The following is a 140,383-nucleotide window of genomic DNA, read 5'->3' as shown; positions in this document are numbered from 1 at the left end:
GGGCTCAAAGCCTTGGAGGGGCCTAAGTATCCGGGTTCCCTGCCTCCCAGCCTGTTTTCCAAACCCCTACCCTCTCTTTCCCCTCCCTCTAAAGAACACGTCCTTGGGTGTGGCCACCCCCAATGAGACACTGAACATCCTTTGTTAGCCACCCAGGGTCTGAGGAGAAGGCGCTGGTCACCAAGCTTGATCACCAAGCTTGACCTCTTCTAGTTGGGAAGCAATCAGATACCCAGGGTCCTCAGTCCAGTCCCTACTCACTCCACAGAAGCTCTTCCCATCCATCTTCCTGGAGTCCTGAGAATGTGCTCCTTCTGCCAGTCTTCTCTGGAGTGGTTCTGGGGTTGAGAATCACTGTCACTCCCCCATTATACCCAAAAACTTAAAGCAGAAAGCATAGCTTCCTTTACAAGCCAGCAGAGAGAGGCCTGCCCATACCTCTGGGAAAGGACTACTCCCAGGCCCTCTTCACTTTCCTTCCTTCCTTCCTTCCTTCATTCATTCAATATCTAATGAGTACTATATTATGTATCCGTATGCATTAGCTCTGTCAGCGCCTTAGAGGAATTCAGAGTGTTGGCCAGAGATTCTTAACCTTTGAGATCTGACAAAGCTCTAAGTCCTTTCCTGGGAAACCACCCATGCACACTATGCAGGCAGGAGTGTCGGGAGGCAGACAGACAAGTGCATAACGAAACTGACAATACGAGTACCACATGAGTAGCACAGACAGTACCGGGGGCAGGAAAGTGCCAGGACCCCAGAGCTCAGGTGCTGGGAACAGCCCCTTCCCTAGCCCTCCAGTTAGAAGTTTCCTTGAGCAAGTTTCACCAGGGGAAAGGATCAAATTCCCTTTTAGAATTTGTCCTTTTGTAAGGGATTCTTCAGACCTGCTCCTTCTCTACCACCCCTGGCCTCACCATCATAACCCCCTACAGCAGGAACATTCAGCACCCCGACCCCCAGCGCCCTGGGGACCCAGCTGTGGGCAAAGACTGCACAGGCTTGGTTCAGGCCTGAACCCCGCTGTCTCTGCCTCCACCCCAGGAAGCATCACGATGTGTCCACCTGGAAAGTGAGGGCTGGCTCAGACAAACTGGACAACTTCCCATCCCTGGCTGTGGCCAGCATCTTCGTCATTGAGCTGAACACCACGTACCCAAAAGAGAAGGACATTGCCCTCGTGAAGCTGCAGTTCCCACTCACATTCTCCGGTGAGGGCATGTGGGAACAGACCCCCTAGGCCAGGTTATACTCCCCTTCTGCTACTAGCTCACTACATGGACTTGGGCACACTGCTTCTCCTCTCAAGCCCTCAGCTGTACATTTGTTTCCGGTGAATACACCAGCCTAACATCAGTGAGGGGCCATGAGAACCCTTTCAGTTGTCAGCTCACAACCCTTTCAGTTGTCAAGCTGGGTTCTTTTGAGGTCTGTTTTCTCCATGTGGAGCATATCAAGTGAGAATCATAGACTCATCCAATCTTGGGGCTGAAAGGGAACTAAAAGATCTTCTAGTCCATCCTCCACCCTCAATGAATGCCAAGAGCCTGCACCATATCTCTGCCAAGGGGTTACTGTGCCCACCTGGTTTCCTCCATAGGCAGAGAGCTCATTACCTTTAAAGCAGCCCATGGACTCTTTGAACAGCTCTGTTAGATGACTCATGCTTGGATAGTATTTCTCAGCATTTGCAACTGTCAGTTCCACAGGACACTGGTCCCTTGGAGAAAAAAAAGGGTTCTATCCTAAATTTGGGAAACATTTTTATAGTAGAGCTCTTTTCTTGGGGCACACTAGCATATAAAGATATGATAAGGCCTTTAATTTTTAATTTGCTTGTATTATGTTTAAACTATACTTCAACTTATTTGACCACAGAACTTTCTCATGCCACTTCTGTTAACATCCCCTGGAATACAGGTCATAGAAACCCTGGTGTCAACCTTTCCAGAGTACTTAGCCATCAGGCTCTCTCTGCTTTCTCTCTGCTCCTGGCAGGCACAGTCAGGCCCATCTGCCTACCCTTTTTTGATGAGGAGCTCACTCCAGCCACCCCACTCTGGGTCATTGGATGGGGCTTTACGAAGCAGGATGGAGGTAAGTCCTGGGCTCAGGAACACAGGGCTGAGGGAGCAGCTCCTGGAGGTGATGGGAAGGAGGACCACCCTGGGGGAAAAAACCCATCCTGGAAATCCAAGCACTGAGATGCCAGGTAACCCTGAGAATTATCCTGGGTGGGGGTAAGAGGCAAGAATGGGAATACGCATGTGTTTCACCTTCCCAGGAAAGCTGTCTGACACACTGCTGCAGGCCTCGGTCCAGGTCATTGACCATACTCGGTGCAACGCAGAGGACGCCTACCAGGGGGAAGTTACTGAGCAGATGCTGTGTGCCGGCATCCTGGAGGGTGGCGTGGATACCTGCCAGGTGGGATCATGAGGGAGTTCCTTGGATAGAGATTTTAGTCCTGGAAAAACAAGTAAGTCCAGAGGCCAACAGCCCCAAATGAAGTCCTGCATACAGTGGGCACTCAATCGTGATGAAGGGAAGAACAGAGAGAGGGAGGGAAAGGATGGACAGAGACAAGCAGAAAGATTTCAGGTGTGTATTTCACCTACAAAGGTGGTTAGCCAACCCACCTGCTCTTACCTCCCATCACCCACAGGAGTAGGAGTCACGTGAGGGCAGGACGGCCAGGTCTGTTTTCTCTAGAACTGTCAAGATGCTGCACTAGACTAGAGAAAACCCATCTCCTGCTGGATGAGCCCTGGAACAATGCCTCCCCCGCCCCCAAACCCCATTAGTCCCTAAATACATTTTCACTCCCTCCATCCCCAGAGGTTCTTCCGAGCCATTTTCACTAAAGCCCTTAACCCCACTCCAACCCCATTCTCAGTCATTAAATTCCTCCACTCAAGAGATAGCTCTTTGCCATCACTTGAATGCCAGGTGAATACTGGGTTTTGGGGACAGTGTCTTCTGCCCTTAGGGAGTTCACAGTGGTGGGCAAGAGGGGCAGTTAGGCTATGGTGTTACTGGGTTCTGAGGGAGGAAGTCTCGGGGGCTATAGGAGCTGGGACAGACACCCAAAGTAATGCACTTTTCACTATCTGACATGCTCTGGTCTGTTGAGTTTTTTGCTTGTTTATTCTCTCTCTCTTCTCCATCTAACTCTAAGCTCCCTGAGGGCAGGATCTTTGTTCCTTTCACTGTTGAATCCCAGTTGTCTAGAATGGTACCTGGCATGCAAAAGGCAACCCATGAGCAGCTAAATAAATTTAGGAAGTACCGGATTAAACAAAGATAATCAGGATTCTCACTGAGGAACCCTAGAACCTTGAGTTTGCTAGCGTGCCTTGTGAATCTGAGAGAAGGCACACCAACAACTTACTTGACCACAAAAAGAACCCTTTTGCCTCAAAAGAAAGGGCCTTCCAGGCTGCAGGAACAGCATGAGCAGAGGCAATGAGGGCAGAACAGCATAGAACACTGGGGAGCAGTGGGGGGCATACAGAGGAACAGATGAGCTGGTGCGAGGCGGGGAAGAAAGAAGCCCACTCCTCCACCCCGCCCCTGCTTGCCCTCCCCAGAAACCCCTGTTCTGGTGTTTCACAGGGTGACAGCGGTGGGCCCCTGATGTATCACTCTGACCAGTGGCAAGTGGTGGGCATCGTGAGCTGGGGCCATGGCTGTGGGGGCCCCAGCACTCCAGGAGTATACACCAAGGTCACAGCCTATCTCAACTGGATCTACAATGTCCGGAAGGTGAGCCTGTTGTGCCGCCCCCTTCCTCCACCTTAAAGATACAAACTATCTTTAGTTTGATTTAAATGGCTCTGAGATGACCCCGGACATCCTAAATCATCTTCCCCACCAGGGAAAATCTGCAATTCCACCAGAAGAGCTGAAATTTCTTAGTCTGAGATTTCAAATGAATGCAAACGCCTTAGAGTATAGAATACACCCAGCTTTATCATTCTCTATTCTCTGGCAGAGTGTTTCCCAGGAACAGACTCCGTTAAGGAGGAGGGTGGAAAGGCTCAAGAAAACTCCCTAGAGGAGAGAGGAGAAAAGAGCTTCAAAAAAGGCCGGCTAATTCCACACACATCACCACCTTGTTCAGTTTCAAATCATGTCTTTTTTGGTCTCTTATCATAGTCGGAGTCATGATGCTGCTGCCCCTCCATTCTCCTGGAAACAGCTTCCCCCTGTCCTGCCCACCTGAGGATCAGAGAAGTCAGACGGAGCAAGAGCCCCCGAGCGCACACCACTCTGCCCACAGCCTTAACATTTCTTCGTGCAGCAAAGGGCCTCCATTCTTGTAAAAGACCTCACAGCTCAAACGCACCCAGAAGGAAGTCAACAGCCCCAGCACTGCCACCCCTGGGGCTCCTGATATCCCTGGGAGAAAGACACCGTCCACTGGACAGGCCAGCCTTCTGGCCAAGGTCTCAGAGGCATGCTAAGCACAAAAGAAACCTTCCCACCTTGATGAATGGAAGCAGACTCTCCAATGAGAACCCAGATCACCAAGGATTGAAGTAGAGGGAGAAAAGATTCTGAGCCAGCCCTCTCCTCCACCCATCCTCAGGCCCAACAGAGCAAGAAACCAGTTGTAATTTAAAATGCACTGTCCTGCTATTGGTACAACTATTACTTAGTGTTATGACTGTTAGCTCTATAGCTGCTGCTATTAAACAGGTGTGTGAAGACCTTGACACAGGCAGACTGGGCTGCATGCTAAGAACTGAGCTAGAACTATTGCATCATTCTTGAACCTGAGTATGAAAAGTTCTTGGGGAGACCACGGATTCTCAAACAACGAAAAAGAGACCCAAAGACCAGAGAGAACACCTATGACTTGGGAGAGGGAGGATTTTGGTACTCAAGACTGACAGTAAATCATGGTTCCCCCAGGGGCTGGAAATAAATACTGCACCTTTGAGTCCTTACTTCTACCTAGAGAGTCCAGGTCGGTTGCTTTCATTCTTTAAAAAAAAAAAAAATTATCACCTGTAAAGTCTGAGGTGGTCCCTTAGTGGGGTTCTAGGGACATAAGCACAAGTCCTACACTCAAATGGTCAGAGGATTAAGCCCCATAAACTTCTCAGGCCACTGTATTGGGGCCTGGGTATTCTGAGGCCTAAATCCTGAATATACTTGGTCAGATCCTAAATATACTTGACAATGCTTTAGTAGGTTCTCAGAAAATAACAGAAATCCTCAAAGACAAAAAAAAAAAAAAAAAAAATCAACCAAACAAAGCTATCAGAATCATGAGCTGAAACAAAGATAGGTATCTGGGGGCAACAGCTAACTAAAATCTGGGGTGTCCAAGGGACCAAGACTTATATGAAAGCTGAGATCAGAACTAAACCCAGACCCAGTGATCACCATCAAAGATCAGCCAAGGTTTTTTAAAAAGAAAACCCTTGGGAGTGGGAATCATCAAAAATAACAAATTTAAAACCTCAAGGACCTTAGATGTTAGAATTATCAGATTATAAGAAAAAGTGATATGGTAGAATACTTCTACCTGCCAGACACTATTCTAAGTGCTTCACTGTGTACTGAGCATTTAAGACTCACACAAACCTACAAGATCAATGCCATTCATATCCCATCCCCATTTTAGGGGTAAGAAAGTAAGACTCAATGAGGCTAAGTATCTTGCCTGGGGTTACATATGGGAAAAGTGAATATGAGTATTCTGACTCCAATGTTCATGCTATAAACTATCACACTATAGGACCGCCAATAATTTACTCATCTTTAAAGAAATTTAAAATAGGTACCTTTTCCACATTTTAAGACACTTTTAAATACTTTTAATTTAAAACCCACATGAGGGGTGCCTGGGTGGCTCAGTGGGTTAAGCCTCTGCCTTCAGCTCAGGTCATGATCTCAGGGTTCCGGGACCAAGCCCCACATCGGGCTCTCTGCTTCCCCCTCTCTCTCTGCCTGCCTCTCTGCCTTCTTGTGCTCTCTCTGTCAAATAAATAAATAAAATCTTTTAAAAAAAAACCATAAAATTTAATATCAACCATTTGTAAGTGTACAGTTCAATGGTGTTAAATATATTCACATTGCTGTGCAACCATTACCACCATCCATCTCAAAGCTGTTTTTTCCTTTCCAGAACTCTGTACCCATTAAACAGTAACTCCCCATTTCTTCTGCCCCTGAATACTTGGAAGCCACCTGCCTACCTTCTGTCTCTATCAAGCTGACTATTCTAGGTACCTCATGTAAGTGGAATCATATAGTATTTGCCTTCCTGTGCTTATTTCACCTAGCAGAGTGTCTTCACGGTTTATCCATGGTTGTAGCCTGCGTCAGATTTTCTTTCCTTTTTAAAGCTGAATAATATTCCATTATTTATACCACGTTTTGTTTATCAAAACAGACATCCGGGTTGCTTCTACCTTTAGGCTATTGTGAATAATGCTGCCATGAACATGGGTCTACAGATCTCTCTTCAAGATCCTGCTTTCGATTCTTTGGGATGTATATCCAGAAGTAGAATTGCTGTATGATATGGTATCTGTTTTTAATTTTTTATTGTTTTCCATAAGGATCTCACCATTTCACATTCCCACCAACAGTGCACAAGGGTTCCAATTTCCCCACATTCTCCACCAACGCTTATTTTCTGTTAAAAAAAAATAAGTATTTTAATAAGCAAATATGATAGGTAGATGTGAAGAAGAACCAAATAGAGCTCTTAGAAATAAAAACTGTAATTATTAAAATGATAAAATGAATGTTTGGGTTAAGTAGCATTTCAGACATAGATTAAGAGAGGATCAACAAACCGTAAGGTAGATTGAAGAAGTTACTAAGTTTACTGCAGAAAGAAATAAGGAAATAAAATATACATATATACGGGGGTGCCTGGGTGGCTCAGTCAGTCAGGTGTCTGCCTCCGGCTCAGGTCATGATCCTAGGGTCCTGGGATTGAGCCCCAAATCAGCCTCCCTGCTGAACAGAGAGCCTGCTCCTCCCTCTCCCTGTGTGTGCACTCACATGCACTCACTCTCTCTCAATAAAATCTTTAAATATATATATATATATATATATGTATACACACATATAAACGAAAACAAGGTTATGGAAAATGGAGGCTAGAATAAGAAGGTCTAACATAACCGGTTAAAGTCTCAGAGGGAGAGAACAGAAATATGAAGGAAAAACCACATCTAAAGAGGTAGCAGCTGAGACTGTCTGGAACTCATTAAAGGCATGAACCCTCACACAGAGTATTTGCCATTATAAGGTACACACGTGTACAACCCAGGTGGAAACATTCAAATAATCCTTACCTCAGTATATGATCATGAAGCTTCAGAACACCAAAAATAAACAGAAACTCTTTAAAGCAGCCAGAGAAACAGTCCAGACAACCTACAATACCATCAAGATACCACAGCAATGGGCACCTTGGGTGGCTCAGTCAGTCAAGCATCCAACTCTTGATTCTGGCTGCAGCTGAAGTCAGGGGGTTGTGGAATCACGCCCCACGTTGAGCATGGAGCCTCCTTGGGATTCTCTCTCCCCTCTCCATCTGCCCCTCCACTCATGCTTGTGCTCTCTCACACACACTCACAATAAATAAATAAACAAACCACAGATTGCCAGCAGACATCCCCTCAGCAGGAAAGGAACCACAAGACTCTTCAGTGTGCCTAGACAACAGCAAATTATGAATCCTACAAAACTACCTTTTAAGAAGGCATTCAGGAAAACAATAATAGAGTATACTACCAACAGATATTCTCTAAAGGAAAATCTCAAGTATGTACCTCACTTTTTTTTTAATTTTTAAATTCCAGCTAGTCAACATACAGTGTGATATTAGTTCTAGGTGTACAATATAGCAATTCAACACTTCCATACATCGCCCAGTGCTCATCACAAGTGCCCTCCTTAATCCCCATCACTTAGTTTGTCCGTCCCCCACCCATCTCCCCTCTGGGAACCCGCAGTTTGTTCTCTGGTTAAGAGTCTGTTGTTTGGGGGTACCTGGGTGGCTCAGTGGGTTAAGCCTCTGCCTTCAGCTCAGGTCATGATCCCAGGGTCCTAGGATCAAGCCCCGTATCGGGCTCTCCGCTCAGCAGAGAGCCTGCTTCCTCCTCTCTCTCTGCCTGCCTCTCTGCCTACTTGTGATCTCTCTCTGTAAAAGAAAGAAAGAAAGAGAGGATCAACAAACCGTAAGGTAGATTGAAGAAAGAAAGAAAGAAAGAAAGTCTGTTGTTTGGTTTGCCTCTCATTTTTCCCCCCTTTACTGGTTTGTTTTGTTTCTTTTGTTTTGTTTCCATGTATGAATGAAAGCATACAGTATCTGTCTTTCTCTAACTTATTTCACTTAGCATAATACTCTCTAGCTCCATCCATGTCATTGCAAATGACAGGATTTCATTCTTTTTCATTGCTAAGTAAGAGTCCATCACACACACACACACACACACACATCTTCTTTATAAATGGACACTTGGTCTGTTTCCATAAGCTGGCTATTGTAGATAATGCTGCTATAAACCTCAGAGTGCATGTATCCCTTCTAATTCATATTTTGTATCCTTCGGGTAAATTCAAATATGTACTTTAGAAAGAAGAAAAACTATCCTCATAGTAAGAATGGAGGTGCAAGAAGACATAGGGAAGCAACTGGTAAAAACGTACAAAAATTTAAACGAACTTTGTCTATGTAAAATAGCATCTATTTTGTGGGTTCATTTTTTAAAACCTAACTAAAATACAGGATAACAATACCATGTGAGTCAGGAGGGGATGGGTGGAGTTAAAATAGTCTAAAGTTCTGAAATTGTTCAAGAAGTTTAAATATTGAATAAAGCTACGTTACAGAAAGTGTATGTACTATATTTTAAGTGGTCAGAAAAGTAACCACCCATTTCCATTTCTAATGGAAATAGAGTGTTTATCTCCCAAGATAATAAAAATAAGAAATACACTAAGGAAAAGCAAACAGAAATAACACAATCTCAGAGGGAGGAGGAGGAGACTGAAAAAGAGAAAGCACAGAAAAATGGAACAAAATCTACAAAGATGGTAAAAATAAAAGTTATCAATAATCATGTTAAACTCACCAACTAATATATAGAGTTAATCAAGTTGGATAAAAATGTAAAATCAAGCTATGTGTTGTTTATAAAAGAGAAACCCAAAACATTAGGTTAGGGAACCATTAAAAATTAAAAAAAAATAAAAAAGATCTAGAACACAAGCACTTTACCAAATTTAAGCTGGAAAAGCTATGTAATATTTTTTTAAAATAGGGATGTAGGACAAAAAGACAAAACTGATTTTAGGATAAAGAGAGTCAAAAGATAGTCACAAAAGGATCAATTCACCAGGAAGATAGAGTAAGTTAAGACCTATAAACAAAAAGAAAAAAAGAAAGGAAAAAAATACGATCCCTTTGTCACCAATAGAGTTGGCTGTCAAACCAAGACCTTATTCTGAAATAGCATTCAAAGGGGGGTGGGGGGAATCATCATTCTCCTTCACCATAGAAATCTACCTCCAGGTAAAAAGGTGGCTTGAGGTGGTGAAGGGAAGCTCTTCTTTATACACACAAAAAAATGTAATCAAGATAAAAAAAAAAAAGCTAATCAAGATCTAATCAAGATCAGTGAATGACAGAGAATTTGCAACTTCTATTGAAATAATAGATTCAGAGACAGGAGAGATCACAACCAACACCAAAGAAATACAAACAATTATAAGAACATATTATGAGCAACTATACTCCAGCAAATTAGACAATCTGGAAGAAATGGATGCATTCCTCGAGAGGGATAAACTACCAAAATTGAACGAGGAAGAAACAGAAAACCTGAACAGACCCATAACCAGTAAGGAAATTGAAGCAGTAATCAAAAACCTCCCAACAAAGAGCCCAGGGCCAGATGGCTTCGCAGGGGAATTCTACCAAACATTTAAAGAAGAATAAATACTTATTCTCCTGAAACTGTTCCAAAAAATAAAAATGGAAGGAAAACTTCCAAGTTTATTATATGAGGCCAGCATCACCTTGATCCCAAAACCAAAGACCCCATCAAAAAGGAGAATTACAGTCCAATATCCCTGATGAACATGGATGCAAAAATTCTCACCAAAATACTAACCAATTGGATCCAACAGTTCATTAAAAGGATTATTCACCACAACCAAGTGAGATTTATTCCTGGGCTGCAAGTTTGGTTCAACATCTACAAATTAATGTAACACAATACATTAATAAAAGAAAGAACAAGAACTATATGATACTTTAAATAGATGCAGAAAAAGCATCTGACAAAGTACAGCATCCTTTCTTGATCAAAACTCTTCACAGTGGAGGGATAGAGGGTACATACCTCAATATCATCAAAGCCATCTATGAAAAACCCACAGCAAACATCATTCTCAACGGGGAAAAATTGAGAGGTTTTGCCATAAGGTCAGGAACAAGGCAGGGATGTCCACTATCACCACTGCTATTCAACATAGTACTAGAAGTCCTAGCCTCAGCAATCAGACAACAAAAAGAAATAAAAGGCATCCAAATCGGCAAAGGAGAAGTCAAGCTCTCACTCTGCAGATCATATGATACTTTATGTAGAAAACCCAAAAGACTCCATTCCAGAACTGCTAGAACTCATGTAGGAATTCAGTAAAGTGTTAGGATATAAAATCAATGCACAGAAATCAATTGCATTTCTATACAAGGCAGAAGAAAGAGAAATTAAGGAGTTGATCCCATTAACAATAGCCCCCCAAACCATAAGATACCTAGGAATAAATCCAACCAAAGAAGCAAAGTATCTGTACTCAGAAAACTGTAGAACACTCATGGAAGAAACTGAGGAATGGTGCCTAGGTGGCTCAGTGGATTAAAGCCTCTGCCTTCAGCTCAGGTCATGGTCCCAGGGTCCTGGGATCAAGCCCTGCATCGGTCTCTCTGCTCAGCAGGGATCCTGCTTCCCTCCTTTTCTCTCTCTGCCTTCCTCTCTGCCTACTTGTGATCTCTCTCTCTCTGTCAAATGAATAAATAAAATCTTTTAAAAAAAGAGATTAAGGAAAACACAAAGAAATGGAAAATGTTCCATGTTCATGGACTGGAAGAACAAATATTGTGAAAATGTCTATGCTACCTACAGCAATATGCACATTTAATACAATCCCTATCAAAATACTATCAACTTTTTTCAAAGAAATGGAACGAATAATCCTAAAATTTATATAGAACCAGAAAAGACCCCGAATAGCACAGGAACGTTGAAAAAGAAAACCAAAGCTGGCGGCATCACAATTCCAGACTTAAAGCTCTATTACAAAGCTGTAATCATCAAGACAGTATGGTACTGGAACAAAAACAGACACATAGATCAATGCAACAGAATAGAGAGCCCAGAAATGGACCCTCAACTCTATGGTCAACTAATCTTCAACAAAGCAGGAAAGAATGTCCAATGGAAAAAAGACAGTCTCTTCAACAAATGGTGCTGGGAAAATTGGACAGCAACATGTAGAAGAATGAATCTGGACCATTTCCTTACACCACACACAAAAATAGACTCAAAATGGATGAAAGACCTCAATGTGAGAAAGGAATCCATCCAAATCCTTGAGGGGAACAAAAGCAGCAACCTCTTTGACCTCAGTCACAGCAACTTCTTCCTAGAAACATCGCCAAAGGCAAGGGAAGCAAGGGCAAAAATGAACTACTGGGACTTCATCAACATAAAAAGCTTTTGCACAACAAAGGAAACAGTCAACAAAACCAAAAGACAACCAACAGAAGGGTAGAAGATGTTTGCAAATGACATATCAGATAAAGGGCTAGTATCCAAAATCTATAAAGAACTTATAAACTCAACACTCAAAGAACAAATAAACCAGTAAAGAAATCGGCAGAAGATATGAACAGACATTTCTGCAAAGAAGACATCCAAAGGCTTAACACACACATGGAAAAGTGTTCAACATCACTCGGCACCAGGGAAATACAAATCAAAACCACAATGAGATACCACCTCACACCAGTCAAAATGGCTAAAATTAACCAGTCAGGAAACAACAGGCATTGGCAAGGATGCAGAGAAAAGGGAACCCTCCTACACTGTTGGTGGGAATGCAAGCTGGTGCAGCCACTCTGGAAAACAGTAGGGAGGTTCCTCAGAAAGTTGAAAATAGAGCTACCCTACAACCCAGCAAGTGAACTACTGGGTATTTACCCTAAAGATACAAATGTAGTGATCTGAAGGGGCATGTGCACCCCAATGTTTATAGCAGAAATGTCCACAATGCCCAAACTATGGAAATATATATACAAAAAATATATATATCATATATATATGATATATATATCACATCTTCTTTATCCATATGGATATATATCCATATATACCCATATATATATATATATATATATATATATATATGAATGAATATTAGGCAGCCATAAAAAAAAATCTTGTCATTTGCAATGACAAGGATGGAATTAGAGGCTATTATGCTGAGCTAAATAAGTCAGAGAAAGGCAATTATCACATGATCTTGCTGATATGAAGAATTTGAGAAACAAGACAGAAGATCATACAGGAAGGGAGGAAAAAATGAAACAAGATGAAACCAGAGAGAGAAAAACCATAAGAGAATCAATCTCAGGAAACAAACTGAGGGTTCCTGGAGGAGAGGGTGGTGGGAGTGATGGAGTGGCTGGGTGATAGGCACTGGGGAGGGTATGTGCCATGGAGAGTGCTGTGAATTGTGTAAGTCTGAGGAATCACAGTCCCATACCCCTGGAAAAAACAATACATTATATGTTAATTAAAATCAAATAAAAAAATTTTTAAAAAGAAACAATGGATTCAGGCAAGAATCATCAATGGAGGTGAAAAGCATTAAGTGAAAGGTTTATGGAGAACTGGGTACTTCCTTAATGCCCAAGTATCACCCCACAGATTCCATGCTAATCTCAAGAGGAAACTCTAACGTTAAAATCAAGGAATCAGGCTGACATCACTCTGCCCACTAACAGTGGAATGACAAGACACTGCATGCCTCCCGATGTGAATAAGAATGCCTCAGATTGCACCACCTCAAGACTCCTTATCAAAAATGCTTATTCTACACCTCTACATCTAATTTCCAGCTTATAGGAAATATGTACTTTAGAGGAATGAGTTAAATGACACCACTTGGAAATTAACAGATAAATTCAGAAGGTGGGACGTTCAACCACACAGGTGACCCAATCTCTGCCATAGGTCAATGTCATGAAAGGCACTTAAGAGGCATAACAACCAAATACGAGTTCCTTGATTGTCTCTTGAATTCAACAAATTAACAGCGAAAGACATCTGGGCAAAGAGGCAACTGGGGAAATGTGAATAGGATATGGGGATTAAATGATAGTAAGAAACTGTTCATTATATGTGACAATGATATCATACTTTATAAAAAATCCTTAATTTTAGACATGCATGCAGAAATATTTGGGATAAAATGACATGAAGGTGTAATTTACTTCAAGAAAAATACAACAGTTGAAGCAGATATGACAAAATGTCAAGTGAGAAATTGAAGTGATGTTTACTATACTTTCTACTTTTCTGTATATTTGAAATGTTTCTCGGGGGCACCTGGGTGGCTCAGTGGGTTAAGCCTCTGCCTTCAGCTCTCAGGTCATGATCTCAGGGTCCTGGGATCGAGCCCCACATTGGGCTCTCTGCTCAGTGGGGAGCCTGCTTCCTCCTCTCTCTGCCTACCTCTCTGCCTACTTGTGATCTCTCTCTCTCTCTCTCTCTGTCAAATAAATAAAATCTTTTTTAAAAAATGAAATGTTTTTCAATAAATAGGTTTTTCTTATATGAACAGAATATAAAATAGCCCTAAAAACTAACAGAACTACAAGGAGAAATTGATAAAACCACCATCACAGAGGAAGACTGCAGCATACTTCTCTCAAGTACTGATTTACATCAAGCAGGTAAAATATCAGTAAAATAGAGAAGATTCAATAATATGATTAGCATGCTTAACAGGTATAGAATCTTGCACTCAACACTTAGAAGATGAATATCCTTCTCAAGCACATCTGTAAAGTCAACTATGTAAGACCGTAAAGAAAGTCTCAACACATTTCAAAAGTAATATGGGCACCCATCAGACCCACTTTTGTGCTCCCATCAATCTCTAACCCAGCCTTGCCTACAACCCCCAAACTCCCATCTCTAAGCTTGGCTTCCTGTCTTGCATGGACCCAGCTCTGGCCCCTTTCATTTCCGTGGTTCTAAAGCCCCAGTAACTGCCATCATTCTAACACACCAGTCCCACCCCACCCCCCACCTGGAGCCAGGGCCAGGCTCTGCCTTGGGTGGTCTTCATCACGCCTACCACGGTGGGAACAACAGTAGTCCCAGCACCCAGAGTCAGCAGTCTGCCCCCACAGCACTCTGGCATCCCCCGGGCTGCCTGGAAAGGCTGAGTAACGTAACATGAAAATTATTATCTATAGGACAAACGTTGAATAATGGAAGACAGGAGACAGGACGGAGCCGGCAGATAAATTACTCATCCTTCTTCCCCGGGTAGAACTATTCAGAGAAGCCCTAGTTCCCCAGGGACGGTCCTGTGATTCAGCTGATGGAGCTGTGGTCAGCTCAGGAGTCCTGCACCTTGTGCTGGCTTTCTACCTCTCCCTGCCTCACAGCCCTTTCCCCTGACTCCTGCTTCCCTGCAATAGAACCACATGAAAAGGCGTTAAGTGGTATTTTTAATTTAGACAAGTTTTCTAAGAAACCTAGGCTAAGATTCAGCACTCTAACTGTAATGCTATTAAAGGCAATAGCAAACAACAATTTTTTAAATATAAAATAGGGACACGTGGGTGGTTCCGTTGGTTAAATGTCTGAGTTCAGCTCAGGTACTGATCTCAGGTCATGGGACTGAGTCCCCCATCAGACTCCCCACTCAGCGGGGAGTTTGCAGCTCCCTCTGCCTCTGCTCCTCCCTCCGCCATGCTGGCTCTCACACACGTGCACATGCTTGCGTGCATGCTCTCAAATAAAATCTTTTATAAATAAAAATAAAATATAAAATACAAATGTAGGGACACCTGGGTGGCTCAGTTTGTTAAGCAGCTGCTGTCAGCTCAGGTTGTGATCCCAGAGTCTTGGGATTGAGTCCCACATCCAGCTTCTGGCTCAGCAGAGAGCCTGCTTCTCCCTCCCACTCTGCCTGCTGCTCTCCCTGCTTGAACTCTTCCTCTCTGTTAAATGAATAAATAAAACCTTTTACAAAAAATTTTTAAAAAATACAAATATAAAAGACATCTAAATAATCCGTAGGTCAGAAAGGAAATTACAAAGTTTACTTAAAATAGAACATTAATGAAAAATATAACCATATACACATATAGAAAGATAGAGCTATATACGTGTATATATTCATAGAATGTTCTAGGGCGACATTCAGCAGCTAACCTCAGCATGTGCAGAGACAGGCCTACTTTTGCATTGCACAGTTAGAGCCTAAGTGACTGCATTGGCAGGGCAAGAGGGAGCCAGAAATTATACCACAGCTAACACAGATTCTCACAGCAGAACTTCCTCATCTCTGGAAAAGAGGATGTGGAGAAGAGGTTGGTGGGTAGAGAAGATTCTTTCCTCTTCTGCAAGGAAGGAAGGAAGCTGTATGCCAGAGAGATGAGCCCAAAGCCAGAGCAGGGGCCTGGCTCTTGCAGCTGCATGAGAGCCCTCCTGTGGAAGCAAGCCATCCCAGGGAGCGTGACTGGGCCCTGAGTGTGAACCTGGGCCGAGTACCAGGAGAGGGGCTGGGAGAGGGAGGTGCAGCCCAGCGCATCAAGGCAGTGGGGCAGCTCAGAGGAGAACTCTAACGTGATGTTAGAGCATTGTACATACAGGAGCACTGTAACCCAGGTGTGTGTAAATGCTATGGAAAGAGGCATCTGAAATGGAACTAGCAGCTGAATAAGGCAAATCCAGCTGGGGGGGGCGGGGGGGCGGGGATCAGCTGGAACAAAGGCAGGGCAGGGAGAAGTCCCGTGCTCTGAGGACAGTGTGAGGAGACAGAACGGGAAGTAGAAAGGACAAGACCAAGATGGCTTGGTAGCAAAGATCTGGGCTCTTGAGGCAGGGACACCTTGACTTAAAACTCAGAGTGAGTGTTTATTGTGAATGGATTACCTAGTTCTAAACAATGCTGAAGATTTAAAGTAAAGAGTCGAAGTTCTGGGGCACCTGGGTGGCTCAGTGGGTTAAGCCGCTGCCTTCAGCTCAGGTCATGATCTCAGGGTCCTGGGATCGAGTCCTGCATCGGGCTCTCTGCTCAGCAGGGAGCCTGCTTCCCTCTCTCTCTCTCTCTCTGCCTGCCTCTCTGCCTACTTGTGATCTCTCTCTGTCAAATAAATAAATAAAATCTTTAAAAAAAAAAAAAAAGAGTCGAAGTTCTCCCTTCAATCCCTGACCTCCCTCCTCAGAGGCAACCACTGATCTCTGCTGAATATGTATCTTTCCAGACTCTTTACAAATACAGAACATCTCTTGGTCTCCATTTCCTCATCTATAAAATGGGACTAACAATAGCAGGTCTTCCCTCACAGGGGTGCCCTGAGGGTTAAATGGCTGAATACGCGTAAAGGACTCAGAGAAGGGCCCAGCCAGCAAGCACGCAGGGTATGGTAGTGACTGGCATATTAATATTTACAAATATCCATAAATGGTCGTCTACTTGTTTCACAAAATGCACAGGGTTTAAATTCTAGCTCTGCTACCTAAGAGTTATATCTATGGGAATTTTTTTCAGGTTTTTTGTTTTTGAACTTCTCAGTGCTTTGCTTTTGTCTCAGGTAAAACGGGGACAATTATATTTGCCTTCCAGGAATAGAATGAGACTTGGATATGTTGCAGGAAGGTGACTTGGGACCCTAGGGATTCGATCTGTGTTAGCCTGCGTCTTTACTATACAGGGTTGGGGGTTCTCCTGACTGTTTCCAGCAGTCTCCACACTACCTGGTTCGGGCTAAAGATGAGGGAGAACAATGGGCAAGACAAAGCTTTGCTTTTCTAATGGGCAGGCAGTGCCAGGATGAAAACCAGGTTCAGACCAGGGACCCGCACCTGCCTGTAGTTTGAGACCAGTACTTGTGGGATATGCACAAAAATCACCTGGGAAACTTGCTAGAGAGCAAATTCTGCTTCAGTAGATTGGAGGTGGGGCCTGAAATTCTTCCTAAGAAGCTGACTGGTGCTGCTCATGCTGCTGGTCTGCAAACCACACACAGGGCCCTGAACTCCTGCCCCTCCCATGCCCCACCTGAAAGTCATCTACAGGTGCTCTACCTTGTCACGCACTCAGACGACTGACCTCAAAGTTCACTCTGGTCCCAGGGGGCTTCCCTCCGTCTGGACAGAACTAGTACATCCTTAGAGACCCGGGGCCTCTATAGATCCCATCCCTTTAAGGAAAGGGGTGGGGGAAAAGGGCGTGGGATCTAGATTTCCCCAGAGAATAGAAATAGCCCTCATTCCCATGAAATTTACATCCCAGATACACAATAAACAAAGTAAACATATATAGGTCTGCTAGAGATAAATGCTTTGAAATAAAGCAGGATGAAGAAAAAATATCTCCAGTGGTGGGAGATGTTATTGTAGATACGACAGCCAGGGAAATCTCTGAAAAGATGACATTTGACCAGAGACATGATTAGAAGAATGACACCTGTGAGGGGTGGGGGAGCATGTGCAAAGGTCCTGAGACCAGAGAAGGCTGATTGGTGGTTTATTTTTTTAAGATTTTACTTATTTATTTGACAGAGGGATCACAAGTAGGCAGAGAGGCAGGCAGAGAGAGAGGGGGAAGCAGGCTCCCCGCTGAGCAGAGAGCCTGATTCGGGGCTTGATCCCAGGACAGTTAGATCATGACCTGAGCCAAAGGCTCAGAGGCTTAACCCACTGAGCCACCCAGGCACCCCAGCCACCCAGACACCCCTGATTGTTTTGAGCCTCAGAAAGGAGAACAACCAGACTATGAGTCAGCAGAAAAAAGAAGATATCAAAGGGGCAACAGGGGAGTGCCTGGGTGGCGCAGTTGGTTAAGCATCTGCTTTCCATTCAGGTCATTATCCCAGGGTCCTGGGATCCAGCCCCACATTGGGCTCCCCCCTTAGCAGGGAGTCTGTTTCTCCCTCTCCCTTCCCAACCTGCCCTGCTCAGTCTTTCACATAAATAAGTAAAATCTTGAGGGAAAAAAGCGGGGGGGGGGGGGGGGGGGGGGGGGACAGCGGGAGCAGAACAATAAGGTCTTCTGTGCTATTATGAGGAATGAGTAAGACAAACTGGAAGGTTCTGACCAAAAAGAGTACCATCTAATTTTTTGTAATTTTTTAAGACATCCTTTCGTACAATAAAATTCATCATCTTTAGTGTAGAGTTCTACCAATTTTGACAACCATGTACAAGCAAGCAACCACAGCTCCATCACCCTCCAAAAGCCTCTCTTGCCCTTTAGAGCCTTCCCCATGCCCTCCTCCAGCCCCCATCAACCACTCATCTGTTTTCCACCCCTACAGGGCTGCCTTTTTCAGGACAGCACAGAAGTGGGACAATACAGTAGGTACTTTCTCCAGTCTGCCTTCTTTCACTCAGCATCATGCATCCATACGGGCACACAGAGCTTTTCACCACCGAGAGGTAAGCCACAGGACGGATGGTCCAGCCATTCACCAGCTCAAGGACAAGCAGGGTGTTTTCTTTTTCGGCAGTGACAAACGAAGCTTCTACAAACATGTGTGTCCGGGTTTCTATGCAACTGGAAGTTTCATCCATCTCTCCCAACAGAAGATGGACAGTAAATTCACTCTCCCATCTGAAACAACTCAAAAACTGGGGACAGAAAGGCTTTCGGACCCAGGACACGAGGGAGCCCGGGGAAGAGATCTGAGGGCAGACAAACATGCCACGCGCCCCACATCTGTGACAGGACGAGACAGGACAGGACGGGACGGGACGGGACAGAGAGGCTGGCAACACCAGAGACGGGGCTACAAGGCCCGGAGGGCTCACCTTCCAAGTCCCGGGGCGCAGCGAGCTTCACAGGGAGAATTCGGGGGACCCGCAGAGGGAACCCCGCAGCTTCTCGCCTGCTCCCAGAGACGTGCGCGCAAGGAAACCACCCGAAGCTGAAGAAGAACCGCTCTGCAGAGAGGGGTGGCCAGGCCAGACCAGTCCCCGGCGCTCACACCAGGCCCAGAGTAGGAACACCGCCACCAACTTTGTCTCATTCGTTCCCACGGGCAGGGTGTTCAAAGGGGGCTGCCTCAGGAGGGCGGTGAGATCAGCCCTAGGCGAAAGGCTGCCCTGTCAGCCCTCGGATTCCCCCCCCCCCGCGCCATGCTCTTCCGGTGGCGCTTCCGGCGTCACGTGGTCTCCTGCCACACGCACTATCGGCGTCAGCTGAAGACTCGCGAGGACCCTGGGCCGGTGTCAGGCCCTGGGAATGCGAGTTGCCTTCACCTTCCAGTTTCTTTCTCATCAACTCAGAGAGTCGCCGGCCATAGCCGGGCCCCTCCCTGCACCGTGGCCTGGAAATCCTCTTCAGGCTGTGCATTCGGCCTACCGAGAAGGGCTACCTCACTTGTCTGTCCCTTTCAGGAATCACCGTCCTCCCCCCATCCCTGGGGTCCTACATCTGAAAGCCACAGTATCGTCTAGTCTCTCTACTTCCGTAGGTGTTTGAGGTTCAGAGGTACACGGTCCCCAAGTCTCTGTCTTGTCTGGAAGCACAGATGACATCATCTCGTTTTGTTTTGAAGGGACCAGACTGAGGACGGGCTTGGGCAGAAGTAGGCAGAGCAGGGAGGGAAGGTACTGAGGGAATCCGGGTTGGAACGATCCCAGGACCCTGAGATCATGACCTGAGCCGAAGGCAGCGGCTTAACCCACTGAGCCAGTAGCCTCCACTCTTGCTAGCCTGAAGATGTTCATACATATCCCCAGTTCCAGAAACTCTTCTGAAAGCAAGAGTGTCTGAGTAATCCATGCTCATTTGAGATCGATGATATGAAATGGGCATGGGTGGGGTCGTTCCTGAGGTATAATAAGCCAAAACTCCTTTCCTCCCCTACCACCACATAGCCTGTGCCCTAGAACAGCTGGCTAGAGGGACCAGCCAAGCAAAGCCCAGGGTGCTACGTCACCAGGTGGTATTCGTCCAGTGCTCTTCCTCTCCAAGGTTGTCCTTGTTCATTTGAAGCCGATTTCAGCTGTTTCCAGATGTTATCCTGGGGCAGGGGGCCCAGGGAAGGGGATGCGATGGCATTTAGTGGTACTGGGATCATTACCAAGGTCAGCAGTCCAGGGAGGCCTGCCAAGGACGCCAGTATTAAAAGGTTGGCTTTCCAACTTCTCCAGAAAAGGAATCAGCACTAATATAACTTGAATGCCTGGGAACAGGCCACACATTCTTCGACATTTTCCATGTGTGATCCTACCTAGGCAGGTAATATTTTAGACATGGAGACTGGGGCTCAGGGAAGTAAAGGAACTTGCCCCAGTTACAGCTGGCAAGCAATAAAACAGGAACCCGGGGCGCCTGGGTGGCTCAGTGGGTTGAGCCACTGCCTTCAGCTCAGGTCATGATCTCAGGGTCCTGGGATCGAGTCCCACGTCGGGCTCTCTGCTCGGCAGGGAGCCTGCTTCCCTCTCTCTCTCTGCCTGTCTCTCTGTCTACTTGTGATCTCTCTCTGTCAAATAAATAAATAAAATCTTAAAAAAAAAAAAAAAAAGGAACCCAACTCTCAATAAGTCAAAGATGGAAACCCCAAGCCATTTCTATTAAACATAATTTTTATTTCATTCAAGGCAAAGCTAAATAAAATTCTACAATGCCAAACGTGTTATAAAGGCAGGATAGTTGATCACATCTGTTCTGTGCTTGAACACAAGTCATTGCTGGGTGTGTGCATATCTGTGCCTCCCAGAGGCACCCATGGACCAGAGGCCTCAGACCCCCTGCTGCATTGTTTTGATCTATAGTTATATATATATAAAAAAAAAAGTGACTATGGGTATTGTCATCCAAGTCAGAGGAATAAACCATGCATAAGATAGTCAAAAGCTCTGAATATTAGGTGGGAGGTGGGAGGGGAGGGACTCCAACCTGGGACACAGTGAGGTGAAGCAAGCTATAGGGTTTTTTCCCAAGAAATTCCCCTCCTTGCCCTCCCTCCTCTAGCACTCCTGGCAGCTGTCCATAACGGTGGGAGGGAGTCGTGGAGTCACAGAGTTATGGAACCAAAGAGCATGGCTGGTCTTCCCCTCTGTCTCTTATCTTTTCTCAGGTTCCTGGTGTCCCAACAGGTGTAGCTCAGGCCAGGGAAGATGGCTCCCCAAATGTTGCCGAGTCTCCCCCATCTAGACCCCCAGGCCACAGGCATGCATCTCCATATACACCATCACCTGCCACCATCTCTGGGACACGCTGTCACACCCCTCGCTTCACCTCCTGCTCTGATCAGCCAGGCAGGTGGGTAATGTCTGAAGTCCATTGACCCCTCTCGCAGATCACTATAGCCTCACAGATTCATTCTGATGAGCTTTTGTTCAATTCCTACCCAGGGAGAAACCCAAGGCCTGGAATGCTGAGGTCCCGTTTTGAGGTCAAAGATGGGGAGCTCAGAAAACTGTATCTTTGGTCTCACTGACTTGACTGTCAGCACAGCTGCGTGCCTGCAGGGCTCCCAAGATCAGCTCTGTAAATGGTTCTCTCTAGCCCACAAGCCCAGGAAACACCTTCACCAGCCCCTGCAGATCTGCATGCACTGAGGCTCTTTCTGAGAAGATGGCTTTGCCCACAGACATTCTACTGCAAATCCATGCCCATGTTCCTCCATGGGTTGCACCCCAGCATTAGGGCACAACAATTCTCTGTTGTGAGGATGAAGCTGAGCATTCCTGAGCACTCTCTAAATGTCCATAGTGCCCGCAGTCACTGGGACTACCCAAAATGTCCCCCAGATTCCCTATCATCTCACCTCTATTGGAAACTCCCAAACAAGAGTCGTGGATAAGAAGCTTTAAGCATCAGAGCCAAAGTTTCTAATATTACAAAGACTAAAATAATTCCAAGGGGGAGGAGTGGGAAGAGAGAGAACGTGCGCAAGAGTGAGAGAGAAAGTGCATGCGTGCGAGTGTGCGTGTGTGAGTGTGTGTGCATGTGTCTCCTAGGGATGGGACACAGAGGTGAGGACAGGACAGACTTGGAACAATTCCTCCAATTATAATGCCTGGCCTCCTAGATCCCTTTCCAAGCCAAAAAGTTGTTTGTCTGTTTGTCTGTTTGTTTGTTTGTTTGTTTGTTTGTTTTAAAACAAAAACTCACCAAGCCCCACAACCCAGGAGGTAGGTACATATGATTACACCCACTTTATAGATGGGAAAAGCTGAGCCCAGAGAAGATGCATGACCCACCTATCAGTCAATAGTAGACCCAGGAGTGGAAAGGATGATGCTCTTCCCCCACAGCCCCCCTGCTCTATATACCTGGCCTCCTCCAAAGCCAGTAAGGGGAGCCCAGCTGATTCAGCTCATTCAAATGTTGGAGCTGGGAGGGAGAAAGAAAGCAGCTTTCATGAAGGTAGACACAAGAAGTTTTCCAAATGGCTGGTAGCTCTTGTCTGTCTGCTTCCCAACCAGGACAATCTGAGCCTGCGCCTCAGGTTCTGGGGGGACAAGGATGGGAGTCCTGCAGGCAGATCAAAGTGGGACCCTGCGAACCCATCAGGTGGGGTGAGGGGCACAGGCCACAGCCAGGCACCTGCCGGAGCTGCTGCTCCTCAGTCTCCCCTACCCCCATCCTGGGGGAAGCCAGCAGCTGCTTTTTAACAGGGAGAATCCTGAGGCAGTCCCCATAACCTCTTTGGAAAGGAGGAAGGAAAGGGAAAAAAAAAAAAAAAAAAACTCTGGAAAGGGAGGCTACTGCCCTCGCATTCCTCCCAGGCCCAAAGGACAGAGTATCAGAGAGGAAGTGAGCAGAAGCAGATGGCAGAGTCCTCCTCTAACACCGCAGCACTCACTTAATCCCTCCCGCCCCGTGGGGACACCACCACTGTCTCCCAACAGCTCCAAGATTCCATCACTGTCCAGGGGGCCGTGGGTGGCACCACCCCAGCTCCAGGGTCTCCAGCATGACCTTGGGCGGAGGCAGGTTGGGGAACCCCTCATAGCGACACCCCAGGGCTGGCTGTCATGCACAGGCTGGAGAGGGGATGGAGGGGATGAGCCTGGACATGACAAGCTAAGGCACAGTCCAGCCCCCCACACAGGGGTGTGCAAACCAGTTCTCAGGAAAGCAAAGGAAGACTGAGAACCCTCTCCCTGCTCCTCCCCAACCCTGGGGGAGGTGAGGAAGGGGTGACAGAGCTGAACAGGAAGCAGCCAGAAAACACAAGGGGCTCCCTCTTCTGAAGCAAGAGGATCCCTGAGGTGAAAGCAAGCCCTTGACCCCAGGGTGGAGGTGAACAACCCTGGGCCAGGGGAGAAGGTGTGATGGATGAGCAAGAGGCAAGGGAGGTGTGGGCGTGAATCCGTGGGAGGGGAGGATTTGAGGGAACAACACCTCAAGCAAGAGGATGCCACCTGCTGCCTCAGGGAAAGAAGAGCGGAGGGGAGGCAGGCTCAGGAGTTCCCAGGGGCGGCAATGGGCCGGCCATGCCAAGAAGGGGCAGCCAGGATGGGTGGGGCTGGGGTGGGCATCCCAGTGGCCAAGAGGTCCCGGACATAGGCTCTTCCATCTCTGCAGTCCTGTTTCCCCAAGGAGAAATGCTAGGAAAGGCATAGGTAGCACCCCAGTGCTCCAGGAAGGCGGGAGGCTCCCCAACACGAGCCCCTTAGAAACTCAGAGATCAGAGGAGCAGGCTAGGGGGGCCGGGACCCCAAGACCAGGGTGGCCAGCCCTAGTTGGGAGGGTTCACAGACTCCAAGAAGCAGGGGGGGTGGCAGGGGTCTGGGGAGTGGGGATGGATCAGGGGCTGCCAGACACCCTGTGTGGGAGGGAGGGAAGCGCCTTACTAGAGGGACCTGGGGGGTCAGTATCCATCGGAGCCTCTCACTATCAGCACCCCTCCAGTAGGCTCCCGCCCCGGATCCTGTACAGAATCTTCTAGGCCACATCCACCACCAAAAGGGTTAGATCTCCACACTATTATTCATCTGTTAGGGCAGGCCTCATGATCCCCCCAAGTCTCTCTTAAAGAGAAAACTGGAGGAAAACCAAGGTATTGCTCATACAGGGTCAGGAGACTAAAGAAGACCCCATGTACCCCAGGTGTCAGGGAAACCGCCCTCCACACCACCCAGCCCTCCTTTCCTTTCCTGAACTTTCCACAAGCCCCCTCCCCTGGCCAGCCCCCATCCCTTGGGAGCCCTGGCTGGGAGGGAGCAGGCAGGCTGGGCAGGACCCCAGTTTCTCCCCAGGAAGACTACAGTTGGAGCCAAGCAGCAGGTGTCTCAGGCACGTGGGTTCACGGACATGGCTCAAGCATCAGTTCGTCATCAGCAAGTGAGGCCCAGGCTGCGGCTTGGCCCCCAGCGGGGGCTCACACTTTGGTTGGTGGTTTCTCTTCCGCCTTAGAGCCAGGCAGCCCATTCTCTGTGTTATCATTCCCTGAGGAACTCACGAGGCACTCCTTCCTGGAGAGGGAGAAAGGAGGAGAGGGAGCTGGTGAGCGGGTGAGGAGAGGGACCAGAGTAAGGGCTTGGCTGTGGACAGAAGCCTGGGCCCTGCGACCAGCCCCATGCCGACCCCATGGCCCTCTGTCAGGCAAAGGTGGCAAGAGGTCAAGTCACTGAACCCCTCTGGGCCTCAGTTTTCTCATCTATAAAATGGATATGACGATGACCTTCTTCATGGGGATGCTGTGAGGCATCACTAAGCACCTAGAACAGGGCCTGGCACGCAGAGAGAGCCCATAAGGCCCACTATCACCGAGTCATCCCAGCCTGGTGAAAGGCAAGGGCACCAGGCGCTGGTCTCAGGGATCAGTGCACGGGGGAGCCAAACCAGGTTCATTCCCAGGCTGCGCCAACCCAGCGGGAAGGGTGCAGGCCAGCAGGCAGTATGGCAATGGCAAGGTCAAAGAGCTCCTTCCGCAGACCCCCTTCCTCTCTGAGCTGGCTGTGACCAGAGGGAGAAGAATGCTCACGCCAGTGGCGGTGCAGGCCGAGGTCTGGGCAGCAGGGAAGGCGGAGGTGGGCAGAGTGTGGTAGGATGGGAGATGGCAGCAGGAAGGGGAGATAGTTACTTGGGAAGACATCCCCACCTCCTGCTGGCAGCTGGACATGCTCCAGAGCGAGCATGTCCCACCCTACCCTCGCCCGCAGCACCCGGGCTGTGCAGAGCGCTCCGGGGAACCTCACAGCTACATCAGTTTGAGCTTGCTGCTTGGGAAAACTTTCAAGCCTGTTTCACGGCTGCTGTGGCTGAACTATCTCAGCCTTACCCCGGACTTGTGTAGCCGGCTTCGAGGCCTTCAGGAAGGACTTAACTATTTTGTCTTCATCCGTTTTGTTCTGCAAAATTTAGTCCGTAGCTCCAGCCTTTCAAGCTCCTCCTAGATCCCAGTTTTGTTCTCCAACATAGTCACTAGGTCCCTGAAAACTTGATATCATTCCTGGTGTAATTCAAATCTTAATAACAATGAATGAGCAGAGGCCTGTGGCATACCAATAAAGACCTCTATGCAAATCGATCGATCGATTGATCAATCTACCTACATATCTCTATACTTAAGGTAGTCAACCCAGACAATTCCTGTCCACATCACTGTACTCCCAAGCACTCTATATTGCTTTTCCAAGGATCTGCTGGGTACCAAGCACGTTGTCGGACTAGGAGGCTGCCTGCTCTCAGAAAACTCACAGTCTTCCAGAGAACGTGACATTCAATGAGTAACCACAGTACGATGTGATAAGTGATAGGAGGAAGGGTTTACCAAAGAGGGATCCACATAGGAAGCCTCCTCCGAGGGGTCAGGGAGGGCTCTTTGGACAGGTCACAGAATTTGAGACCGACAAAGATGAGCAGGAAAGGAGAGAGGGGGAACTGCCCCATGAGTGGAAACCCTGAGATGTTGTCCAACACCTCCCTTCTGGGGAAGCCACCCCATCTCTGCTGTTCATGCAGGCTTTCCTCGCGCTCAGAGGACCCCTCTCAAGTTTCCATAGCTCCAGCCTTTCAAGCTCCTCCTAGATCCCAGTTTTGTTCTCCAACATAGTCACTAGGTCCCTGAAAACTTGATATCATTCCTGGTGTAATTCAAATCTTAATAACAATGAATGAGCAGAGGCCTGTGGCATACCAATAAAGACCTCTATGCAAATCGATCGATCGATTGATCAATCTACCTACATATCTCTATACTTAAGGTAGTCAACCCAGACAATTCCTGTCCACATCACTGTACTCCCAAGCACTCTATATTGCTTTTCCAAGGATCTGCTGGGTACCAAGCACGTTGTCGGTCTGTGGTCTGTGGTCTGTCTCCTGCCTCCAGCCTCCCCCTGCCCTCCCTGCGCTCATCAAGGCCAGACCCCTTCTTCCAGAGCCTTCTGATCATGCCAGGCCCTGAAAGCCTTCATCAGCCCCTCTGAACCCAGGAAAAAAGCCAGTCTCAACCCAGACTGCCCAGTCCCCAGGGGTCTCCCGGCAATGCCCTGTGCAGGCTTGTTCTCTCCTTCCCCAACTGAGAAAACGCCTTGTTCTCCAGACACATGTCTCTTCCTAGACCCTGCCTCTGCTCTCAGCAGTTCAGGAAGGACCTTCTCCTCACCCTCCCCAGGGCTTACATTACATCGTCTTGCAAGGCCTGCCACAAACATCCTTCAACCAAAAACCCTTCCCTAGTATTCCACCCTCTTTGGAACCCCTGGATCATTCTATAACATGTCTTTGCTGGCACCCATCCTCTCTACCTTATCTCACATTGATTTGCATACACGCCCTGTCTTCTTTACTCACGGGCAGAATCTCATTCCTTCCAGAATTTCCTACAGCACCTGGCACAGTGCCTTGTACACGCTACTTCAGAAACAGCCATCACATGAAAGAAGGAATGAATGAACTCTGGATATACTACCCGAATCAGGAGGATACAGTGACCGTGGTTAAAGCTTTGAAGCCAAACAAGACAGGATGCAAACAGGTCTAACACTTTCAGGTCTAACACTTTCCAGCTGTGTGGCCTTGGGCAAGCTACATCACCACTCTGAGCCCCACCACGCTCGACTGTAAAATATAAAAATCGTGGCTATCACATAAATACCTAACACAGTACCTAACACGTGGTGGGCATTCACTGAGTAACAAGAAGCATTACCGCCCGCAGCCGTCTCCTGATCCACCAGTGCCCTGGCAGGAAAATGTCTGGCCTGCCTTGTTCTTGATGAGCCCATGGCAGCTCCCAAGGATCGCTATTTTCTTTTCTAGGTGCTCTTAAACCACGGGTTGAATAATTGGTTTTCCAGTTTTGCTAACCATCAGTAGCAAAACCAAAAAGAGAATTTGGTCTAACTCCATGCCCCTGGCCTCTCTTTCAAAATCTCCAAAACTCTGGCCATGACGCAAGGAGACAATCCAAGAATTCTCCATCTATCTCAGTCAGTGCCTCCCCTTCCCCACCCCCCGGTGCCTTCCTGACTTCAGCTTCCTTCCCTTGTTACCAGCACAACTTCTGCCCTTTCAAGCCTAATTCCCTCTCTCAACAAAGCAGAGTGAACAGGGACAGAAAGAGAGCAGCTCTCCCTTCCCCCTGGCATCTCTTTGCTGCTACCCCTCTCTCTGCTCCAATGTCTCCTCTCATCTTTCTTGCTGATAATACAACTTCCAGGGGCACCTGAGTGGCTCAGTCAGTTAAACACCTGCCTTTGGCTCAGGTCATGATCTCGGGATCCTGGGATCGAGCCCCGCATGGGGTTCCCTGCTCAGTGGAGAGTCTGCTTCTCTCTCTCTCTGCCCCTTCCCCTCATTCATGCCTGTGTTCTCTCGCCCTCTCTCACTCTATTTCTCTCTCTCTCTCTCTCTCTCAAGTAAATAAATAAAATTAAAAAAAAATACAATTTCCAAATGCCTTTTTACATTCACTCCTGCTTCTCTGGAGCCTGACATAGTTCTAGCAATTCTGGACCTGGAGCTCATACCCTCTCTACCTCCCTGTTTTCCCTCCCCTTCTCCTTAAGATGTCTATCTCAAACCTGAGCTCACCCTGAGGCTTCTGGGGAGGCCCTATGAGCCTTTGTGGGTTTTTTTTTTAGTCTCCCCCATGTGAACTTCCAGAGTCTCACAGTAAGACTCCGATCTCTCTAGAAGGGTCTTCCCATTTTAGAGTTTCTATACTTGGAATCTTGGCTTTTCTCTGATGGAAAAAAACAAGGCATCTAAATCCTTTGGTAGGACTTAGGTTGGGGAGGTACAAATGGAAAGAGAGATGTTTAATGGGATGCATGAGGAAGCCGGATAAGGAAGAGTAAGTTCATGTACTCAGGGAACCCATTGTGCTCAATAAATATGTACTAGGAGGGACAGGAAGAGGGGCTGGGAGACAGCAAAGAGTAGTAGGAGTGGGAAGAGAGGACGTGACGAGGGGACAGATGGAAGGATGAAGGCGGATGGGGGCAGATGACGGTGGAATGAGACGATGCTGGGAACACCCACAACACAAGACAGGAGTGGGTGGTGGGCCAGTGGGAGGACAGGAGCGTGCAATGGAGTCAACTCACTTCTTCTCCTGAGTCTTCTTGATGATGAAGGCAATGAACTTCTTGACCAGCAGGATGAGGATGAGGAGCCCGATGACCCCACCCACGACGCCCAGGATGATGAGGGTCACCGTGTTGTCCACTTCTTCCACTGTATGGCCAGATCAGGGAGAGAAGGGGGCAGGTGAGGGGAGCAGGAGTCACCTGGAGCCCAGCACGATGGCAGCCCGATGACTACACCCCTCCAACCCTGGCATCTGGGATGCACCCACCCCCACAGGAAACAGAAGCTGGAACATGGCGGCTACCCGGCTAAGGCACAACCCCTCACACACATACTCTCCCATGGACACACACACGGTTCTGGAATAATTCACACTCAGGGCCCACCGTGGTTTGATTTGGCCCCCAAAACTGCCACATTAAACATGTCATTGTCTCTTTCTGGACCTCCTTCGTCCACACAGGAAAAATCAAGAATCTCCCTGAAACAACTTTTACGTGGCTGGAAGACTTTGGGGTCAGGGCGTCTGGATTTTAACTTCAGGGTCTCAGTAGTCACTAACAGGCTGGTAACTCTGAGCTGGCCACGTTAGCCCTCTCCCTCAGTTTCCTCATCTGAAAACTAAACTCGTGACCTCTGGAACCTGCTCCGTCTCCCCACCTCCATTGAGAAAACTCCATCCTTCCCACTGTTCTGACCAAAATCCTTGGAGTCATCCTTGACCCCTCCCTTCTCCGAACCCCACATTCAATCCCCCTGAGAATCCTAACAGACTTAACTTAAAAATTCCAGAATCCAGGGGCACCTGGGATGCTCAATCGTTAAGCATCCGTCTTCAGTTCAGGTCATGATTCCAGGGTTCTGGAATCGAGCCCGGCATTGGGCTCCCTGCTCTGCAAGAAGCCTGTTTCTCCCTCTCCCACTCCCCCTGCTTGTGTTCCCTCTCTCATTTTGTCTTTCTCTGTTAAATAAATAAATAAAATATTTTTTTTAAAAATTCCAGAATCTGATCTCTCAATACCACATTGGCTCAAGACATCCGGCCTAGACATTTGTAGGGGCCTCTTAACCAGACTCCTTACTTCATTGTCTATTCTTGGCCCCACAGAGAGCTTGTTCTAGGTTAACTCATCTGCTCAGAGCTCTTCAATGGCTCCCATCTCATGCAGGCTTACAAGGCTCCACATAACATGGCTTAACTTGACTAATTTCTTGCTATTTGCCCTGCTCCAGCCACATTGGACTCATTGATGTTCAAGTATAGGCCTCAGGGCCTTTGCACTTGCTGTTCCTTCTGCCTGGACTATCTTCCCAAAGACATCCTCATTGGTCCCTCAAAGGTCCTTATGCTGTGTCACCTTTTCCGTGAGGCCTTCCCTGGTGACCCTGCTGGCACCCCATCTCTCCCTCCCCATTTTGCTTTTTCCCTACAACACCAGCCATGCTCCCTCACACAACACCATTTTCTTCTTATTTTGTTTACTACATATCTCCCCTGACTAGATGGAAATTCCATAAAGGCAGAAACTTGTCTACCTTGTTCATGCCACAGTAGGTGCCACATAAGTCGTTGCCCAACAGATATTTGTTGACTAGATGAATGAAGAAATCTATAAAAAGGAAGATGCCTTCAAAGGGACATGGGAGGGACAAAGATGCAAAGGTAATGGACAGCACCTAACTCAGTGTTCAAGATCCTCCATAAATTTATCCTTCATAAATGTTGGTTCCCTTCCCCTCCTCTTCCCTCCCGCAAAGGCTGAGCACAAGCAAGACAACATCCAGACCAACGAAAGGATGAGATGATGCCATACGCAGCCTTGACTCCAACAGCTCTAGGCTCAGAGAGAGCTGCCTGGAAGGCCTCTGGCTCTGCCCTTGGCACAGTCAACAGTGAACCCATGGGCATCTCTCTCTCTCCAAGCACCTCACTTCATCCAGGAGAGCAGTGAGTTCCCAGGCACCCAAGAAATGCAGCACAAACAGGTTTCTTCCCTTTTTCTCTACTTCTGTGCCTTCACCTTCCAGGCTCCCCATCCATGAAGCCCAGCATAACCCCACCAGCCCCTTCTCTAACCACCTCTAGTGTCGGTGGTCATGTGACCAGCTGGCTGCTCCTCACAGGCTTCCTCCCTGTCCCCCTGACCCACCTGTGGCAGACTGCTGTCCTCAGCTGTGGTTCCGCCTCCAGAGGAGAGCAGTGACTCAGTCTCAGTTGCCTGTGGCTCTACATGCTCTGTCCCTCGGTCTGTCCTCTGTTGACCCATTTTCTGTCTTACCCTGGACTATAGTCCTTCCTCAAGGAAGAACACTGGGGATTATTCATGTCCCTTTTGTTCAGATGCCTGGCGCTCGATTAACAGTTGCTAGGGGCATACACAAGAGCGGTAATCATCAGCTCACACAGAGAACTTTCCCACCACGAACCATCCTATATCCCATCCCTGCTTCTCACGAGCATCCTAGGATGGGGCAGAATTTGCAGGTGAGGAAAACCAGGCCCTGAGGGGCGAAGTCTTTATCATAAGCTATTCAGGGGCAGACTAGGTATTAGAGCCAGGTTATCTGAGCTTCCAGAAGTGACTCCAGTAACTTTCAAAAGCGTAAAGCAAAAGAAAACACCAAGGTGGTCCATTTTGCCATTTGACTGAAATGCCCTTTGACCCCACTGAGTGGGGCTCCCCGCCATGCTTCCCATCCCACTGCCCTCATCCCAGCCCCCACTGCTTACGTTTATCAACGACTTGGAGGAAGATGGTAGCCTGGTGCTGAAAATTATTCTCCTTGGGGTTCTGCACATGACAGGTGTATTTGCCTGTGTCGCTGAATTCCAGGTTCCTCAGCAGAATGGAAATGTTGTTCATCTTCTCCTTAGTGGAACCCTCCAGAGTGATGCGATCATCACTTTTGAACTTCACCTTGGGGTCGGACTTTTCGTTCTTTACCGTCCCGTCTATGAGCTAGGGGAGGAAAGGGATGGGGAAGAGGGGGCTCAGAAAGAATCATGGTCCTCAAGAGTCACCGCATCACTCCAGCCCATTCCTTGGGTGCCTCACTGTCCAGGTCTTGAGAGAGCCTACAGCCAGAGGTGCTCCCCCCACTTGGTTTCCTTCCAATACCGATAGCGCTGCCTATCTAACCTGAATTTCACTTGCTTCAAGCTAAACCCATTTTCTGTCATTAAGATCTCCCTGGAACGCAGCACAGCTTTTATCTCTTTCTTCATAAAAGCCTTTTACGTAATGGCTCTGGCAATTACCACTCTTATTTCCCTCTGTCACCACCACCGTCCACAGCTTTTGCTGACGACTTGTACCCTGTCCATCTGAATTCTGGCTCTCCATCAATATTTGGGTCAATCCTACAGCACTGTCCATCAGCGGCCCTGAGCCCAGTGTTTCATTACATCCAGAGTTGGTCTCTTGTGGCCTCCTTATGTACACTTCGGGTCCCCTACGAGACTGCACCGTGAGTACTCACTAAACACCTGCGGGCTGGTCCATCTCCACCGCCAGCCCACAGCCCTGCCGGTGCACCCTCAGAAGACCTTTCTCTTCCCTAGCCGCCCCTCCGTTCTTTCTAGGTCCAGTTCCCCAGCCCTTCCCACATTTGGACTCTTCTCATTTCCTCTCTCCAAGCCTTCCAAAGGTCTTTCTCTCTCCTGTCTTTTAAATTGAATTATTTTTACACAAACTATCCAAGTTTCGGGCATTTCTTCAGACCAGACAAAGGACTCTAGCCAAGAACTCCAACAAACCCAAATTCTGGCAACACCGTCTAAGCATCCTTTCCACTTAGATCCTTCTGGACAGGCTCTGGAAAGAATGCTAGGAGAAAGGATGACAATAGGTGGATTCTGGGGACCATCACAGTGAGGTCAGTCCAGAAGGGACCAGAACAGGGGAAAGGAAGGCAGGGGTGAGGTGATAGGGAAGGGAGGAGTGTCTGAGATGTCCTGTCCCTTCCCCTACTACTTACAATCCTGTAGGTATCACTGATGTTGTAGGACCACCAGAAGTGGAGGTCTTGAAAGCCAAAGCAGCTGGAGAAGGTGCAGGGTAGCAGGATCTCTGTGCCATTGACAGCGTAGATGGTGGTGGCCTTTCCCACAGACACCTCCAGCGACAAGGACACCGGGAGCAGGAAGAGACCTGTGTGACAGGCACCACCTCTCTTAAGAAAACCTCACTGGAATCTCCAGCCTGGAGCTCTGAAGAGGACACTCGGGCAGGGAGGAGTGGCCAGGCCAGGCAGGGAGGTCGCTGTCGCCCTGTGTATCAACTTCCGGAGGATGGTTCTCTTTACCTCAGTTAACACTGCCTGAGCCACCTGCCCTCATTCATCTCTCCCCCTCGCCCTGGGCCAGGGAGCTGCCCGTGTGGCACCCGGAATGACCACCAGAGGTCGCCCCAACCCAGGAAAACGAGGCCCTTGCCGCGAGGCCGCGCCCCTACCCTGCGGGCGCAGACCCCGCAAGTGCCATCCCCGCACCACCCGGTGCGCGGGACGGGCTCCACCTGTTTGCCGTGGGAGTTTCGCATAGGACGGTGCGCTGCCCCCTGGTTACATTTCCCGGATGGGGAGTGGGGCGGGGCCCGGGGCAGGAGAAGAGCGGAGGGGGCGTGCCGGAGCCTAGTCCCTCGCGGAGAAGAGAAAATGGCCAAACGCATCCCGCGACACTGCGCCGCCGCCTCTCATCCGCGAGCCCTGGACACGCTCACCGGCGCCAACAGGCGGAGAGGCAGAGGGCCACCTCCCGCCCCAGCGTGCTTGGCCGGCGGGGTCCCACACCCTCGGACCACGGGTCGGGACCCCCGGAACAGGAGGGAGCCGGCCCAAGCGGGGAAGGGACTGGGCCGCACCGGGTAGCGGCGAGCGAGCGCGCGGAACGCGATCCCAGGAGAGAGTGGGAGGGAGGGCGGGAGACACCGGTGGAGGCCGATTCCCGACCCCAGGGATGCTGGAGCCGGGGCGGCTTGGAGAGGGTGCAGGACCGCTGGTCCCTCTGGACCCGCCCCCACACACACCCCCCGCCACTGGGGCGAGTGGAAACCATTAGTCTCCACTCTTGGCCTTTGGGACTCCCCCCTCATGAGTCCTTGTAACGGGCCCTGGCCCTCCTGTCCTACAGAGTCCTGGAGGAGGCCCAAGGGGAGGGGCGTCAGAATAAGATGCCTAGGTGGTGTCCTAGCCACGACGTGAAAGGGGCACCTGAGGTCTCAGAGACAGTCCTAGTCGGGTTCCCAGGGATCCCCCCTTTCTGGGCCCAGAACCTTGCTACGAGCTGCCAGCGGATATTGCCTTCCCAACCCACACCAGTAAGATGGGTATCACTAATCCTGCATTTACAGATGGGAAAGGCGAGGCTCAGAAGAGCAAAGTGTCTTGCCCAAAGTTGTACAACTTCTAGGGATTCTTGAAGTCTGAGCCCAGGTCTGACCTAAGAGCTCGTGGGCAGTTGAGGGGAGCCATACGGCTGGACTAATTCCTGTCCCAAAGTTTGCCCAATGTTTCCTCCCAGAACGCACCTTCTCTCAGCTACTTCGATCCTACAACTCCACTCTTTGAGGCCCCAGACTGATCTGTTACTCTCACTGCCTGCTGGAGACACAGGACCACAAGGCCCCACATGGGAGGATACCCAGTTGTGGTGACCAGGTGTACTGACCGGGCCCCCTGAAACCCTCCGTTGTCCCAGGTCCATCCCCAGAATTGGTGTTGTTCCCAAGAGAGCCAGGGTCGTCTTTGTTTTAAAGGTCAACAACCTTGCTCTTTCGAGCCCATCCTCACTCCTAAAGAAGATCCTCCTTTGTCTACCTTGATCCCCCATGGCCCCTATCAACAGCTTTCCCTTGTTTTTCTCCCCTAAGCAATGCTTTTTAAATGACAGAGAAGGCTTGAAGAGAGCTGGCTGCTCTGTTCCTTGCCCTTGGGGCTCCTCTGACCTTCTTCGCATCACCCTAGCTTCTGAAGGCAAAGGGGAGCGTTCTTACCTCCAAAGGCCAGAAAGAACCCCAGGGGTGCAGTGACCCATCATGACCCCTGCCACTGTCGATAATAGCTGATGTGCCCATTTGATCCTCAACCCCATCCTATGAGGGACATACTAGCATAGGTCCCGCTTACAGAGGAGACAACAAAGCACAGAGAGGTTAAGTGACCTAACTAAGGTCAACAAGAAACATTTCTAGCATTCCAAAGCCCCAAAGGGGGGAAAAAAAATCCTTTCTTACATCCTAATATAGTGGGACTTGCCCACCAAGGTTCCCGTCAGTGCTGAGAAGTTAGCCCTCCTTTGATCGGATCTTAGGTGCCAGGAAGTGTTCTAGAGCAGTGGCTTTTCCAATTTGAGGGAACATCAGATCACCTGGAGGACACCAAAGAGCTTGGCCCTCCCTCTGGAGTTTCTGATTCAGTAGATCTAGTGCCTGAAAATTTGCATTTCTAAATGACTCCAGGGACTGCTGGGATCAGGGATAATACCTCGAGAACTACTGCGCTAGAGTGTTTCTACATAGGAACGCCAACTTTTATTAGAACACCAAAAGGTAGGTAGACTTTTTCTCATCTTACAGATTAGATGAAATTGAGGCTCCGAGAGGTTAAGTAACTGGCCCAGGGCCACAGAGTAAATGGTGAATTGGGGGCTGGGCATTTCCTCTAAGAAAGGACAGGCATTTTATATACATTGTCTCATTTAATCCTTATACTAATCCTGTGTGGTCATTATTTTTATCCTCAGTATGCAGAATGAAGAAACAGGCTCAGAGACATGAACTTGCTCAAGGCCACACCCCCAATGAGGGGAATAAGAGGTACTGACACTGTCAAGGCTACCTCTGCTTAGCGCGCAAGGCTTTCTTTCTACCTCTGCTCCTGCTCTGCGGCACACCTCCCCAGGAGGTCGGTACACCTCCCCAGGAGGTCGGGGACAGAGACCAGACAGGAGAGTCAGCCCTCCAGCCCAGCTCTGCTTCCCATCTCCAATCTTCTTCCAAACCAAGGAAGAGAATACGGAGCTATGACAGAAAAGCCCCCAGGAGACTCTTCCTGATAACTACAGACCTCCCTCGGGGCCTGAGCTCCAAGGAGAACCACAGCTCCAGCCTCCAGTGCTCCCTGAAACCCCTTGCCCAGGAACCTGGATCCTGGGGAAGATGGGGGAACTCAAGTCAGGTGTCAGATCACCTCCCCAACCCCAGCCAGAATAGGATCTCCAAGAGTACCAAAAATACACATCCAAAGTAAAATCTTTCAAACTGCTTTAAATAGGTAGAAGCCAAAAAAAGAAAAAAAAAAAAAAGAGAGAGAGAGCAAAAGAACAGTCCAGAACAGAGGACAGACTATTTCTTTAAGGTCTAGCTCATGACAATGCACATTTCTGCCTGATTAGTGTGTGCCTGTGTGAGTGACTTAAGTAAGATCCTCTGGACTGCCACAGTGAAACACTGCCATTCTCCCCACAGCCTGGAGGGGACAAAGGAAAGGCACAGAGGCTTTCACAGATAAGTCCAGAGCCCTGTCCAAGGGAAGGCATCAGAGAAGGTGGGCAGGGCTGGCCTCTGCACCACACATCCTCCCAGCAATCTGGAAGCCCTGCCCCGCAATGTCTGAGAGGCTCCTGCTTAGGAAAGCCCCAGGGGCCTGTCTCCCTCCCTCCCCAGGGTGCTCTCTCCCATGTGAAGCTGTGCTAGGGGGACAGAGGGAGCAAGGCCAGAGTGTTGATCTACTGGAGACCCCCAGAGAAGAGCTTCAGTAGGATGGCCAGGCCAGGAGCGGGGTAGGGGGTGGTCAGCAGGTGCAAGGCAGGCCCTGCTCTGCCTGCTGGCCTGCTGACCTTGAGAAAGTCAGAGATGCCACATCCAGCACGCAGGCCCCCAAACTAGGACAACTAGGACGGTTGTCTTTCCTATCTTCTGAGCTTGGTGTGAAGCCAAAACAACAAGCTTACAAAACACAGAAAGGGGCGCCTGGGTGGCTCAGTGGGTTAAAGCCTCTGCTTTCGGCTCAGGTCATGATCCCAGGGTCCTGGGATCAAGCCCCGCATCGGGCTCTCTGCTCAGCAGGGAGCCTGCTTCCTCCTCTCTCTCTGTCTGCCTCTCTGCCTACTTGTGATCTCTGTCTGTCAAATAAATAAATAAATCTTTAAAAAAAAAAAACACAGAAAGGACTTCAGTGAGTCCATCCCCCCTGACCTAGGCACCCTGCTGGTAGAGGAGGATGGATGGTGTTCTGATGGAGGGAGGGAGCAGGTCTGGCCTTCATCCCAGGTCTGGAAGTAACCAGGGCCCCCCTCGCTTAGTAACCAGTGTCTGCTGAGCTTGTCTCCAAGCCATTCACACGTTTTGTACTCACCCCCTGTACCACCTCATGGAGTAAATACGCTGCTTAGAATTTCAGCTGTTGAGAATTTCAGTGTGTGCACATGTGTATCTGGGATTGGGGGCCTCTCTCTGACATCGTGGGACTGATGGGCAAGTCCCCATGATCCTGTAGCTTTCCACCCTGAGCGCCAAAGCTTTGCCTTTGCTCACTAAAAGGCCCTAAGCAGCAAGCTCATGCCTCTCTGAAGCCTTCGGTCCCTCCCATCCTCTCCTGGGTACGACGGGGCTCTGTAGGAGGATTGACTCCGGACTCCAAGGTTCCACTAAATAAGGCAATAAAAGTACTCGGTGCATGCAAATCTTATTAAATACTCCCACCAGCCAGTCTTCAGACCCCCAGCAGACATTCCAAGGCAAATGCCAAGGCAGGAAATGGTCTGCCATCTTTTCCCACATCCAAGGATCTGTCACGGGGACACACACACACATACACACACACACACACACACACACACACACACACACACACGGCCTGAGGGCAGAGAGGAAAGAGGGGCAAGGTGGCCTGGACTCTAAGTTTAGCTCCAAGGCTTTGCCTGGCATGGCAGGCGGAAACAGGCTGACTGTAATAAGGAAGCTGATACTCTGGGGCCCTAGGGGAGTCAGACAGGCTCCAAGTTAGAGCTGAGAGGCAGAAAGTGGGCCGAGGCAGCAGGACAAGACCCCCCCCCCCCCGGGGGGGTCGGGCTCTGGAGGCTGTGGGAGGCAGGGCTGGGCCAACCAAGGCCCCTGGGCCCAGAGACAAAGGAAAGATCTTAGCTCCCTCTCCCTAGGCAACCTGCATACTTCCTGCCCACCCCCAGGAGCTTTGAGGAGACAGAAGCAGGGCCCTCAGAGACGACTGGATGCTCAACAAAACCAGCTTTGCTAACAAGCCCAAACGGTGTGCTTATCCTTCCTCTTGCAGGACTGCAGAATGCGGAATGCTCGCCTAGGCTTGTGCGGGGATCCCCACACTCAGCAAGAGGGCGAAGTCTGAGAATCTATGCTGGGGTCTACATCTCACACAGAACCTAGTTGGGGGTGGACAGGCCAAAGGGCTTTGGGATACCCCATAAGGCAGCATCTCCAGAAAAAAACAGTCACCAGGGCCAGACTCAAACCTGGTACATTCTCCCCCACCCCACCCCACGCTCCCACCAGTTTTCCCCTTTCCCGCCCTCTTCTGCGTTAACTCCTTACCTCCCCTTCCCTTTCCTTTTCTCTGAGCGGGTCTGAGCACCCTCTCCTTAATTGTGTTCTCATTAAACAAGCCCTTAATAAATACATACCAAGGGAGGGAGGGTTGTGCAACATAGCGCCCTCACAAGTGATAATTAAACACAGAACACAGCAATTAAGCAAATGAGGGAACAAGGAAGGGGTGGGCAGGACAGATATATTACCAGTTACAAGCTCGGGAAGGGACTGGCACCCACGGAAACCCCAGCTGCAATGATGCAGCTTGGGAAACTCTTCCTCCACTGAAGAGAAGGACGTCTTGTGAGGTTAGGAGAAATCTGTAGGATCAGTCTGTGAGACTGAGCTCAACATGAAGCCAGGGGTCTGGGCGGGGGAGGGTGAAGGACTCCTGGGAGGCTAATGCTCCGTGCCCAGTCTCCACAGTCGTCTGGGCCCCCAGGCGTCCATCCCTGCATGCCTCCCGCTTCCCTCGGCTCATCTGCACAGTCCTGCTGACCTTCCCTCTCAGCCAACTTTGGTCAACTAGGAGGCAAGTTGAGCTAACAGAGCCCAGGAGACCTAGATTCTAGCCCACGTGACCATCAGTTGGCCCTGTTGGGCGAGCCTCCTTCCCCCCTCTGGACCCTGGTTTCCTCATCCTTTGAGGAGCTCTGTGATATGGTTTCCACACTTCCTGCAGTGGGCTGTCCAGTTGCTTCTGCTCTCCCCGGGCCAGACTGAGGGCAAGGACGGTGTCTGGGTCCCAAGCTCAAAGCAATGCCCCCTGGGTGGGCTCAGCAGTGGCCGCCTGGATGAGGTCCAAAGTGGGCCCCTGGTGGTATTCGCTCTGCAAACCAGAGGGGCAGGGAACAGTAGGCAGGACCAGTTTTAGGGCCTGTAAGTCTCCCACCTGAAAATCACTCTGCTTTCTCCTGGGCTCCCAGAGGATAGCTCAGGGCCTCACCCAAACCTGCTCCAATGAGCTCCTGCTCCTACCTAGTTTACAGAATGGTCCTTGGAAGAAGTGGGGACTTCCCCCTGGAGAAAAGTACTGAGACTCTGCCCACAGTCCTCCCCCAGTGTGTGGTGTGGTGTGGTTTCCCCCACTGTGGTTCTATGAATATTCTAATGGCCCAGGCACTGGCATCCCACCACCCAGCTGGGCAGTAGGCCGAAGGGAAGCCAGAGGTGTTGATAAGTGGGCTGGATTAACAACCACATGCATGTGAAGTCCCCAGTGACCCCCTTACCCCAGCTGTGGTCACCGTGAGAACTGGAGCTGATCAGAAATGGGATGGGGGGAGTGGGGTGTGCAGCAGCACGGTGCCCACCCCCCGGAAAGAGACGTCTTAGACCTCATGGAGACCAACCTCATTAGGGCCACGGTGAAACCAGCACACATCTGTGCCAAAGGGGCAGGAGAAAACACCAGCGTCTTCTCTCTAGCTGGGTACATGCAATGAAATCAGTGGCCCGTGAGTGAGAGAAATACTCTCTCTCCCTCCAGGACCATGTGCCAACATGCAGGTCTGCAGACGGTTTATTTACATTTGCGGAAACAGCAACGACTGCCCTTAAAAGCTGGGTCTCCCTGTTTTCAGCACAAATGCCTACATCATGCGCCCAGTCCAGAGAGGGGAGCTGCCAAAAACCAAATCTGACAAGTATAAACAGGAAGAGGTCCAGGTGCCAGAGATGGAGTCAGTTTACGTCGAAATCCAGCTACGGTTTTACGAGGAGATTATATTCTGGACCAACCTCATTCTCTAATCTCTTGGAGTTCGCCACTCGAAACCATCATGTCCATATTAATAGATATTAAGACTCTGTTCCTTCTGTGGCCTCTGGCTCTAGCTCCTCAGTCTTCACATTCACCCCCAAAACCAAGAGCTGAGAGCAGATTAAACAGGTTCTCTCTGTGGGATCTCTTCCTAAGAAGAGAGACAAGATCCTTCCTAAAAGGGGGCTTGAATGATCCTCCAAGTCCCTCCAACCCTCTCCAGTTCTTGGTGTGGAGCCTCAGGGAAGACAGTGGGCACTGAAGGAGATAGAGGGCAGAGGAGACAAAGAGAAAAAGGGCCAGGAGGAAGGGGAGCCCCCCTCCGCCGCGTTCCCCTCTCCACCCCCTCCAATTGGTGCATGCCTGATGCCTGGGCAACAAGCCTCCAAGTTGCAAACAGCTCTGGGCAGGGGTAGAAAGCACCATCCCAACGATCACACGTGCACCCCCCTGGCATCCTCCCTACCCCCAACCCAGGGCACAGACACCCTCGCCTAGCACCCCTAAACCTCGGAACCCGGGAGACCCGTACTGCAGCCCCGAGAGGCAGCTCCAGAAGCCTGGAGCTGAAGGCACCAGAGACAGCAAAGAACTAATCACGGGGCGGGGGACACGCACGGTCCCCAGGGGGCACAGCCGTCCGAGCAGGGCGGCCGGCAAAAAACTGGTGGCAGCAGGGCTTATTCCGTACCACGCCACGCTCCAAAGCCCACCCGGGTCCGAGGCACTTCTCTTCCAAGTGTCTCCTCCCCGGGGAGAAGAGGGTGGAGAAAGAGAAGGGATCAAGCCGGGGCTGCCTTACCCAAAAGCCCAGTGCCCAGCCATCTCGCCCGGGCTGCGCCTCTGTCCCCGGCCCCGGGCATCTTCGTGTGGTCTCCGGAGCGCGCCGGGGGCGCGGGGACGAGATACAGGGCACAGCCGCTCGCAGCCCGCGGTCTGCAGTGGGCCGCGAAGCCGCCGGCAGCTCTGCGCCGCCCGCCCGGGCTCGGGGAAAGTTAGCGGAGAGAGCACAAGAGCTGGGGGAGGGAGGGAGAGGAGGAGCCGGCTCCCGGAGCTGCTGCTGAGGGCAGCGGCAGGAGAAGGAGGAGCAAGGGGAGGAGGACGGCGACGAGCTCGAGGACCGCTGAGCGGGCGCAGAGGAGAGCGGCGCTGCGCCTCTGCTCTGGAAGCGCTCCAGCCGCAGGAGGGGCGGTGGCCGCCGCGGAGCCCGGGGCGCCCCCGCCCGTTGTGCACCCAGCCCGGCGCGCCCTACCTCGCCACCCGGGAGCCCCGGGAGCATGCCGGGCACCCCACTCCCTCACCATCTCGGGCTGGGCGGCTGCGGCTTGGCACTGCAGAGCCACCCGCAGCCGCCCGCATCGTTCCCGGCGCTGAGCTGCCAATTAGGAGGATAGTTTTGGGGGGAGTAGATAGGGAGCTCTTGGTGTTGGAAGGATGTGTTGGTTCTGCTTTGGAGACCACGAGTAGGGTAGCGACTCCCTCTCCCGGGACCGCAGAGGGACCACTGGAACGTCCGCGGGTCGCCCCGCCGCAGCAGGTGAGCCCGTGTGGGCTGGCCCACTGCGGACTCCAGCGCCTGCAGCCCTCCGCCTTCGCCCCCGAGGCTTGGGGCTCCGGGAACTAAGCTTCCAGTTGCAAACTGCCCCCGCCCACCGCCCACCAACCTCTTCCATTTCTTCGTGGACTCCTGAGAAATCGTGATGCTCCCAACTAGGCAACCGGGCCAAACACTCCCTATCTGCGTCCAGCTACACCCTCCCGCCACACCCCTACTTCTCATTTCTCCCAACTAGGCTGTCCCTTCAGACTCTGCATTTGCCCCCTCCTCCAGGAGGTTCCCTGGGCCTCCCTTTTGGGGTCCGGGGGTGAAGGAGCCCAGGGCAGGCCTCCCTGCTTGCTGTTACAGCCTGGTAGCAGGGCTGCAGTGAGACCTCTACCCAGAAAGCCTTATCTAGCCTCTGAGGGAAGAGTGAGAAACGCTATTTGGGGTGGTCTGGTAGCCAGGGTCTGCTATTCTCACTGTCCTCTTCAACAATCCCTTGCCAACAATCCAGACCCCTCCGTCAGTCACAGATCCCATCTCCTTCCCTGGATCTCCACTCATCATACATCTGGAGGCTGATTCAAACTTGAAAACCTGCTCCCACTACATGCCCTGACCCCTGCCACAGCCCCACCGTTGCTTCACCAGCACCCCACCTTCTTCTTTTTTTTTTAGCACCCCACCTTCTTAAGCTAGGGCCCCTAGTGGGCTTCAAGGAGATCATGGACCCCACCCCCACCCCCATGTTGGCTGAGAAATGCTGAATGCCTGTTTTTCCAGAAGAGAGGCCCACGGCCTTTCCTCCGTGATCTGTGACAGTATTGCAGGAGCTCTGGGGTTAGGTGCTGGGGAGTCCAATCCCAGCTCCAGCGTCTACTGCCGACCGACCTTGAGCAAGTTATGCAATCTTCTGCAGAAGCCTCATCTGTACTCTGGTGAAGGGAATGATATTTACCTCGTGAGATTGTTAAGAACAATGCCACTCTTAGGCTGGATGACAGGGAGGGGCCTCAGGGGCCCTGGGCTCCTGAGCCCCCAGGGCCTTGCTCTGGCCCTCCCCTGGCTATCATCTCCCCCCTGGGCAAGGGGGTCCCATGGGGCAGAAAAGGAGGGTGGTCCATGTACCTCCCTCTTCTAGACCAGGCTCTGAAGATCTGGGCCTCTGGAATTCCCTGCTCCGATGACTCAACCCTGAGCCAGCCTCTTCCCCAGGCCCCTTCTCCCAGGAGCCTAGGCCCTGTCTGACGGTGCACCCGGTGGTGGGCAAGGTACAGCTGTTTGCAGGGGGCTAGGGAGTGTCTAGAACTTGACATCAGGTGAAATGTTCTCAGGCACCCATGAGAGTGGACCAGAGAAGGCCTTTTGGACTAGGTCTTCAAATTAAGGTCAAGGAAAAGTAATCAAGTCAGAGGACAATAGATAAATTTTAACCCTTTGTTATCCCAATTTAGAACTCATATTTAGGCACATATGTAATTTCCGTTTGTACACTTACTCCAGGCCTTACAAGCCTTGGGGGTGGACCTAGCTATAAGGACCGAATGAGATATCATTGCATATAAAAATGTTTAGCAGAGTGGTAGACAGAGGGTAAACACGCAGTCCATTTTAGTTCTTGTTATTCTCAAAGAGGTCTGTGGCCCCCCGCAAAATGCTAAGTCTCTTCCCATCTCCAAGCCCGCCCTCTCCTAGGAGGAGGTCCTGGACACTAGATTCACAGGTCCAGGCATCCGGGCCGGCCTGCTTTATTTTTACATCAGGGCTCAAGTTTCTCAGAACAGGAGGCTGAGGTGAGAGAGGAGGTGAGCCAAAGGGAAGGCAAGTGACCCCTGCCCAGAGAAGGGGAGGGGAGGGGACAGAGCTCTCTGGCTATCTTTAGATCCTGGCCGCAGGAAAAGGGGCCCTGTCCCCAGTGCCCTCTACCCTCCCCACAGCCTCCCTTCGACCCTGCTGAGAGTCCAAAGGATCCTCAGGAGACACAAGCATTTCACAGCTGAAGAACGAGGCCCAGAGAGGTAGAATGCATAGCCCAAGGTCACAGAGAATGTGTGTCTCAAAGCCAGGATTAGAACCTCCCCCACTATGTGATTCCCTGCCTCCACCCTCGACTTTCCTCTGAAGAACGCCAGGAGGGTTCCACACCCCGGACAGAAAAAGTGCTTGAGGAATGCATTAGTGGCTAGAAGATTTCCACATTTTTAGAGCACTTGCCTCAAAAATTCTCAAAACCCTAGCCCACTGATCCAGCTTGGAGGACTGTCCTGAGGGTGCTCGAGGACAGGGTGACAGAAGGTCAGAGCGCCTCCTCTCCGACCCTTTGAGAACCATCTCTTTGAGGGACCTCCCTGATTTAGCCCCTTCGGCCCAGCTCAAGACCTCCTGTCTCCTGGTGGGGGTGTGACTACGCACTGCAGCACCTGGCACTTTTGTTCTTTCCCCTCCATCCCCTGGAAGTCCCCTGAGGGCGGGGATGGTGGCTGGGACACAGTGGCACCCTGACAGGCTTGCTCCTTGGTGACAGGGAATGCACACTCACATCTTGGGCAGCCTGGCTCAGAAATACGGGGAAGAACAAGTTTTCAGAGAGGCGGATGGGGAGGGGGGACCCCTTGCCAAGAAGCTGTCAGGGAGCTGTCATCTGGGGGAAGGGGGAGGGGGTGGGGAAATAGGGTCCAGATTGAAGGGGAAGGAGAAAGGCGGGGGGGGGGGGGCACATATATTCTTTGAAACAGTCCAATAGTCCTCTCTGAAGGCAGGCAAACTGTCATTCCTGCCCTCCAGGCAGCTGGACTGGAGCCAGGATGGAAAGTGCATGGAAGGTCGGGGATAGCTGGGAAGAGGGGGAGCCCCTGGGGGCAGAGCTCAAGGTCCGGGCGACTGACCTGGAAATGCTCTCCCAAGGGAAGGCACTCGCGCCCACCTGCCTTGGGCGGTCCCACCTTCTACCAAAGCAGGTAGACAGAAGGCTCCATCCCCTGTCAGTTCTCAGAAAGGCAGCCACCAAGACCCCACACATCGGGGAGGGTGAGGGAATGCTCCCGCGACCTCCGGAGCTATTTAAAGAGGAGTTCCTCCTAAGTAACAGGAGCCTGGCAGGGAGCCTCCCGCCTCTGGCTCCCGAAGGCCCTAGCCTGCCACCCCTCTCTCCCTCCTCCCCCTCTCCCCCTCCTCCCTCTCCCCCCCTCCTGCCCCACAAGCCCCCGCGCAGCTCCTGTCCCTGTGCTCGTCCCTGTCTGGGCCTTGCAGGTAACAGAGCTCACTGGCGGTGGCGTAGACCCAGCAGGAAAAGGCAGAAGACACAGGGTTCTGCGGGGAGCCCCCGCACACCTCACCCTACAGCATCTCTCCTACCAGCCTCTGATCTACACCAGGATCTGCTTCCACTCCCTTCTCTCAGCTGCCCTCCCTCTGGCTATAAACAGAGCCCTAGCCCTACGACCGTGGAAATGCTGGCGAGATTCTCTGCCTGCATGCCTGCATTAATTTAAAGTTAAATGCCGTGAAACCCTTCTGCCTCTCAGGTTGGGCTTGGGTGGCTGCTACCTGGACAAACTTTTGGAAGCCTCCTTCCTAGTGCACCTGCGTCTGTCCCCAGCGCGTCCCTCCTCACCACCCTCCTCCCTCCAGCCCAGAGTGCCAGCGCCCGCCCCCAGCTACGGTCTGGGCATCCACTGAAGTTTGGCGGTGCCGAGGGGGTTAACAAGAAGGCATGCACCAAACCAGCCCCGCAGGCACGTGGTCTAGCAGTCCGAGATGCGGACTCAGACCGTACTGGTCACCTAGCCAGGGCTCCCCAGCCCACCTCGCATGGTGGAGTTAGAGTAAAGATAAGCTCTTCCCGAACCCTCCACTTTCTAAGGGCTCTGGGCACCGGCAGGTAGGCAGCCAGCCACCTCCTCCATCACACCCATCCTCCTCTTCTGTTTTCTTCCAGGTTCTATCCAAACATCCCTTCGGGCAAAGGGGGTGGGGAGCCCCAGAAAGATGAGCTCATTGGGTGGAGGAGGGCAGAGGGAGGCGGGAGCTGAACCGTCCTGACCAAGGAGGTGCTCACCGGACAGTCCCAAGCTGGAGAGGGGCGTGTGCCCACTTCTAGGAGCAGACGTCGGCTTCACGTCGGCTTCCCTGCCGCAGCTCAGAGATGGGGTGAGTCCTGGGAATCTCTTGATTCTGAGCCACATGGGGGTGGGGCGAGAGGCCCCAGGGCAGGCTCAGCTACCCCAACCAGCTCCCCAGAGCTGTGTTGACTTCCTGCTTCCCTTGCCACCCTGTCAAGTGAGCGTGGGGGCTCAGAAGGGCTGGGGGCAGGAGGCATCGGGAAGATTCGACATTCACTGCAGCCATGGGACTGCCTTGTCAGCTGGATGGCCAGATGTCCTCCTGGACCTTAGACCTGGTTCTGCCCTGAACGGGGCGCTGAGACAGCCTGACCAAAACAGAAGTGTAAGACAGCGTGGTGGGGAGTGCCAGGCCCAACCCCCTGAATATTCTGATCCATCTGCTCCAGAACACTGTAGTGCAGGAGTAGGAGGTCTTGCAAAGGGAGGCGGGGGGGGGGGGGGGGGAGACAAAGGCAGGGGGCAAAGGTGGGGGAGATGGAGAAGCGGCTCCCTGGAGCGAAGGGAGAACTTGGAGAAGTTGGAGTGTGGCACAGGCCCTGGAGTAGGGGTAGGAGCAGGGGACAGCTGCCCGGAGCCAAGAAGTGGTTTTATAGGTTTTTAGGAGCCAAGAGAAGAGAAAGCGGCCAGCAGAGGCCAGAGCTATAGGCACAGAGCTGTGGGGTCAGGGCCAGGCATGGAGGGGGTGGGCTATTAGGGGCCCATTGAGGAGGCTTTGCTTCTGCTCCCAAACCCTTTTGCCCTCACCTGGTCCATGGTCGTTCCGAGGTTGGTGCCAAGCCACCCTTCCCCCACTCACTCCTAGGTCTTTGGGCTGCGAGAAGTCAGTCCTCTGCCCCTTTCTTTCATGTGATGTGGTGCCTTTTGCATCACCCGGCCCCAGGGTTGAGTCCTCTGCCCCCTTCTAGCCATGGTCATGTCACTTTGTGTGCAGACGAACTTAATATAGCAGAGCTTTGGCCTCCCCATCTGTAAAAGTGAGAAAAGAATGCATATTTGGGGAGTTGCCCTGAAAATTCCATCAGCTGACATCCATAGAATGCTTAGTTCCAGGGCCAGGCACAGGAACAGTACTCAGCCAATGGTGATTATCCCTGCTAATCTAGCCAACTCTCACTCATCTGCCCCTTCCCTTTCCCCTCCCCACACCTCACCCCGACCCCCTCAGCTGGACTTGAACCTGACCCCACAGCCATTCGCTGCAGCAGTGCACCCAGCTCAGGCGTGAGCAAGCCACGGGGATGGAGAGGCTGGAGACTTTGGTGAAGCTAGGAGGGCCCACCGAGGAGGAAGCTGTGAAAGCTAGCACCTTCTTCCTACAGTCTGGGCTGGAAGGACAGGGAAAGGTCTGCCCTGACCAAAGAGCCAAGGACACAATTTACACTTGGCCTGATCTTGGGAGAGAAGTTCCAAATTTCCAGCCTCTCACAGTCTATTTCTCGTATGAATAGGTGCTCACCACTTCCCCTCTCCCCGCCACGGGTAAATCAGGTAAAGATGAACAGGGTAAAGGGCACAAGGGGACAGAGGCAGGCTGGGGAAGAGCATGGCTGAGTAAGAAGGCAGAGGGATGGTTGTTGGTCTGTGTCTAGGTCATATTTGTCTTCAGGCAAGCAAGAGTTAATCCCCCTTTTATCACTTGAATCCTAAAACGAGGGCTGCAGAGGGCCATGTTAGGGACCTTAGAAGGCATCTAAAAGTATGCTCTGATATATGAGTCTTCTCAACAACACCCTCAAGCCACACTTGAATACCTTCCGGGATGGGGATCTCATTACCTCAGAGAAACTCAACCCTTGGCACAGCTCTGACTTCACATTGGATCAATACCTGTCTCTGCCCGCCTGCCCTAATGTTCTGCCTTGGGGCAGAATGGGACAAGTCTAATCCCTTTCCCTGTGGCCACAGACCCAGCCACTGTATTGGCCAACAGCTGCGATACTCACATCCCCTCCATGGAACAAGCCCTCTTCATCTGCCCATTTGCCCATACATAAGAGGGGCTCTCAGTCTGTTGAGGCAAATGGCTCCTAGTCCATGTGTCACCTGTTTATGGGGCAGTTGTCCCAGCTGAGAAGCAGAGCCAGCTGTGTCTGGGATCGAGGTGACTTCGCCAGGGCTGTAGGGCAAGTCCCTCCCGTGGAACCCCAAGTAGCCAAGCTGAGTGCCCAGTGCCCATTTGCCACCTTCCCTGGTGCCTCCTGGACCCTCAAGGTCATTCTTGCCAGAGAAAAGGAAAAGCACCTTTATCAGTCTTTCTCGCTCTTCTAGCCAGAGGCCTCCTCAGTCCTGCAGGGCTAGGGGCTCCTAGGCGAGGACAGTCTATCTTGGGATCAAACCTAGGTCACAATGGCAGGATATAGTTCTTGGAGGGGCTTCCCTCCCCCAGGTCTCCTGGTGAGCTCATCCACTGGACGGCTGGAGCTTGTCTTAAAAGGTAGCTGGTGCCCTGGACACCAGCATGGCAGTGGGCAGCCAGGAATGACTAGAACCTGGTGGGCTTCAGGGTGAGAGGTCTGGGGAGGGGGGCAAGGCCACCAGGGCCATCTGAGAAGAGTCCCTATGGTGCCCTGCCAACAGGGACCTTCTAAGCCCTCAAAATGCCAGGGGGAGGGCTAGAGACCTAGTGGGGGCTCACACTCCAATCCAAGCTGACCAGCCCACAGCCCCCTGGACACTGCCCAGACTCGTCTCATCTGGAAATCTGTAGATACTGCCCCCAGCCCAGCAAAATGAGAAGGAGACACGTGCTCTAAGAGGGGCCTGTATACAAACCAACATGAGGCAATGTGGGAATAGGACTCTGGGCCTTGGAGCTGGGAGACAGGCATCTTCTTGTCCAGATGGGCATCAGCTCAGCCTGGGGAAGGTCTTACCTGGGGAGGAGAGACTGGTTTCCAGGGCAGGCTCTTCATTAGCCAGCTGGGGCTCTGGGAGGAACACTTCTGCTATCTGGGTCTTGGCTTTACATATACCCCTTGTAGAAGCACTGGGCCTCTTCTAGCTCCCCCCAGGCCCAGCTGGAGAGGGGCAGGCAGGATCTGGGTCTGGTGTGTGCAGCTGTGCTCAGCTGTGCCCAGACTGGGGACTGTGGGAGAACTGCCGACCTGGAGTCCAATAGGAGATCCTGTCTTGTCCTTGACTCGTCATGTGGCCATAAGCAAGTCACTTGCCTGTTATGGTCCTCAGCTTCCCCTTCAGGATACTCAGGAGGCTTGGCCAGCGGCTCCCTAAGATCCCCCTGTCTCTGATGTTGTAAAGATCTCCCCTCCCATCCCACTCCATTTGGCCAAGGGACTTCTCCTAGGGACTCTGAAATACCCCCTCCCCGCCCCTATACAGACTCATCTTCCAGACAGCAGGCAGTGGACAGGCGGATGGGGTGCCCAGCCCTCCAGGGGCTCAGCAGTGGGAAATGAGAGGCTCTTGTATCTCAGTGGGGGATACAGAAGACTGGTGACCAGTTCTGAGCACCAGAATGGGAGCTAGCTCTTCCTCCACCGGGGACCTCATTCTGCAATCAGAACTCCCCCCACCCCGGCCCCAAGCAGGCTGAGCTAAAGAAAACATCAATTTAAGAGAGATGCCCGAGCCAAATCCAACTCTCCCAGAAGCCAGGCACAGTTCCAAAGTGTTCTGGGAGAAAAGCCCTAGAATAAGGGAGATGCTGGCCCCACCCCAGAAAGAGCCAGCCAGAATCCTCAGTGCCTTCTGCTGCTCAGTCTACCTGTCCTGCCTCAGTTTCCCTATTTGTTAAGTACAGAAGGATCCTCTCTTACATCCCATCCTTGGAAGGACTCAGAGGCTCTGGAGAACAGACATCCTTTTAAACCAAGGCATCTTTCATTTGGTTCAACACTAGCCATCTCTGTTTAATGCTGCCCCTCCCTCTGGCTTCTCTCTCAGGTAGCGGCTAGAACCCCTGCAGGTGTCACAACTACCAATGTCAGGGTCCCTGGGAATATTCTAACATGCACCTGGCCACTAAGCACTGGCAAGGGTCTCTGGGTCGCCAGGGAGTAGACAGAATGACAGAGAAACCAGAAGAAAAATAGGAATGAACCACTTCTGCATTTCCTTGCCATTCATAAAGTTTCAACTTTTCTTATCTTCTCGTGCACACGCACGCGTGTATGTACGTTCGTGCATGTGTGCGTGTAGGTAAAAAAATGCAGAGACTAAGAACAGGAAGCAAGAAAGAAAAAGACTGGGTTTGTCTGGACTAGGAGTGTCCCCCTACCCAGCCACACCAGGAGGGCGTCCTTAGTCCCAAGAGTGGGATTCTGCAGCAGCACACAAATCTGATCCAGCAGTGCTCAGATGGGACATGAACAACCTGACTCTTCCCCCTTACCACCCTCACCCGTGAATGGGCATGAGGGCAGACTCTGAGCAGCTCTCACCTATTCTCCCCCAACCCACCAAGTCCAGAGCAGGCAAAGGAAGTGCCTGCCTAGTGAGACATGGCTTAGAAATTGGTGGGGGCTGGGGGGGAAGAATGGCCCATCCATCTATGGAAAAAATGGCCAACGTCCATTTAACAGTGTCACTGTGCCCAAGACTCGTCATCCCAGAAATAACCAAGAGGCCCCCAAGAAGTGGGTGTTGAGCCGCCATGTCTTCAGGGTGCTTCCAAGGTGGAGGGAGTGCCCAGGATTCCGAGAGAAGGCAAAGGGGGAAAGACATGAGCCATTTCTCAACATGAGCAGAGTAGAAGGACTGTGTCCTTGCTGAGGACAGGGCAACATCAGCGGGATCACCAGGAGAGGAGCAGCAGGGATCCCTGGCAGTATCCCTCCAAAGCCTCCAATTTACCCCACTCTGCACCCCCGAAAAAAGCCACACTCAAGGGATGTTCAGGGGAGATGATCTGTTTATTGCAGCCAAAGATCCAAGCAATACGGCAAACTGCAAAAGAAACGCAGTCTGCTCCAAGAAGCAGACACATCACAGCAGCTGGGCCACAGAGGACCACTGGATTTTTCTCCCCGCCACCCCCCCCCAACCACCCTGTAGCACATTAAACCTAGAAAGTGCAAAAGTAGTTGGGTTTTCTCCTCCAAGTGCACAAAAAGCAGTAAGAACATTCCGTAATTTGCCTTTGGTGAATTAACTCAAAACATTGAGAAATGATGGTTTCCCCCACCTCACCCAGTATAACTTTTGGGGTGGATGTAACACAATGTTTTCTATTTGTATATAGAATATATCTATACCTATATACCTATGTGCAAATGCATCAGCAAACTTCAATAGAGGAAGACATCAGCAAGAGGCACAGTCTGTCCTTAAGACAAATTGCAAGGAAATTTCTTGATTTATCACTCATTCCAACGCACCATGCCATCCTTATGGCCCGGGACTATCTTCTGGGACCTGGCCAGTATTTCCCATTGTCCATCTGCTTTACCTGACCTTGTAAATACTTACCAGCCCGACTTCCCCAAGGGGACTTCCGGGGAGAAAATATGGATCCAATCAGCTTTTCCTTTCTATAAATTGGGAATAACTGTGATTAGTCCATAGCTAAGGGGCAGGTAGTCATTTTCAAAGCCAGTTTCAAGGCACCTCAAGGCATTTCAGTCCTGAAAAATTGTACTTTGTTCTTAGAAGTTAAGTCCCATGGGTTGACCAGCCCATCTCTTTACAAGTGGCCCTTGATTAGGAGGAAGAGATAGACAGGGAGCTCCAAGACAACAGGAGAGGCAGGGGTGGTGGAGGAAACCAGCAGACTGGACCCAGCAGAGTGCAGTGATGGGAACATGCAGCTGGAAGTGGGGTTGGACCCCACCCCGCAGGGACAGGAGCAGCTTGCTGGCAGAAACTAGAAAGCAGGGTAGAGAAATGGCTGCTATGGGAACATGTCACTGGTTCCCCACCTCTACTCAAAGAAGCCCCATCTTGTTCCCAACCTCACAGCTCTGGGGGAGGCAGCCCTAGGAGACCTCCAGAAGAGATTCTAAGAGGCTGCAAGAGAAAGCGCCCATGAGGGTGGGCAGCCGGGGGGCCCCACTGGGTCAGGGTGTTGAAAGGAATGAACCCAGAAGTCTGGCGCTTCTTGGTGGAGAGTTAGGACTTCTTAGAATAAACCTAGGGAATCACGCAAAAATTTCCCCTAAATGTTACGCCTCCTGGAAAAAGAAAAGTGCCCCGCATCAGCGCAGATCCCCACTCATCCTGGGAGAGGAGAGCACTTGAGAGGTTGCCGGAAAGTGAAATCTGCAGGCTGAAGTGTGTCCCAACCGCCCTTGGTCTCAGCTGGTATGAAATGCCCACCACCCATCGCTCCCCTCCTAGCTGGTTGGCTCCAAGGATGGGCTGTGCCCGCCCGCCCCAGGCATCCTGGTGGCTTAGCCCACTCCCATTGGCAGTGTGTTGATTGGCAGTTAGGTACGGAGCTGGACTCCCCCCACCCAGGAGCTGTGACCCAGGCTGTCCGTCCCCCACTCTTCACCCACTCTGCCTGGCCTGTCACCTTGTTCCCTGTGCACCTCCCCCTCCCCTTTCCTTCCTTTCTTCCCTTCCCAGGGCCCAGAGTCAGGACTCTCTTCCTTCTCCAACTCCAGCCCTGGAAGCAGTGGCTGCAGAGGTGGAATTAGATGCACCAAAAAAAAAAAAAAAAAAAGAATCTTGGTCCCCACAGTGCTGACCTGACAGTTCCCAACTCTGTTATGGCTTTGTGTGTCCCCCCCCCCGGCGGCCAGCACGGTGGCCGGCACACAGGAGATGCTCAGTAAATGGATGTCGAATTGAAGTGACTTAAACTTAACCTCCCATATGCTCTTGTTCTCTCCCCAAATTGGCCACCTGCCTGGCAGAGGCAGAGAATGCTCCCTGAGACTGTCACATCCTGTCTCTACCCCCTTTCCTCAGACCGGTTCCTGCCCTGGGCACTGACTCCAGGAGCCTGGGCAGGGTCTGAGCTCCTGGAAAGGCTGGGGAAATGCTGAAGAAGGTCAGTCTGGGATGGGGATTGGGGGGGGGGGGCCTTGCCAGCAGCTCTGCCCGCCCGCTCCATCCTTCCGTCCCCAGCGCCCTGGGAGAGGATCAGGCAGTGGACAGCCCAGCTCTCTCACCTCACTTCCCTGTCTAGCAGCCCGCAGAGACCCTTGCCACAGGGAAAACTATGGCTCTGTTGGTTCAAACTGGAGACTGAGGAACCAGAGGAGGGAAGGGCCGGACGCTCAGTCTTGCCAGTCTGAACCTGGTTCCCCACCCGTAAGGAATGGCTTGCCGCCTAGATCTCTAAGGGTCTTCCAAGGTAGAGTGCACATCAGCAGGTTCTCTCTGTCTCTCTCCCTCTCTTGAGGCTTAAATAATTCCCTCTTCATGTGAGTAAAATGGCAGTGAAAGTTGGCTTTCCAGAAATGCTACTTGCCTCCCCACAGAGGGGGGCCCTGGGGCCTGGAGGGTGAAACATGGCGGCAGGATATTTCCCTCAGGGCATCCCATTCCCTGGAAAGGAAAAGCTAAAAACCCTGCTGAAGCTCACGGAGAAAGTCTGAAGAGAAGGCCCGGATGAAGGCCCCAGTCTGTACCTCAACTCCTCCACAGTCGCGTCCACCTTCCCCAGCCCCACGCTCTCACTGAGGGCCGTCACCCCGCTGGAGGAGGCAGACTGTAACCAACTCCATTTTACCACGGAGCCCCCACCCCTTCAGACCTTAGCCAACTTTGAAATTTCTCTGCTCTTAGTAGTTCACTATGGTGAAAAATGACCACTTCCTGCAAGGAATCAACCCATCCCCAGCCCAGCTCCGTGAGTCTTCATGTGGTGCTCCTCCCGCCCCAATCCCAAGAGATGCGCTGCCAACAGAACTCCCCCCCCCCCAGGCTCCTGTGGTAACAGCTGTCGAAGGAGAGGGGGTAAGAGCACAGGTCCTTGGGCCAAGGCTTCCCCTCAGTGCCCAGGAAATGCAGTCATCCCTTCAACATGCCCCACCCCCACCCAAGTGACAGGAACCCTTCAGCAGTCCCCAGCCTGACAGGGCTGCCTGGCCTGGAGCAGCTCAGGGAGCAGAGCCACGCCACAGCCCAGGCTCTCTTGAGGCAGCCCAGGAGAGCCCCTCAGCCATCCGCAGATCTTCCCTGAGGCCCACCAGACCAGTCCACAAAAGAGGCAGGCTGGGCCGCTGACCTCCCCCTCATCCACCCCCCCCTCTGGGACCCTCGCTCAGGCCTCCTGCCTCCTCTCAGGGACAGGCAGTTTGAGCCCACTTCTCCCTCCCCAGGGCCCACACGTCCCACGTGCCATGGCAGGTTTCCCAAATGAAAGAGAGGTGAGTCACTCTTGGTGCAGGGTAGGGGGTACGAAGTGAGGGGTTCGGGAGGCCCCAGGTGGGCCCTGGGACCCTGGATCAAGAGAAGCACACCAAGAGAGGGCAGGCGGGGGCACAGTGTGCAGGGTGGAGGGTGGGAGGAAGACAGGACGCGAGGGAGGGGCCGCGGGGCCGTGTTACTTGGGGCCGTCCTCCGCGTTGCCCTCTCCGTCTGTCTTGCCCTCCTCCTCCGTCTTCAGGTCATCCGTGCTCAGTTTCTGCTCTTTTTTCCTCCTCACACACTTTACTACCATCAGCACCAAGATGACCACCGCCAGGAAGCCGCCCACGGAGGCGCCCACGATCACGGCCACTGTGGAGTCCCGCTCAGGGGGCTCTGCAGAAGGAAAAGAAAAAGACCTCCCCTGAGCACCGGGGCAGGGAAAGGGAGCCTCCGCCTCGGCCCCCTGCTCCCCGCAGTATACGTGGGGTGGTCCTGACCGGATGCTTGGCATAGAAAGCACTGTAGTAAAAGCCACAATCAAACCAGGCCCCTGAGCTCTCTGCACTCCACCCCAAAATCGCAGCGCACCTCAAAGCCCCAGGGAAGGACAGTAAAATGCAGAATTTAAGAGCACGGACTTTGAGATCAAATAGACCCAAACTTGAGTCCTGATTGTGCTATTCACTCATTGCATGACCTTAGGTGGCTGACTTCTAGTGATAGCATGTGCCCAACCAATGACCGTGGCCTCATGACCATGACCAAGGTCATTATAAGGATAAGACCTGGTTTCAGTCCTCAGAGACCTGAGGAAGTAACAGGGATGCCTCCCCGCACCACCCCCCCACAAGCCAGAGCTCCCACCTCAGGAAGGCACAGCCCCTCCCAAGGAGCGGGGTGATCCCCCTGCTGGAGGGTGGGGCGTGGGACAGGCAGGGGCCCCAGGGCAGTCGACTGCCCGCTCTGCCCGCCACTCACCTTCCATGAGGACCTGCAGGTAGATCTTTCCGTGGCCGCGGTGGCGGTCGGGCGGATTCATGATGTAACAGTTGTAGGTGCCCGCATCCTCGAGCTGCACGTTTCTCAGTGTGACCGACACGTCATACTTGCTGGGGTTCCCCGAGAACTCCACGCGGTCTCGGAACCGCTCCAGCTTCAGGTTGATGATCTTCATGCGGAACTGGAGGAACTGGGGAGGAGGAACCACATGATCGAGCAGCTGCAAGGAGAGGGCGTGCACCCCTCCCCCCCCCCACCACCTGGTTCCCTAGAAGAGAGGCGGCTACCTCCAGGTCTCTGCCGCCCTCCCAGGGCCACCCAGGTGTGACCACACACCTTCTGCGGAAGCCCTCTGGAGCAGACTGCCCACCAGGATCCCCAGGGTCCTGGTCCACGGCAAGGGGCAGACGGTGGGAAATGTGGGCTTCATGCCCAGGAGCTCCTGCCCCCTCCCTCCCCGCCGACCCCCTCCGGGGACTCACCATCTCCTCAGAGCAGTTACTACACTCCTGGTAGGTCCAGTTCAGGGAGAACTGTTTGTGGTTCACTGTGTAGCAGGAGTTGAATGTACAGGGCAGACGGGCATCAGAGCCATTGAGGACGTTGAGTGTGGTAGGTACTGTGACCTCCATGGTCCGCCCCGGCGGCACTGTGGATAAAGTGACAAGCTGGTGAGGATTCTGGCTCATGGGCCCAGGGAGGCAGCAAGCCTTCTGCACCTGATGGGGAGAGGAGCAGAGCCTTGGCCTTGGGCTGGGTCCCTTGGGTCTGAAATGAGTCAGGGAGTGGTGTGGGGCGGGCAAAGCTCCCCAGGGTACGTGATGTGGCCCTTGGAGTAAAGCAAGGCTTGGTGGGGAGAGAAGTTGCCTATTAAGCCAGGGCAGACGAATGGCCCCAAGTCTTTCCCAGGACCATAGATGTGCAACCCCTCATCTGGCTGTCCTGCCCCAGCTCTACTATTACCACCTGCTAGCAGAAGACCGTGGACAAGGGACTCCACTGTGCTGGCCTCAGTTTCCCCCTTCTCAACTCTGCTGATCCCAAGCCCCTCCAGCCGAAGCTGCAGTGACTGCCACACGGCAGAAAGCCTTCAGGACAGGTGAAGATTCAGAAGGCCTTGTTCTCTATGCACGAGGGCCACAGGAAAGCCCAGCCGCCTGCTCTTCCCTGGGGTTTCTGGCAAGCAGGAAAAATGGCAGCCAAGCAGTGGGAGGTAAGAGGCATCCCAGAAGAAGAGGCACAATTCCAAGGGACCAGCGGATGCATCAACAAGGACAGGAGTCCCTTCTGGAGATGTCAGACCTGGAAATGTCCCAGCAAGGAGCTGACATAGGCTGAAGGGGTGACAGATTTCTGTCAAATCCTATAAGGAGCACCAGGCCTAGTGTAGAAGAGTTGGGTGCTGGGGCTGCCCGGCCCCCTTGGACACGCTCAGCAGAGCAGAGGCTAGGGTGAGCCGAGGGAGCCCAAGCCCTTCCAGTTGAAGCCGCAGGGATCTCCATGGGGCAGAAAGCCTTGGACACAGAATTTAAGGGGTCATCCACCCTCAGGGTCAGGCAAACATGTCTTTAAACTGCACACCATAGGTCCCTCACTGGCCTCACCTTAGTCCTGAACTTAATGCTAAGATTTTCTGCCAAAATCGTCGCAACCTCATCCCAAAATATTCATTTTGTTTATAGAGTTAATCTGTAACGTCCAGAATCAGCCACGCATTCATTCATTTACCCCATATTTACAAGCCACCCCCCCACACGCCCCTGCACTTAGCCTACGCCCCAGGACTTACTGCTGTGAACAATGGTGGCAGAGTCCCCGCCACATGAAGTTTGCCATCTAGGGAAGGGAACACACCCTAACAAGGAAGAAAATTATAATGTAACTATGTAGTGATGTCTGGCAGCTACTGTAAGAATTATAGCAAAGCAAAGGGGTGTTGTTTCCTACCCACAGTCAGGGAGGACTGCTCGGAGGAGCTGACGTGTAGGCAGCCCCTGACAAAGTGAGGGAGTGAGCCATCTCAAATCCTGAAGGAATCAAGTGCAGAGCAGTGGAGCATCAAGACCACAGTCCCAGTGGCTGGAATGAGCTTCTTGTGTCTGCATCACAAGGAGCAGCAATCAAGGAGCAAATGGTAGGATCCCAGAGTTAGGCAGGAGTGAGGCACTAGGGGCTCTGGGTGGCCAGAATTTGGGATTCCGATTTTCTTCTGTGTGTGATAGAAAGCTCTCTGGGGCTTGGGGATGGAGGCGGGAGGGGTGCAAACGGAGGAGGGGCAGAGGGCGTGGCTAGGAAGCTATGGCTACAGGAAGAGCGTAGACTAGGAGATCCCTGAGACACGGGGCCCCTTCCAGCTCTGCCTTCCATCGCTGGGGGGATGTGGGCAAGCTCCTTCACCTTCCAAGGCCCAGTCGCCTGCTCCGTAAAACACAACTGATGACAGCCACCTCCTGGGGCTGCCATCATCATTTCAAAGAGATAAAATACTAAAAGCGTGATGCGCAGGCTGGCAGCTCCTGCTACCCTACATTCTCCTTAAGTTCTGCCCTCCTAAACAGGAAGGCCTTATGGGACAGTGTCCTGGCAGAGGGCAGTCCCTTGGAATTCCCCCAGCTCTGGCACCCGGCCGGCCCGCGGCGCAGGCCGGAAGCATCACCCGCAGGTCTCACCTTGCCAAACCGCGGTGTAGCGCACAACGGCTGGGCCCCTCCCCGGAAGCAGCCGCAGCGCAGCCTGCGAACGGGGATGTCGGTCTGCTGAGCTCCTCCCCCGGGATGAGTGGCCGGGATTTAAGGACAGGAGGGGCTCCGACCTGCTGGCTCTAGAGGTCGTAGCGGAGTCTTAGGTGGAGGCATTAGGCGTGCAGACCCACCTGCAGCGCCCTGGCTTCTGGGAGCGTGGGCTGCGCTCACTAGGGGAGCGTGACCTGGGGAGGCTGAGTGGGCCTGCCAAGAAGAACAAAGCCCATTTCCCGGATCCCCGCTCTCATCAGCATTATGAAAGCACCTAGCACAGCGCCAGGCAAGGAGGAGGTGTGCAGAAAATGCCACTGCCGCCCGCGCTCTGCAGAGGCAGAGAAATCTGCAGGGAAGCAACCAGGCAGGGCCTTGTCCTGAGCTCACCTCTTACCCGAGTAAGGCCCCCGCTTCTCTAACCCCCTCCGAGTGCCGCTACCTTCCCAGGGCTCCTTCCCAAAAGGGGCCTCCGACTGACCCCAGAAAGCAGGTGCTGTGAAACGGGCTGACCTATCCCTGGCCTTTTTCCCAGGTCAGCTCCCATCCCTCAGATGAGAACTTGAATTCCACAGGCAGCCCCCTCCGCTGAGAAGGAGCCCGCACCCTGCCGTGTGGAAGGGCAGAGCTGCGGGGAGGTCCTTTCTGGCTGAGCAGAGTGAGCCGAGGTGCAATGCGGAGTCCCTTTACTTCCTGCAGCCCAGCCGCCTGGCCCCGGCTGGAGGCCCCAGGAGGGACGCGTGCGCCCTCTAGTGGTCAGAGACAACCAGGGAGTCCCAAGCGCAGAGAGACGCGGGGATGGTCACAACAGAGGAAGCCAGATGGGGCATCACCAGAATTGGGGACCTAGACCCACCGCTTCCCCAGTGAGGCAAGTGAGGCACTGAGGGAAACACACAGAGGACGCGGACAAGCCAGGGCCAGACCGTGCTTCCTGACTCCTACTCTAAGTCACCGTCGTCAGCCTGAGTCCCCTACCAGGGTTTTAGACCTCTCACCAATCCAGGCCCCCATTAAAGACGAAGAAAGCACCATGCAACAAGGTCAGAGCTGTGAGCAAAACCCCAGTAAACTCTGCGGCTCCCGGAAAGTAGCCAAGCCCGCAGCTAGGGCCATAGAAAGGACTTCCCAACAACAGAGTGCTTCCTGCAGGCCAGATGCTGTCTTACTCATTCCATAGATATGACCTCATTTGATACTTACAAGAGCCCTGTTACCACCCTGTTTTCCAGATGTTGCAATTGAGCACAAAGAAGTTACATGCATAGCCCAAGTTCACAGCTAATAAGTGACAAAGTTCCATTTTGGCCCAGGCTGCCAGGCTCCAGACAAGGGGTGAGGGGTTGAGGCCTGGTGATACTCCAAGGAATGCCAGGGAACAACCACACCTCCACCCCCCCATCTCTCCCCACCCCTGGACTGTCTCCACAGCAGATCCAGCCCCAAACTGCCAGCCCCCAGCTCTGGAGGGGAATGGTACTGTTTAAAGGAACATCCATGAAAGGAAGCTCAGGCCTGGTTGTCCCATTTAGGACCAGGTCTGGGTCTCCTGATTTCTAACTGATAGAAAGGAAATGGGGATCAATGGGGGGTATAGTAAGGATGTGGCTTCTGGTCTTAGCTCCAAAGCATCACTGGCACCCAAGCCTCCCCTCCTTTCTTGGGGGGCCACATCTGGGCACCCCAGGTCCCATGCTATCCACTGTCCTAACTGGCCCATCTTTCAGAGATCACACAGATTTGCTCATGTCCTACCAAGCTCTGTCTCCTGCAAAGACAAAAGGGAACTCTCTCCATTCCTCTTTCCAACCCTACAGCAACCAATGAGGTAGGTTTATTTTCTTCTTCATTAAAAGAGAGTATCTAAGCAGAGGAATGGTCCTCCCCAACCTTCTGAGGCAGCCCCCTGCCTCCCAGAGGAGTGTGACACACAGACCCTGCCTCCTGCTTTCAGACCCTCCCCCACACCAGGATCTCCATCTCCAAGCCAAGTCTACCCCTGGCAACATGTCCTCACCACCCCTCCACTGGCTCCCTGTTGCTTTCAGGATCAAGTCCAGGCTCCTGGGCACAGCTTCCAACCCTTTGCCACCTGGGACCAACCTAAGTCTTGGCCTCCTCACCTGCAGCTCCCAACCATCCGTGCTTCCTCCACATCGGTGATCTCCGACTCCTTACTTTTCCTAACAAACCCACCTTCTTTCACCCCTCATGCCTCTGCATTCGTTTATGCTTCAGGCCAGGAATCTCATTCACCCTTTTCAACTTGGGGCCCTCTTCCCTATGCTGCAGTTCACAGCTCATGAGGCATGCCACGAGGACAGCTTGCCCAGCACCTGGACCCTCTCCCCAGCCCTGTTCCTATCACTTCCAGGTGACTGGAAGGCAGAACAGCCTTGTGGCCAAGCGGTGAGATCTTAGGCAAGAGAGTTAACCATCCAGACCCCAGTTTCCTCATCTGTAAAATGGGAGACAATAATAGAATCTGACTCCTAGGGCAGTTGTGAGGATTACATGACTTGCAAATATATGAAGCTCCCAGTGATGCCCAGTACATATTCCTCGATGAAGGCTCGCTTCTATCATGATCAGCATCATTATGATTTATCATTAGGACAGGCCCTGTGATGTTGTGCTGTCATTATCTGTTCATGTGCCTGTGTCTGTGTCCCTTGGGAGGCTCTGGGGAACTGATTTCTACTCATCTTGGTATCCCTGGGTATCCCCTTGGTATCCCCAGAACAGTATGTGATACCAGATGGGCACTCCATAAATGTCTGTGGAAGGAAGGAAAGGTATTTCCCCTCCATGTCCAGAGCCCTGCAGATGCAGGCAGTGAGCCCGAGTGAGGACCGGACTCCACTTTCTAACCCTCGCCTAACTTAACCCAGTCTTGGTAACAAGGCTGGTGACTGCAGAGCCGATGGTCTTAAGAAAAACTCTGGCAAGTCCAGTCATTCAGACTATTTCTAGCTAAAAACTAGTCTCACGTGCCTCTGCTGTGTGTACGGCAGATTGCCCAGCTGGTTATCCTCTATGATTTACCTGCTCTATGGTTATCCTCACAAACCCTTCCCCTGATGTGGTCCCCCCTTTGTCATTTGTCCCTTCACCTTGGAGACTGACGCCATTACAATCACCAAAATTCCACTGTCCACCTGAGCCCTTAGACTTGGAGTGCCAGGGCCTACCTCATCATAGCATCAGTCAAGTTCAAGTTCAAGATCTACCACCCAGGTTGCAGAGGCTCTAGCTTCCTCCCACCATCACCTTACAAGCCCCATTCCCTGACCTCTTCACTCTAGACCCCATCCTCCCGGAAAACATTCCCTGGTCACAGTCATGGAGCCCCCTTCCTTTTTTCACTTAGATCAGGCTCTCATAAGACTGTCGCCCTTCCACAGGAAGCTCTCCCTACGTGCCAAGGAAGTCACCTGTCCTCCATCCCTGGCTCCTTACACCCAGGTCATCCCCCAACTCCCCGTCTCTTTGCCTGCCTTGAGATTCTTTGATCCATTCTTGTTAATATAGCAGTACCATTTCAGGAACATTGGGGGCAGTAGAGTTCAACAGCTAAGAACTAGAAGTCCGACAAACTGGTTCAAATCTCAGTTCACCTTACACTAGTCGTATGACTTTCAGTTACTTTAAGTAACTTACTTACTGCATTTCTCTGTACCTGTTTCCTCATCCATAACAGAAGGATCATAACAGCACCTACCTCATTCTACTGATTATCCTGAGGACTAAATAAGGCATACACCCCCTGGGCATGTGAAAAGCCCAACTATTATTGAGCACCTGCTGTATACCGCAGCTTTACACAAAACCCAGGCATTCTCCAGGTTACCCACGAAAGAACCAAAGCTCAGAAGGGTCAAGTCACTTGTCTATGGTCATGAAGTAAAGGTGATTTTAAACCCAGAACTGATTCCAAGGCTCACCATCTTTGTATGGCCCAGTCTCTGTAGGGCCCAGGCTTCCGTAACATTCCTGCTCTGTTAATATGTCCAGTAACTCGGCAAATCTAGTAGGCCTTATGACGCAAGCTGCCAGGGGCTCTGTGTTGTCTCTGTCTAGCACTCCTGCCCAATATCCAACCCAGCACACCAGAGAAAGACAAGGAGAAGGAGGGAAGGAGGAGGGAGGATAGTGATGGGGACTAACCCCACTGACAATCCCTGGGCTTGACTACATCAGCAATGAGTAAGTTTAGGAGCAAGAAGGAAACTACCTATAAAGCAGGCTTGCAAATAACTCTCTAGCCCACCTACTCACCAGGAAGTCCTGAGTGGTCCAAAGTGAACCAAAGTGAAATTAGAAATTAACATTAGGATCAGTTGACAAGGCTGTTTGCAAGGTTGGGCTGCTCTTAAAGGGCCACAGCCACACTCAGCCAAAGAGTTCCTTTTTTTTTTTTTTTTTTTTTTTTTTTCTTTTTTTCCTGATCCCTTCACCTGACTCCCTCCTGCACTCCATCTGGCCCAGAGGCCTCCATCAGCGCTTGCTTCAGCAAGTCTCTCCCCAATGCAGAGACCATACTTCAAGCCTGATATCCCCCCACCGCCCCCCCCACACATTTCCACAAATCAATGGTACAGATTTCCAGACTCAACTTTCTACCTCCCACTCCCCCAAACATTCTTTCCTAATATCCTAAATCCACCAGATTCCAAAGATCATGGTCTGCTAGAGAAGCCCCTTAAGAGAGCATGAAGACCCAGGACCCCATATTTGCAGCAGCTTAGAAAAAATCCACGAAGAGACTTTGCAGATCGACCTATCCTCCTCCCCCACCCCCACGTAAGTCCATTTCAGGGGAACCCAAAGAAAAATCACTTCCCGTGGTTTTAACTGTCACCCCCGAGGCACGCTCAGATCCCCGACCCAACATTTCTGTGACCAGCTCGTCCCAGCGTTATGCAGTCCCCAACAATGTCTTCCCCCAGTCCCCGGTACCTCCCTTCCCAAGGACATGAAGGGAAGCTCCAGCAAGGTCTCCTTTCCTGCCCCCGGCCCCCATCCTCTTTCCAGCTGTGGCTACACTTCTGGACCCTCAGGAGCATGCAGATGTGCAGTCTAACTTACCCAAAGAGAAAAAGAGACTGAGCCCCGTGAGACTGAAGGCAGGGCGAGGTAGCCAGGCATCTCTGTGCATTTTCAGAGACTGAGATGTTAGTCGGATGGGATAAGGGACAGGGTGATTTGAGGGGCCGAGGGCTACAAGGGAGGAATGGTTAGATGCTAAAAAAAAAATGCACAGAGGTACTTCAAAGACACATACAACATTAAGGAAGCTTTATTTCCATCTCTCTAATATGGCCGGCTTGTCTGTTGCTGCTAAAAAGAGAGAGGGAGTGTGTAAGGGAGAGAGAGAAAAAGGGGGATGGAGTAAATTCTGTGGTTGGTGGATTTTGAAAAGCAGGTGGGAGGGCATAAAAAAGTCTTTCTGAAAAGAACAAAGTTCCCCAGGATTCTTTTCCCCCTAAACCAAGAACTAAACCAAGTCCTGCCTCCCTTCTTCTTCTTTCTTCTTCTTCTCTGGGATGACTGCTGGGATTTAAAGGTTGTTAGAGAAGCTCATTCATTTCAAAACTGCTATAAGTTGGGGGGGGGCTCTTTAAAACACCCCCAAAAGGAGATGCTTGTTTTGTGTTATCTAGAAAGGGTTCTGGGAAGTGAGTTGGGGAGAGTTTCTGGAAATGAGGACTTCCTCATTTTTCTACAATTACCACTGAAAACAGAACATATCAAAGCAGGTTGGTGTAAAAACACCTAACAGATCTTACAAAGGAATGTAATAGGAGCCTTTGGGGAATCCTGACACCCAGTCAAATCAAGAGTAAAAAGACACTTTTTGAGACAATTGGGAAAAAATAAATGTGGGCTGGGTATTAAATTATATTCATGAATAATTCTTAGTTTTGTTGGGTGTGATAAAATATTGTGGTTATGTTCTTGAATATCTTTTTGTTTTTTTTTAAATTCTTTATTTAAATTCAATTTAGTTAACATATACTGGATTTTTAGTTTCAGGGGTAGAGTTCAGTGGTTCATCAGTTGCATGTAACACCCAGTGCGCATTACATCACGGGACCTCCTTAATGCCCATCACCCCCCCACCTCCCTCCCCTCCTGCAACAAACCCTAGCTTGTCCCCTAGAGTTAAGAGTCTGTTATGGTTTGTCTCCCTCTCTGATTTCATCTTTGTTTTTCCTTCCCTTCCCCTATGATCATCTGCTTTTTCTTAAATGCCCCATATGAGCGATATCATATGGTATTTGTCTTACTCTAACTTACTTATTTCACTTAGCACTGTACCCTCTCGTTCCATCCACGTCATCGCAAATGGCAAGATTTCATTCTTTCTGAAGACTGAGTACGTATCTACTCCACATCTTCTTTATCCGTTCCTCTGTTGATGGACATTTGGACTCTTTCCATAGTTCGGCTTTTGTGGACATTGCCGCTATAAACACTGGGTTGCATGTGCTCTTCAAATCGCTAGGTTTGTGTCCTTTGTATAAACACCTAGTAGTGCGATTGCTGGATCGTAGAGTAAGCATTTTCAACTTTTTGTGGAACCTCCATACTGTTCTCCAGAGTGGCTGCACCCGTTTGCATTCCCACCAACAGTTCAAGAGGGCTCCCCTTTCTCCGGATCCTCGCCAACACTTGTTGTTTCCTGAGTGGTTTATTTAAGCCAATTTGACCAGTGTGAGATGGTATCTTACTGTGATTTTGATTTGAACATCTTTATCTGTTATACACACTGGAGTGTTAAAGTGAGATGATAGGGTGGCTTGTAGTTGCTTTATTACACACACACACACACACACACACACACACACACAAAAGGAGTGGCAGGTAGGTGACCCGAGTCTGGACGTTGCTGTTCATGGTTGAACCTGGCGGCCGGTGCACAGAGCTCATTACACAGTTCTGTCTTCGGTGGTGCAGGTTTGAAAACTTTCCATTTGAAAAAAGAAGGAAAAAATAGGCAAACGTCGCAAGTACGAGGACTTAGGTTGGAGAACCAAGGTGGCCTTTCCGGGGAGATGTTCGGTAGAACGGAGGTTTCTGTGCAGCAATCCCTCACACTTGCCCAGGGCCACCGAGGCACCAAAGAGGGAGCAGCTCATCCTTTTGAGTAATAACTCTGTGCCAAGTACTTCACAGGTGATATCTCGACTGAACTCTAGCCCTGGGATGGGGATTTCTTCTTCTCTCTCTTTTTTTAATTGCAAATGGGGAAACTGAGGCTAACAGACCTTAACCCACCTGAGAAGACACATGGTAGGCAGTGAGGGCAGAATCAGAGCCAGGATTCAAACTGAGGTCTGTGTGAGCCAGGGGGTACTTCCAGTATTCTACACAACCCATCACCAAGAGGAAGAGACCCCAGACCTCCCATCAGGTTGTTTAGAGACACAGGGAAGAGAAGACTGGAATGGACAAAGCGAGGGACCTTTGCACAGGCTGTGAGAAGAGGGTGCTAGAGTGGATAAACAGAATGGGAGCCCAGTGCGGTGTTTGGCTCAGAGCAGGCAGACAACACACAGGGATAGTAGTCGCTGCAAGGCGCAAGCCTGAATGACCGAAGTGAAGAAGGAATGAAGAACGAATGAATGAATTTGAAGAGAAAATAGGGGAAAGCAGACACCGTGCTGACAGCAGTGAAATCAGCCCCCAAGGCTGCTGAAACTGTTCTGGGCTGGAAGGAGTGACGTGGGCCGGGTTGGGGGGGGCGGGGCTGAAGGCAGCGGGAAGAGAGGTGCCTCTAGGCACCCAGATCTTCACAGACTCCATCACTTAACCGTGTCTGGCTGTGGCTGGTTCAGCAGGTTCCTCCACACGGGGAGCACAGCCCAGGGGAAGGGAGATCAGCAAAGGAGCAGAGGGGCAGCCTAGGGAAAAGTGTCCTCCAGTGGCAACAGCCTGTCTCCATCCCCACAGCCCTCCTCCAGCACCGGCAGCTGCCCGGCTCTCCAGAGTGCCCAGAGGGAGAGGCTGGCCTCCCACCGGGCCCCAGCAGAGCCAGCCCGGGTCTGCAGCTCAGCCACCCAAGCTGCCGCAGGCACATGTCAGCCGGAGAGTTTTGGTTTGACGTAGCCGGCCTCCTCCTTTTCCTTGATGTCGCGGAGGGTGACTGTGGGGCTCAGGGAAGCTGCTTCCTTGGCTCATTTGGTCTCACATAGGGTCCACAAACTTCTATTCTGGAGACATCTGAGATAAGGAATGTCCCTCTGTTTCTACCCAAAACTTGGGAAAGGGAAATCATGTGTACAATTTATAACAGAATAGCCTTTGTGCAACTCAATCCCCCAGGAGTAAGGGTCAAAAGATCAGGGGTGGAAGGGTGAGGCAGGAGGAGGGCTACCGCAGAACCTTCCATGGCTCACCTGGGCCTCCAAATGCCCATTTGTTCCTTGGGAGCCAGCAAAGCCAGGGAAGCTGAAACTCAAAGAGGTGTTTCGTAGAACGAAGATACCAATATTAAAAAACGGGCTGTGGGGGGAGTAAAGTCCTGTATTTTGGCATTTCTACCCGGTGCCATTTACCCCTGAATATTTTATTAGATAATATTTAGTCACCCACCCTGCTGGGAGAAGCAGTGTTCTCAGTAATCCAAAGGAAGGTAGTTTCCGTTTGTCTTTGGAATGCCCAATCCCAATTCTACAGAAAGCCTCCCTAGCCTGTTTGTCTTAAAGCCTCACTTCTCAAAGCGTGGTCCCCGGACCAGCATTGCAGGGTCACCTGGGAGCTGCTGAGAGATGCAGAGCCACAGGCCCCACCTCAGACCCATGAGACCACAGTCTGCATTTTTAATAAGATCTCTAGGTGCTTCTCAAGCACATTCAAGTCTTGACTTCAACTAAAAGTAAAAGGTTTGCAATCCATGAGCAAGGGGCAATGAGAAGCCAGGTCCAGGAAGCAGGAGCGAGCGGAGGATGAGATGCTGGTCCCAGGGTCTGCAGAACCAGAGGAGTTAACAAAGCCGGGGACTATTCTACTCACCTCTCCTCTGCCGCAAGCGCATCTCCAGCCCTTGCATTCTGGGTGGCTCCTCTCACCCAGCCCAGCTCTTCACATCTTGGCATCCTTCCTTTGCTGTTTCTTCCTCTGGGAGTGCCCCTCTTCTCTTGTCTGTTCAGCAACCTCCTAGTCTTTCTTCAAAACTCTGCTGCCTGGGTGGCTCAGTGGGTAAAGCCTCTGCTTTTGGCTCAGGTCATGACCCCAAGGTCCTGGGATCTATCCGCATTGGGCTCTCTGCTCAGTGCTCAGCGGGGAGTCTGCTTCCCCTCTTTCTCTCTGCCTGCCTACTTGTGATCTCTGTCTGTCAAATAAATAAAGTCTTTTAAAAAAAAATCTGCTACCAACTCACCTCTTCCTTACCTCCTATGTACCCCTTCTTTCTGTGCACCTGCGACACTGGGTACGTTCACTCATTTATCAACTCCCCCATTCAACAAACTCAAATATCCACTTACTGTCCCCCATGCGCCAGATACCAGGCTAGATGCTAGAGACTCAACCGCCAATGAAATACAGCTCACCTTCTTCCTATTCTAGACGGGGAGTCAAAGGTATAAACTCCCCTCAACAAGGGGTACAGGAACAAATGTACACCTGGTATTGCCTGGATATCAGAAAGGATTGTCATTTTTTTGTTTACCTGTCTTGTCTCCCCAGCTTAACTACAGCTAAGGACAGGGGGTGGGTCTCATTTTGAGTTTGAGCAGAGCCTCTCCCTTGTCTCTGACACTTGAGAATAAATAAATAAATCTGGATAAAGGGCAGAAACTCCATCAGCCTGAATTTACGCAGCCAAGGGTAGAACCCCAACCAGAAGCCAGGTCCAGCAGCTTCCCATACGTGCTGTCCCATGCCATTTCTAGGAATCCCATTAACAAGGGATTGACCCACGTGGAGTCAGATGTTGCAAAAGACACAGAAAAGACCTAAAACAAGGTCTCTAAGAGCTTATGATCTCTGAGAAAATAAAGCTCCACACCCATGAGACAACTGGAGAATGTTAGCAGATAAGATCTGGTAAATGGAGACACATTCAGGGAGATGTTAGAGAGAGGACTGAAGCGGAGCCTTGAAAGAATGTTGATTTGGGGGGCGCCTGGGTGGTTCAGTGGGTTAAAGCCTCTGCCTTCGGCTCAGGTCCCAGGGTCCTGGGATCGAGCTCCGCATGGGGTTCTCTGTTCGGCGGAGAGCCTGCTTCCCCCTCTCTCTCTGCCTGCCTCTCTGCCTACTTGTGTTCTCTGTCTGTCAAATAAATAGATAGAATCTTTAAAAAAGAAAAAAAAAAGAATGTTGATTTGAACAGGCAAGAAGGGACAGGAAATTCTAGTCAGGGAAACACCAAGAGCAAAGGCTCTGAAGCAGAAAGGACACGGGTATATGGAACAGAGGGGTCCTGCCATGGAAGAAAAAAAAAAGGGAGGAATGGATAGGCAGACAACATGGCCCCAGTCTCAGGAGGCCATGAACGTAAGATATGGGCTTTAGACAGGTGCTTTGAAAGTTCTGGGACGGGCCAATCACTGTTGCTCTCATCATCTATAAAATAAGCAAGGTTTAAGGGTTGCCTGGGTGGCTCAATCTGTTAGGTGTCTGCCTTGGGCTCAGGTCATGATCCTGGAGTCCCAGAATCTAGCCCCACAGCGGCCTCCCTGCTGGGGGTGGGCTGAGGTGGGGAGCGATATTTTCTTCTCCCTCTCCTCCTCCCCTGTTTGTGCTTGCTTTCTCTCTCCAATAAATACATAAAATCTTTTTTTTTTTTTTTAAAGAAAGGTTTTAGCCTTCTGAGAAAACTCTGAGTTCCTTTATTTTTTGGTAAAGGAGACATGTTTTGAGAGCTGAGTTTTACAGAAGTGGTTATGGATTGCCTGATCTCCCTTGAGGAGGACCAGACCACATTCAAGAGCTAGCTGGCCTGGACAGAAGGTCAAGAGTCCTTAGAAACTTTGTTTTTTCTTAAAAGGGGATAACTGGTCTGTGTTGGAACAAAATTTGCAAGCTAAGATTTTTTGGCTCTAAGTGACCAAGTTCATTTAGGGGAAGCGTGCCCCCTCCCAAACCCACATACACACACGCACATGTGCATGCACACGGCTAGTGTTTTATACGATAAGCTGCCAATGCAGACATGGAAGTGTACTGACCAGCCAAAGGGAGACAAAACCGGGTGGGAACCTGGAACAAAGAGTAAAGGGCTGGTGGAAGGCAGCAGCCTTTTCCAGGAGACACATCTTCTCCAGGTCCCCGGGGACAGGCTGAAGTGTTTTCAGTTCCAACAGCCAAGCTCTGAGGCTGCCAACTTCTCCATTATTCATGGGGGGGCCCCACCCCCTCCCCCTTTCAAGGCCCGATTTCCTTTGGCAAAAGCCTGCATACTTCCGGAAACCTTTGAATGTGGGAGCATCTGGTGTTCTAGGGACTTAAACTAAGTTGCAAATGTAAGCAACAGAAGCACTAGCTGAAGGCTCCACCACAAGGAGATCCAGCTGGCTGTCTCCAGGAGCTCTCCCACCCGTGGAACGCCCCCCGCCCCCCAGCAAAACCCTTCCAGAAGCTCAGCGTCCTAGCGCTCTCTTCCTTTGGGTGGGAAGAGGGATTTAGGTGTGTTGGGTTAAAGGGCTTTCTGCCCACAGAAATAAAAATTAATGAGAGACGGGGACTGAATCACCGTTAGACCAACCCAACTAGGGAAGAACACACCAGAAGGGGCTGGAGGGTCCACACCGGGCACTGGCACCTAAGCGACCCCATGTAGTCCTTACAAAAAGACCCTTTGAGTCTCTATTTGCTATAAAGGGAATCAGCCACAAAGAACTGAAGTAAACTTAGCAAAAGGCAGAACCAGGATTTGAACCAGGCCTGTTTGAACTTGAAGCCCATTCCCTACACCATATTCCTTCATGCTCCTGCATTTAACAGACGACCACCCCTAGGAGAAGAGCATGAAGAAGCAAGCAGATCTTCTCATGGTCCTCACAGGGTTGTTCTGTTATGAGGCAAAATTAATATGTGACAGCTGTGATTTCCACTCCCCACCTTGACTTGAGGACTGTGTGTCAAAGAAAGGTTTGTGGGGAGGTAGGATTGGGAGAGAGAAGTAAGCTTCCTCTTCCTCCTCCTCCTCAGTTATAACTGCTCCACCCAGAATGAAAGCCAAACTTTGAATGACTGAAGTTCAAATCTGGACCAGTCCACCCCTGCAGGGGCGGTGCCCACACTTCCCTATCTAAGCGCCCCCTGCAGGAGCATTTGGGTAACTGCACAGCCCTCCCTCCAGCTCTCACCCCAGTATATTCTCTTTGATCCAGATTACAAGAGTTAATATCCTCATCCAACCACCTAACTCATATCTTCAAAGTCCTCCTCTTCTGAATATAATATTTCAGGAAGTAAAAAAGGACCCCTAGCTCAGGAGAGCATGTTACTTAACAACGCCCAAATGAAATCACTTCCTCTCCATGAATTCTTAAGATATGAAAGTCTTTCTCTCTGTTCTACTTACCATGGCAGCATGTGTCACTTCTCTGGTATGTGTTGGACAGGATGCACGTCTTGCAAATTACTGACATATTTCTTATTAGAGTAACAGGTGAGAAGGATGCATTCAACGACTCTCACCCACTACTGACCAAGAACAGAGGCTACAGGACAGGACTCCAAACAGTCACCCAAGAACAGTCGGTAAAAGAGAAAGAAGTAATAATGGATGTGTTATAAGAGGGTCCTGAAGTTTGGAGAGTTAGGAGAATCCTTAAAAAATGTAGCTCCAGGGGCGCCTGGGTGGCTCAGCTGAGTGGCTAAGCATCAGAATCTTGATGTTGGCTCAGGTCATGAACTCAGGGCTGTGAAATTGAGCCCCACATTGGGCTCTGAGGGGAGTCTGCTTGAGGTTCTTTCTCTCCTTCTTCCCTTTACCCCTCCCCAACTCTAAAAGAAAGAAAAAAAAAAAAAAAAAAACTCTTGAGATTAGATCAGAAATCCATGCCCTGAATGGCTAAGTGGGTGGCATTGGGGTGCAGAGAATGAGGAAGGGCCTCAGTGGTGGTGGAGAGGAGGTCTGAGCAGAGCCCAGGCTAGAAATGGGAGCTCAGAACCAAAAAACCTTTATTTATTTTTTCTTGAACATTTTATTTATTTGAGAGAGAGAGCACAAGAGGGAGGAGAGGCAGAGGCAGAGGGAAAAGCAAACTCTCCCAAGGAACAGGGACCTCAATGCAGGGGCCTGATCCTAGGATCCCAGGATCATGACCTGAGCCAAAGGCCGATGCTTCACCACTGAGCCAGGCGCCCCAAGAACCAGAGGATCTTTAAAACAAACCTCATTAAATTTTACGATGGTAACCAAAAAGTACAGGAACCTCACCTTTCAGACCAAGAGCTACATCAGTGGCTGTCCACTTCAGCAGCCCGTGAGCACCACTTCTGAAAAAGACATGTGTCCACGCTCCAGCTTGGATGCCTCTGGTGGAGCCCAGCGAAGAGCCGCCTGCCGTTAGATACCCAGCCAGGCCAGCAGAGGCCGGGCTAAATCCTCCAGCGGTATTCACAGCCCACTCCAACCTGCTCACCAACGCACGGTCCCAGGGCCAACACCGCCTCCAGTGTGAGTCAAGAACGGCTCTCCTCACTTCGGCTGTCCGAGGTGTTCCTAACTCTAAATTCCTTGCCAAGCCTCTGCTTGCCCCCCTCAGCCAGGTATACAAAGAGGATGATTTTCACAAGCCATGTTTATTTAGGGGTAATTTGCCAAAGGAATCATTTGGGTTGGTTTTTGTTTCTGTGATTCTTCCCAGGGACCCCTCCACGAAGAGCACCATCGATGCGGAGGATCTGAGGGAACGCTCGAGGCCACCACGGCTTGGCCAGGGTCCCCAGGGCCAGCGTCCCAGGCCAGAAGGACTGCATCCATGCTTCCCTCTGCCGGGGCCTGTCCCTCCCAAGCTGTCCAGTCTTTCTGCCAGGTTCTGAACCCTCCTTCTTCAGCCCTTCGACCAATGAGGCAAGAGAACAACTCGGGGGGCAGAGGGGGTCCCAGAAGGACCCGTGCAGTAACTCAGGACACACAGAGGAGTCTCTGCCATTGCTAAGCGCAAAAGGAACTCTCTTTTCTTCTCAAACATCTTGCTCTGGCTTTAGAATTCCCCCAGCGGACGTTTTTCGGGTGGGTTACTAGGTGCCGATCTCACAGAAGGCCAAACTGGGTGCTGCCAGGGGCAGGGGGAGGGGGAGGAAAGAAACAAAGCACATGTGTAAGTATTTCCACCAGAATAGTTGCCATGTACTAAGCGCTTTCCATCCGTCTGGCCCAATTCTGAATTTCACAAGCCCTCCTGTGTGAGAGCCTCACCACCTGGGAGGTGGGTACTGTGATTCCCATTTTAAGGATGAGGAAACTGAGTGTCAGACAAGCTAAGTTACTGCCTGCGATCATCCAGTGTCAAAGTCACAGAGCCAGGAGTCGGGCCCAGGTCTGCCCAGCTTCAAAGCTTGCCATGTTAACCACCAGCTGTCCGGCCCCAGAATGGGGACACAGAGGGCGTGGTGCCCCTTCCTCTGAAGCAGACGTAATCAATTCAACAACAACAACAACAACAACAACAAAATCAAAGGCTTGTTGTCTCCCTGCTACCTAACCAAATAACGCCTCTCTGCCCGAGATCTCCCGCAGGCTGCCCGCCGGCCGGGATTCACCCAGAGGCTTCCTGAACTGGGAATACGACCTTTAAAACAACTTGACCGGCCTCTACAGGACTTAAGAGTCTTGTGGCTTTGGCCTGTCACCGTACTCGCTTCACTGGACCCGTTCCCGAACGACAGAAGTGCTCTTTTCCGCAGAGTCTCAATCCAAGCGCCTCTGCCAAACACGGGGGAAGCAGGCCTCACAGGTTTTTGGCCACCAGTCCGTGCAGCTGTCAGCAGCGGGAGTCCGAGAGGCCGCACAAGGCCAGGCGGCGCCGGGAGCACCAGTGGTGATCACGGGAGAAGAACGGCGGGGGAAACGGGACTGCACACGACTCCCGAGGGCGGATACTGTTCCACTAGGTGGAACCCCGCCAGGCCCCTGATATTTCTCCGCTGCCATCATGTGTCCTCAGCGCTGGTGTGATGGGAACACACGCAAGCCACCATCCCCCAAATGGAGGAGGCCAGCCTTCCCGAGCCTAGCAGAACACTGGTCCCTGCATGGCCTGGATGCCTATGACTAGCCTACCGATAGCACCGTGCCCGCTGCCAGCTCGCTCTTTCTGTCCTTATTCCTACTCACTATCAGGTGCCTTTTCTAGGTGCTGCACTTCCCAGGAGTGGAGGAAGGAGACAGCAGGAATCCGACTCCATATTATTATATAGAATGTAGCCTTCCTGGCAATCACAGTATGTCAGAACAACATAAGCCACAGAATTTAAAAACTTAAGAACTGGAAGGGACTCTCGGATCAGAAGGAAAGTTGCAACACGACGTCTGTCCAAGGATCTGTGGTACCTTCTCTTTTAGGTTCTGCTTAACCTCTAATGAGGCAGAGACACTTGCTTCTCCCTGACAAAGGTGCCTCTTTTCACCACTAAAATTAATCATCGTTAGCCCCAATGACCTTTAAATACTCGAGACTGGGTATGAAGGCGAGTTTGGTGTCACTCTTCTATCCAGCAGACTGTCAGCTTCCCGGACTTCCCAGCTACAGAGAAAAGTCTCCGCCCTCAGCAGTCACCTCCTCCAGGGACCCAGCCACATTGCCACATCCTTGCCAGCTCCTTTTCCATCCTCTGGACACCTGGCCCAGCTGCGCCCAGAAGTGCTCTCACCATGGTCATGTAGGTGGCCTCTGCTTTTCCACTGGATTCTTCTTCCTCAGTCTGCTCCCGTGTGGCTATTGAAGAGTAAACATGCTTCTGGGGGGGCGGGGGGAATAGTATAAACATTACTAAACATCAGTAAATGTTACATGCCAAAGAAAAAAGCCATCTATAAGTATCCGCAGGGCGTCGACACCAGAGGGCTATTGAGAGCCAAAACAATGATCACTGATGATGATAATTCACTCCCCAGTCTTCTCAAAAATTAAGAAAATTGGCCAGTCAGCAAAGAGCACTACCTTAAGAAACAAATTCTTTGCTTCAAAAGACAAACCTCTTTGCTTGGACGGGCACTTTAAGGCAGCAGCAGGGAACCCTTGTCTGGCCAGGTTACTTGTACTTCGCGCTTATTTCCCTCTAATTCAAGGCCTAGCAACTAACCAGGGCCAGCTCTTCAAGAGGGTCTGTAGGGCAGGGACAGCCCTCGCTGGACCTTGTATCTGTGAGGTCACTGGTACGCTGTGATTCACATTCCTGTCCCTATCTGGGGAGGTGATGTCATCCGGTGACAAACTCTTGGGCTTCTGGAAGCCCCTGTGCCATGTTGTGACAAAAATCCTACTCTTGGGTCACAGACAGGGCAAAATATGGGAAAGTAAATATTCCAAGAGGAGTTTTTAAAACAAGGGAGGGAGGGAGGAAAGGGAGTTCAAGAAAATGAATTCATTTCTCAGACCCCAGTACAGCTCCATGATAAACTAATATGGAAGAAAAAGTTCTTCCTGATCCTCTTTCTTAGGGCTCCCGAATATTTAATTTGAACTGTTAACTCCTTCCTGTAACTCCTAAATGAACCCCAATTCTCCCTTATGCTTCCACAGAGATCATGAAGCCCTTGCAGAACTTCAGGTTATCTGAACCTTAAAACAGTCAAATATGTTGGTCCATATTCTCATTTTACTGGGGAGAAAAGTGTGGCTCTGGGAGGTGGCAGAGCTGGGCTTGAACAGGGATTTTTTTTTTAAAGATTTTATTTATTTATTTGTCAGAGAGCCAGCGAGAGAGAGAGAGAGAGAGAAAGCAGGGGGAGCAGCAGAGGGAGAAGGAGAGACAGACTCCCCCACTGAGCAGGGAGCCTGATGCAGGACTCGATCCCAGGACCCTGGGCCCAAGGCAGACACTTAACGGACTGAGCCACCTATGCCTCCCATGAGTGGGGATTTTTTGATTCTGAGTCCAGTGCTCTTTCCTGTGGCCCTACCAGGAGGCCCCATGGGCCCACCCCACTCCCTCCTTGGGGGCTCTCACTCTGGTGATGAAGTTTTCCCGAGCCCCTCTCCATGCCCAGCACTGGCCAGCATGCTGAGATGTAACACCAAGTAAGACAGGCCACGGAGAAAGACAGTGACGCCACCTGGATGATGGAGCGTATCCGCCCTGCCCTCACAGGGCACAGCAGCAAAATGGAGGTTTGAGTTCGTTCCTTACCTCTGGATCAGCCTTCTTTATGTTCTCCAGGGTTGTGGAGGTTACTGAGCTGCAAGACAGGAAAAGCAGGTGGAATTAACCGGACAGCACTGTATACTCAAGGGGGCCAGCCCGAGACCCCACCGAGGGGGACCCCAGAGGAGGAACGCTGCTCTCTAGGCTCCCCAGCTCGCCCTGAAACCTGGAAAGTACATCTCTATGGTGGAGAGCAGGGAGGCATTCTGGAGGGAGTCTGGGCTCAACAGCTTTGCCTTCTCTATCTCCTAACTAACATCTTTCTGTCCACACAGTCTTTAGGAATTAATAGCGAGCGCCGCCACAGGATTCCATGTTACCAGAATCCAGAACTGGGGAGGTGTTGCTGAGCCAGCAGGGGGCAGCCGAAGCTCGGCGACGCGGGGGGGGGGGGGGGGGGGGGGGGGGGGGGGGGGGGGGTGGGGCTTGCTGAAATACCGCCACATCGCCCCCTCCTCCTCACCCCCACCCCAGCCGCCAGCACTGGCCCCTTCCCAGCCCTTGGCCTTTGATCTCTTGACCATCTGCCTTCTGCATCTGCCACTGAATATACTTCCTTTTTTCTGTTTTGGCCTAAGGTAGAGCGGAAAAAAAAAGGGGGGGGGTTTGAAACTAGAAAAGAAACCAAATATATATATATATGTATATATATATATACATATATATATATTTGGTCCCAAAGTGGAGGAAATCGTTTTCTCATACTTTCTCATTATAAGGTTGTATGCTCTCATTGTAAAATTAATTCAAATAGTAAAGAAACAGAGAGAGTTGGAGGTTGAAGTCCTGGTAAACCTCCTGCCCTTGTGGGACCCACCTTGTCTTTTCTCTCAAACGGCACTACTGTCACTACTGAATTATTCTTTCTTGACACAGGCCTACATGTGCTCACATAAAATATATTTTTTGTGTATGCTGCTGCAGCGAGCATTATCTAATTTTCTTTTTTATAAAGATGAGATCATATTACATACTACACATGGGACACCTTCCCACGTCCCTATATCCAGGATCGAGCAGTATGTCCCGGAGTGGAACACTGATTCAGGGAATCGTTAGCGGACAGTCACTGAGGATGATTTCCATGTTTAAATATCATCAGTGCTACAGCAACCGTGTGTACAGATCTCAGTGTACCAGCCTGGTTGTTTCTTTAAGATAAGCTAGTAGATGTGGAATTACTGATTTCATTTTGAGGGAAACTGAGGCCCAGAGCGGGGAGGTGAGTTGATACAGCCATCCACCTCTGGGCTCGGGGCCATCTGCACACCCAGAGCAAAGACCCTTGGAGAGGCCAACCAAGTACAAACCAAGTCAGAGAGGCCCTGGGGATCAGAAGTGCCAACCCAGCAGGCCAAGCGCTTTTTGTAGAGTCCGTGTCTTGTGAGGAAAGGAGACTCAGCAGGCAGCACCTGCAATGGGGGTCTTTGCCCACTGACAGCATTTCGACAAGAGAGCTGGTTTGCCCCAGCAATGGATCCCCTCATCAACAGGTGGGAAAATGGGGGGACGCAGGCCTGCTCACAGCCGGTGAAACACGGCTGCCGTGTCCAGGGCATCTGGACATTTCGGAGATGCTGGGAGAAGAAGTGATGAAATTCAAGACTTTAACAACATATTTCGACAATAAGTAACTTGGGACCTAAGGGTATCCATACAAAAAAGAGCCTCTCAGAATTAGAATGTGGCCCTTTATTTATTTTTTTTAAGATGTTATTTATTTGAGAGACAGAGAGTGAAAAGTGTGATCAAGGAGAGGAGCAGAGGGAGAGGGACAAGCAGACCCTGCACTGAACATGGAGCCCCCGTGGGGCTTAATACCACGACCCTGAGTCCATGACCTGAGCCGAAATCAAGAGTCGGATACTTAGCCCACTGAGCCTCCCAGGTGCCCTGGAATGTGCTCCTTTATTTATTTATTTTTTAAAAAGATTTTATTTATTTATTTGTCAGAGACAGAGGGAGAGAGAGCGAGTGAGCACAGGCAGACAAAGAGGCAGGCAGAGGCAGAGGGAGAAGCAGGCTCCCTGCCGAGTAAGGAGCCCGATGCGGGACTCGATCCCAGAACCCTGGGATCATGACCTGAGCCGAAGGCAGAGGCTTAACCAACTGAGCCGCCCAGGCTTCCCGAATGTGCTCCTTTAAATAAGCCCCCGACAACCCTCAAGATCCAATCTTCCCTGTGAAGTGGGTATTGTGGATAATTCAAAAACCACTTCTCTCTGGCATGGAATGACAGCTTATAGCTCTCGTGTAAGATTTATACTCTTAATTATGCTCCCCTCAGAACCCCGTTTACAAAAGAGCTGATAATCTCTGTAAAATACCAGAATGAAAGAGGAGGGTGTAAAGCCATACGAAGTCTTCCTGGAACACAGCGAGTGGAGGGTTGGGGTCACTACAGAGATGACATCTATCGTGACAACCACGGACGATTCTATTTAAAGTACCCGCTTCTGGGGCACCTGGGTGGCTCAGTGGGTTAAAGCCTCTGCCTTCGGCTCAGGTCATGGTCCCAGGGTCCTGGCATCGAGCCCCGTATGGGGCTCTCTGCTCAGCGGGGAGCCTGCTTCCCTTCCTCTCTCTCTCTCTCTCTGCCTGCCTCTCTGCCTACTTGTGATCTCTGTCAAATAAATAAATAAAATCTTAAAAAAAAAAAAAAAAGTACCCGCTTCTGTGAGGATGGCACAGCGAGCACCCTCTCGCTCTTCCGCTTCAGGCTCGAAGCACCACTGGCCTCCCGACCCAGCCCTGTACCTCTTACTCCTGTGGGTCCTCTTCACGATCAGTATCAGAACAGGAAGCAGCAGGATAGTGCCGCAGACAATCCCCACGATGATCACCAGCTGATTGCCACCCAGGAGCTCGGGTCTGAGGGCTACTGGGGTCACCGATGCTTGGGAAAGGAGAAAAGCAATGAGAGGGTCTCAATATCCCAGAAAAGAGCCGTGAGTCCCACCAGTTCTTACCAAGGAGACACAGCCAAGCCAGGAATTTGGGGGAGAAGGCCAGACTTCGCCCCACGCTGAAACGCTGGGTCTCCAGCTGTCCCTATTCGATGGAGAACCAAGTCTGGCTGCCTTGCTTATCCCTACCTACAGTGTGGATTAAGGTGGATGGGTGACAGCAGACATTGTTATTAACAATTCTACCTTAAAATAAAATAACAGACGTTTTAGAGGCTTCAGATCTTTCTGTGAGAAAGTGATTGGTTTCAAAAGCATATATGGGACAACACTCAGACCCACAGTCCTGATACCAGGTGAAGCATTTCTACCCATATTTACCCTTCATTCATTTCTTCAGTTTACTCTAAATATGTACACAAACACTCCTGGGTGCCAAATATCACTAGGCAAAGAAGCTACAAAGACAAATAAGACATGATCCCTTCAAGGATGGGGACAAACATGTTGACAGAAAACCACAGACTGCTATAGGGGCCATGACAGAAGTCCATATGGGAAGTCCAAAAGGGTACCCAATTCTATGGGAAACAGATGTTGAGAATTTCTCAACAACAATGTTAAAGTTTAAAAGTCTTAAGGAAACATCAAGTTTGTTGGGCAGACAATATGGGAAAGGGGGCGCATTATACACAAGGTCTGGAGACCCAAGAGGATGATGGTACTTCCAGAAATTAGAAATAGTTCCACGGGTCTGGCTCAAAGCTGCATTTGTGGGCAAGGTGGGGAATTAGGCTGGACAGATGGCAGAGTCTCAGTCATGAAGGGCCTTGATTAAACCACCCAGGAGTCTGGCTTGCTTTCTGTAAATGATGGAGAAACCAACCACTGAAAGACTCTGAGCCCCAGGACAGAACGCTGGGATTTGTGATTTAGAGCGATGGCTCGGAGAGCTGCAGGGAGAGTGCGAGCGGGGCTGAGAATGAGAGCAGACACCAGCTGGAGGCCTACAGGTCAAGACAGAGAGGAAGACAGCTAGAGTGTTAGGCAGGACTGGAAGGGAGGCGTACTCAAAGTCAGTAGGAGAAACGACAGACCTGGTTGACCTGTGAGATTGGGGGCCATGGGAAAGGGATACAACTCCCAGGCACCCAGCTAGGAAACTGTGTAGAGGGTGACGGCGTTGACTGAGGTGGAGAAGATGGGCCAGGAAGAGGAGTGCAGAAGCGGGTTAGGATAATGTTGCATATGAAGTATCTGTGGACTATCTGGCTAGAATTTGGATGGATACATAAATGGATTAGACAGGGAGGGAGGGAGGAAGGGAGGGGTAGGAGGAAAGAAGGAAGGAAGAATGAATCCAACACAGAATATATTGAATATATTGTATATACAGAGAATACGGCGTCCAATATACTGGGGTAAAGAAGGCCGAGGGCAGACAGTTAGAGCCACGCTGGTGACCTAGGCTAGAGCAGAGGCGGAAGCAGGAGCCAGGATGCAATGCACGAAAGAATTAATGGGAAGTGAGAGAGGAGGCACCACATATGGTCCCTGAGCAAGCGGCTTGGCTAGGTCAAGACAGAAATCGAGAACTGATTGAAGTGAAGGACACACAACTCTGAATATACTAAAAGTCACCGAGTTGTAGGCTTTAAATGGGTGAATGTATAGGATGTGAGTTGTTTCTGTTTTAAGACGACGACACGGGATAAGAGCTAAAGTAGACACAGACAGAAGGTGAGAGGAAGGGGTGAGCATATTTATAGGCTGGATGGCAGAAGCCACTAGAAAGCGTTAGTCTCCCGAGACAGGGAGAAAATGCCACGTGAGCACAGGAGTCTGGATGAGCCTGGGGTGGAAGGGAGCCTGGCGCGGCGGGACAGACAGACAGGGGAGGATGTGGGCAGATGGAGGTAGGCCTGGAGAGGGGCGGGCTGGGGGCTTGGAGGTTGAGTGAGCTCCCATTCAGGGTGTGTATTTTCCTTGTGAAATGGAAATAAGACTTCTGAGAGTGAAGAAATCCATCTGTCCCGCTTCCCCCTCCAGCTGGGACCCTTTGCTGTGTGTGTGTGTTTTAAAGATTTTATTTGAGATGGAGAGAGAGGGAGCATGAGTAGGAGGGAGGGGCAGATGGAGAAGCAGACATCCTGCTGAGCAGGGAGCCTGGTTCAGGATTTGATCCCAGGACCCTGAGATCACAACCTGAGCCAAAGGCAGCCGCTTAACAGCTGAGCCACCCAGGCGCCCCCTTGTTATGTCTTAAAACGAGGTGCCTCCAGAGACTCAAGTCTCTGGTCAGAGGTACTGAGGTGTGTTCCCTCCTCACCCATATCCCCACCCCCAACAAACCGCAGCCAACCCCCAGCAAAGGGCTCCAGCAAAAGGCAAAGTCCACAGGCCACATCCTGACTGTTAACTGTGTTACCGTTTAACTTTAAGCCCTCACTTATCAACCTCTCTGGGTCCACACAATTGACACACCACTGGCTTTAATGTACAATGTCTGCCAGAATAGAGAAGCTTTCATCAGAGAACACCTCTATTTTGGGTTCTGGTCCCTTCCTGTTTTCTCTCTGCTCTGTTCTGTCGCTCACCAGCTCAGGGTCATTTTCCCTTCTGCTACAGAGTGTACAGCATCCAAGGAAAAAAGACCTTGGACATTAGCCCCAATCCATCTCTGAGCTCCTGTATTTTTAAATCAGTATACTAGACGGGCAGGGAGTGAGTTCTGGCGGAAGGCTGGAGTTCACCAAATATTAGCTCCCTTGTCTTTGAGGCACCCGCAGGGCCAGAACTAGAGTGAGGCAAGCAAGGTGCCTCGGACTCCAGACTGAAGGAGGCATCACTGTGAAGGTCACGTATGTCCAGGGTACGAGGACTTATGTCAGGGTCATGGAAGTACAGCATCTCAGAGGTGTGCCTCCTGCAATTTCACACCCCCGATGCCTCTCTGACCTCACCCTAGTCCTGGCCATGCCTCCCAGCTTGGAGGCCCCTCCCCCTCAACCAAATGCCAGATACTTTGGGGCTCTTTCACGATCACGTGCAGCGAAGTGGTCTTCCTGAAGGTCAGGTTCCCCAGGTGGATACTGCAGGTGTAGCTTCCTCTGTCAGACCCCTTCACTCCTTGCAGCAGGATAGATGCATCATTGCGGGAAGTGTCCCCCACCAGAGTTACACGGTTCTGGAAGCGGCCCCAGTTCTGGGAGTACCCCACAGGGACACTGAGTTTGGGGTAATAACGTAACACAACTTCCTCCTAGAAGGGAAAGGCAACATATGAGTTTGCAAGGACTATGGAAGAGGGGGGAGAAGGGAAGATGGAGTAGGGGGCTCTTGGGACTCACAGGGCCCTGAATGTGTGGGCAGTGAAGGCGTGATCAGGCAGTATGAGACATCATGAGTCATGCACACACACGCGTGTGTAGCATGTGTAGCTGTGACGGACACACCAAACCATGAACAACTGTCGACTGGCACAAAGGCATGAGGAAGAAAAGGGGAGGAGGGCCATTCCTTTTTTGTACTTCACCAGGAAAAGGAAGTAAAGGTATACCTTTACTTCTTAGCACTTCCGGTTGGATTTCCAATAGGCACTTGAAACATGTCTAAAACTAAACTCCAAATTATTCCCCCAAACCAGCTCCTTCCAGTCCATCCCTTTTTGGTAAATGGCAAAGCCTTCTTCCAGATGCTCAGGTTAAAAATCTTGGAGTCATCCTTAATTCCTCTCTTTCTTAAACTCACACTGAAATCCCTCAGCAAATCCTGTCACTCCTACCTTCAAGACAGATCCAAAAAAAAAAAAAAAAGATCCGAAATCTAGCCATTTCTCACTTCCTCCACAGTTATCATTCTGGCCCAACCCACCCCAACCCTCACCTGAATTCCTGCAAAGAGCTTCCTTATTTGTCCTTACTCCCAACTATGGTTTATTCTCAATAGGAGAGCCCTTAGAAATAGAAGTTAAATCATGTTACTTCTCTACTCCAAACCCTCCAATGGCTCCCCATTTCAACTAAAAGTAGAAGACCTTCCATGATCTGCCCCACTCCATCTTCCTCTTTGATTTCATCTTCTACTTTTTCCTCCCTCACCTATCTGTGTCACTTCACTCCATCCACACTGGCCTTATTGCGTTTTTTGAGTACTGGCCTCAGGGCCTTTGCACTTGCTCCTCCCTTTCCCTGGGACACTCTTCCCCCCAGAAATACACATGGTTCCCTCCCTCACTTCCAGCAGATATCTGTTCAAATGTCATCTTTTCAGAGAGGCCTCTCTGATCATCTATGTAAAATGAGAACCACAAATGCCTGTTTTTCTGTTCTCCATAGCTCTATTACCTGACATATTACATATTTATTTCTTCATTATTTTACTGTGTGTCTCCCTTGATCTTAAGTCTCCCATCAAAGCAGGAGCGCTGAGTGTCTGCCACATCAGTGCTTAAAACACATGTTAAGGGGCCCCTGGGTGGCTCAGTGGGTTAAAGCCTTTGCCTTCAGCTCAGGTCATGATCCCAGAGTCCTGGGATTGAGCCCCGCATCGGGCTCTCTGCTCCGTGGAGAGCCTGCTTCCTCCTCTCTCTCTGCCTGCCTCTCTGCCTACTTGTGATCTCTCTCTGTCAAATAAATAAATAAAATGTTTTAAAAAAATTTTGTTGGGGCGCCTGGGTGGCTCAGTGGGTTAAGCCACTGCCTTCGGCTCAGGTCATGATCTCAGGGTCCTGGGATCGAGTCCCTCATCAGGCTCTCTGCTCAGCAGGGAGCCTGCTTCCTCCTCTCTCTCTCTGCCTGCCTCTCTGCCTACTTGTGATCTCTCTCTGTCAAATAAAAAAATAAAATCTTTAAAAAAAAATTTTGTTAAATGAGTAAGTGTTGGAATTTTTAATAAAGAGAAGTAAATATTACTATTTTTAAAAGCTTTTAAGGAAAGGAAATGGGTATACAGACATGAACATGAACAAGAAGACCTGGTCCCTAATATCTTATCTCTTGTGTTTTGAATTCACAGATCAAAATGTCCTTTCTTGACCTATTTTCTGCTGTGACTCACATAGTGGCAGACATCTAAACACATGATAAGCTCCCAGAGGTGGACCTGAGACTACATGTAATTTCCCACACTCTATCACAATGCCACCCTTTCACACCCACTCAGCATATGCGAATCAAGTGAGTACAAATGATTTTTTATAGGCATGACTGGGAATATCTTAATAGAAAAGCTACTCTGCACCTTGATTTTTATTAGCAATAAGTGACCTGGGATCTCCCCCACAACACACCTTGACCCATGCACAGAGGACATCACCATGCACAGAGGAGATCCACCAGTCTAGTGAACTAACTTGCCACTTGGGGCTTCAGAGTTCCCACAAACCATTCCATACCCTGGCCCAGGACCTACTAATCCCAACATCAAAGCACCCATAAAAACAAAGAAAATTCCTTCCATCCCATAAGTGGGGCAGTGGGACACAGAAGAAAACATATCAAAATAATCCAAATAAAAACAAGAATACAATCATTCTTATGCCTAGCCCAGAGCTTAGAGACAAGGCCACAGAAGCCAACCCCCTGGACTCTACAAAGAGGGAATAGGAAAAGAGGAAGGAAACTCAAATGCAGTGGCCAAGGCACACACAAGTGCTTCACAGGGATGATCTAGCATACGTGTCCCAACAGCCCAACAGGCTGAGCAGCAGCAGCTGGAATATCGTCCTCTTCTTTGTCATCTTCATGAGAGTTATTCTTCCCACCACGGAGCTGAAGCTGCCCAGGCAAGTAGCGCTTCTGACAAGCTCCAAAGCCCATGGCACCTGGAGCCTAAACTCTCCCTCTCCCCACACTGTCCTGACACCGTTGGCCAGGAACTCCACCACATGCTGATGGTTCCTCCTCCTTACCTTGGCGGGCTCTCCTGATGAGAATGTCCAGTCTACCTTGGTCATGCGTTTCTCTTCTGTGCTCTGGAAAACACACCCCAGCTGAATCGAGTCACCCACATGGACCGTGAGCTCTGGGGATAAAATGGTAACTCAAGTCAAACCCAAGGTAACGTCTACAGAAGTCAAAGAACATCCATAAGAGCTCATGCTTAGCCAAAGCTCCTCAGCCATAAAATCAATGTCACCACTAAATACTGCACAAATTCATTCCACAGATGAGCCAGGTGATCCTGTGTGGATGAAGTAGTAGCCAGAGGCCTCCCACTCACAGGACACCCCATGAGTAAGAGAGTACCCAGAGCTACCCACACTTTCAACTCTGAGGGGTCTTCAAACTACAACAAGCACTTTGTGATTCCCTTTAGTTCCCTGCTCCTTCCCCTTTTCTAGAATTTCTCCTGAGGCCCCGCTCCAGTTCAAGCTATGCTAAAGGAAGTACAAAAAATCTTGAAGCCCCCCTTTCTTTTTTTTTTTTTTAAAGATTTTATTTATTTATTTGACAGAGATCACAAGTGGGCAGAGAGGCAGGCAGAGAGAGAGAGGAAGGGAAGCAGGTTCCCTGCCGAGCAGAGAGCCCAATGCGGGGCCAGCACCCTGGGATCATGACCCAAGCCGAAGGCAGAGGCTTTAACCCACTGAGCCACCCAGGCGCCCCGAAGCCCCCCTTTCTATTCACCAACTTAGACACCCACATCTGTGGTACGTAAACAGGAAGTAGAGAGTTATATAACTTTCATGCTTAAGTATAACCCACCAGCTCTTCTAGCTGAAAAACTGATTCACAGGCAATTTTCTTCAATTTCTTATATTCTTTTTACAAGTTGTCTTAGGACTTGCTTAGGATAGTTTTGGCTACAGTACAGGTCACAGGACTGCTTGCTAATTAGGCCAAGACAATAGACATTTTTCCTCTTAGTTCTTTTTTCTGTTTTAATCCCTACCCCCACTCCCTTCAGCAGATCCCTCTCCCCCTGCTTCGGGCTTCCCAACTCCTAGGCTCTTCCTTCTGCTTATTTGTATGAGCAGCTGACCCCATCATATGCTTATTACATAAGTCATTTTGAGGGGTTCCTGGAAAAAAAAATTAGCAAGGCATTTCTGGTTTTTCAATAATGTTCTACACAAATCAACCAGAAAGTCAGTTGAGAAATGAAATGCAGGGTGGTATTTAGGGAAACACAAGCCTTAGCAAGTCTTAACTGGACAGAATTCCTTCAAAAGCACATCAGGCAAAGCTCATGAAGGAACAAAGAGTGCATAAGCTGACCTTTTCATCGGAACTGTTTCTCTGGGAGAATGTGAACTTCCTGCCCAGCAGGAGAGATGCACGATAGGAGGAAACCAAGAGAAAATATTATGAACTTGAAACTCTATGGAGGGAATCATTTTGAAAGTAATAAAAATTCACTCCAAAGAACATCAGTGGGGGGGTGGGAGTCCTCTAAATCCAAAAGTACATTAAGAACTGAACTTTATTTTTTAAATGTAGTAATAAGGGCACCTGGGTGGCTCAGTTGGTTAATCATCTGACTCTCTATCTCTGCTCAGGTTTTGATCTCAGGGTCGTGAGTTCAAGCCCCACACTGGGCTCCCCACTGGGAGTGGGCATGGAGCCTACTAAAGAAAAAAAAAAACAAGGGTGCCTGGGTGGCTCAGTTGGTTAAGCCACTGCCTTAGGCTCACATCATGATTCTGGAGTCCCGGGATCGAGTCCCACATCGGGTTCCTTGCTCAAGGGGGAGTCTGCTTCTCCCTTTGACCCTCCCCCCTCCCATGCTCTCTCTCATTCTCTCTCTCTCAAATAAATAAGATCTTCTAAAAAATTATATAAATACATAAATAAATAAATAAAACAAGATAGAATAAAATGCAATAATAAACACCAAACGATTCTGCACCTTTCATCAGGCATGTGTCAGACACTGTGTATGTAGCATGTCAGCTAGTCATTACGGTATTTTGAGATATGCGCTGTTGTTCTCCTGTTGTCAGAGGAAAAGGTGAGAGAGCCCAAGGGCACATAGCCTAAGAGTCCGTGAAAGGCAGAGCCAGCACATAAACCCAGGCCTGAGGGAAGAAAAGCCCAAGCTCTCACTCACTATTCTGTGCCACCTCACATCAGTGGAAGGAGAGCTGATTCCAGCTGATTCTAGAGCAAAGGTACAGGAAGTTAACAGTATTTTTATTTGCAAGAATATTGCCTATAGGGGCATCTGGGTGACTCAGTGGGTTAAGCGTCTACCTTCGGGACAGGTCATGATCTCAGGGTCCTGGGATGGAGCCCTGCATCCAGCTCCCCACTGAGCAGGCAGTTTTCTCCCTCTCCCTCTGCCCCTCACCCCCTACCCCGACCCGAGCTCTCTATTTCTCTACTCTTTCTCTCAAATAAGTGGAATCTTTAAAAATCTTCAAAAAATTATTTTAAGGGACACCTGGGTGTCTCAGTGGGTTAAAGCCTCTGCCTTCAGCTCAGGTCCTAGGTCCTGGGATCGAGCCCCGCATCGGGCTCTCTGCTTCCCTTCCTCTCTCTCTGCCTGCCTCTCTGCCTACTTGTGATCTCTGTCAAATAAACAAATAAAATCTTTTTAAAAATTATTTTAGAATTTTTTAAAAGAATATTGCTTATCCTATTTTAAAATAAGTACTATGAGAAAAGGAAGTGAAGGAGTAGAAGCATAGAATGATTATAAACCGATGAGTAAACTTTGTAGAAAAAAGTATAGAGGCTTCACATGGGGGAGGCCAACCTCCATCAAGCAAGCTGAACATCTTCTCAGTGGCCACCAGGCACATTTTGAGGAGTTGGCTCTACCCTCTTTCTGACTAGAAGGAAAAATACAGGTTGCTCCATGGACTAGTGGGGAAGTTATGTGACTAACCCTAAAATTGCTGTGGACTGTCTCCATGGATTCTCCAATTGTGAAACTGGCTTTCAGTTCATGCCTTCTGTGTCTCTTCAAAGAGAGAACAGCTTCCCATATTATATACCATGCTTGTGTTTGGGCAAGGCATCAGAAGACAAAGCAGAAAGGAGTAGCCCAAAGATAATCCTTGGAGAACCTGATTCCTTTCCTCTTTCTGGAGAAATACAGCTTTGAAAAGCAAAAGAAAAATGTCAATCGAAATCAGAGGGGGAGATGAATCATGAGAGACTACAGACTCCAGGAAACAAACAGAGTTTTAGAGGGGCAGGGGTTGAGGGGATGGATGAACCCAGTGATGGGTATTAAGGAGGGCACGTATCACAATGAGCACTGGGTGTTATACGTAAACAATGAATCATGGAACACTACATCAAAAGCTAAGTACTGTAGGGCGACTAATACAACATAATTTAAAAAAAAAAAAAAAAAAAAAGAAAAGGGGCACCTGGGTGGCTCAGTGGGTTAAAACCTCTGCCTTCAACTCAGGTCATGATCCCAGGGTTCTGGGCTCGAGCCCCACAACAGGCTCTCTGCTCTGCAGGGAGCCTGCTTCCCTTCCTCTCTCTCTGCCTGCCTCTTTGCCTACTTGTGATCTCTGTCTATCAAATAAATAAATAAAATCTTAAAAAAAAAAGTAGGAAAAAATAAGGTAGGAAAAAGGAGGAGAGAGGCAGAGGCCACCTTCTACAATTCCTTCTACAATTCCAAATCCAGTTTTTTAGAAACTGGATTCAAGTGAGGGATACTAACTCAAGAAATTCACTCATTTGGTGAAGGTTTATTGATTGCTTACTCTGTGCCACGCATGGTGTCCAGGGCTGAATAGAGGACAGAGAATACAGACCCACACAAACAGGGAAGATACAACTGGACAGGTGTGAAAAGTATCACCAACAAGGAGCACTAGGTGCTCCAAAGGAGTTCACTCACAGACCCAACCCAAACAGCTGGGGAGGGGAGGAGGTCCAGATTTTAGCTCCCTAACTAGACTGCAAGCTTTCCTGAGGCCACGAACTATTCCCTCAATGCACACTTTCAAAGAATGTAGCTAATTCAGCGGTCTTCAAACTTTCTTGAAGCAGCAGAATTCTTTCTTTTAAACAAACTCTTAGCTGGCAGCCCAATGAATAAAACAGGAAAAAGAGAAAGGATTTTGGTTGCAGTGGAGGTAGGAGCCTGAGGTCCTACCTGACCTAGTCCTCTATTAACCCCCCTGGACTGTTCTCACCCTCTGTGCAGCCTACCATGTTGGCTGAACCTTCAGGCTTCATCAGGGCACAGCTTAAAACCACAGTCTACTAAAGCCATTCCCTCCACTGACAAATGGAAAAATGAAATCCAAAGAAGTTAAGAGAGATCTCATCTCTTTTCTTTCCCCAGCACTTACCATAGGAACCTATGAGATATGGACATGGCATCAGTGTGGATAACTGATGGGAAGCACCAGGGTAGAGTAAAAGGAATAGGGACTTTGTGGTCAGAGGTGCCAGGGCTCAAGGCCAGATACGCCATTTAATAAATACGTGTGCTTGGGCAAGTCACATCTAAGCCTCTCTAAGCCTCAGTGACTTCATCTGTAAAATAAAAGGATCAATACCTCCTACACAGCATTTTCACAAGGATGGACACATGTAAGGTAATCACAAAATAATCATTCTTAGGGCGCCTGTGTGACTCGGTTGGTTAAGCAACCAACTCTTGATTTTGGCTCAGATCATGATCTCAGGGCTGTGAGATCAAGCCCCATATGGGGCTCAGCACAGAGTCTGCTTGCCCCTCTCCCTCTGTTCCTCCCCACACCCCCCTTAAATAAATCAATAAAATTTTTAAAAAATAATAAAATAAATAATCATTCTCATTATTTTTATTTAGAGAGCACCCACTACTGTGGATTCACTCTGTGGTACATATCTGGACCAAAGGCTGGCACACGTTTAACAACATCTATTCCCTTCCTTCTCTGCACACTAAATCTCTTGCCCCTTCACCCTCCTCCTGCCCATTCACGTACCTCTGGGTTCCTCCGGTAGTACATGCAGCACCACTGCTTTTTTGAACACCAGGCTTTCCTTTTCCAGCCGGATTTCACAGGTATATGTTCCCTGGTCAGCGTCTTCCACATTTTGGAGCAGGAGAGAACCATCATTGCGTAAGATGTCCCCCACCAAGCTCACACGATTCTTGAAGCGCCCCACAGGCACACTGAGGTTGGCATAATAGTACAGCACATAATCCTCCTGGAGGGCAACACAACGTCGGGGAAAATCTAGAGTCACTGGCACCAGACCTAGGAGTCTGGATCCAAAAGACCCTGTTCTGTGCCAGTGGCTGCATCTCTACCACCATTATCATCACCACCATCATCATTACCACCACCACTACCACCATCACCACCATCACCACCACCATCATTATCACCATCACCACCATCACCACCACCATCATCATCACCATCACCACCACCACCATCACCACCACCATCATCATCACCATCACCACCACCACCATCACCACCATCATCATCACCATCACCACCACCACCATCAGCACCACCATCATCATCACCACCCTCACCACCACCATCATCACTACCACCACCATCATCACCAACATGACCATCGTCATCACCATCACCATCATCATCACCACCATCATCATCATCATCATCATGATCAAAAAGTACTTGGTACCAGTGAATAATAAGATAATAAGAATAGTAAGAATAATAAGAAATAATAATAAGAATGTGCCAGGCAATGCTCTAACTAGAACAAGGCCTGGTGCCTTATTTCATACAAGGACAAATTGTGAAGCATAGTCATTTCTTATAGTTTAAGGTAAAATGTAATACCCACTCTGAAGACCACTCTGGGGATTCAACTCAGAATTTTTGAAAACCTTGTCTCCTGTTCAACCTATTTTCTGCCATGGCCACTGGACTGGATGGCATTCAAAGGCATGATGCAGTCCCTCAGACTGGGAGTTGTGATAAACTGGCTGGTGTGTTAGCTGTTGCTCCTCCCCGTTCTGCCCCCCTCCAGGCAGAATATCACACAGCCTGAGAAGGAGTCATCCTCAGGGCATGGTTTCCAGGCTGGGACGGGGAGCCCTGGGAAATCCTTTTTTTTTTTTTTTTTTTTAAGATTTTATTTATTTATTTGACAGAGATCACAAGTAGGCAGAGAGGCAGGCAGAGAAAGAGAGGCAGAAGCAGGCTCCCTGCTGAGCAGAGAGCCCGATGTGGGGTTCGATCCCAGGACCCTGAGATCAGGACCTGAGCTGAAGGCAGAGGCTTAACCCACTGAGCCACACAGGTGCCCCCAGAAATTCTTATTTCTACTTAAGCCATGGGCCTATCCCTTTTATGATAAAAAAATACTAATAAAAATTTGAGTGAAAATAGCATTATAGGAATAATATGCTATGAGCTACAGAAAGAGTATTTTACCAGCAAACTTTGAGACCTTACTGTTAGTAACCCATTACTTAGGATGTATTTTAAAATGATCCTAAGATACAAATATCTCCACAGAACCTCTGATGAGGTTTATATACTGTTTCCCACTCCGAACAGCTCCCATGAAAGACCCTCCCTCAGCCATGCTACATCAGCTGATCCCAACACTTGAACATTTGAAACAGCCATGAAGGACAGAGAGGTGATGCCCGAGCACATAAGTGGGGCACAGAATGCTCAAAGAATCTGGCCCTCTCCCCCATAAAGGATTCCTGTGACATCATTCTCATGCCTCTTCTGTCTAGACCCACATTCTCTCCCTTCTCAGCCCTCCCACTCATCTATACGACTCTACAAAGGGCAGACATCAAGAAAAGAAACAAAAAGAATTTTATGTGCATGTCTTCCATTACTTCTCAATGACCCAAAAGGTAAGCATTACCATTATGATAATGACCTTCATTTTCACAGATGAGGAAGCTGAAGTTCAGCAAGGTTGAGTAACTTGCCCAGCTGATGACACAGCCAAAGGGCCAAGCTAGGAAGAGGCCCAGTTCTGACAAGCTTCAGAGCCCAGACTCTTGCAACACCATCTCTTGACACCTGATGACCTGGCTCTCCCTCTCCACCCCCTCCCTTCTCCTGACACCATTGGCCAGGGCTTCAACAGTAAGACTCCCTCCTTGTTACCTTGGCGTGCTCTCCTGATGAAACCGTCCAGTCTATCTTGGTCACACGCTTCTCTTCTGTGCTCTGGAAAACACATCCCAGCAGGGCTGAATCACCCACACAGACTGTTAGCTCAAGGGAGGAAACAATCAAGTCATTCAGGCCCAAGGAATAATCTATAGAAGTCAAAGGCAAGAAGAGATAGAATTTAGACAAATATTTTCAACAATAAAAATCAGTAATCAATCTCTAAGTAACTCTACAGCTTCCCTCCCCAGATGACCCGACATGGACGAAGTCCTCAGAGGCCTATCACTCAAGCCAGTATGACATTCCCAAAGGTAGGCGAGATACCCTCTAGTTACACACAAGCCTCCCAAGTCAGAGGGGTTCTGCAATCTTCGTTCTGCAAAAATGCATGTCTGCTCCCGTTCTCCTAGCTAGACCCTTCCCCATTTCCCAGAATTCCTTTCTCCAAGCCCCTTTCTAAAGAAAGAAGAGAAACCCTGACATCCTCCTTTCAAGTCGTGAATTTAGACATCCATAAACAGGAAATGAGATGTCTCTTGCTCCTAGTTTCCCATGGGTTCCCTATTTGAAAAGCCAATATTTTGGCTTTTTAAAAGTATTTTTGGCTTCCTTCCTTTTTCCCTTTTCTTTAGTTCCTTTTTAAAAGCTTACTCTGACTTTGCTGGCAATTCTGACTGTCCTAGAGGTCCTTGTTATTAGGCCCATACAGGGGCGCCTGGGTGGTTCAGCCGGTTAAGCATCAGATTCTCGGTTAGGGCTCAGATCTCATGATCTCAGGGGCCTGGGATCGAGCCCCGCGGCAGGCTCTGTGCTCAGCCCAGAGTCTGTCTGTCCCCCTGCCACTCCCCCCACTCACTTGCGCATACTTTCTCTAATAAATACATAAAATCTTAAAAAAAAAAAAAAAGAAGAAGAAGAAGAAAAAGAAAACATTCTTTAAAAAAAAAAAAGAGGCCAATCCAGAGCACGGCTCTCCCCTTGAATTTCCTCTGTGCTTGTCTTCTCCCCACCTTCCCACTCCATCTTGGCCATCAGCCCTGGTTGCTCAGCCTGAGGGTGTTTTACAGCATGCACCACTCCACTCCGCTATCTGTATATTCCTCAAGGCCTTTCCCTTTTCACTAAGAGAAAACCATCACATAGATATTTCTGTTTTTACAAGATGTGCTCTGTGCAAAGAGACAACAACATCAAGAAAGCCACGTTTAGATGCTGGCCAGTTTATGTGGAGGAAGAGCCAAGGGAACGCATGTGGGAATAAACAGAAAGCGTGCCAGCCTTTCCGTGCAAGCTGTTGGCCCGAGAGAAGACAGTTCACTTGCTGCCCAACAGCAGGCACACAGTGGGGAAGACGGAAAAGAAAACAGGAACGCTAAACCCTCCAGAGGGGCTTGTTTTGAAAGAAATCAAAATTAGCTCCAAAGCCAATCTGGAATTTTCCTGTAAGGAAGAGCTGAGCAGCCTGACGTGTGGTTAAAGGTGTAAGAAGTGCGTTTAATCTACTGTGGAGAAGCGCTGTATGTGGAAGTAAGTGAAGGGTAGCTAGAAAGCAGGCGCAGCCATGGGAGCAAAGAGAAGCTTCCACCTCTACAAAGGGTCACCTTTGTAGAGAAATGGCTAAAGAAATGACACTTTCTACAAAGGAGGGCAAACCTCTCCTCAAAGAAACAGAATGCCCCCTGATACCACCAAGTCACTAGCTCCAAGACTGGTTTGTTAACTTGGGCTGGGATGCTAGAAGCCTGGGCTGCTTCCCGCACCTCTGAGGCAATGTCTGAAGACCCCATCCAGAGCAGGGCGCCTGGGTGGCTCAGTGGGTTAAAGCCTCTGCCTTCAGCTCAGGTGATGATCCCAGAGTCCTGGGATCGAGTCCCACATCAGGCTCTCTGCTCAGCGGGGAGCCTGCTTCTCATCTCTCTCTCTCTCTCTCTCTCTGCCTACTTGTGATCTCTGTCAAATAAATAAATAATAAAAAAATCTTTAAAGACCCCAGAGCATGACAGCTGCGAAAACAAATTCTCTTAAATACATCCTATTTTCCGGGGAGGTGGGGTGGGTGTCCATGTGTCTGTCTGCCTGGGTGCATACCCTCTGTTCCCTGGAATTACAGCAAAGGCATTTCTTTTTTTATTTGGCTGAGTTGGTGTTTAGGTTACTATGCCCAGGTACAAATAATAATAATAATAATAATAAGATGATGATGATGATGATGATGATGAAGAAAAATAAGAGACAATGAGAGCAAAGAACGTCCTGAGTCATTTATTCCTCCCACAGAGCTAGATCTGTGGATAAAGAGAAAAGGCCGGGAGAGAGGTGAGCAGCTTAGAAAGAACCGCTGAGCCACAAGCAACAGAGGGTTTGGAGGGTTCGAGAACAAGAGAGTCCACAGCCAGAGGAGGTTTTTAGACGGATGTGGAGTTTAAGGAGAACTCTTAAGTGTCAGGAAGGCTTGGGCAGGTTTGCCCAGGAAGGTGAGGAGAGGAAAGTTCTTGGCAAAAGAAACTGCCCCGGACTGTGAAAGAGCCCGGTGCACTTACAGAACCACAAGAAGGCTGGAGTGGCAAAAGCGTGAATACAGCTGCAGGGATTCTGGGCTCTACGGTGATTTCATTTCCTGATCTGAGACTAGCTGTGGTTTTCAAGTCACAACTGAGAGTCCAGGAATGCCAGCGAGACACTTTCTTTGTAGCACAAAGGAAGGTCCCAGAACCCCCAGCTCAGGACCCAGAGGCCTCTGGTGTCTAACAGAAACAGTGGAAGATTCAGCTTTTCAAGAAAGAGTTTGCTCCCCGGCTTCAAAAACAGCTGTTCCAGCAAAATGCCGAAGTTCCAGGTTAGGGTTTCCCGTTTTCAACAAACCAAGGGGGAAATGAAAATATATAAAATTGGTTTTTGAAACTGCATGAGACTTAACAAGAAACCCAGTCCCCTCCTTGGTCCCTTGGTTTCTACTTACCCAGTAACACTGGCATCAGGATGAGTTTCAGAGGGCAAAACATGCTGCTCGCCAATTTTTCAATCTTTAGATAAAAGGAAACAAAAATCAGAAAACTGCATCAAGAGAAGTTTGTTAATTTAGCAAACCCACAGTCAGTGTGCCTCTGTGGGCCCAGCCTCTGTCTGAGGCTCTGGGATGCAGCCCCAAACAGAAAGGGCAGGGTCCCTGCTCACGTGCAGTGCAGTTCAAAACTGGGGTGGGGGGGGGATGGAGGAGGAAAAGAGGCAAATGAATGAACAAGAAAGTGGCAGATGGTGGAATCTGCTTTGATGAAACAAAACAGAGCGGTGTTTAGAGAGTCACTTGGGGGCCGCTGTAGACTGGCGGTAAGGGAAGATTAAACTAAAGTGGCTTTTTGAGAAGAAAAAAGCAACTAATTTCAGGATATCCTTGAGGCGACAACCTAGCCGTCCTGCAACTTCAGGTTTCACGCAAGCAAGAGATTACAGGAGACTCAGCCTGAAAGTTTTGCCTATCTATCCAACTAAATTAAAATGGCTACTTTTTTTTTTTTTAAGATTTTATTTATTCATTGGACAGAGAGAGAGAGTGAGCACAAGCAGGGGGAAGGGCAGAGGGAGAAGGAGAAACAGACTCCCTATTGAGTGGGGAGCCCCATGTGGGACTCAATCCCAGACCCTGGGATCATGGCTAAAGGCAGATATTTAACCATCTGAGCCACACAGGCACCCCCCAAATTGCTACTTTTAAACATACAGAGAATGTTCAGGACATGTGGGAAAGGAGATACATGAATAAGGAGAAAATTTTCAATCTATTAATTCACCAAGCCCTGTGGCATTAAGAAGCTGCATGAAATGTCCATGTTGAGGTTTTGGGGAGTTTTGCCTTTTTTTCCCTCACTTTTTTTGTTTAAGAGAGGGAGAGAGTTGGGAGGGGTAAAGGGAGAGGGAGAGAGAATCTTAAGTAGGCTCCACGCCCAGTACAGAGCCAGATGTGGAGCTCAATCCCAGAACCCCGGGATCATGACCTGAGCTGAAACCAAGAGTCTGATGCTTAACCAACTAAGCCACCCGGGCGCACTTGGCCCAGATTTTTCTTCATGAAACAAAAGAAGACCAACTCCAAGGAGTTATAATCCAACCAGCCTTGAGTTCCTACCAACTACTATGGATGGTTTCAGTCATGACCCCTGCACGCCAAACATCCTGCCACTGAAGGAACTCTACCTAGAATCTTCCAGAAGGAAAGGTCTCTTCCCAGCTCTGCTGGGAAGTCTAGCACATATGGTGGCCATTTTAATTTATTAAAAATGACTACCTAAGAGAGACCTTATCTGAGTTCTAACCAACAAAATCCTCCATCAGGAAAATCAGGATCAAACTGTTCAAGGAAGTCCCATCCTAGGTCCCACTAAGGAGAGATGTCATTTGGCTTTGCTCAACCTCGATTCCCTTGCCTATAACATGGGATAATAATGCGAGGATCAAATATGATAATGTAGATAACAGTGCTTTGAAAAGAAGAAATCATTATCACATAAGATCCTATTTTTCATAACCTAAAACCAGATAGGAAATAGAATTTGTTGTGTTAGAAGAGATTTGGGTTCTGAGCATCTACCTTTAGGTAGAATGGCAAATGATGAATCAGAATGAACTGGAAACTTTCAAGTTTCAATTCTTGAATCCCATTATGATGTAGATAATAATTAACACTGACTCAGATATACCAAAAGTCACATTACGTTTCCCCCAAACATAAAGACATCTGATGAAAATGAAGATCTATCTCAAGATAGCCTCAGTCCTCTTCTGGCTCTGATGCCCATCCCACCCCACACATACATGGGTGAGCATGATAAAGAACTTCCTTTATAGTGTGTCATGGTGTGAATTCACCGTATCTGGGACTTCTGAGATCCCTGCACTTTCTGGGTGTGTTCTTCAGGGAGTCGGTTGTGCTCCCCAGCCCGTCCAATGCACCACCTGCTTGGAGGAGGAACAACTGACTTACAGGTCTAACACCAAACCCCAGTAAGTCTAGAATCTCAAGAAGGACCATGCATTCTTGTCTACCAGTGCCCCGGGTCTGCGCCACCACACCAATAAGGTGCCTGGCGTAGGCTGGGTAAGGGCTGCTGGCTGCCAATGTGACCATCATGTTGAAATCGACTTAGATATCCTACAACTAGGCCATTCTATTCTAAGAGGACACTGGCGATCCCAAAGAGACTCTGAACCTAGTCACCAAACTCAAGTCACTCAGTCACACTCAACCCTTTGCAAACAAATTTTAAGAAATGTGCAAACAATCTAATGAACAGAGGATACCATTTTTGGTTCAAAGTACTCACAGGCATCATTAGAACTCTCTGTAAATGAAGAGAGGAGCAATGAATTCATGGAAAATGCACTTAATTTCTCAAAAATTCTCCTCCTGGGTCAGACCTTCCATTAACTAATCTTTCAATCTCTGGGAAATTGTTCAATCTCCTTAACATTCAAGGATCAGACTTCTTCTCCCTCCCAGTTAATACAGGAGCACACTAGAAACCAGTCATTGATGTGCAGTAAGCCACTAAGGCCAATGTGCCAGGAATCGCCAGAGCGCCGCCCCACACACTGACCCCCTTGATCTTCACGACAACCCTACGATACGGGGCAGATGGGGAAACTAAGGCACACACGGGTGAAGTGATTTCCCTAATAATGCCCAGCCAGCGACAGGGCCAGGATTTCCCGATCAGATCCTGTCCCCTCACGACGCAGTACTGCTCCTCATGTTTGGGAAGCTATCCCATATTTTAGGACCTAACTTCCCTGAACTTTGTTTATCCCAACAGGATGAATCTGCTCCCCTGACTGGATGCTCTTCCCGCCACCGGCTTCCCCCAGTGAACCTCCATGCAGCTTTCAGATCGCAAGCTGACATGGTTTCCGTAGGGACAGCTCTCCTGAGCCATGCTCACCAGGTCAGAGTCCCAGCCACAAGTTTAAATAGTTCTATTTCCCTTTCCTTCAGGGCACTTGTCACAATTTCTAATTCTCTATTTACTTGTGTGCCTGCTGGATTAAAGTCCTGCTATCCACCCTCACCTCCCAAAACTATAAGCTCCAGGAAGCCAAGACCTGAGCCTCTGTCAGATCCGGGAACCGCTCATCAAAACAGAGAACAACACCTAAGAGGGCCCAGGACACTTCAGTCAAGTTTCAATTTCCTTTAGTTGGCAAATATTCAGAAATTCCTATCATATGTGTATGTGGGGTGTGTGTGTGTGTGTGTGTGTGTGTGTGTGTGTGTATGGATGCATGCCGAAAGCTAGGTCCTAAATGTATATACCTGGATAATGAAATTCAGAATTTTAAATATACACAGAATATCTAAATAAATGGTCTCCGTCTTTAGAAATCCAACCAAAGCATTAGATGTTCCTTAAGCACCTTCATGAGACTCCATTTAAATTCTCAGCTTCTTCCCCAGATCCCGCCATCTCCTCAGCAGCTTTCTTGAGGTAATTCTTCACAGTAAGGCAGCTCATATGGTGACCTGAGCTCATGGTGTTTTCACAACAGAACTCCTGGCAAACGTCTTTTGTCACCCCTGGGGAGTTGTAACTATAAGACTCCCCTTTCCCATTATTAACAGTGCAGAGGAATTGTTTCCCTTGGCACGATGATGGCAGAAAAACACCTTCAGAAAAGAGACTCACGACAATGAGACTACCACAGAGGATGTGAGAATGACCCCCGAATATTACAATATCACAAGACAAGATAGGGAGAGATGCTGTCTTTGAGTGCAGCCATTTGCCCCCCATAAGGACAACGAACCACTGAGCAAACAGCAACTGCACAGCCTTCCTTCCCATAGCCCGCTCCCCACTCCCCTCCCCCTTCCCCATCCCCCACTCCCTCCATGCTAAGTCCTCTCAGTTTACCGTGGCCACCGCTCACCTCCAGGCTCTCATTGTTTTTAGGTCTATGTTTTTAGGTCTATGAATCCATGTAACCCCTCTACAGTGCGTCCTCATTTTTCCTTCCAAGACCACTTATCCGACATTGGGCTGGGTGGTTACATGGCTCCATGTAAGACAGTCTCAGTGACACTGGTCACCCCTCTAACCTGAAGGGGACTTTGGAAATCATTATTGCTGCTCCCTCCTCTACAAAAGGCCTTCATGAGGTCAGAGCTTTGCCAGGGACATGGCAAGCAAGAACATGAGTCTAGCTCTCTTGAGAGGATTAAGTTCTTGGCTTCTTAAGGTTAGATATTGACCTGTCTAGCAGCCTCTGGGTAATGCAATCGGTCGAGTCCCGACTATTGGTTTCAGATGGGGTTCTGATCTCAGGGTCGTGAGATCGAGCCCCATATCCAGCTCCCCACTCAGAGTGGAGTCTGCTTGGGATTCTTTCTCCCTCTTCCTCTGCCCCTCCTGCGAGCATGTGTTCTCTCTCTAACAAATAAATAATTCTTTTAAAAAAAAATGGCCTGTCTAGGGTTGGGAGAAGGGCAACAGTGAGGGAGAAGTGCTGCCGTGAGCTAGAGGACAACTGGTCAGGAGGACAGTTAGTCAGGAGGACAGCTAGTCAGTCACTGTGCTACCTAAAAAACACAGGCAATTTACAAGCTTAAGTCCTACGACCACCAGCATCATCTGTTCTTTCATTAAGAGCAAACCTCTTACCCCACTTTTCTCTGGGGATCTTATCAGAAGTGACTCTACACTACAGAAAGGAAAACTGCACTCAGCAGCCTACCTTATGCCAGTTTCCTCTTACAAATGTGGTCATCAAATTAAAACCTTCAGAACCAGCCTTCTCCTGAGAGAGCCAAGTTTTCATCACTTCTTAAGAAATGCAAAGCAACGGCTTACCCACGATGAGACGATGAGATGCACCCAGGGGAAGCAACACGGTAGCTCTGCTGAGTGCAGTACCAGAGTCCGACTCCAGAGACTTCTGCCTGACAGAAGGTCAGGCTCAGAACAAACCAAATGCATATGATCTGGGGTAGCTACAGAGATGCAAACAGGAACCTCTACAACAAGGTTCTCATTTCTGTCATCTGGCCCACGGCCCAATTCTTATTTATACCTTTGTTCTACAAGGGAGTAATAAACTCGACTTACTAAGGAGAGCCTGATTCCAGACCAGGACATGTGCTGTCTCCCCTTCTAGATTATAAGCTCTCTGAGGGTGAGGTCTCCAGTGGCATCGGGTGGACCTTCTCCAAGAAAGAAACCAGCTGCATGCAAACAGAATACAACAAATTTAAGATGAACACAAAATGGTTTGTTCTGTTTAAAATACAGTGACCCCCCAAGTAAACAAAACAAAACAAAATAAAATAAAAATGAGAGTGGCCTCTCATTTTTTTTTTCTCTCAACAGAGAAGTGCAACATAGCCAGGCAATCACTCAGTCCCTGCCTCCAAAGATAGGTCTGCTCAGTCCTCCAACTTACCATGTTGATCTCCTCTGACCAGGAGACGTCAGCATTTACAGGACACAGGTAGTACGTTATCCCGAGAACCCTTTGCGCGATTTGGACATCGTAGATAAGAACTCAAAGCTTCTTCACTTCAAGACATCTTTTGCTTATAAGTTGCCTCTTCAAAATAAGTATTCTCCATACACACCTTCAACCTTGGCTTGACCTACATGTGGCCATTTTTTGGAACTTGTCCTTTATCATTCAAAAAGTTGTTGAAGGGGCACCTGGTTGGCTGTCAGTTAAGCATCTCTGCCTTCAGCTCAGGTCATGATCTCAGGGTCCTGGGATGGAGCCACTCATCCATCTCCCTGCTCAGCGGGGAGCGTGCATCTCCCTCTCCCTCTGCTATTCTCCCCCACCCTGCTCCTGCTCTCTGTCTCTCAAAAAAAAAAAATTAAAGAAAATCTTTTAAAAATAAAAAGTTGTTGAACACTTGCACCCTCCAGGACTATGCTACATGGTTGCATGGTAAGCCAGCAACGTACATAAATACTCCCTCCATGGCCTGTTTCAAGCTTGTAAATTCCTAAAAATTGAATCAGCTCTTGCTCTGTGAGCCGGCTCCCACAGACCACCAAATCTATGCGGGCTGTTGCAGGGGCACTGCTTACAGACGAATGCCTGCTTGCTGCTGGAAACCACAACCTCCCCACCTTGCCTCTGACGGCTCTCATTTTATATGTAGACACATACCAAAAAGTAGCCAGAAAGTGCAAAGCAGTTTATTAATTATGATGTGGTAAAGATCTCAAGAGTTACGATGTCTGTGAATATTACCCAACAGTGTACATATGCCTACAAAAAAAAACAAAAACAAAAAACACAGTGAAATGCAGCTGTTAACACTGCAACAGTCCCACACGGGGGTCAAAAGAAGGGAGACGCCCCTTCTGACAGCAAAGTTTCCAGTAGCCCAATTAAATGATCATCTTGGTCTGCTCCCTCCGGGTCTTCTTACAGCACTCATCTGGAACCATAACAGAGCAACACAATAGAACTTTCAAAGTCAGGATTTGGCCTCCAACAATTTTTTTACACAGGGACATACAACATGCCCTCTTGAAGCACCAGTGCCTAGTTTGGGAGCTGCAGAGAACTAAGACATCCTCTAAGAAGCCTGCGGTAACAGGCCACATAGGAAACACAAAGCATTTTATAAATTCACATTTGGTAACAGAATTAAGAGCTCAATGTGCAAAACTTACAAGGTAATGTAACCACAAGTAAAGCCTTCAGTAGCCAAAGAAAAATTCTGAAAGGCTTTTCAGCCTGTCTGAAGCTTTCAGAATCCGATTTCCTTTCTAGACAAGGCTGGTCTTCAGACAGTGTGCTCTGTATCCAGACCAGCAAAACAATAGAAAGAGAGGGAAGAGCACCTGAGAAGATATTTTAAAAGATAAAACAAAATAAAACAAAAAAACCTTGATCTTCTTTCCATCCTTAAAGAAGGCAGGTATCCAAACACTGCTTTTTGCTCCTTTGGGGGAAGGAGAGAAAGAAAGAAAGAAAGGGAAGAAAGAAAAAGAAGAATAAAAGAAAGAGAGAGAGAGAGAGGCAGGAAGGAAGGATGGACGGAAAGGGGAGAGGAGAAGGCAGGGGAGAGGAGGGAAAAAAAGCTGTAAGGCTGTAAGCCAGACTCAGGATAAGAGATGAGCGGGGACAGCAGCCCTATGACTGATGTGACCTTTTAAAGCCATGGAGCCGACTGAATAATCAATCAGCTTACTCTCTTCCCATGAAGGATGCTACCATCCAGTCACTCAGGAAGAAAGGGACTTGTTCAAATCATGATCAAGGCTACAAAATAAGGACGAGCAAGTCTCCACGCAGCAGCATCTACCTGGAGGGACAAACACCGCCCACCCACCCCGGATTAATCCTCATCACATACCTGAAGGGAAATTACAAGAAAACCCAGATAAAACCAGTTCCTCAATTCATGAAATGCGGTTTTCGCTGGGTTCTTGTAGCACCATCTCTTTCTCAGAGACAGGAAGACCCACGAGAAGTCTGCCTCACAATTAGATCTCTATCTTCCGATCTCCTAGAGCCCAAAGTATTTACTCTCGTTGCTCAGACACATTTTCCCCTCTCTGCTGAGGTGTCAGACCGTCTCACTAGACTGGCCCCAGACGAGCCCAAGCAGCTCGAGTCTGAGGCTTAACCGCTGGAAATAAACAGTCAATGTGTCTTTTCCTCTTCTACTTCCTTATGTGACCAGACAAAAGCATAATTTCTAATTAACTAACCAGACTCTCTTATGTATGGACTAGACTGACAAAAGAGGCCAGGCCAAACCTATGCCATCTTTTTAAAAAATCTTTACTGATGACTTCCAGAACTAATAACCCCAATTTTTAAAAAATAAATCCTGGGGAAGTGACTTTTTTGGATACTGTATACAGTCTATTAGGCTATAATATGGAAACCACCTGAGCCACCTAGTGAGGGATCTTGGACTCTCCTGCTAAAAAAAAAAAACGACGATGGGGAGAGGGGATAATTTTTCTCTCAATTGAGAAGTAAACTCTATCGCTGTTTTACAGGCGACTACACTGTTGATCCTTCTGGACATGTCACACATATCTCTTAATGGCTTACAGAAAGTCCTATGTAAATTAAAGTTTGAAATCGCTTGCTGCAGGAAAATGGAGGAAGTTGATGTGAGGTATCAGAGAACAGAAACGAGTAAACATTATGTACCACCTCACTTCCTTATGTCAAATACTATGTAAAAACTGTTTGTACATAAATACCTTAGCTCACTCATATTTGGCGCATTTTAGAACACAGGAAAGTTCTAAAGCATGACTTAGGTCAAAAAGATTATTTCCTATACACAGAAGCCTCATTAAAGCCAATCCAACATCTGAACTTTGGAGTGGCATTTGTTAAAAAAGAATATTTCCTTGCAAATAACTGAGAAAATTCTCTACATTCCCCACTAAAAGCTTCTCAAAGAGTTTTTCTTGCCTCTGCTCCAGGACATCAAGAAGGAAAGCACCAATCAGTCAGCTATAAGAGAGTAAAGTAACAAACTATACCTAGCAAGACAAAAGGAAGGGATCCCTTTAGGTCAACATTCCCTTCCTTAATTATAAATTGATGACACTTTAATACTTTAAAAACCCAGCCAAAGCAAACCATGGACTCCCAGGCCTGCCAGCTCCACAGAAATTAGGGTTCCGAGTCATCCAAACTCAACCAATGGTGTCACAAAACCAAGGAGTGTAGGCTCTTTGCTGATTCACAGCTGAAAACATTCATGGAGCAAATAACAAAGGACACTTATCCCCAACAAACACTTCATCTGGTAGCCTATCAGGAAGCTACGAGCTCCATTTCATTTTTTAAAGATACTTTGGCACCCACGGTGTGGCCAACATTTAGGATTCCCCTCAAATAACTGGAAAACACGTAATACATTCAAGAACACAGGGGAAACAAAAACCATCTTTCTATTCAGGAAGAGAACTCCTTCATTCAACTAGAGTGTAAGTCATTAAAAGGGGTAGTTGTGAGTTTCTTCAAAGAGTCCTTAAACAGTTTATAAATATAAAAAGAACATTTCTTCAATAAATAAATGGTTCCTGAAGTCTCTCCTGATGACTTCTAGAATCCTCCAGCACTGCCATCCAAGCCAGCCCTGCTTCTCCGAGAGGCTTTAGCTGCCAGTGGAATGGGACATTTTCTGCTAGCAGGTGACTCTTCTTGTGTCATGAAGATCGTCATCAGTATGTCTCTTCATAGTCTGAGTCCTGGAGGGAAAGAACAGCAGTCGTGGTGTTGATACGTGGCCACTGTCAGAGTTTAGACAAAGATGGCATGCTAGGACCCCTTGACAGAACTCAGCATGAAGTGACATTAACAGTGAAAACAGCACAGGCTCAGCGCACCGGTGGAAGTTCCCATGAAGCCTCACGGACCAGCAATAGATTTTCTGTCCTTGGACTAATTAATGCTTTGAAACCCTAACAGTTCCATTTTCCATGGTGGATATTTTTTAAAACCTCAACACACATGAAAAGGTGGCTGTCTGGGGCACCTGGGTCAGGTCACGGTCTCAGGGTCCTGGGATCAAGCCCCATATCGGACTCTCTGCTCAGCAGAGAACCTGCTTCCCCTCTCTCACTGCCTGCCTCTCTGTCTGCTTGTGCGCTCTCTCTCTGTCAAATAAATAAATAAATCTTAAAAAAAAGAAAAAGAAAGAAAGAAAGAAAGAAAAGAAAAGGCGGCTGTCTGCATCAGAACATGAGGACTGCAGCTAGGAGTCTGTGTTTCTCGGTTTCTCTCAGTTCCAATGTCAGCTCCACCCCTTGCTGGCTGTGTGACCTTGAGCAAAGTTATTAAACGTCTCTAGATCTCAGTTTCCTTGTCTGTAAAATGGGGGGCAATAAAAATACAGACACGTCATAGAAAGGGGATGAGAACTGAATGAGACAGTATATGGAAATCACTTCGCATTGCGCCTCGCACTGTGTAAGCACTCATTCAAGATTAGCCACTGTTACCATTGTTCTTATTTTTATTGTTTAAACTTGTATTCACTACTTCTAAGCTCAAGTGGCCCATTAGTACTACCTGGCACACCACATTTCTCTGGCCCGTCATTCTCCTGTTCTCCTGGATGACTGTTCCACACCTCTCCCTCTTTCCTTAAACCTCAAACCTCCAGCACCTCCTCCTCACTTTGTTCTCCACGGATGACCTTGCTTTCTCCTGACACTGGGAAGAGAGGGGTCAGCAGGGAGCTCCCGGCACCAGGTATGCGTACTCACCGGCATCTGGGCCCAAGGGCAATAGCACTCCTCACTCTTCATATGGCCACTCCCTCCCCACCTTTGTCTACAGTCAGTATCCCTGTTGTGCATCACATCCTAGAGCTCCTCCAGCCACCTCCCCTGGCCCTCCTGCAGCATCATTTTTCCCTTTTCTACTGAATCATTTCCACCAGCACACAAATGTGCTATAATTTCCACCATCTTAAACAGAAAGTAACTCCTGACACACATCTCCCTCCTACCTATCACCCTACTTCTCTGCATCTCTTCACAGCAAAACTCCTTGCAAGAGCTGTTTACACCCACAGTCACCCACATCTCCCTTTGTGTTCCTTCTCAACCTGACCCCCATCGGGCTTTCTTCCCCTCTCTTCTCCTGAAGCTGCTTTTGCCAAGGTCACCTATGACCTCCCCATCACCAGATCAGCCAATAATCAATTCTCAGTCCTCAGGTCCTCATCTTACTTGACCTGACTCAGCAGCAATGGGCACAGTTAATCACCTTTTTTTTTTTTTTTTAAGATTTTACTTATTTATTTGACAGACAGAGATCTCAAGCAGGCAGAGAGGCAGGCAGAGGGGGAGCGGGAGGCAGGCTCGCCGCCGAGCAGAGAGCCCGATGCGGGGCTCGATCCCATGACCTGAGCTGAAGGCAGAGGCTTTAACCTACTGAGTCACCCAGGCACCCCAGTTAATCACCTTCTTTACCTTGAAACACATTCTTCACTTGGTTCCCGGGATAGCACACCCTCCTGGTTTTCTCCTACCTCACTGGATGTTCCTTCTCAGCTTCCTTTACCAATTCCCCTTCCTCTTTCCAACTCATCAACCTTGGAGAGCTCCAGGGCTCACGGCTACACCCACTCTACCCATACTATCTATTCCTCCAGCTGCTCAAGTTAAGAGCTGTGGAAGTATCTCTGATTTCCTCTCATTCTTTCACAGATATTTGAAACCCATCCATAAATCCTTCCTGCTTTACCTTCAAACTATAATGAGAATACAGCCACTTCCTACCACCCTGGTTCAAACAAGTACCATTTTCTTTCACTTGCGTTATTGCTAAAGTCTCCTAATTGGACTCTCTGACTGGCATGGTCCCTTGACCAAGGTACCACCTATTCTCAACACAGGAGCCAGAGTGAGCCTTTGGAAATACAAAGTGCTTCTCTTCTCAAAAACCTCCAGTGCATCCCATTTCATTAAGAATAAAGCCTACGGGCGCCTGGGTGGCTCAGTGGGTTAAAGCCTCTGCCTTCGGCTAAGGTCATGATCCCAGGGTCCTGGGACCGAGCCCCTCGTCGGGCTCTCTGCTCAGCGGGGAGCCTGCTTCCCCCTCTCTCTCTGCCTGCCTCTCTGCCTACTTGTGATCTCTGTCTGTCAAGTAAATAAATTAAAAAAAAGAAAAAGAATAAAGCCCAATTCATTCCATTCACTTATTATGTTCATAAGATACAGTATTGTCAGGGCGCCTGGATGTCTCAGTGGGTTAAGCCTCTGCCTTCGGTTCAGGTCATAATCTCAGGGTCTTGGGCTCGAGCCCCGAGTCAGGCTCTCTACTCAGCGGGGAGCCTGCTTCTCCCTCTCTCTCTGCCTGCCTCTCTGCCTACTTGTGATCTCTCTGTCAAATAAATAAATAAAATCTTTAAAAAATATATGGTATTGACTCTCTGATATCAAAAAACACTATTCTTCACCTTGCTCATTTAATTCCTGCCATATTGGTCTCCTTGCTGTCCTAAGAACATGCCCATCATGACCCCTCCACAGAGTTACCACGCCTACCATTTCCTCATCCAGAATGTTCCTCTGAATGTTCCTCCACAACAGCTATACGGCTTCCTGTCTCCTTCTTTTAGGTGTTTGATCAAATATCACTTCAGTGAGGTATACATCATACCCCCCTATCCAGCCAACCCATGTTCTTTCCCTATTTTGTTTTTCTCCACTGCATTAAGTACCATCTGGTATACTCCATGTTTTGCTTATTTTTAAAAGATTTAGTTATTATTTGTACCCGCAATTTAAGAGAAAGTGATACTGAAGCCATGTCTTAAAGAATGAGAGTTTTCTATGCATGGAAAGGAATGTAAGTTATTTGAGGGCAGAGATTTTCGTCAGTATTGTTCACATGTGTTTCCTAAGTAACCAGAATCCCATCTGGCACATATCAGATACTCAGGAAATAAGTGCTAAGTGAATTAATATCCGAAATACGGAGGGTGATAAGCCTGACACTAACTTATTTTGTGTTATTAGAGTATTCAAACCCTGAAGGGTTACTGTTAGATTCTCTTCAACCTTCCTCTCATCTTAGCTACTACATTCCAGTCTGCCAGAGAGAAACAAAGGACACTGCAGTGAACAGCTGGGCTGCAGCCGTCCAGCCAAGTGCTAAGCTTGGCAGTGAGTACAAAGAGAACACAAGTTTAAACCCCGCAATGACAGGTATGTTTCATATTATATCATAAGTTGCTTTTGACCTGTTTCCAACTGCCCCACATCAGAGAGTCTCTCCTCCTGGGATGCTGGGACAGACACACAAACCTACCAGTCATAGCAGGAGCTTAAAAAATGGAGGGATGACTGCCTTTTGAAATTTAAATCAACATTCAGGTCTTCCAACATGGGTATTTCTTTTTGTTTGTTTGTTTTTCCTTTTTTTTTTTTCTTTTTTCTTAAGTAGGCTCCATATCCAGCATGGAGCCCAACACATGGTTTGAACCCACAACTCTGAGATCAAGACCTGAGCTGAGATCAAGAGTCAGACATTTAACCAACTGAGCCACCCAGGTGCCGCTCCATCATGGGTATTTCTTACTGATAAAGCAATAAGTCACCTAAAAGGTTGTATCATTCTAATTCCCTGGGGAAAATAAACTGAGGCACAGCAGGAAAGTTCAGTTCAGGATTCTGAGTCAAGCCAGACAAAGTCTCTTAGCATGACCTTGGTGGCACAGGCCCTCCTTTTTCAGGGCGCTCTCTGTCAGTAAGCTGAGACTTCCCCAACCTAAGGACACCACCCTATACCCATGCGACAGAAAACAAAATAATGGTCAGAATCGGTCCCCTGAGACCAAAAGGCTTTTGGGGAGTACCTTGGTTCATACCTTGCTTTGGACCTTACCTGCATATCCTCTGCTACCCCTGAGGGGAAAGGATCCCCTTAAGTAAGCGGGAAAATGGAACACGAATGGTGAACAGAGAAATGGCACAGGCTTACCAGGCATTCAGCACAACGCACACAAAGCCTCGCCATGCAGTCATCCCCTTCCTCTTGGTCCGTGCTGGAGAAAAAGGACAAAGCAAATCTGAACAATTACTGTCCTCCATACAGTAGGGCATGGAAGAGCACAGCTGTCCAAGTCAGACAGGTCTTGTCTTAAAGTCCAGTTCTGCCACTCACTAGGAGTGTGAGTAGGCAGGTTACTTAAGCACTGGGATAAAAAATAACCACATGCAAACCACGCACCACAGTGTCTGACACGTAGCAAGTGCCCAGTAAGTTGGAGCTGGACCCAATCATTCGCTTAGAAATGTACTGAGCACCAACCACATCTGAGCCATTATGCTGGGCTGGGGACCAAGACATAAAGTTAAGACACTGCCCCTTGAAGAGCTCACAGCCTCGTGGGTGTGAGGAACCTGTTGCAACCTGACAAGTACATTATGACACAATGTAATAAAATGTTTTAATAAGCTTAAGGTCAAACTGCTAGGGTAGGAAAGAGGAGGGAGTGACCTGTTCTCTGGGAAGGACTCAGGAAGACTCCAGACAGGCGACATTTCAGCTGGGTCTTGGAGGATCGGGAAAAGTTTTCCAGGCAAACAAAAGAGGGAAGGAAAGGATTCCAAGCAAGAGAAAAGCATGTGGGGGGAAAAAAGAAAAAAGATCTGAGTGAGTGCGGCTTATTTAGAGAAGAAAATATGCTGTGTATCTGGCCCGTGGAGTCAATGAGATGAAATGTCAGGGAACAAGGGGCCTGAAGGTTGGAGCATAGGAATCTTGTTAGATGGCGCTTAGAAATAGACATCTTGGTATTTCTACCGAGAGTGCCTTACCTTTTGTGTGGGGCTAGAGATTCCTGTAAAGGGCACTCTCTCCCATAAAATAAACACACATGCACAAATAACATGTGCACACATGCAAAGAAAAAGAAAATGTTCCCCAGGGAAGACTTCCTGCCAAGGCTAAGAGCCTCAGATAGAGACGATGGAGAATCAAAATGGGTTTTATGCAGACTTTCGTCACCTGTTTTTAGTAGATTTATTCCCAGGGAAAACTGGGTCAGACCTGCTCCCTGACAACATGTTTCATAAATGCCTTTGATAATCACAATCCCATTAGCCCCTCTGAGCATCGGCTGACCAAGAACACAACTTGCTTATTTAAACTGGTTTTCCTGTCCAAGACTATCCTTAAAGGCTTCATCATTGCTTAACCAACTTCTACTGGGACATATCAGCTTGGTGCCAAAACAAGAAGGGAAAAGTAACTGACTTGTTGGAATTGCCCGTTGATTCTGAAGGAATGTGATAGCCACTCCAGAATTTTTATTTATCTATTTAGAGAGGGGGAGAAAAAGAGAGAGGACAGGGAGAGGGAGAGAGAGAATCTTAAGCAGACGTCATGCCCAGCACAGAGCCTGATGCAGGACTTGATCTCACAGTCCTGAGATCATGAGCTGAGCCAAAGTCAAGAGTGGGACACCGAACCGACCGAGCCAGGCAGACACCCCCACCACTTCAGAATTTATATGCAGCATAGGAGCACCTGAGTGGCTCCGTCATTAAGTATCTACCTTTGGCTCTGGTCACGATCCCAGGGTCCTGGGATCAAGCCCCACATCAGGCTTCCTGCTCAACAGAAAGCCTGCTTTTCCTTCTCCCCTCTCACTACTTGTGTTCCCTCTCTCACTCTCTGTCAAATAAATAAACAAAATCTTAAAAAAAAAAAAAAAAAAAAAAGAACCATAGCATAGTACAATCTGGTTTTCAAAGCAGAGACTAGGATCCTACATTCACCCCTCCATCTCTCTCTCCATGTTAATATCCACTAGTTTCACTTCCAACCTTCCTTCCAGTACTCCTAGAACTAACCTTGGCCTGGGGAAAGAGAAAAGGGATGGGTCAGGGCTCTAGGGACTATCCACGAAGCAGGGCTCTGAAGAGGAAAGGGGTTAAGAGCTCGGCGCTCCCGCTGAACTTACTCATCGGAAACCTCAATAGATGACTTCTTATAGCCAGACTTGCTCCTCTTCTTCAGCCCTGCAGACTTCCTCGCCATCCTCACCAGCAGCAGAATCACCACCACAGCGGAGGGCAGGAAGACAAGGACGGACAGGAGGGCCACAGAGGACAGCATGGTGCCAAAACCTAGAAGAGGGAAACGGGAAGGTGAGAGGGAGGGACGTGCAGAAGGGCCTCCTTTGACATGAGCTACATTTTACTTTTGCTCTTGTATTTCTTCTGATTATAACAAGAATAAGTTCATTGTGGAAGAGGTAGAAAGTACACAAAATTACAAAGAACAAAATGCACCTGTAATCCCACTACGTAGGATTGACACGTTGGTATCTACCCACACGGTGTTCTTTCTAGGAGTACGCGGGTATGGGTCTGCAGACACGGAGGAGAGTGCCTAGTTTTAGAAGTATGAATCGTATTTTACAGACTATTTCTAAGCTCCTTTTTTGTGTAATAGATGATCATTTTTCCCCACATCATTAAAAACTCCTTCCAAGTGTTACTTTATCATGGGTGCACTGTATTCTACCACACTGAGTAATTTACTGAACTGATCCTGAGACGCTGGACACTCGAGCTATTTCTAATTCCTTGAAACTACAAGCTACATTATGATGATCATCCTTGTACATAAATCCTCATATTTACCTCTTTTTCTTTAAGATAAAATTTAAAATGGGATTCCTGGACCAAAGGGTACATATTTTTAAGGCATCGGAGTCACGTGACCAAACTATACTCAGCTCCTACTCAGCCTGCAGCATGAACATTCCTGTTACCTTTGAAACCTTGAGTTATTGTCTTAAAAAAAGAGAGGAAGAAGGGAAAGGGAAGGAGAAAGAGAGACAGACAGACTTGAGAAAGACCTGGGAGATGGTAAAGCATCTATCATGAACCATAATGCAGTTCTGATCTGTACATCTTTGGTTCAAGGCCAACTGAGGATGAGAATGACCACTCAGTAGTCACCCGAGAATAACGAAGAAAAACGTCAGTCCTTAACCTACTTTTTTATGCTTTCTTGATAAAAGGAAACTGCAGCCCTTTGCAACATATAAGAAATGTACTGCCTCCCATCATTAGAAGGGGCACCCTTTCAACACACGAGCAAGAAGATGGCCTCATAACTGAGGGTATGAACAGACTGGGGAAATTAAATCACACAGATAAGAAGCCTCCATCTCCTTAGGGGTTTGTCATGTGTTCCACAAGACCTCTGGTCACCTGAAGTTAAAATAAGGAATAGATAACGGGGAAACTATAACAATATTTGAATGACAACTTCAGTTTGCAAAATCAAGTTAAGAAATTCATCCTTGTAGACAATTCAGGATGGCAGACTGGCTCACACCCACAGGTAGTTTTGCTTGTCCCAGACCTCTCCAGTAGGCAGCACAGCAGTCACAGAGCCCGGCAGAAGAAGGTCGTGGCAGTTAGCTTACCCCTTTCTGTGACTGTTAGCTCTGTCGCAGGGATATTGTGGTGCACATCTGGGGGATTCTTCACAGCACAGCTGAAAGTCCCATTGTCCTTGAGGGTAGGGTTGCTTATGCTGATAGACGCATCCCCTCTGTATACATCTCCAACCCAGGAAATTCTATCCCGAAATGTACCTGCTGTGGTTGGGTACTGGAAGGACTGGTAATGAAAAATCTAAGAAAGCAACACCATAACAAAACAAAACAAAAGTTAATTTGCAAAATGCAATGAAAATGTCAAGTTAAAAAGGTCCCATATAAAATACAAATGCAACATATAAATTGGGTGTTGTTTTTTTTTTTAAATGTTTTGCTCACTTTCATCATTAAGTTAAAAGACAAGTTAATACAACTTATCAGGGGGGCGCCTGGGACGCTCTGTGGGTTAAGCCTCTGCCTTTGGCTCAGGTCATGATGATCTCAGGGTCCTAGGATCGAGCCCCGCATCGGGCTCTCTGCTCAGCAGGAACCCTGCATCCCCCCTCTCTCTCTGCCTGCTTCTCTGCCTACTTGTAATCTCTGTCAAATAAATAAATAAAATCTTAAAAAAAAAAATACAACTTATCAGGAGAAGGCCTGATGGAAGTGTCTTAGGATCATAGCTCTCAAAGATCTTCTAAATTCTCCCTGAAGTCCTAAAGCAGTAGATCTCAACCGGGGGCATTGGGGGCCTCCAGGAGACATCTAGCAATATCTGGAGACAGTCTGGGCAGAGTGCTACTGGCATCTAGCAAGCAGAGGTCAGGGATACTGACAAAAATCCTACAATGCATAGGCTAGTCCCCCACAACAAAGAATTCTCCAGCTCAGAATGTCAACAGTGCCAAAGCCGAGAAACCCAATTCTAAAGTAGCATCTACTATTTGTGTGGTCCTTTCTGGTTCGCAAATGAGTCCCATAGGTTTACTCACTTGAGCCACATAACAACACTGAACAATCCATGGGGCATGAGGGAAACAAGGCCAAAAACTAAGTGAGTTACTCAAAGGCACACAGGTCGTAAGTGGGCATAGGAAGCTTTTGTTTATTTTGAGGATAAACTTTTGTACTTTTGTAGGTACAATATAATCAAGTCTGTCTTGGGTTATCTGTCTTGGCAATTAATAAAAACCCCAAGCCAAATGATGATCAGGACTCAATGAAAGGATGCTGAATTTAAACGGTGCTATTTCAAATTGATGATCAGACACTTGGTCACCCAAAGTACCTCATTATGTCGGGTGGTAGGCCAGGCAGGGACTACAAGACAATATGATCTTTCTCTCTTATGCAAGGTTCAAGCGTTTCCTCTTTCTTTGTTTACTTGGCCCTCCCCCATTTACAACCACTAAATTGCCCAATTTTGAAGAGCAACTTCCCAGAGTTGTTGTTGAATCACTTCTCACTTCGTTTGCTCACGCATTCACTCAACGATGAGTCACGGCACACCTACTATGTGCTAGGCACTGTGTTAAGCACAAGGATATAGTGAGAACCAAACAGGCGTAGTCCCTGCTCTCACAGATTTTACAGTCTAAGGGGAAAGACAGATATTAAGAAATAATAACATATGTGATGAGTGTTCCAAAGAGGGAGGTAAGGGGCACCTGCCTGGCTCTGTTGGTGGAGCAGTGACTCTTGATCTCGGGGTTGTGAGTTCGAGCCCCATGTTGGGTGTAGAGATGACTTAAAAATAAAATCTTTAGGGGCATCTGGTGGCTCAGTGGGTTAAAGCCTCTGCTTTCGGCTCAGGTCATGATCCCAGAGTCCTGGGATTGAGCCCTGCATCGGGCTCTCTGCTCAGCAGGGAGACTGCTTCCTCCTCTCTCTGGGCCTGCCTCTCTGCCTACTTGTGATCTCTGTCAAATAAATAAATAATCTTTAAAAAATAATAAAATCTTTAACACACACACACACACACACAAGAGGGAGGTAAAGAAAGACTACCAATGATTACCAGCATCTATATAAAAGGGTTTGAAACTCCTTACTGACAAAACGAGGCCTGCTATGTATCTTCAAGATTAATCCAACCTATAAGTTCCGAGTTAAACTGGTCATTCCCAAATCCTTGCCAACCAATTAGACTGACTGACGTGACCTGAATTATCACTTGACTGTGACAGTCACGTCACATGACTTGAAAGGTCCACGGATTTACAACGTGCGTGAGCTTGCTTTCTGACCAGGCTCACAGAAGACAGCACCATACAGGAAGTGCTGTTTTCAATTATGGTTTCTGACCCAAGAAGATCCCCCGTTGCTTGCTCTGTCCTACTTTTGGCCAAGGAGGCTGAGTCAATCAAGGCCAGCCATAGTTTTCTGACCACTTGAAATAATGTGAACTGTATTAAATCTAAAGGAAAAGTAACCATGAATACAGCCTAGCTGCCTTGGCTGGAGCCCCCTCCTGGCTCCTAGCTACGTGGCATTCGCTAATGGGTCCTAAAACAAAACTCAAAGCTTAGATATTAAAACCAAAGAGAAAGTTCTCCAATGAAGAAAACAGGATAAAAGAATTAAAGATACTTGGAAAAAATACAATCTTACATACAGCAACATTCACATTCTTGGTAGCATCTATCCTGAACTAAAGATATTGCTGGAAGCGTAAAGAGAAAGGGTTTTTTATAGCACCGCAATCTTCAATTAGACATCCACAATGGGATCTGAACCATAAACGGGTTTTATATGTGTGTATAAACTATATTGCTTCTAATACTGCAAGACCATCTGTCACCAACAGTATCTGTCATCCACATGAGGTGTCACCATCTCCTTCAAAGGGAACCATATAAATCAATGCAGGTGTTTATATACTAGGAGACGAGGCTAAGATAAATCCACAGAGTACAGATCCACGAATCGATACACCCACTGAGACAACCTCATACTGCAGGAAATGAGCAGCTTTATGAGAAAAGATGTTTATGATTGGGACCTACAAAATTTTTCTATCCAACAATCCTGGAGGTACTCTTTTTAGTACCTTGAATCTGAAAACACACAAAAGGAAAACAACAAAGGGGGAACAAAATTAAACCACATTTCCTCTGAGTTTCTGACATTTTTTTCCTATAGCTTATTGACAAGATTCTCATATAGAAAGATAAAAAGACCTATGTGACCTAATGAATGCCAAATCGGGTAGAAGCTCATCTTCTATTTACACAGAAGCTCACGTCTGATTCTCGAATGCAAAGGCCTGAGGTATGCCTGGGACTCAGAATAAAAGGATTCCAGAGCTGCTGACCACTGAAGACTCAAAGACATTTCCTTAACAGGAAACACTCACTGATTCTGTTCGACTGCTGCTGGGGGGTCGGTACGTCCAGTCTATGGTGAGTTTGTCAGTGACAGATGAAGTCGACTTGAAGGTGCATTTGAGCTTGATCTTCTCGCCCACATAACCCCGGACGTGGGCATCTGCTTTAATCTCCAAGGAAAGGACGATGTGAACACCTGATCAAAGCAAGCCCAAACATTTAAATAGGTATGCATTTAGGTGGGATGGATAAGATGTGAGGGAGCAATACAGAGACACCATTGTGTTTTGGGCTCTCGGAGTAATAAGTGAGTATCTTCTCAGGGAGGCCCAGAAGGGCAAGGAGCAGGTATCTGCCTGAATCAGGTGTAGCATTTTTTGTCATTTTATAGTATTAAGTCACAGAATGGGTGCTTGAGTACAAATCTGAAACCTGATCACAACGGCATTTTTCCAAACACAGACTTGTGGTTAAATGCAGTACAAACAAGTAGGTCCGCCCACAGCCGAAAAGGTGATGCCATGTACCCCCCTCGGTGACACACTGACGCCCCAGGAATCATAGCAGCTGCTGTGGTCTTAGGGACTTACCCCGAGCACAGCCTGGCTGTAACCTGAGGCTACCACTTTCTCAACCGCCAGCAAAACGAGAACAGGAAATGAGAAGAAGGCACTTTTTCAAGAATTTTAGAAAATGGTTCTATCCAGTCGTGTTTTACCTTCTCCTCTCTTAAGACTGGTTAATGAATCCCGCATCCATTAAAAGTCAATCACAGGAAGGAAAACAGAACAATTTAATGCACTCTAAAATGTAAAAATCAGATACCATATTTACACTCTCTAGAGATTTGACTCTTGCCAAAATGGGCTCATATATCCAGCTTTGGCATTCCAGCTCCTCCCAAACACAGATTCCCCCTTTCCTCTGACCAATCCCCTTTCAGGAAACACTGAGTAGAAATGTATCTTCCACGAGGGAGCCATTTTTTAGCAAAGTCACCAGCACTTTGTTTTTACTGCTTTCTTCTCCACTGCAACAAACCCTGATTCTTTTGGCAGGCCAGAGGCACACAGAGCAGCGAGGTCTGACAAGAGAGCAAACCCACACCCCAGCCACACACCAGTGCCTCTGGTTGAGACAGGATGCAAATCCCAGCACTATGGCTTAGGGGCTCTGTGGTCTCAGCAAGTTACTTAACTCTTCAGTTTCTCACCCTGGTGAGAATGCTAATAACAGCACTTACCTTAGGTCAGTGTGAGGAATAAATGAGTTAAAACAGGTGTAATAGTGGAAAGCCTGCCTGTCCCCCAGAGTGAGAGCTCGGTGCACCTCTTCAGTTCTGCCTGCTCTCCCTCAACCTTCCCCATCACAGACACAGTCATGAGTCATCAACACCTTCACCTCAGTCTGCTTTGAATTGTTTTTCTTGCTCCACTCAAGACAATCTAGTCTGTTCACATTCTTCTTAAAAGGAGACCGACTGAGCTCACAGCTCTAATAAGCATCTGACCCATCCCAAAAATGAGGTTCGCCTCTGTTTCCTCCATAGCATCCACTCCGACTTTGCCATCCTAAACTTGTCATTCCTTCTGTGACTTGGCAAATGCTGTTCCTCTGCCTGGAAAGCCTTCATCCCTCAGCTCCTGCTCTCTCCCAAGCCTTTGCTCCCAACCCACACTACACACCATTCAAGATCCAGCTCTAAAACTGGAAGCTGGAAATCGATGGATAATCCACACTCTCCCCCATACTATTCCTTATCCTAAAACTTAAGTACGGTCCAGAGATTTGAAAACATAGATTGAGAAGTAGGTAGAACTAGACTTGCATTCTAGCCCAGCTACTTTCTAGCTGTAAGATTTTAATCATAGTTACCTAACCTGTCCCAGTTTCAATTTCCTTACTCAGCAGATGGGCAGAACGACCAGACCTACTTCACTGGGTCACTGTGAGTGTCCAATGAGATTAAATAGGATAATACATAAAATGCTTAGCACAGGGCCGCCTGAGTGGCCCAGTGGGTTAAGACTCTGCATTCAGCTTGGGTCTTGATCTCAGGGTCCTAGAATGGAGCCCCATATCGGGCTCTCTGCTCGGCGGGGAGCCTGCTTACCCCTCTCTCTGCCTGCCTCTCTGCCTACATGTGATCTCTGTCTGTCAAATAAATAAATTTTTAAAATCTTTTTTTTTAAAATGCTTAGCACAGCATCTAAAAGAGAACCTTTCAATAAATGTTAGCTGCTGCTATTAAAATGAACACCACAAACATCCAAAAACCTTCAATATTTCCTTCTTGGGCTATAGAATAAAATCCATCAAGTGACAATCTGGCCCCAAACTTCTACCACCCCACCCACCCACCCATCCCATCGCCTTCAGCATGCCTAGAATGTCCACCACTTCCCAAATTTACTCTGTCCTTTCATGCCACTGTGCCTCTCTCTGAGTATGGTTTTGTCTGGAAGGCTCTCCCCATTTCTACCAATCCTGCCTGTTCCTACCATACTACACCCCCCAATGTTCACAAACCTTCAAAAACCTGCTCAAACAGCAGTCCCCTCTGGGGTGCCTTCCTAAATTCCCTGGTACAGCTCACTGTTCTTTCTTCACTGTTCTCATAACAGTTAGTCCATAAGGCCAAATAAGCACATGTACCTAATTTGTAAAGACTATTTCCCCTGTAAGACACAAGCACCTGGAAGGCAAAAACTCAAGAAGGAAGGGAGCAGACAGAGACCGAGAGAAAGAGGTAGACAGGTCACCAAAAATTCTAGTATAGGAACAAAGTGCTCATCAGTCACCTGCTCTCTTCCTATTCCATTTATACAGTATTTCCAACAGTCTTAAGTCCTGTATGCTCCTCTCTCTCCAGTGAACCCATTCAGGAAAAGCTCAGTCCTAGATGACCACTTCTAGACTACGGAAGTGGTGTACAATGGCTGGTGTACAAAGAAGGTAAAAAAAATCACACAAAGGGATGCCTGGGTGGCTCAGTGGGTTAAGCAGCTGCCTTCGGCTCAGGTCATGATCCCAGTATCCTGGGATCGAGTCCCACATCCGGCTTCTTGCTCTGCAGGGAGCCTGCTTCTCCCTCTGACTCTGCCTGCCACTCTGTCTGCCTGTGCTCGCTCTCGCTCTCTCTCTCTCTCTCTCTGACAAATAAATAAATAAAATCTTTAAAACAAAAATCACACAAATGCATGGATCATTCCCATAAGCAATTCATGGAGTCTATCTACAGCTGAACCCTTAAGGAAGCATGATGACCCTTTAACCAGCCTCGGTCAGCTCCTCTTTCTAATTCCTCCAACTTCTGTCATTTCACTACCATCTATGAAACCTCCAAATCCCTCATTCTCAGAAGAAAATGTCTCCTCTCACTCTTTCGAGAAATTTAAGGCTATACAAACTGCCCAGCCAGGCACTCTCCTGTATCTACACCCATCCATACTTCCAAAGTGAAAGGGTATGGTATCCCTTTTCCAATGCAAAGCAACCCCTTTGGTTCTGCCCTTAGATTCCTCCCCTCCAAGCCCTGCTTCAGCAGAAAAACCCTCTCTACTCTATTTAAACTCTTCCTTTCCAGAGGGGCTCTCTCCCTCTTCAGCCTCTAAACACAAAGAAGTCTCTCCCATCCTTAAAAACAATAACAATAAAACAAAATAATAAAAATCTCTCCATAACCCTGTGATACTACGTGTTACCAACGACTGCCCGCTCTTTCCTTTCTAAGCCAACTTAGTGAAAGAGCAGTATACACCTGGCATTCACACTTCCTCCCTTCCCATTCACTTCTGGACCCCACAGAGTACAAAACACACTCTACTACCATTTCTGGTAAAGGGTGTCATGTCTTAAAACTACAAAACCCAGGGGATTAAAAACTCCACTAGGTACTTTTCTACCCTGATCTTACTGGATCTGTCCGACGCAGTGACCTCTTCCTCTTCTCTTCCTCTATCCCGAGGCTTCCATGACAATACTCTTATTCATTCACTCACTCTTCAAACATATAGTTATTGAGGATCTGTTTTGTGCCACCCTCTGAGCCTGGAATTAAATGTGAGCAAAATAAATACACTGCCAACTTTGGACCTTAATATACAGCAAAAACTCAACCCATTAATCAAATAATCACAAAGACAAATGTATAATTAAAATCTGATAAGTACTAGAAGCAAAGACAAAGAGTGACTATGGGAACTTCATCAGTTATAGTGAGGAGCAGGGATTGGTTAATGAAAGCTTCTCTGTAAAAGTTACTTTTTGAGTTGAGCTCTGAAGGAAGGGTGACAAGGTGAGGAGAGGGAGAGCGTTCCAGGCAGAGAATACAGCATATGCAGAGGTCCTGTGCCAGGAAGGAGCACAGTCAGCCAAGGAACCAAAAGGAAGGCAGTATGGCTCCAACACAAAAATCATGAGAGAAAGAAAGATGTGGCTAAGAGGTAAGTGGGAAGCAGATTAAGCAGAACTTCAGAGATATGGCCCCTTATTCTCAGAGTAATGGGAAAGCCATGGAAAATACCTAAATGCGGGACTGAGGGAAAAGAGACATGAAGTTTTCATTTTTAAAAGACCACTTTATGGAAGACACTTAGGAGGTGTTCAGTAAATAGAAGGAGAAAACTTAGAAGGCTACTACAATAGTCATATAAGAAATAAAGCTTGAACTAAGTTGGTGATAGTGGACATGGAAAGAACTAAGAATACTTAGAGTAAAATCATCAAGAACTGGTGATAATCCAATCCAAGATTGGATGTGGAATGTCAGGGAGACAGAGGTATCAAGGATGACTCCCAGGTTTCTGACTTGGTGATAACATTCACTGACATAGGAAAGACTAGCAAAGTACCAGGCAGGGCAGGGAAGAACATGAGCTTGATTTTGGATAAGTTTAATGTGCCTTTGAGATAGCCAAGAGATAATGTCAATGGATAGTTGGTGTAGGGCAAAGGTCAGCAAACTATGGCCCCTAAGCTAAATCTAGCCTGCAATGTCTCTTTGTAAATAAAGTTTTATTAGAACACAGCCATATTTATTCATTTATGTGTTGTCCATGGCTGCTTTTGTGCTACTCAAACAGAACTAAGTAGTTGCAACAGATATCATATGGGCCACAAAGCCTAAAATATTTACTTTCTAGCCTTTCACAAAAGTTTGCCAACCCTGGTTTAGAGCAAAGAAGAAATGTATAGGTCACAGTTATAAGTCAGAATCTCATTAACATCCTCTAGCTAACTCAGAACACTGATTGTTACATAAGCATACAAACTCTACATGTGATTTGAGTTAACCCAATCGAAGTATAAGTTTCAGAATATTTGCTTGGAGGGCGCCTGGGTGGCTCAGTGGGTTAAGCCGCTGCCTTCGGCTCAGGTCATGATCTCGGGGTCCTGGGATCAAGTCCCGCATCAGGCTCTCTGCTCAGCAGGAGCCTGCTTCCTCCTCTCTCTCTCTCTGCCTGCCTCTCTGCCTACTCGTGATCTCTCTCTGTCAAATAAATAAATAAAATCTTTAATAAAAAAAGAATATTTGCTTGGAAAATTATTTAATGCCTCTATGCCTTGCTCATGTTCCTCTCTATGATGGAATTTGACTCATGCCCTATCTCTAATCTCTTCTTTCAAGATTTAACTTGGGTGGCACATCCAGGACGTCTTCCTTGTATCCTCACAGCAGATTCAGGGCACCTCTTCTGTGCTTCCACATTTCTTAGTACCAGACTCTAAAATTATCTGTTGGGGTGCCCGAGTGGCTCAGTTGGTTAAACGACTGCCTTTGGCTCAGGTCATGATCTCGGAGTCCTGGGATCGAGTCCCCAGTCAGGCTCCCTGCTTCTCCCTCTGACCCTCCTCTTCTCATGCTCTCTCTCTCATTCTCTTTCTCTCAAATAAATAAATAAAATCTTTTTTAAAATCTCTTCCTTTAAAAAATAAAATAATTTGTTGACTTGTCTATCTTCTCCAATAGACCCTGAACTCTTCAAAACAGAAACTAGTGCATTGTGGATGCTCAGTAATATTAAACTGAACCAAACCAACAGTTTCCTTTCTATGAAACAAAAATTATTGCAAAATAAGCATAAAAACTACAAGTTCTGAGCAAAACTTGGTTACTGAATCAGAATAAGTACACCATTAATAAATCTACCTACCAACCAACTTCTTGTTAATATATATGAATTTCATATTCATGAGCATAATTTTGCCACAGAGTTATCAGTATCTAAAGTCATTTTGCTGAAATCTAACCACTGGATAAGTGGGTCTTAAATGTATAGAGAAAAGTAAAATCCATGGATGAACTAAACTTAGCTACATGTCAGGATGTTGGTTCCCCTTGGGAGAGAATGGATAATGACTGGAAGGAAGTATAAGGAAGGCTTCTAAAATACGAGAAACATCCTATACTCTGATTTAGGTGCTGGTTACCCAGGTGTGTTCAGTTTCTAAAAATGCATTAAGCTGTACAATTACAATATGTTCATTTTTCTCTATATATATATTATACTGAAATTAAAAGTGTTTTGGGGCACCTGGGTGGCTCAGTCGGTTAACCACCCAACTCCTAATTTCAACTAAGGTAAGATCTTAAAGTCAAAGGTAATTTATTTTTCACAAATCAACATTTATTACATCTGAAACTAAATTTTTTTTTTAAGATTTATGTATTTGAGGGGCTCAGTGTGTTAAAGCCTCTGCCTTCAGCTGGGGTCATGATCCCAGGGTGCTGGGATCGAGCCCCACATCAGGCTCTCTGCTCTGAAGGGAGCCTGCTTCCTCCTCTCTCTCTACCTCTCTGCCTACTTGTAATCTCTGTCAAATAAATAAATAAATAAATCTTCAAAAAAAGTTTTTTTTTAAATGTGTTTTACAATCAACAAATGTAAAATGATATGTCTACTCCACTCAAAAAATAAGAAAAAAAATAAATAAGAAAAAAATTACTAAACCACTGTTACATTCATTTAGAAATTTTTGTCTTACAGGCACCTGGTGGCTCAGTCGTTGAGAGTCTGCCTTCGGCTCAGGTCATGAACCCAGTGTCCTGGGATTGAGCCCCACATCAGGCTCCCTGCTCAGCAGAGAAGCCTGCTTCCCCTCTCCCACTCTCCCTGCTTGTGTTCCCTCTCTCACTGTATCTTTCTCTGTAAAATACATAAATTTTAAAAATAAAAAATGTTTTTTCATCCTAGGCCTAATGTCCTTTGGGATATTTATCTTTTCTCCTGAGTAAAAAAACATTCTTGCCAGGTCAAAATAGTCAACAATAGAAATAATAATTATTTTAAATAATAATAATTAACAATTTTTTTTAATTTTGGAGGAAAACAAAATCACATTTAAATATATATAATTTTATACAAAGAAGGAATGAAAAAACATAACAAAACTCCCAGTTTTGTACACCTAATTTTCCAAAATACAATCTGTCAACATTTGGTTCATAAAAGTGCATACTTGGAGGTTAAGTATAAGAACCTAAGCTATCTGATCTGTTGTTTCTATGTACTAGGACAACTGATGTAACAGGACCATGTTTATAACTTGGAGAATTCAGACAAGCTAATCATTTAATGGGTGCTATCTTTGAAGAGGAAAAGCAAATAAACACTGGAATGAAACCAAAGTCTATTGCCTAACATTTAAAAAAGGGGTGAACCTTGAAAACATGTGAAAGAAATAAGCCACAAAGGAACATATATTGTATGATCCCATTTATGTGAAATGTGCGGAATAAACAGGTCATAGCCACAGAAAGTAAATTGGTATCTGTCAGAGGGTGATGGAAGGGAGGAATGGGGAGTGCCTGTTACAGTGTATGGAGTTTTTCTTTGGGATGATGAAAATATTCTAAAATTGACTGTGGTAGTGACGCCATAAATCGTGAATATATGAAAAACCACCTAATTATCCCTTTGGAATAGGAAAGTTGTATGGCATGTGAATTCTATCTCAATAAAGCTGCTTTTTTTTTTTTTAAGACAAAAGATAATTCAAGTACATATGGGTCATAAATTTTTACTTTTGAATTATTTGGTCTGCTGTATTTGGTGGATGCTTTTCAATGTGAAATGGCATCAAGTTTAAGAAACCACCTATCCTTCCTAGCATTTTTTTTTTCCTCAACGGTACAATATTTGAGAGTTTGTGAGAGGGACAGAGAGATGAAACTGGAATTATTCGGAGTGATAGGTCAGCCTAAATATTATATTGCAAAACAATCAGCTGAAAAACTGGACACTTGCGATGACAGAGCGCTGGGAGGGATCAGGGAGTGTGCTGACAACATGAATATTAGTCATCAAATAAGTAACTTCCTGGCCTTACCCGCTGAGATTTAGAACAAATGAACTCTTTATGTCAAAGGCCCTCTTCAGAAATTCCCACTTACCCACAAGGACATTTTATGAAGTTAACAATTCACTCTGATTGTAGCTCTATTAACACACAAGTTCCTGAGAACACACACACACACATCAATAACTGTGCCCTAAAATGAAGGTAATTAGGTTGGGCTGAACGCCATGCAATTTTAAAACTGCATGAAAGCAAAATTTATCCAAACTCGAAGAATATGCCATAGTGTGAAAACTGTACTTAGGATAATTGGTTAATAGATTAAGATTTTTAAGAGAGTTGATAGGCTCTTTCTTGTATTTCAAAAATGTTAGTAAAATGCTACAGCAGTTGCTTTTTCCTCAACAAAATGCGTCTCTACTGTAACGAAATCACAGCACACCCCTTTCTGGGACGAATAAACATTTTACTTCCGAGGCCCTGACAATCACCTACAAAAAATAAAAGTACCAACAGCCAAGATTTTCTTTCGCAAAATTACTGAGACGAATCCTGAACGCTAGAACCGCCCCTTCCTAATCAGGACATACAGCCCACAAAACCACAGCGGAGACGACCGCTCGTAACTCATCACAAGATAGCACGGGGTCCCCTTAACGCCAGAGCCCGCCGTGATCACCCGAATACAAAGCAGTCACGCAAGGTGGTCGAGCTCCCCCGGGCTCAGGAAAGCACTGAGAAGCTGCCAACGGCCCTCAAGTGGGCGGTGAACACAAGAGAACGCGCTGCCCACCCCGTCCCACTGCCTGCACGTCTAGACGCGGTATGGGGGCTTTCCTGAGACCCCCCCACCGGAACCGGAAAACCGACCGTCTTCCCCTAACACCCAACCCCGGCCGGAAGTTGGAGGACCCAGCGGGCGCGCTCACCCTGGAAGAACAAGACGCCAAGCAGTGGGAACAGAGCGTAGCCACGGCCTCCAGCCGCTCCGCTCTGCTGCATCCCGACAGCTCTCTGGATGCTTGCACACCTTGTTTACGGCTCCCGGTAACCTCACAGGTGATACCGGAAGTGACGTCAGGGCGGGAGGCGCGAGAACACTTAAAATGGCGACTCGAAGTTGCCATAGCAATGTGGCATCTTTCCGGAGCCACACCTGAACCTGCTCCGACCCGCGATTTTTTTTAAACCTCGAGTACGAATCAATTATTCACTTTTGCTTGACAATGAAGTAAGCCACAGACTTTGGAAAAATAATTTATTTGTATGGAATTCTGTCGTACGAGTCTCGATCCTCAGACTCTCCTCAGAAGTCATTTTTTACTCCCTACAGATTATTTTATTTGAACTATCTCAAAATAGGTTTCTATAAATTTAGAGTTAGAAGAGACCTAGGAGATTATACAGGATCAGTCAACAAATAGGTATTAGGCCTTCGTGACCAATGTGTACGTCCAGTGTCTCTGGTTCGTGTTTTGTGTTTAGCTATCACAGCATCCAGCTTAGTACCTATGTAAATTGGGTATTTTTTTTTTAAGATTTTATTTATTTACTTGACAGACAGAGATCACAAGTAGGCAGAGAGGCAGGCAGAGAGAGAGGAGGAAGCAGGCTCTCTGTGGAGCAGAGAGCCCCATGCCCGGCTCAACCCCAGGACCCTGGGATCATGACCTCAGTCGAAGGCAGAGGCTTTAATCCACTGAGCCACCCAGGCGCCCCTAAATTGGGTATTTTATTATTAAGCTGCTGTTCGCAGTGGCAATGATGAAATGACTACAACATATAATAGAGGAAAAAAGGAATTCTTTTGGTGGGAAAAGTGAAAAAGTAATGTTTTTACAGTGCTGGGAGTGAAATGAAGTTGTAGTGTCCCATTCTAACAAAAAAGAGATGGGATGGTACCCTGCTCCGATCATTAGTCAACCTATCCTCTCGGAATCTGCGTGTATTTAATGAAAACAAGGGGAACAGAAGTATGCTTCAGCTTTGGGGGAAGTTTAATAAGCTCTCATTTTTCAATTCCCATTCCGTTACCAGACTTGAAAGCTAGTGATGTTCTCCATTGAGAAGGTAAGGTAAAGGTACGAGCAGAAGAGATGATACCCTTCCTTCAGAAAAGCTCCCAAACTAAGTAGTTTGTTGTGCCCAATTCCCGGTTGTCCAAAGCAATGTGGAATACACATTTATCCAGTATAAACTAATTTTATCCATTATTGACTTCTAGGCTCCCTCTAAGAAAATTCCTCAGTGAAGATAATATATATAACCATCTGGTTTTTTGGTACTTGCTGTGTAAAATATTTAGATTTGTATATAAGCAAATTATATAACTGATAATTCTTTATTACTAAAGGTTATTTACATATGTGTTTAAGGCACAATAAAAAATAAATTACAATACAAAAGTTATCTTTAGGAAGAAGATACTGAACAACAGGGTCCTATTAACCCCTGAATAATATTTAGCCAAGACATAAGCTACAAGTTTTACTGGAAAAGACTTTCCATGAGTTTTTAACCACTTCTTCATTACACTTATGGAATATCATCCAAGCAAACTGTTTGGAAAAAATATGTTATTTTCAAAGGTTGAATTATGGAGAAAAATAGAAAATGTGAGTTAAAGATAGTATAAACCTTAAATCTAACTTTTAGTTTCAAAATTAAGTATTAAAACTACTTTTTCAGTGTAACTGACAAAATAAGACAGGTACAGAATGAATTCAGAATCAAGGTTCATGTGTAAATTGTACCAATTATTTTAAAAATACTCAAAAAAAATCAAAGTTTACCATCTTTAAATACAGGTAACCCATCTGAAAATTCCAGTTTGTTAAAAGAAAGAACACTTTTGGCCAGTCAGTAAAAACTGAAAATATTAGACTATAAAGATGGGGGAGAGAGGCAACTAAACTTTCAGAAGTTTTTAACATTTTGAATAAATGCTGCTATAGCTTAGGTTTGGAAGGACACTGGGGAGATTAAACACTTTAAAAAGCACTCTTCTTTCTGAAGCCCACTTATAAAGTTTGTTTTCTCTACTAGTATAAAGGAAAAAACAAAGTTAGTTTCATATTGTTAGTTTTGGTATTTCTTTGCCCCATACCAAATCTTCCCTTCCACAAAGTAAGGAAGTAAATTAAAGCAAAATAAAATAAGATAAAGAAAAGGAGAAAATAAATAGTATCATCCAGTTCTCAGAGCTTTTTATATAACATTGTACAAAAGTATCATCACTTAGGGTTAATTTTTTTCACTAGCCCTAAATTTTTACAGTCATAATTTACTATTTGAGAATCCTCCCAGGTAACTGTTTAATGATTCCATTCCGCGAATAAGCATAGATTTTGCTCTGTTGTTGTAAAATAACTGAACAGTAGTAAGCTAAGCAGCATTCACAGCTCATTAAAAACCTGCACTATGGGTTGTTTTTCACAACACAGAAAAAAAAAAGGTGATAAGTAATTCATCCTGGGGTGGCACTTGTCAATCTACAAGCATTTATAAACTTTTCTAGCTACTCTGTAATTTAGATTTGTGCTGTTATAAAACCTGGATCAACAAAACAAAAAACAAACATCATCTAGGCTATTGAAAGAAAGTTAATAAAACAAGATGTATCCCATCCTTAAAGAGAGCCACAAAAAATCAAACTGTTCTTTAACAGTTTGAATTTAAGATTTCCTGTTAATCAAAAATAGCTGGGAGAATTAGCTCACTTTTAATTAAGAGTGAAAAAGAAAGAGTAAACACATTAACTTTAGTAGCAAAAGTACTACTCTAGGGGTGCCTGGGTGGCTCAGTGGCTTAAGCCTCTGCCTTCAGCTCAGGTCATGATCTCAGGGTCCTGGGATCAAGCTCCACATCGGGCTCTCTGCTCAGCGGGGAGCCTGCTTCCCCCTCTCTCTCTGCTTGCCTCTCTGCCTACTTGTGATCTCTCTCTATCAAATGAATAAATAAAAATCTTTTTTAAAAAAAGTACTACTCTAAAGAAACTAACATGTTAAAGGAAATGTCGTGACAGACACGTTGGCTTTCATCTCATTTGATACCAATGTATGTATGTACAATTAATCATCCACAAGGAGTGTCTAAGGGCAAAAATATAGCTTCTTAGTACAAAAGGCTAACAATGAGCTTTTGAAAAATATTTGCACTTTGAAATTAAATAAAACCTTAGTAACAGTTTGTGTGTGAGTTTGATATCTGCTCAAAAGGGCCCTATGCCAGCTCCAGAGAGATGTTGCTCCTCGAGGTGGTTATGTACAGCAGAGCTGGTTGGAAGCCAGGTCACAACTAGAAAAGCCAAAGAAATCTTCCATTAACTTCAACTTATCCTAGGGTTCTTGTTCTTGGGATCTTCGGGTTCCTGAAATATAAAAGCTTAAATGGATAACACATTTGGGAAGAGTGCAGAGAGGTACCTGGAGTTACAAACTAAATATATATTATTAGGCATGTTCTCCACTGTGAAGGAAAATATTCTTAATGTATTTATTCTCCTCCTAATTCAACTTTTAAAATGTGTTTCTGATCCTTATATACTTCCCAGTTTCAGTGTCGTTAATTCATAGCCTCTGCCTTACATGAATATTTGGAAGACCCGTAGCGCACGCACACACGTGCATGCCTTCTCTCTCTCTCTCTCTGTCCTCTTTTATTACAAACAAAATCAAGCACATAGAAAAATAGAAAAGACAGTGTTGAGAATTTACCCATAATCTAATTTTAAAGCATTTTTCTGCATTATTTTCCATATATTTAATTGGTTTTTAATTTGTTACATATAAGCATATATAAATTTATATGCAATAAATGTATATTACATATAAATGTATACTTAAGATAGTGACATTTTTCTCTGTAAACATAATACTTTTATTATACCTAATAAAATTAACAGTAATTCCCTAATATTATCCATATTCAAACTTTTCAAAGACTCCCCTTGTCCCCCCCAAATCTTCTTACAAGTGGTTTATTCAAACCTAGTATCCATCCAGTGAGGGCATCCAGTCACACTGAACTTGATTGTGTTAGTTCCTTAAATTTCTTTTCATTTCCATCTTCATTTTCCATGACCCTGACCATTAGACCCTTTCAGAATCCTAGGTGATGTTTGTTTTTTTGTTTTGTTGATCCAAGTTTTATAAAAACCATATCTGCTTGGTTTTAAAAAGGCAACTGCCCTCAGTAAAATCTCTCTCTGATATCAAATTCTTCTGGTTTTACAAATTCTTCTGGTTTTACAACAGAATAATGTCTTTCCATATTCTGTTTTATAAATCCTTGAGGTCTTTCCCTGAATATTAGGCTACAAAAATGTGACTCTCTTTGCAAATAATAATAGTGGACTTACTTCAGAAAATAGAAAAAATTCTGATCATACAAAAAATAAATCATTCTATCCTTTAAGCATAATAAACCTGAAAACGGGGGCACCTGGGTGGCTCAGTGGGTTAAGCCTCTGCCTTCAGCTCAGGTCATGATCTCAGGGTCCTGGGATCGAGCCCCCCGTGGGGCTCTCTGCTCAGTGGGGAGCTTGCTTCTCCCCTCTCTCTCTGCCTACTTGTGATCCCTCTCTCTCTGTGTCAAATAAATAAATAAAATCTTTTTTAAAAACCTGAAAATGGGAAAATAAAGCTATACAGTACTAAAATTAGATTCATAGTTCCAATAACTAGATGAATGGAATTGAAATCAATTCCAACTAGTATAAAAGTTCTGTCAAGGGACGCCTGGGTGGCTCAGTTGGTTAAGCAGCTGCCTTTGGCTCAGGTCATGATCCCAGCGTCCTGGGATCGAGTCCCACGTCGGGATCCTTGCTTGGCAGGGAGCCTGCTTCTCCCTCTGCCTCTGCCTGCTATTCTGTCTGCCTGTGCTCTCTCTCCACCCCCCCTCTCTGATAAATAAATAAAATCTTTAAAAAAAAAAAAAGTTCTGTCAAAATGTCAGACATATCTATTGAGTCATTCTCTTGATGCACAATTGGTTTACAACAAAATAAAACAAGCAGATATCACTTCTTTCATTTAAAAAAATAAAGATTTATTTACATGTTAAAAGTGAATTATTCTTGGTCGTGGTAAACATACCCACAAACCCTTGAATAATCTTAGAATTCTCCCATCTTCAGTGGCCGTACAGTCTAACAGCCTCATCCTTTGTACAAAACCCAAAGAGGAAGCTGTCCATAACACTAGTAGAAGACTTCTATCTCCCTGACCTGGCTCCTCCAGTTTCATGCAGAAAACACCTAACAGTCCTAAAATCTGGGAGATCCCCATTAGAGATGGGCCTGACGAGAAAGCTAAGGAAAGAAATCAACTCATTTATGAGCCTCACCCTCTAAGAATGTTAGTCTGTGTCTTCTAAATAAATGGAGACTTTTTTTTCTTGATTGAGCCTTTCCTCTTCTTTTCTGTAACAAAGAAGTAGAAACCAATGTCAGGTGAAAATGATAAGAAGCAAAGGAGGCAAGTCTTAGAAAGCAAGCTCCGGGTGATGTATTTTCTCCCATATTTTGGGAAACATTACCTGCATCTGGGAACAGATCCAAGCTTACAGAAAGCTATGCCACTAGTGCCATCTATCTAACAATAAACATGCCTCCACATGACCCTGTGTCTCTGAACTTCTACATGCCTCAGAATACTTTTAGATGGGAACCTGAAGGAGGTAAAGCAGACACCTTCGTTTATCATTAATATCCAGCCTCTAATTCCATTCCTTATTCAGAAAAGAAAAAAGAAAGTTCTGTGTTGACCTAGAAGCCATCTTTATTGCTTTGTGGTCAACCTCTAATGTCAGAGTTGGCTTCATTGGGCATCTTAAAATCAATTATTTTTATTTCAGTAAATATTTCTTTAGGAAAAGAAACAAACAGTGCTGGGACAACTGAAACACTGCAATTGCAAAAGAATGAATTTGGACTCCTACTTTACTGAGCCAACCAGGCGCCCCTTGAATTAATTTTTGTATTTATTACAAAAATTAACAAATATTCGTTAATATACATTACAAAATTACATATACAAAATTTAACTCAAGGGGTGCCTGGTTGGCTCAGTGGGTTAAAGCCTCTGCCTTCAGCTCAGGTCACGATCCTGGGGTCCTGGGATCGAGCCCCACATCGGGCTCTCTGCTTGGCGGGGAGCCTGCTTCCCCCTCTCTCTCTACCTGCTTCTCTGACTACTTGTGATCTCTGTCAAATAAATAAAAATCTTTAAAAAAAAAAAAGAAAGAAAGAAAACAGTCATAAATCTTCAGGACCTTGGGGTAGCCAATGATTTTTTAGGTATGACACCAATAGCAGAAGCAACAGAAGAAAAAAATTGATGATTGGGACTTCATCAAAATTAAAAAGTTCTGAGGCGCCTGGGTGGCTCAGTGGGTTAAGCCACTGCCTTCGGCTCAGGTCATGATCTCAGGGTCCTGGTATCAAGTCCCGCATTGAGCGCTCTGCTCAGCAGGGGGCCCGTTTCCTCCTCTCTCTCTGCCTGCCTCTCTGCCTACTTGTGATCTCTCTCTGTCAAATAAACAAATAAAATATTTAAAAAAATTAAAAAGTTCTGTGCTTCAAAGGACATGAAGAAGAAAGTGAAAAGGCAACCCACAAAAGACAAACCCAACTTGTAAATAGGCAAAATATTTGAATAGATAGATCTCCAAATAAGATATGCAAATAGCCAATAAACACATGGAAGGATGCTTAACATCATTAGTCACTAGGGAAATGCAAATCAAAACCTCAGTGAGATACCACTCTACACCCAGTAGGTGGCTATAATCTAAAAGTCAGACAACAAGTGCTGTCAAGGACACGGACCAATTAAAAGCTCCTATGTTGCTGGTAGGAGTATACAATGATGTAGCTGTTTTAGAAGACAGTCTGACAATTCCTCAAAAAGGCAAACATACAGTAACCATATGTTCCAACAATTCCAGTCCCAGGAGAGTTGAAAACACATGTCTATGCAAAAATTTATAAATAAATGTTCATAGCAGCATTAGTCATATTGGCCAAAAGTTAAAAAAAAAAAAAAAAAACTAAAAGTCCATCAATTGAATGGATAATTAATTGTGGTATTTACATGCAATGGAATATTATACAACCATAAAAAGGAATGTAGTACCCCTACTACTATATGCTCTACATGGATGAACCTAAAATATTATACAGAGTCAAAGAAGCAGAAATTAGAGGCCACACTGTATGATCATCCATTTACATGAATGTCCAGAGTAGGTGTAGGAATGCTGGCCATACTGACTCTATCTTTGACCCACCATCTTGTTGTAGTCTCCTTGATGACCTCTTCATGGCTACACATTCTAGAGTAATGTATAAGATGTAATGTAAAAGTTAAATGTGAAAACTCCATACTCAACATTCCAAAACCGGAATATCCAGGGAGCCTGTTCTGGATTTCAATGGGCCCATTAAGATACTGGTTCAGGGCGCCTGGGTGGCTCAGTGGGTTAAGCCGCTGCCTTTGGCTCAGGTCATGATCTCAGGGTCCTGGGATCGAGTCCCGCATCGGGCTCTCTGCTCAGCGGGGAGCCTGCTTCCTCCTCTCTCTCTCTGCCTGCCTCTCTGCCTACTTGTAATCTCTCTCTGCCAAATAAATAAATAAATCTTAAAAAAAAAAAAAGATACTGGTTCAGATAACAGAGTTTTCTACAGAAGCACAGGTGGTGCCAGAAAGTCTGTTGAACGTTAGCAACCAATCACGTGTATCTGACATTCCCCCACACGTCCCGCTCCTTTAAAAACCAGCAAATGAGGGTCACCTGGGTGGCTCAGTTAGTTAAGTGTCTGCCTTCAGCTCAGGCTGTGATCCCAAGGTCCTGCTTCTCCCTCTCCCTCTGCCTACCACTCTGCCTACTTGTGTTCTCTCTCTTTGTCAAACAAACAAACAAATAAATAAAACCAGCAAACTAAAATGTGGGACTTCTGAGGAGACTACCTGTGCAGCTGTCCAGACAGCGTTCCTCTCGACCCCCCCCCCCCATCAGTAATCTCAACATAAAACTCGGTGTTTTCTGTATGGGGCTGCCTACTTCATTCATGGTTCAAAGTGCCTCCTCAGCTTGGGGGGCACTCTACATTCTCCTCACCTTTGAATAATGTGCATATCCACAGAAAGATTAGTAGCTGCCAGCAGCAGGTGGAGGGGACAATGGTAATGGCTAACGGGTATGGAGTTTCTTTTGAGGGTGCTGAAAATTCTGGCATTAGTGGTGATGGTCACAAAATTTGTGAACATTAAAAAGGTGAATATTTATGATAGGTCAATTTCATCTCAAAAACTATGAATTTATTGAGCACCTTCTATCAGCATGGCTGCCTTTCCTAGACACTGATTTGACCCCTGCTGACTACCCAGCAGTCCTCACAAATGTACACTTTACATTAAAAGTAAGGAATAGCCTAGAAAAGTTTTATGTAAGCAGATTCTGATAATATCAAATCCTCCATCATAAAGCCTATAATGAAATCTTCCATAACATTAAGAAACCTTTTGTAAAGTTACTAAATCACACCCTAATTTATCCATCCTGTGAATTTAAATTTTTTACAAGACTTACTCAGAGGGAAGAACATCTGTTCAACAATCATTAAAATACCAAAAGTCATGATAGAAGAGTGTTAGAAGACTTCCCAGAACTGCCCAGCCTTACGGTTTTATCTCCACCACTTTATGAGCTCTCTCAGCCCATCGTTTCTTCCGGAAATGCTGGACGAGGACCACCACGATTACGATTATGACCATCAGTACACAGGCAGAGCCAATGGCCAGGGCCAGGAAATAGATCTCAGAGAAGCGGACTGTAAGGAGAAAAGGCGGATCTCATGTTTCTAAAAAGAGAAGGGACGTGATGAAATCTAAAGGGAGAAGAAGGATGTATTTTCACCACTAAATGGAATCTTCCTTTCTCCTACCGTATTACCATGTGACCTCTAGGAGCAATAAGCAAGCCACATGAATTACTTTAGTGGTTCTCAAACTACGGTGCCAGGCGGAGCAGCAGAGCACTCTTAAGAACTTTGAAATGAAAATTATCAGGCGCCGGCTGAATGGCGGGGCGGGGCCCAGCAATCTGTTTTAACATGTCCTCCAGGTGATTCTGATGCAGCCTGATACTTCCAGAACCACCAAGCCAGTAGAACCACTTTGTGGGGTAAGGTTAGTGCTGACCTCATCAAACCCAGAGCCGTTTCTCCTTGATTCCCTCTGCCATTCAGTCAGTCATTGATTCCAGCTTATTAAGGACCTACTATGTTCAGACACTGCAATGGAAATACAAAGCCAAAAAAGGCATTACCTTCAGGGAGCCCTTGCCCACCCGGAGGATAGGCAAGTTAATCAGTAACTATAGTCTACTAGATAAAATGATGCAAGAGGGAACCCAGAGGGAAAGGTCCCTAAACCAGGCAGAATCTGTGAAGCCTAGGTCTCTTGGGTTTCAGTCTGTTTTCTGATTTAAGCTTCAGTAAACCCAGGGTGCCTGGGTGGTTCAGTCTGTTAAGCATTTGCTTTCAGCTCAGGTCATGATCTCAGGCTCCTGGGATGGAGACCTGAGTCCCTGCTCAGTGGGGAGTCTGCTTCTCCTTCTCCCTCTGTGCTGTCAAATAAATAAAATATTTTTTTAGGGGCACCTGGGTGGCTCAGGGGTTAAGCCTCTGCCTTCAGCTCAGGTCATGAGCTCAGGGTCCTGGGATCGAGCCCCACATCAGACTCTCTGCTCATCGGGGAGCCTGCTTCCCCCTCTCTCTCTGCCTGCCTCTCTGCCTACTTGTGATCTCTCTGTCAAATAAATAAACAAAATCTTTTTTTTTTTTCAATCTTTTTTTAAAGGGTTGCCTGGGTGGCTCAGTGGGTTAAGCATCTGCGTTCAGCTCAGGTCATGATCCCAGGGTCTTGAGATAGAGCCCTGCACTGGGCTCCCTACTCAACAGGGAGCCTGCTTCTCCCTTTCCCTCTGCCTGTAGCTCTCCCTGCTTGTACTCTCTGTGTCAAACAAATAAATAAATCTTTCTTAAAAAAAGTTTTTTAATTAAACAAATAAACCTCAATAAACCCGCAGTGCCAGAAAGGACATTAGAAAAAAATGTCTAAAAAAAATTAAATTAAAATTAAAAAAAAAAAAAAAAGAAAAATGTCTAGCTCAGGGGTTCCCAGCCTGGAGTCCGTGAAGGAGGATGGGGAGAAAGGGGGGCCGCAAGTCCACAAACCCCATGTCATATTAGGTGTATGTGTACATTTTTGTGGGAAGCAGAGTTGCAGATTTCATTAGATTTTCAGAGCAGTGATCACCATATGTTTACGAACCACATGTTCTTGTCTAAACTGTTCATGCAGGTTAGATGCAGATGAATTCAGAAACTGAGGTCCCAGGACATTCTATTACTCCTTTCAGGATTCAAATGACTTCTCCAAGGTCACAGAGCTCTATTGATGGGGCCCCAAGGATGATACTAGGAATGAAAGGAGGAAAAACCCTACCACTTTACAGGCTTATATATTTTGGGTAATCATATTATGTGTTGGTTAAGAGCATGCACCAGAGAGAATCAGGTCCAAGTACCAGCTCCACCATTTACTAGCTGTGTGATTTGGGGTAATTAACTTATTTAAGTCTCAGTTTCTTCAAGGTATTAAGCAGGGGTAACAATATCCATTTCTTGAGTTCTTATTTTTAAAAAATCTATTCCTGGGATGCCTGGCTGGCTCGGTCAGAAGAGTGCACAACTCTTGATCTCAGGGTTGTGAGTTCAAGACCCACACTGGGTGTAACAATCACTAAAATAAGTAAACTAAAAAAAAAAAAAAATTGTATAAATTGTTCCATGGTGTGTCTACATGTAATAAACACTCAATCTGTGGTTACTATTATCATTTTCAATGCAAACTTATTTTATTCTGTGCAGGTGAGAATCTAGGGAATTTTTACATCTATTATCTCATTTTATCCTCGCCATAATCCTCGCTCTATTATTCTTAGTGTAAGGAGAGAAAGAAAAGATTTATTGACAGTTGGTAAATGATAACAGTGGCTCAAACCCAGATTTACAGCTCTGAAGTTTTACGGTCTTTGCTTTTTATTATCTGGCTCAGTTCCCGGGTTTGCCTTTATAGGGTTACAAGCAATACGGTGCATTCATACAGCTCTGGAGTTAAAAGATGCTTGGGTTTGAGTTCTAAATGGTTCCAGGTATCAGCTCCATGAATCTGGACAAGTGACTTAATCTCTGGAAGCCTCAGTTTCCTCATTAGTAAAATGGAGAGCACTGAGAGCACAATAAACTGATGTGATATATAAAGATGGAAATATGCAAAACCGTTGGCATGTTGCAGGACTTAATAAAGGAGAGCTTTCGATATTGGTATGTGCCGCCTGGGATGGTCGTATGATTAAATGAGCTAGTGTGGGTCCAGTGTGGGACAGTGCCTGACACAGAGTAGGTACTCAATACATATCTGGAGAATAAATGAGTGAACGATTGGATCTGATGTTAGCCTTTTACCAGAGAATTGCTTCCTTTCCGTTTTACAGTCTCAATGCCATTTCTGTAACAGATTCCTTTCTCAGTTTGCTTAACTCTCTGTTTCTTTCCACAGACAAACAAAGCCTTTCTCTTTTTACCCCTCGACTCCTCAGTCTCCCTCTGTAGATTGCGGATCTGAAGGGCTAGCCCTGCTCTCCACCCTTTCAACCATCACAAAAGATTACCCCCCTCTTTTCAACATGCTCTCACCCTTCCCCAAACCATCCCCCCCCAACCCCGCACGACCTACCAGTGTGCACGACGCTGAGCCGAATCTCCCCTATCAGTCCATCAACGTCAGGTGGGTTCTTCACCTGGCAGGTGTATGTCCCATTGTCGTCAAACTGCAGCTTCCACAGGATGATGGAGACGTCATACCGCTCAGGGTTCCCATCCCAAACCACCCGATCCTTGAAACGCCCGCTCATGGGTTTGAAGGGATCCACGTGGTAGTAGAATACCTAGAAGGCCGAAGCAGCCAAAAGTCTTCTTCAGTACGTGGGCAAGGAGGCTGAGGTGGAGTTAGCCAGACTCACTGCCCCATCTGCAGCTCTCTGCCTAGAATCTCCTGCTCTCAGGGCATCTGGGTGGCTCAGTCGTTGAGCATCTGCCTTCCGCTCCAGTCATGATCCTGGATCCTGGGATGGACCCCAGCACTGGGTTCCCTGCTTGGCAGGACGCCTGCTTCTCCCTCTCCCACTCCCACTTCTCCTGCATGTGCTTTCTCTTGCTGTCAAATAAATAAATAAAATCTTAAAAAAATAAAAATAAAAAAGAACATCTTGCTCTCCCACTGATGAACCTCGCAGTTCTGTCTCTGTCCCAAGAATTGTTTCTCAGCTTTGCCCTGCACTTGTTGCTAAGAAAAGCAAAGGGAGGGCGAGGAGAAACAAACTGGCTTATTCTCCCAACCAAGGTCCCCTGGCCAATGACAATAATCTACTTACAAACTGCTCAGGCCCCCCATCTCGAGGCCGGAAGTTCCAGGTCACCGTCAGAGCATCACCCACGGGGGCAAAGCTGGAGAAAGTGCACTTTAACCGAACATCTGTCCCGTTGACAGCCTCTAGCACTTGGGAGGTGTAAATTTCCACCGCTGCTATCGGCCAAAAAGCTGCCGCCAAGAAAAGAAAAAGGGAAGATGTGTATTAAGAGAATTTCTGGGGACACTGCCAAAATAAATGTCCGAGCGAGGCACAAAACCAGAGATGCCCCAGCTTTCAAACTTACTTCATCCTGAGTCTGCAGACTCCCACCTACGTGCCCCTGGGACCTTCCCATGCCCCTGGGCCCTTCCCATGCCGTAGAACAACTAAGAATACCACTCAGCGAGCCTTCTTAGTGCCCTCACTTTCTCCACAGCACCGTACCCCAGCCTCGGGGTACCCACTCCAAGCTGTTCTAAGGAAATACAGATGTCGGCAAATAAAATTGAAAGCAGAAACAAATCAAAACTAATCATAACATGAATCAGACATGGATTCATATTAAGCATTATGTAGCACGTGAATCATGGTCCCCTAGAAATTGTCCGGACAGGGTCCTTGTTACATCATGATATCATACTGTTGGTAGCCCTCTGCAGAAACTGAGCTCATCAACCCCCGCCAGCTTCTGCTTGCACCCCTAGAATGTCTATACCACATGGCTTTTTTTGGTTTTTTGTTTTTTGGTTTTTGGTTTTTTGTTTTTTACCATGACATTTACACTGAGAACTTGCACGTTGGGACAATTTCAAAATTACGGGGGGAAGGGAGGGTTCTCTCTCCTTAAATTCTCTGCTTTTCCAGGGCTGCTGCGAGTCCCAGATGAGACCCACACACAGAAATCCTGGTGCCAAGTCTTGCCTGCAGTGGGAGGTTGAGAGTAGCCGGACGGGGAAAAAAGAAAAAAGGCTTGTAACCTGAGATTAAAAAGCCCTCTCTGTGCCCGAATCACTAGCTGCCGAAACACACCTAAACCTGTCTGTCCGAAATCAGTTCTCTAAAAACAACCCACCAACTTCAGTTTTCAGTAAAGTCAAAACCAGAACGGACAGCCCCTGTGGCTCAGGCTCCCCAACAAAGCTCTAGTGACTTTGGAGACACTTAGCTAACTCTCTGGGGTAGGCAGGGAAGGAGCAGAGGCTGAGAGAAGCCCAGCGGCCCTTACCTGTGAGCTGTATGCCAAGGAGAAGCAGCCCAGCACGCGAAGGGTTCTTGCCATACATGAGGGAACCCAGCCCTGGCCGCGGAGACCAGACCGGGCAGACCGAGGCTCCAGCAGCCTGCCAAGGCCACTCCGGTAAGAACAGAACTGCGCTGCTCCCCGGAGAGAAGAGCCAGCCCCTCACCTACTGGGAGGCTGAGCGCCAGTGCCTCTGACTCACCCCTGCTCCGCGCGGCACTTTGCTGGAATGATAGGTGGGGCCTCAGCTCCCTACAGCCCTCCTCCTTTCCTCCCTCCCGCCTTCTGTGCTACAGGCAGTCCGCACTTCGTTCCAAACACTGCAGTCCACTCTCTACTTTCCAGTTCCTCTGATGGAGTTCTGGCCTCTGGATGGCCTCAGAACCAGCCAGAGGATGTGATACCAATCTGGAACGTCCCAGGCTGCTTTGGGTCTGGCCCCCAGACACACACCGGTTTTTTCTAAGCAGGCTTCCCGCTGGCCTGGGAAGTGATTGTTGAAATCACCTCTCGCAATGATTCTGCTTCCCCAGCACCTCCCTGGGGCCACGGGAGCCTAGACCTGATTCCCGACTCCAAAACACTCCGAATGCCTTAAGGCCCTCTCCAACAAAAAGTCCTCCAGTTTATACCCTCCGTTTTTAGTCAAACATTAGCACAAAGACCTCTGTGACTTTTCTAGTTTGTAGCTTTCTCCAGACACCCACCTAAAATAAACCGGCCCAAACAAATCTCCATGTTTAATGATGCCTTCACTTTGAAGAACTTCAAGAAGAAGCAGGACAACAACCTTGCCCATGTAAGCTACTAGCTCAACCCAGTTCACCTCCCCAACATTCCCATGAAGTGTTGTTAAGAGGATACTAAGAGCCCAGAGAAGGTTAAGTGATTTGCCCAATGTTGCACAGCTGGTAAAAAACGGAACTTTTGTGACTCTTAAGTCTAATGCTCTTCCTGCAAAATTACACGTAGCGTGAACCATGGACGCAGAGGACTCTTAAGGAAAAAGTTTTCCTAATAACTTTTCTGTGCCTCCAATTTCATCTGCCATTTTTAGGGCAGCCATCTGCCTAAAAAATCTGGAGAGCTGAGGAATTTAAATGAGAAAAGGTGCCTCCTTGTCTGGAAAGAGGGTGGCTAATTGTGACAGATCAACGAAGCAGGTCTCTGAAACAGCCCCAGAAGACAAACGAAGGTTACACCTTGAATGAAGCAGCAGCTTGAGCAGGAATCTAACCCTGAGCAGAAAAGAATTACCCTAATCCCCGGGTTAGCAACCCAGAAACTGACAATTCCTGATAGCTCCTTGTTAAACCCTGGAGCGAGGAAGTGGCCAGAAAAGGGAGGAAGGGACAGGCTGACTAGAAAAGATAAAACTTCATAAAGAGGGAAGAAAATTCCACCAAGGGAGAGGCAGATTACAGAAGTGGAAAAGAAAAGCCAGAAAGAAAAGCAAAGCAGAGGCGCCTGGGTGGCTCAGTCGTGAGGCCTCTGCCTTAGGCTCAGGTCATGATCCCAGGGTCCTGGGATCAAGCCTTGCACTGGGTTCCCTGCTCAGCAGGAAGCCTGCTTCTCCCTCTCCCACTCCTCCTGCTTGTGTTCCCTCTCTCGCTGTCTCACTCTCTGTGTCACACAGATGAATAAAATCTGAAAGAAGGAAGGAAGGAAAGAAAGAAAGCAAAGCAAAGCAAGAAAGGCAGGCAGCAGGAGAAAGATGTCATGACCCTAGAAGGAAGGAAGGGAGGGAGGGAGAGAGAGAGAGAAACAAAAACAGTGAACAACAAAAAACAGTTGCTAGAACAAAGAAACTCAGGGGCTACCCCAAATGAAGACCAGAGGTGTCTCAGCATGAATGTTTTGTTAAGGTGAGTGTTCCTGAAAATAGAGTAGCTCCTTTGTCAGCTTCTAGGTCAGAGATCAACGGAAAATCAGCATGCTGGGGAAAATCTTAAAAATGGTGATGGGATAAAATAGAGGCTCTGGGGTATGTAGGTCTGCAGAGCTCAGCTGCAGGAGCCTGAAAGAAAAGGGGTGAAGGAAACGTGATCCTCTTTGTTGGCTTTTAACTTGCAGAGAGAAATGCAGCTCTCAAGGAAGGGGGTAGGTAGAGCCTGAGGTTTTGAAGTCTAGAGCAAACTGCAAAATTTGGTGAGAGGTAGAGTTACCAAAGAGCTCAAGGACACAGAGAAAAGCATCAGGGGAGGAATCAGGGCGGGCAGCCTGAACAAACCGCCTGTTGTCCGGAGCAGAAGAATCTCTCCCCCAGGTAGCCCGATGCCCTGGGAGCTGGCTGCCAGCCCTGCTCTGAGGGTCAGCAGCCGCCCAGATCCCATTCTTCAGCAGAGTTCAAGTTCCGGGCTTTGTGCCCAGCAACGCCCAATTCCTTCCAGTGAACGGGAGTGGCTCCAGAGTCACCCAGTTCCCCTCCCTGGGAGAGGAGGGAAAAGACCAATGGCCAGACTCCTTGTATCGAGAAAACACTTGAGTTAAGAAGGACATTGCCCCTGAGTCCCCAGGGTGCCCATCAGTGGGGCTGTGATCAAAACTGGAGGCTTCTAGGTAAGGTCTAAAATGCACTTAGTCCCTAGGCAAATGGGAGAAAAGGAAGAAGTGAGAAGTTTCCAGAAACATCACTTTTTTTCCTAAACTTTTTCAGAGAAAAATCCTGGTTTTTGTTAAAATGGATGGTGTACCAATCGTTTTGAAAGTACCTCATCTGTCCCAACTGCCTACATGTTTCCCAAAAATATTTCTTTTTTTCTTTTTTCTTGTTTTAAGATTTTATTTATTTGAGAGAGCGAGAGAGAGTGAGAGAGCATGAGAGGAGAGAAGGTCAGAGGGTGAAGCAGACTCCCCGTGGAGCTGGGAGTCCCATGCGGGATCCCGGGGCTCAAGGATCATGACCTGAGCTGAAGGCAGATGCCCAACCAACTGAGCCACCCAGGTGCTCCCAAAAATATTTCTAATGAGGTACCTAGAAACCCACTGGGGAGGAGGAAACGCACCGGGGTCTGGGGGGCTCAAAAGACAAAAAGGACAACTCGGTATTTATAAAAGTTGTCATGTTAACATCCAAGGCAAAAATGTGTTTTTTCTCACAAGATGAAATCACCAAGGGAAA

The 140,383-nt window shown here is 47.9% G+C and overlaps 6 protein-coding genes across 17 annotated transcripts in view; 1 reads left to right on the top strand and 5 right to left on the bottom strand.

Annotated features, from left to right (window-relative positions):
* TMPRSS4 (transmembrane serine protease 4) overlaps positions 1-4,961 on the top strand; it is a 33,978-nt gene extending 29,017 nt beyond the window's left edge. Inside the window, exons 9-13 of one of the 2 annotated variants that reach the window (XM_004749933.3) lie at positions 1,048-1,214; positions 2,002-2,100; positions 2,288-2,430; positions 3,619-3,768; positions 4,162-4,961. In XM_004749933.3, coding sequence (XP_004749990.1) covers positions 1,048-1,214; positions 2,002-2,100; positions 2,288-2,430; positions 3,619-3,768; positions 4,162-4,173 — 571 coding nt within the window. In that variant the 3' untranslated portion in view covers positions 4,174-4,961. Of the gene's footprint in view, positions 1-1,047; positions 1,215-2,001; positions 2,101-2,287; positions 2,431-3,618; positions 3,769-3,997; positions 4,089-4,161 lie in introns of those variants that run through there. The other variant, XM_045080479.1, reaches the window with a different exon arrangement.
* A 15,900-nt stretch (positions 4,962-20,861) lies between these two features.
* On the bottom strand, positions 20,862-41,263 carry SCN4B (sodium voltage-gated channel beta subunit 4). Its single transcript, XM_004749937.3, has 5 exons — positions 40,916-41,263; positions 32,767-32,939; positions 31,520-31,748; positions 28,806-28,935; positions 20,862-24,722 (listed from the first exon to the last, which is right to left on the bottom strand). The coding sequence occupies exons 1-5, from the start codon at positions 40,974-40,976 to the stop codon at positions 24,629-24,631; spliced, it is 687 nt and encodes a 228-aa protein (XP_004749994.1). The 5' UTR covers positions 40,977-41,263; the 3' UTR covers positions 20,862-24,628.
* A 9,366-nt stretch (positions 41,264-50,629) lies between these two features.
* Positions 50,630-63,508, bottom strand: SCN2B (sodium voltage-gated channel beta subunit 2). 5 transcript variants are annotated; one of them, XM_013054911.2, is made up of 5 exons: positions 58,249-58,464; positions 57,705-57,856; positions 55,518-55,684; positions 55,015-55,225; positions 50,630-54,429 (listed from the first exon to the last, which is right to left on the bottom strand). In XM_013054911.2, the coding sequence occupies exons 3-5, from the start codon at positions 55,665-55,667 to the stop codon at positions 54,230-54,232; spliced, it is 561 nt and encodes a 186-aa protein (XP_012910365.1). In that variant the 5' UTR covers positions 55,668-55,684; positions 57,705-57,856; positions 58,249-58,464; the 3' UTR covers positions 50,630-54,229. The 5 variants fall into 5 exon arrangements, with proteins under 5 accessions (XP_012910365.1, XP_004749995.1, XP_012910367.1 ...); XM_004749938.3 differs by lacking the exons at positions 57,705-57,856; positions 58,249-58,464 and adding an exon at positions 62,856-63,508; XM_013054913.2 differs by lacking the exon at positions 57,705-57,856.
* An 8,001-nt stretch (positions 63,509-71,509) lies between these two features.
* On the bottom strand, positions 71,510-99,745 carry JAML (junction adhesion molecule like). Of its 3 annotated transcripts, XM_013054917.2 has the most exons (11): positions 99,462-99,745; positions 99,128-99,243; positions 93,994-94,057; positions 91,026-91,180; positions 88,890-89,115; positions 83,913-84,025; positions 81,026-81,263; positions 77,853-77,991; positions 75,081-75,129; positions 73,602-73,688; positions 71,510-72,004 (listed from the first exon to the last, which is right to left on the bottom strand). In XM_013054917.2, exons 2-11 carry the CDS (start codon positions 99,155-99,157, stop codon positions 71,933-71,935), a joined length of 1,173 nt encoding a protein of 390 aa, XP_012910371.1. In that variant the 5' UTR covers positions 99,158-99,243; positions 99,462-99,745; the 3' UTR covers positions 71,510-71,932. The 3 variants fall into 3 exon arrangements, with proteins under 3 accessions (XP_012910371.1, XP_012910369.1, XP_012910370.1); XM_013054915.2 differs by lacking the exons at positions 99,128-99,243; positions 99,462-99,745 and adding an exon at positions 98,873-99,026; XM_013054916.2 differs by lacking the exons at positions 99,128-99,243; positions 99,462-99,745 and adding an exon at positions 98,757-98,875.
* Positions 99,746-100,191: 446 nt separating this feature from the next.
* On the bottom strand, positions 100,192-123,624 carry MPZL3 (myelin protein zero like 3). Of its 3 annotated transcripts, none has more exons than XR_006606896.1 (7): positions 123,473-123,624; positions 114,272-114,438; positions 110,962-111,172; positions 109,483-109,648; positions 107,496-107,559; positions 100,697-103,249; positions 100,192-100,458 (listed from the first exon to the last, which is right to left on the bottom strand). XR_006606896.1 is itself a non-coding variant. In XM_004749942.3 (6 exons), the coding sequence occupies exons 1-6, from the start codon at positions 123,543-123,545 to the stop codon at positions 103,223-103,225; spliced, it is 708 nt and encodes a 235-aa protein (XP_004749999.1). In that variant the 5' UTR covers positions 123,546-123,624; the 3' UTR covers positions 100,192-103,222. The 3 variants fall into 3 exon arrangements, 1 of the variants encoding a protein (XP_004749999.1); XR_006606897.1 differs by having other exon boundaries at positions 101,383-103,249; XM_004749942.3 differs by having other exon boundaries at positions 100,192-103,249.
* Positions 123,625-124,865: 1,241 nt separating this feature from the next.
* Positions 124,866-137,687, bottom strand: MPZL2 (myelin protein zero like 2). 3 transcript variants are annotated; one of them, XM_004749945.3, is made up of 6 exons: positions 137,248-137,687; positions 136,044-136,210; positions 135,347-135,557; positions 132,228-132,375; positions 128,889-128,964; positions 124,866-126,912 (listed from the first exon to the last, which is right to left on the bottom strand). In XM_004749945.3, exons 1-5 carry the CDS (start codon positions 137,303-137,305, stop codon positions 128,901-128,903), a joined length of 648 nt encoding a protein of 215 aa, XP_004750002.1. In that variant the 5' UTR covers positions 137,306-137,687; the 3' UTR covers positions 124,866-126,912; positions 128,889-128,900. The 3 variants fall into 3 exon arrangements, with proteins under 3 accessions (XP_004750002.1, XP_044936412.1, XP_004750001.1); XM_045080477.1 differs by having other exon boundaries at positions 124,866-126,839; XM_004749944.3 differs by lacking the exon at positions 124,866-126,912 and having other exon boundaries at positions 128,570-128,964; positions 137,248-137,682.
* Between the last annotated feature and the right edge of the window lie 2,696 nt (positions 137,688-140,383).

This window comes from Mustela putorius, unplaced genomic scaffold (assembly GCF_011764305.1).
Source record: "Mustela putorius furo isolate JIRA1106 unplaced genomic scaffold, ASM1176430v1.1 tig00000460_pilon_pilon_pilon, whole genome shotgun sequence".
NCBI lineage: Eukaryota > Metazoa > Chordata > Mammalia > Carnivora > Mustelidae > Mustela > Mustela putorius.
The sequence above is the reverse complement of the archived record's forward strand: the minus strand, read 5'-3'. Positions and strand labels throughout refer to the sequence as shown.

Coding starts and splice junctions, on each gene's coding strand:
- SCN4B (XM_004749937.3), bottom strand. CDS start 40,976: ATGCCCGGGGCCGGGGACAGAGGCGCAGCCCGGGCGAGATGGCTGGGC. Junction 31,749..32,766: donor TCAGTGATACCTACAGGATT/GTAAGTAGTAGG, acceptor TTCCTCCCCTAG/CTCATAGACGGGACGGTAAA. Junction 28,936..31,519: donor CCTCCAAGTCGTTGATAAAC/GTAAGCAGTGGG, acceptor CTGGCCATACAG/TGGAAGAAGTGGACAACACG.
- JAML (XM_013054915.2), bottom strand. CDS start 98,998: ATGCATTTGGTTTGTTCTGAGCCTGACCTTCTGTCAGGCAGAAGTCTC. Junction 94,058..98,872: donor ATCTCATCGTCTCATCGTGG/GTAAGCCGTTGC, acceptor TTTTATCTAAAG/ATTGAAAAATTGGCGAGCAG. Junction 91,181..93,993: donor CCTGATGCCAGTGTTACTGG/GTAAGTAGAAAC, acceptor TGACTTCTATAG/ATTATTCCTTGGGCCTGAAT.
- SCN2B (XM_004749938.3), bottom strand. CDS start 62,925: ATGCACAGAGATGCCTGGCTACCTCGCCCTGCCTTCAGTCTCACGGGG. Junction 55,685..62,855: donor CAGTCTCTTTTTCTCTTTGG/GTAAGTTAGACT, acceptor CTTTATCCACAG/TGCCGCCGGGGCGGACCATG. Junction 55,226..55,517: donor GTAACTGCTCTGAGGAGATG/GTGAGTCCCCGG, acceptor CCTCCTCCCCAG/TTCCTCCAGTTCCGCATGAA.
- MPZL2 (XM_004749945.3), bottom strand. CDS start 137,305: ATGTATGGCAAGAACCCTTCGCGTGCTGGGCTGCTTCTCCTTGGCATA. Junction 135,558..136,043: donor ATGGGGGGCCTGAGCAGTTT/GTAAGTAGATTA, acceptor TCGGCCTTCTAG/GTATTCTACTACCACGTGGA. Junction 132,376..135,346: donor GCTCAGCGTCGTGCACACTG/GTAGGTCGTGCG, acceptor TTCTCCTTACAG/TCCGCTTCTCTGAGATCTAT.
- MPZL3 (XM_004749942.3), bottom strand. CDS start 123,545: ATGCAGCAGAGCGGAGCGGCTGGAGGCCGTGGCTACGCTCTGTTCCCA. Junction 114,439..123,472: donor TGGCGTCTTGTTCTTCCAGG/GTGAGCGCGCCC, acceptor TGCTTTGATCAG/GTGTTCACATCGTCCTTTCC. Junction 103,250..107,495: donor TGCGTTGTGCTGAATGCCTG/GTAAGCCTGTGC, acceptor CTTTCCCTCCAG/GACTCAGACTATGAAGAGAC.